This window comes from Mobula birostris, chromosome 32, assembly GCF_030028105.1.
Source record: "Mobula birostris isolate sMobBir1 chromosome 32, sMobBir1.hap1, whole genome shotgun sequence".
Taxonomy (NCBI): domain Eukaryota; kingdom Metazoa; phylum Chordata; class Chondrichthyes; order Myliobatiformes; family Myliobatidae; genus Mobula; species Mobula birostris.
Genome location: NC_092401.1, coordinates 30,263,426 through 30,407,604, shown reverse-complemented (window position 1 = coordinate 30,407,604; position 144,179 = coordinate 30,263,426). Strand labels below are relative to the sequence as shown.

The 144,179-nt window shown below is 46.2% G+C and overlaps 1 protein-coding gene across 3 annotated transcripts; it reads left to right on the top strand.

The window, feature by feature from the left end:
* The first annotated feature begins 31,697 nt into the window (after positions 1 to 31,697).
* On the top strand, positions 31,698 to 106,119 carry LOC140191047 (adhesion G protein-coupled receptor E5-like). Of its 3 annotated transcripts, XM_072248118.1 has the most exons (17): positions 41,948 to 42,070; positions 60,836 to 60,916; positions 66,175 to 66,424; positions 77,188 to 77,331; positions 78,362 to 78,472; positions 80,417 to 80,484; positions 85,726 to 85,900; positions 87,959 to 88,063; positions 89,797 to 89,972; positions 90,668 to 90,832; positions 92,662 to 92,865; positions 93,814 to 94,034; positions 94,653 to 94,719; positions 95,538 to 95,617; positions 96,673 to 96,841; positions 100,546 to 100,638; positions 104,052 to 106,119. In XM_072248118.1, exons 3-17 carry the CDS (start codon positions 66,382 to 66,384, stop codon positions 104,100 to 104,102), a joined length of 1,872 nt encoding a protein of 623 aa, XP_072104219.1. In that variant the 5' UTR covers positions 41,948 to 42,070; positions 60,836 to 60,916; positions 66,175 to 66,381; the 3' UTR covers positions 104,103 to 106,119. The 3 variants fall into 3 exon arrangements, with proteins under 3 accessions (XP_072104218.1, XP_072104219.1, XP_072104217.1); XM_072248117.1 differs by lacking the exons at positions 41,948 to 42,070; positions 66,175 to 66,424 and adding an exon at positions 31,698 to 31,859; XM_072248116.1 differs by lacking the exons at positions 41,948 to 42,070; positions 66,175 to 66,424 and adding an exon at positions 55,260 to 55,702.
* Positions 106,120 to 144,179: the final 38,060 nt, after the last annotated feature.

The following is a 144,179-nucleotide window of genomic DNA, read 5'->3' as shown; positions in this document are numbered from 1 at the left end:
GACAAGCCAGCGAACACCGTGAGGGTCATGTTTTTTGACTTCTCCAGTGCATTCAACACCATCTGCCCTGCTGTGCTGGGGTAAAAGCTGACAGCGATGCAGGTGGATGCTACCCTGGTGTCATGGGTTCTTCATTACCTGACTGGCAGACCACAGTACGTGTGCTTGCAACACTGTGTGTCCGACACAGTGATCAGCAGCACTGGGACTCCATAGGGGACTGTCTTGTCTCCCTTTCTCTTCACCATTTACACCTCGGACTTCAACTACTGCACAGAGTCTTGTCATCTTCAGAAGTTTTCGGATGACTCTGCCATAGTTGGATGCATCAGAAAGGGAGATGAGGTTGAATACAGGGCTACGGTAGGAAACTTTGTCACATGGTGTGAGCAGAATTATCTGCAGCTTAATGTGAAAAAGACTAAGGAGCTGGTGGTAGACCTGAGGAGAGCTAAGGTACCGGTGACCCTTGTTTCCATCCAGGGGGTCAGTGTGGACATGGTGGAGATTACAAATACCTGGGGATACAAATTGACGATAAACTGGACTGGTCTAAGAACACTGACGCTGTCTACAAGAAGGATCAGAGCCGTCTCTATTTCCTGAGGAGACTGAGGTCCTTTAGCATCTGCCGGACGATGCTGAGGATGTTCTATGAGTCTGCGGTGGCCAGTGCTATCATGTTTGCTGTTGTGTGCTGGGGCAGCAGGCTGAGGGTAGCAGACACCAACAGAATCAACAAACTCATTGGTAAGGCCAGTGATGTTGTGGGGATGGAACTGGACTCTCTGACGGTGGTGTCTGAAAAGAGGATGCTGTCCAAGTTGCATGCCATCTTGGTCAATGTCTCCCATCCACTACATAATGTACTGGGTGGGCACAGGAGTACATTCAGCCAGAGACTCATTCCTCTGAGATGCAGCACAGAGCGTCATAAGAAGTCATTCCTGCCTGTGGCCATCAAACTTTACAACTCCTCCCTTGGAGGGTCAGACACCCTGAGCCGATAGGCTGGTCGTGGACTTACTTCATAGTTTCCTGGCATAATTTACATATTACTATTTAACTATTTATGGTTCTATTACTATTTATTATTTATGGTGCAACTGTAACGAAAACCAATTTCCCCCGGGATCAATAAAGTATGACTATGACTATGACTATGAATGAACTGCCAGGGGAAGAGGTCAAGGCAGGTGCAATTGGAACATTTAAGCAGCATTTAGAGAGGTACATGGAGGGGAAGGGCTTGGAGAATTTGGGCTGAACACGAACAGCTGTAACTGACAGGAAGGATGCTGTGGTTGGCAAGGACCAGTTGGGCCAAGGGGCCTGTTTCCATTCTCTGTGATTCTGTGACTTGTTCTCCACTATGGCCCTGGAAGCTGGCTGGGGTCATGGATTTCCATGAGTTAGTTGTGGGGGGGTGGTTGGGAGAGTGGGTCAGGGGTGTTTCATGTTTTCAGGGAGTTATCATATTTTTCAATGATCAGTGTCTGTTTCACAGGGTGTAATTCTCAAAATCCAGCGGGCAGATGTTTAAAGTGAAGTGGGAAAGTTTAAAGGAGATCTACAGAGTTAGTTTTACAAAGTGGGCTGCCAGAGAAGGTGGTGGAAGCTGAAACAATGGCAGCATTTGGAAAGACACAAGCAGAAGCAGAGAACGGAGTGATATAATCATGTGGGATTAGGGTTGGCACTGACATGGTGGGCTGAAGGGCCCACTCCTGTGTTAAGTTATGTGATTTCTTAGCCCATGTGGTAATTTCTTGCTGTGATGGTGTTTAGGGTAGAACCCCTTCAAACTGGAACTAACTGAGTTGAACTTGACCTCAGTGCTTGGACAATGACCCAAACAATCATTCATGATTTGTAGGCTCAAGTCAGAGGCTTCTGTGTTGACTTTGTTGGTGATTTCTGGATCATTGTAGTTCCTGCAGGTAACAAGTCCAACAATATCCAGGGAAGGGTGGTAAACCAAACCTCATTAACTGTGTGGGAGAGGAGAGGTGGTGATTCATCAGAAACTGTACAAATACAGTGTGTACCTCCTGACAACTACCTGATCATACAAGCAATCAGACTCTTGAGAGAGAGAGATAATTTTTACAACTTCTAACTCAAGAAGTGCTAATAATTAAAAACTTCTGAGTCAGATAAGAGCCCTGAGAAGTTGGCTGAGTGAATTGTTCATTGCGCATATCCAGCTGTTCATGTCAACATATGGTTGGCCTGGTCCAACAGGAGAGAACAGGTGCTCGAGTACTTTTTAATCCCAGACACCATCAGAGCATTGGAATCAAACTCAGAAATTTTGACTCAGTAATGTTTTAAAGTCTGTACCGACGCTCAGGAAAAGGAGAGATACAGGGTGCTGGAATCTTCTTTTTCAGGAGGGTCATTGTGAAACTTTGCCTTAAACCAAAAGGAAATTGCAATTAAAATCAATCATGTAAGCGAGGTTTTGCCTTAAAATTAACAGCATTGCCCTCATGGGAGGTAACCTGGTGTCGTGGGTGTTGTCCTGTTGGAATAATCCAAGGTTTTCACAGAAGAGTGGTGAGAACACACAGGGTTCAGCTAATGCGGAGCAAGAGAAGGATTTTCTGGCTTCTGCTGTTGCACAGAGACTATTATAATCAGTCAGCCTCTGTTAAAGGCCTTTCACAATCAAAGAGAGAATTTTATTTGGTCATTTACTGACAATCCTATGGGATCTCTGCACAGTCAGTTGGAATTGGTCAGGGCATGAAGGGATACAGGCAGAAGACAGGAGACTGGGGCTGAAGGGAAAAATGGATCTGCCGTGATGAAATGACAGAGCAGAAGGCCTATTTCTGCTCCTATATCTTATGGTCTTTTGGAATTCATTTGGCAGCAACAGTAAATATAAGCAATAGGCCCCTCGGAATTCTACAAGAGGGCAGAGCTTATGGGTCATGCCAGCTTGAACTTCACTCTGTTTCTCACTGCCTCATCGAAGATGATGCGAATCTCACCATGAAACTACATTTTAGTCAGGTCAAGTCAAGTTCATTGTCATGTGCACAGGTATGGTGAGCCACAGGTAAACTTGCAAGCAGCATTAGAGGCACAAAAATCGTGACTTAGAATACATGAGACTGAAGAAAAAGACTTTGCAAAGCAAGACATGAGTGCAGAAAGCAAAGACAGAAACAAATACAATTACAGATGGAGAGCTTCCTGAGACTTGGCCAGTGTTCCACATATGTAGCTGTGAACCTGTGTTGTTGGAGATGGTGTTGGACAGCAGGGGCAATTCAGTTGAAGGCCTTTGTTTTTCAGATGTTTAGCGTAAGGCTATAGTTCTTGAAGATCTCAGTGGAAGAATTGGAGCTCAGCTTCCCATCACATCAGATCATAACCCCATCTGTATATTGTACACTGCACACTGCGCACATTGCTCCTCATCTGACCACAAAGTGTGGATACATGAAACAGAAAACCATAGTATTTACTTAAATGGTGAGAGATTAGATAATGCTGATGTTCACAAGAAATGAGGTGTGTCTGTGCAAAAGCCACGGCAAGATTGAAAGCAATTCAGAAGACCTAATACTCATAGTCATAGTCATAGTCATGGTCATACTTTATTGATCCCGGGGGAAATTGGTTAATATTATATAGCCTTTTGTTTTGGTGCAGGAGGAAAGATGCACTTACCTGGGCCAAGATGAGACCAAGCTTGTGCCCAGTTTTGGCCTCCTTAACCCAAGAAAGAAGATGCTTGCCAAAGAGAGAAAGCCAGATTTGCTGTCAGAGAGATTGAGACCTGCTTTGAGAGAATCAGAAGTGAACTCATTGAAACTTAAATTTTCTTAAGGTACTTCAGTTTTCCTCCACTGAGAAGTTGGGAACCAGTTGGAGAGTAAGGGTTGGACTCTTTAGGAGAAATTCCTTCAGTCAAAGGCTGGTAAACCTTTGAAATTCTCTACCTGAAGCTCAGTCGGAGTTCATTCAGAATAGAAATGATTTCTGGGTATTTGCAAGAGACAAGACAGGAAAATGGCCAAGACACATCAGATCAGTCATGAACCTGATGAATGCTGGAGCAAACCCAAAGGTTCTCTCTTGTTCTCAGGCCTCATGCACTTATGTAATGTTCTGTCCATAATCATTTCACTTACTTTCCCGCAGCTATAAATTCCACTAAGTCCTTGCTCAATCGTTGTCGGATGTTTGTTAATCTTAAGTCAACAATTGAGCTGACATTCTTGTCTAATATGGTTCTTATGTTTTTATATCAACCTCAAAACTTCCAAAAATAAATAACTGAAAGGCGTTTATTTAACACCTACAACGTGCAAAGACCAACCTTGAAAATATGAAAAGTGCTTTCCAAACTGGTTCTGCTGTGTTCAATGTTCAGTGTGATTGCTCGCCACTTATTATTGAATGTCTCTTGGTCATAGAGTCATAAAGTCCTCGAGAAGCACGGCACAGAAAAAGGCCCTTTGACCCATCTAGTCCATGTCAAAACCACTTAAACTACCTCCTCCTTCATATCCCTATTATCCATGTATTTATTCAAACTTCTCTAACACATTGAAATAGAGCTTGCGTGGACCACTCATTCCACACTATTACTGCATTCTGAGTGAAGAAGTTTCCCCTCATGTTCCTCTTAAACTTCTCACCTTTCATCCTTAACCCACGACCTCTGGTTGTAGTCTTACCCAACCTCAGTGGAAAAGGTCTGCTTGGATTTATCTGTAATTTTGTAAACCTCTATCAAATCCCCTCTAAATCTTCTACGTTCTAAAGAATACAGCTCTAAGCTATTTAATCTTTCCTTATAACTCAGGTCCTCCACACCCAGCAATATCCTTGTAGATTTTCTCTGCACTCTTTCAAATTTGCTTACATCTTTCCTGTACATAGGTGACCAAAACTGCACATAGTACTCCAAATTAGGTCTCACTAACACCTTATACAACTTCAACATAACATCCCATCTACTTAACTCAATACATTGATTTATGAAGGCCAAAGTGCTAAAAGCTTTCTTTACAACCCTATCTACCTGTGACGCCACTTTCAATGAATTATAGGCCTGTATTCCCAGATTCCCTTGTTCTGACACACATCTTAGTGCCCTATTGTTCACTGTGTAAGACCTACCCTGTGTGGTCCTACTGAAGTGCAAAACCTCACACTTGTCTGCATTAAATTCAATCTGCCATTTTTCAACCTACTTTTCCTTTGAACTCATTTCCTTTGCGACTGTGGTGTCACAACTCACTTTATCAGAGAGTGGAAGTGATGGTGATTGCACAATGCAGATTTGCTGAGCAGATTGACAGTGATGGGACATGACCCACCAACTTACTCATGTTACCGTCACCTGTAGAGTGAGATACAAAACAGAATCAGTGGTGTTGTTGATGGGAAGGAGGCCAATTGTGGATCACAGGGTGAAGCTGATTTGCGGGTAAGATGGGCAGGACAATGTGAGTAGAATTTAATCCTGATGGATGTGAGAAAATGTGCTTTGGGAGGACGAATAAGAGTAGGACCAACACAACGAATGGTAAAGAGACTTGGGAGTCCTTGAGCAGGATTCCCTAAAAGTTAAAGCAACACTCACAACAAGCTGGAGGAACTCAGCAGGTCGGACAGCATCTGTGGAAGCGATCAGTCGACGTTTCGGGCCGGAACCCTTCATCAGGACTGAAGAGCGAAGGGGCAGAGGCCCCGATGCTGCCTGACCTGCTGAGCTTGTTGTGAGTGTTGCTTTGACCCCTGCATCTGCAGATTATTTTGTGTTCTCTAAAGGTTAATTTGCAGGTTGTGTTGGTGGTGAGGAAGGAAAAGGTGCTGTTCGCATTGTGACGAAAGAGAGTTACAAAAGTACACATAGACTAAGATGTTAACTGTCCTGTGCTAGCACCAGTGGGATCAACAGTTGATCTGCCATCTGTCTTCAGGAGAGAGAGATAAGTAAGACAACGGAGCAGCATTTGGAAATGTTAATGAAGAGACGAGAGAGTTTAACGGAAGGAGACACTGGTCTGAATATTGTCAAGACCGGCTCCTTTTGAACCCTGAACTGTTTGAAGTGTGATGGACAGGCGATACCCCAGCAGGGGGATAAAAAGGGGCAGGTTCGCTAAGACACCACACATGACACTACGAGTTAACGAGACCCTGGAAGCGGTGCGCTCCCACAAGTCGGTGAGAGTTTTGGAGGTCTGATCGCGGGACCAGCCATAGATGCACAGGGTGGAAAGATATGGTTGGCGGAAACCTGGTGTGTGTCCGCCCTTGCCTGGGTGTCGGGTTCACCGCTGAAGAACGATGGTATCTGAAACGGAGAGGTCACAGTCGGTGACCTCAGAAGACATTACAAAGGGCTCACCCGAAAGCTAACTGCGAGGAACATCAAAGGTCTGTTTGAATCCAATTTGAATATCAGCAAATCCCCAACAGCACGACGATGATTACTGCGAACTGAACTAAACTGAACTCTGTCACTTGTGATTGATCATCTTACCCCTAGACTGTGATAGAGCTGATTGACCCTATTATCCTAGTTCTGTGTACATGTGTGTTTATTCATTGCTAACCTGTTGCATTTATATCCTTACTATTAGAGTACTGTGTTGCTTATTTCTTTAATAAAACTTTCTTAGTTCCAGTAATCCAGACTCCAACTGAGTGATCCATTTCTGCTGGTTTGGCAACCCAGTTACGGGGTACGTAACAGCCTTCATTTTGAGAGAACTAGAATATAAAAGCCACTTTATAAAGAAATTATTGAGACTTTATAAAGAAATAGTGAGGCCTCACTTGGAGTATTGTGAGTAGTTTTGGGCCCCTTATCTAAGAAAGGATGAGAGGGTTCCAAGGAGATTTACAAAAATGATTCCAGGATTGAAAGGCTTGTTATATGAAGAGTGTTTGATGGCCCTGGGCCTCTATTCACTAGAATTCAGATGAATGAAAGGTGACCTCATTGAAACCTATCAAAAATGTTATAAGTGGATGTAGAGAGGTTGAAGGGGAGGTGCAACAAGACCTGGGTGTCATTATACACCAGTCATTGAAAGTGGGCATCCAGGTACAGCAGGCGGTGAAAAAGGCGAATGGTATGCTGGCATTCATAGCAAGAGGATTCGAGTACAGGAGCAGGGAGGTACTACTGCAGTTGTACAAGGCCTTGGTGAGACCACACCTGGAGTATTGTGTGCAGTTTTGGTCCCCTAATCTGAGGAAAGACATTCTTGCCATACAGGGGGTACAAAGAAGGTTCACCAGATTGATTACTGGGATAGCAGGACTTTCATATGATGAAAGACTGGATCGACTAGGCTTATACTCATTGGAATTTAGAAGATTGAGGGGGGATCTTATTGAAACGTATAAAATCCTAAAGGGATTGGTCAGGCTAGATACAGGAAGATTGTTTCCAATGTTGGGGAAGTCCAGAACAAGGGGTCACAGTTTGAGGATAAAGGGGAAGCCTTTTAGGACCGAGGTGAGGAAAAACTTCTTCACACAGAGAGTGGTGAATCTGTGGAATTCTCTGCCACAGGAAACAGTTGAGGCCAGTTCATTTGCTATATTTAAGAGGGAGTTAGATATGGCCCTTGTGGTTAAAGGGATCAGGGGGTATGGAGGGAAGGCTGGTACAGGTTTCTGAGTTGGATGATCAGCCATGATCATACTGAATGGTGGTGCAGGCTCGAAGGGCCGAATGGCCTACTCCTGCACCTATTTTCTATGTTTCTATGTTTCTATGGTGGGAGAGTCTAAGACCAGAGGACACAGCCTCAGAATAGAGGGGCATTCTTTTAGAATGGAGATAAGGAGAAATTTCTTTAGCCAGAGAATGGTGAATCTGTGGAATCTGTTGGCCACAGGCAGATGTGGAGGCCAAGTCATTGGGTATATTGAAGGTGGAGGTTGATAGATTTGTTATTGTGGTTGAGGTAGGTTCAATGTTGTCGTTTAAAGTTAAATTGGATAGATATATGGACAGGAAAGGAATGGAGGGTTATGGGCCGAGTGCAGGTCACGGGGACTAGGCGAGAGTAAGAGTTCAGCACGGACTAGAAGGTCTAAGATGGCCTGTTTCCGTGCTGTAATTGTTATATGCTTATATTAATCAGAGGATGAAGGGATATGGGGAAAAGGCAGAAAATTGGGGCTGAGAGAGAAAATGGATCAGCCATGAAGGAATAGTGGAACAGACTCAATGGGCCAACTGGCCAATTTTGCTCCTATATCATATGGTCTTATGGACTAAGGTCCTGGGAATTATTCAGCTTTTCCCTTCGGAGTGAATGGGAAGGAGAGGTGACTTGATAAAGGTGTACAAGATGATAAGAGGCATAGATCAAGAGATTAGCAAGAGACTTTTTTCCCAGTGTAGAAATGGCTATTACAAGGGGGCATAACTTTAAGATGATTGAAGAAAAATGTAGGAGGAAAGTCAGAGGTAAGTTCTTTATACAGAGAGTACAGAAATATGGTTGCAGGGTGGAGAGGATTGGGAATTAAGTATCTAGGGATATCAGGTAATATGGAAGCAAAGGCAGGAAGGCAAGGGAGGTAATTAAGGATGAGATCAGGGTGATCGTGAGAGACAATATAAGATCTGAGCAGAAGATTGTTGAATCCAGCTGCGTAGAGATTAGGAATAGTAAAGGGAAAAAACTCACTGGTGGGAGTTGTCTATAGGCCACTGACTAATAACTTTACAGTAACACAGGCAATGAATCAAAAATGTAAGAATGGAGTAGCAGTTATCACGGAGGACTTTGTTGATGATTGCACATAGATTGGATGATTCAAGTTGATTGAGGCAGTCTTCAGGAGGACTTCATAGAATACATACATGAGAATTTCCTTGAACATGTTACTGAACCTACAAGGGAGCGTGCTATCTTGGATCTCGTCCTGTGCAATGAGACAGGGAAAATTAGTGATCTTGTAGTTATAGATCATCTTGGAAAGAGTGATCACAGTGTGATTGAGTTTCTCATACAAATGGAGGGTGCAATAGTTTGACCTAAAACCTGTGTATTATGCTGAAACAAGGGAGACTACAATGAGATGAGGGACGAGTTGGATACGATAGACTGGGAACACAGGTGGGATGATTATGGAAGACTTGCAAAGAGATTTTTCGCGGTGCTTTTCACAGTGGAATATACTTTTCAACAAAAGTATATTTCAGTTAAAAGCAAGGACAGCAAGGGGTGGGGAGAGCCAGCCATGGATAACTAAGGAAATAAAGGAAGGCATGCGCACAAAGTTGCCAAGAGTAATGGGAAACTGGAAGGTTGGGAAAACTTTAAAAAACAACAAAGAACCACTAAGCAAGCAATAAAGAAACGGAAGATAGAGTATGAAAATAAACTAGCACAAAATATAAAAATGGATAATAAAAGTTTTTATAATTATATAAATCAGAAAAGAGTGGCTAAAGTGAATGTAGGTCCCTTGGAGGATGAGAAGGGGGAATTGATATTGGGTAATGGGGTAATGGCTGAGGCTTTGAATGACTATTTTCCGTCGGTTGTCATGGTGGAGGACACATCTAACATGCCAAAGAGAGATGTTATGGATGCGATGGTTGGTGAGGACCTCAATACAATAGCTATCACTAAAGAGGTAGTGCTGAGCAAACTTGTGGGCTGAAAGATAGACAAGTCCCCTGGTCCTGATGGAATGCATCTCAGGGTATTGAAAGAAATGGCAGAGATTATAGTAGAGGCTTTGGTGATAATTTACCAAAATTCTTTGGACTCTGGGCAGGTCCTGGTGGATTGGAAGAAAGCATATATCTTATCACTGTTCAAAACAGGATGTAGGCAAAAACTATAGATGTTAGTTTAACATCTGCAGTTGGGAAAATGCTTGAAACTATCATTAAAAAAATAGTGAGGCATCTGGAAAGAAATGGATCCATCAGGTAGATGCAGCATGGATTCAGCAAGGCAGGTCTTGTTTGACAAACTTGAGTTCTTTGAGGATATAACAAGCGCAGAGGATAGAGGGGAACAGATGGACGTTATTTACTTGCATTTCCAGAAGGTATTCAATAAGGTGCCATATAAAAGACTTATCCGTAAGATAAGGATGCATAGAGTTAGGGGTGATGTATTAGCACAGAGAGAGAATTGGTTAACCAGTAGAAAGCAGAGAGTTGGGAAACATGGGTGTTTCTCTGGTTGGCAATCAGTGGTGAGTGGTGTGTCACAGGGGTCAGTGCTGGGCCCACAACTGTTCACAGTATTCATTAATGATCCAGAAGAGGGAACTGAGTGTAGTGTATCTAAGTTTGCTGCTGACACTAAATTGAGTGGAAAAGTAAGTTGTGCAGAGGAGACTGAGAGATGTATATAGGTTAAGTGAGGGGGCAAGGGTCTGGCAGATGGAGTACAATGTTGGTAAAAACAAGGTCATCCACATTGGAAGGAAAAAGTGAAGATCAGATTATGATTTAAATGGTCAAAGATTGCAGCTTGCTGCCATGCAGAGTAACTTGGGAATGCCTGTGCATGAATCGCAAAAGGTTGGTTTGCAGGTGCAGCAGCCTATCAAGAAGGCAAATGGAATGTTGGCCTTCATTGCTAGAAGGATTGAATTTAAGAGCAGAGAGGTTATTTTGCAACTGTACAGGGTACTGGTGAGGCTGTATCAGAGTACTGTACACATTTCTGGTCTCCTCACTTGAGGAAGTATATAGTGGCTTTGGCGGTGGTGCAGAAGAGGTTCACCAGGTTGATTCCAGAGATGAGGGGGATAGATTATGAGGAGAGATTGAGTCCCCTTGGAATGTACACGCTAGAATTTAGAAGAATGAGTGGAGATATTATAGAAACATATAAAATTATCAAAGGAATAGATCAGATAGAGGCAGGAAGGTTGTTTTCACTGGTAGGTGAGACTAGAACTAACGTCATAGCCTCAAGATTCAGGGGAGTAAATTTAGAGTGGAGATGAGGAGGAACTGCTTTACCCAAAGAGTGGTGAATCTGTGGAATTCTCTGTCCAATGAAGCAGTAGAGGCTACCTCAGTAAACATATTTAAGACAAGGTTGGATAGATTTTTGCGTAGTAGGGGAATTAAGGGTGATAGAGAAAAGGCAGGTAGATGGAGATGAGCCAATGGTCAGATCAGCCATGATCTTATTGAAACAGACTCGATGGGCCAGATGGCCTACTCCTGCTCCTATTTCTTATGTTCTTATAGAAACATAGAAACATAGAAAACCCACCCAATCCTCTTCCCCTCTGTACCTATGTCCAAGCACCTTAAAACTGTGCCCTCTCGTTCTAGCCATTCTAGCCCCGGGAAAAAGTCTCTGACTATCCACACGACCAATGCCTCTCATCATCTTATACACCTCTATCAGGTCATCTCTCATCCTCTGTCACTGCAACATTCCCTCTCAGCTCCTAAACTCAAACCCACGATTGATGAAGGCCAATACACCATATGCCTTCTTAACCACAAGAGTCGACCTGCACAGCAGCTTTGAGTGTCCTATGGACTTGGACCCTAAGACCCTCTGATCCTCCACACTGCCAAGAGTCTTAACATTAATACTATATTTTGCTATCATACTTGACCTACCAAAATGAGCCACCTCACACTGATCTTTGTTGAACTCCATCTGCCACTTGTCAGCCTAGTTTTGCATCCTATCAATGTCCCACTGTAACCTCTGACAGCCCCCCACCCAACCTTTGTGTCATCAGCAAATTTACTAACCCATCATTCCACTTCCTCATCCTGGTCATTTATAAAAATCACAAAGAGAAGGGGTCCCAGAACATATCCCTGAGGCACACCACTGGTCACCGACCTGCATGCAGAATATGACCCGTCTACAATCACTCTTTGCCTTCTGTGGCAAGCCAGTTCTGGATCCACAAAGCGATATCCTCTTGGATCCCATGCCTCCTTACTTTCTCAATAAGCCTTGCATGGGGTACCTTGTCAAATGTCCTGCTGAAATCTATATACATTACATCTACGACTCTACCTTCATCAATGTGCTTAGTCACAGCCTCAAAAAATTCAATCAGGCTTGTAAGGCACAATATGCCTTTGACAAAGCCATGCTGACTATTCCTAATCATATTATGCCTCTCCAAATGTTCATAAATCCTGCCTCTCAGGATCTTCTCCATCAACTTACCAACCACGGAAGTAACACTCTCTGGTCTATAATTTCCTGGGCTATCTCTACTCCCTTTCTTGAATAATGGAACAAAATCTTCAACTCTCCAATCCTCTGGAACCTCTCCCATCCCCATTGATGATGCAAAGATCATCACCAGAGGCTCAGCAATCTCCTTCCTCGCCTCCCATAGTAGCCTGGAGTACATCCCATCTCCTCCTGGTGACTTATCCAACTTGATGCTTTCCAAAAGCTCCAGCACATCTTCTTTCTTAATATCTACATGCTCAAGCTTTTCAGTCCTCTGTAAGTCATCCCTACAATCGCCAATATCCTTTTCCACAGTGAATACTGAAGAAGTTGTCAATATTTCAAGTCTAAATCCTGCATTAGGACTGACACAGGGTTCCAGTCCTGATGCAGATTTTAATGTGAAACAGCAATACTTTCTTCCCCTGGGATCAATAAAGTATGACTATAACTATGACTATTCCCTCCTACAGATGCTGCTCGACATTCTGAGTTCTGCCAGCAGATGATTCGTGTACTTAGGGAGGTCTGGTCGACTGCAGTGAGACAAAGCTGGCAATCACTTCAGAATATGAGAATATGATAGAGGAATAGATAATTGTCAGGACTCAAAGTAGATTGCGTCCCGTCTTGTCTTCAATAGTGCCATGTGAGTTCTTATGTCCTCAATGAGGGCAGATGGGATCTTACATTCACCAAAAACATATAAAAACAGTGAAAGCAACAATTCCTTCTGTAATACTAGATGGACCTCACTGCTTCCTTCTGGAGCCTATTTTTATACATGTTGCATATAGAAGGAACTTATTAAGAGATGCAAGAGCAGGCTGAGTAACATTGGAACTCTCTAAAGGACTTAGCAGAGGCTGTGATGTGCTCCACGTGGCCCAGAGTTAGGCATTTCTCTGAGACAGTCGTCCATGCACCATCACACAGCAATAGCACTGAATCCGTGCCCCTAACCCTGACAATATGGTACAGTATTACACAGTGACCAGGAATATCCTGGGCTGAGAATTGTCCTGAGCAGCAGTGGGGGGAGCCAGTGTAAAGTTGATTGGAAGCGTTTTGAAAAATCAGAATCAGGTTTATTATCACCGGCATGTGACGTGGAATTTGTTAACTTGGCAGCAGCAGTTCAATGTAATACATAATCTAGCAGAGAGAAAATGATAATAATTATAATAAATAAAATAAAAATAAAAATTAATAAATAAACAAATAAGTCAATTACATATATTGAATAGATTTTTAAAAAATGCAAAAACAGAAATACTATAATTTTAAAAAAAACTGAGGTAGTGTCCAAAGATTCAATGTCGATTTAGGAATCGGATGGCAGAGGGGAAGAAGCTGTTCCTGAATCACTGAGTGTGTGCTTTCAGGTTTCTGTACCTCCTACCTGACATTAACAGTGAGAAAAGAGCATGCCCTGGGTGCTGGAGGTCCTTAATAATGGATGCTGCCTTTCTGAGACACCGCTCCCTAAAGATGTCCTGGCTACTTTGTAGGCTAGTACCCAAGATGGAGCTGACTAGATTTACAACCCTCTGCATCTTCTTTCGGTCCTGTGCAGCAGCCCCCCCATACCAGACAGTGATGCAGCCGGTCAGAATGCTCTCCATGATACATCTATAGAAGTTTTTGAGTGTATTTGTTGACAGGCCAAGTCTCTGCAAACTCCTAATAAAGTATAGCCGCTGTCTTGGCTTCTTTATAACTACAGGTTAGATCCTCAGAGATCTTGACACCCAGGAACTTGAAGCTGCTCACCCCCTCCACTTCTGATCCCTCCATGGGGATTGGTATGTGTTCCTTCGTCTTACCCTGGAAAGGAATCCAGTGTGGCTGAGGCTGAGGGGCACGTCAACAAAACCTTTACACTGGCCATTGAGGTATGGTGGTGCCTGAGTTTAATGTCTCGACAAAAAGGTTTCTCCACCAAAAGGGAGAAACCATGTACATATTATCCCCAGGACTGGGAGAAAGGGCACAAATTCACAAACTTCTTACACACAAGCCAGTCTCTGTACACCACCCACAATGATACACAATAATCCTTTGTCCCATTACAAAAACAATAGCTTATATTTTGTATTTATGAAGTTCAGAGGAATTTGGAAGTCCAAACCGACAATTCCCTGTACGTGGATGTGCAGCCTTTTTTCCAGAGTTCGGAAACAAAAACTAGAGGAAGTACTTTTATTGAGAGGGAGGAGATTTAATAAGAAAGCAAAGAAGCAACTTTTTCACCCACAGGATGGTCAGTATGTATATGGAATGAGCTGTCAGAGGAAGTGGCTAAAGCAAACAGATTAACAACAATTAAGAGGTACTTGGACAGGTACATGAAAGGGAAAGCTTCAGAGAGATATGGGCCGAACACAGACAAACGAGATGAGCTTAGGTGGGAATCTTAGTCGGCATGGACCAGTTGAGCAGAAGGGCCAGTTTCGGTGCTGTGTGACTCTATGACTCTGTAAGTAGATAGGATAGTAGAGGCTTATATCCTGCTTGCCTTCACTGAGTAGGGCACTGAGTGTGGGTGCAGAAGTCATGTTGCAGCTGTATAAAGCTTCAGTATCATGTGCAGTTCTGGTCACCCCAACACAAGAAGGATGTTGGGGCTTTGGGGAGCGTACAGAAAAACATAGAAACATAGAAAACCTACAGCACAATACAGGCCCTTCGGCCCACAAAGTTGTGCCAAACATGTCCCTACTTTAGAAATTACTAGGCTTACCTATAGCCCACTATTTTTCTAAGCTCCATGTACCTACCCAAAAGTCTCTTAAAGGACACTATGGTATCTGCCTCGACCATCGTTGCCGGCAACCCATTCCACACACTCTCTGCTTCTTTCTTGACATTTCTGTCTCACATCACAAAAACTTTAAAGCTCTCTACTTCTTTTTAGACAACAGACATAACCAGTTCCACATCACAAGCAACACACATAAAAGTTTCTGGTGACTGCAGCAGGCCAGGCAGCATCTCTAGGAAGAGGTACAGTCGACATTTCAGGCCGAGTCCCTTCATCAGGACTGACTGAAAGAAGAGCTAGTAAGAGATTTGAAAGTGGGAGGGGGGGGGAGATCCGAAGTGATAGGAGAAGACAGGAGAAGGAGGGATGGAGCCAAGAGCTGGACAGTTGATTGGCAAAAGGGATATGAGAGGATCATGGGACAGGAGGCCTAGGGAGAAAGAAAGGGGAGAGGGGAAGCCCAAAGGATGGGCAAGGGGTATAGTGAGAGGGACAGAGGGAGAAAAGGGAGAGAGAAAAAGAATGTGTGTATATAAATAAATAAATAAATAAATAAATAACGATGGGGTGCAAGGGGAAGATGGGGCATTAGCGAAGGTTTGAGAAGTCAATGTTCATGCCATCATGTTGGAGGCTACCCAGATGGAATATAAGGCAAACACGAGGAATTCTGCAGGTGCTGGAAATTCAAGCAACACACATCAAAGTTGCTGGTGAACTCAGCAGGCCAGGCAGCATCTCTAGGAAGAGGTACAGTCGACGTTTCGGGCCGAGACCCTTCGTCACGACTAACTGAAAGAAGAGCTAGTAAGAGATTTGAAAGCGGGAGGGGGAGGGGGAGATCCAAAATGATAGGACAAGACAGGAAGGGGAGGGCCCTGAATGGTAGTGAGGGAGGAAGCATTTGTAGCACTTGTTCCGCTTACAAGGGTAAGTGCCAGGAGGGAGATCGGTGGGGAGGGATGGGTGGACGAATGGACAAGGGGGTCGCGTAGGGAGCAATCCCTGTGGAAAGCGGGTGGGGGGGGAGGGAAAGATGTGCTTAGTGGTGGGCTCCTGTTGGAGGTGGAGGAAGTTACAGAGAATTATATGTTGGACCCGGAGGCTGGTGGGGTGGTAGGTGAGGGCAAGAGGAACCCTATTCCTAGTGGGGTGGCGGGAGGATGCAGTGACAGTCCTTCCAGGTGAGGCGACACTTCACCTGTGAGTCGGCTGGGGTGATATACTGCGTCCAGTGCTCCCGATGTGGCCTTCTATATATTGGCGAGACCCGACGCAGACTGGGAGATCATTTCGCTGAACACCTACGCTCTGTCCACCAGAGAAAGCAGGATCTCCCAGTGGCCACAGATTTTATTTCCACGTCCCATTCCCATTCTGTTATGTCTATCCACGGCCTCCTCTACTGTAAAGATGAAACCACACTCAGGTTGGAGGAACAACACCTTATATTCCGTCTGGGTAGCCTCCAACCTGATGGCATGAACATTGACTTCTCAAACTTCCACTAATGCCCCACCTCCCCCTCGTACCCCATCCATTATTTATTTATTTATATATACACATTCTTTCTCTCTCTCTCTCCTTTTTCTCCCTCTGTCCCTCTCACTATACCCCTTGCTCATCTCCCTTTCTTTCTCCCTAGGCCTCCTGTCCCATCATCCTCTCATATCCCTTTTGCCAATCACCTGTCCAGCTCTTGGCTCCATCCCTCCCCCTCCTGTCTTCTCCTATCATTTTGGATCTCCCCCTCCCCCTCCCATTTTCAAATCTCTTACTAACTCTTCCTTCAGTTAGTCCTGACGAAGGGTCTCGGCCTGAAATGTCGAATGTACCTCCTCCTAGAGATGCTGCCTGGCCTGCTGCGTCACCAGAAACTTTTATGTATGTTGCTTGAAATTTCAGCATCTGCAGATTTCCTCGTGTTCGCAGTTCCACATCACCACCACTTACTCTGTCTGGCAGAAATGGTTCTCACCCTCAATAATTTCTCTTTCAGGTTCTCCCACTTTTTCCAAATCCAAGGTGTAGCAATGGGCACCTTCAAGGGCCCTAGCTACGCCTGCTCTTTTGTTGGCTTCATGGAAGAGTCCATGTTCCAAGCCTTCTGGGTAATGCTCCCAAACTCTTTCTACCCTACATTAACAACTGCATTGGTGCTGCTTCTTGCATGCACGCTCTCATCACTTTCAACAACTTCACCATGTCCTCCAATTTACTTGGCCCATCTCTGACACCTCTTTCTTCTTTCCTCTTTCCCCTTTCTCAGTCTCTCTGTCTCCATCTCTGTTGACAGACTGTCTATTGAAATCTTTTATAAACCTACTGTATCTTGACTGTACCTCTCCTACCATGTCACTTGTAAAAATGCTATTCCCATATCTCAGTTTTTCCATCTCTGTTGCATGTTCTCAGGATGAAGCTTTCCATCCTAGAACATCTGAGATGTCCTCCTTCAGTGAACAGGGTTTCCCTTCCACTACTATCAATACTGCCCCCACCCACATCTCCTACATAAACTATTCAATAGTCTTATAGCAGTGCGGTCAACATTGTTCATGAGGCTGGTGGTACATGTGTTCAGGCTTTTGTGTCTTCTCCCCATTGGGAGAGGGTGAAAGAGAGGGAGGTAGGGTCTTTGATCATGCTAGTTGCTTCACCAAGGCAGTGAAAATCCCAAAGACTTTGATAGATAGAGTGCATTAAGAGTGAGTGCAACAGGATAGCAAGGGACAAAATTGGTCCAGCTGAAAATCAGGGTGGTCACTAATGTATGAGTCAAAAGAGATGGGGAGATCTTAAATGGAATTTTTGCATCTGTGTTTACTTAGGAGATGGACACAGTTTACAAAACTGACACTAAACAGCAGACAGTTCATAGAACATGTCTGGATTGCACAAAAGGAGGTGTTTGCTGCATGATGTCACTAGTAAGTAAATTATTAGAAGGCATTGAAAGGGATAGGATGTATAATAACTTGGATAGACAGAGCTGGATTAGAAATAGTCAACGTGAGTGTGTTTCTAACCAATCTTACAGAGTAATTCAAGTAGCTTACTAGCAAAGTTGATGAAGGATAGGTAGGAGATATTGTTTGTATAGACCAAATCTACTACCTTTCATAAGGCCTTTCAGAAAGTCCCCCTTTAGGAGTGTTTGCAGTCTTGAGGCAAATTAGGGTGAGTAGGTCCCCAAAGACAGGCAAGATGTTATATCAGGCCACGCGGGAGGCTAGGGCAAACATTAGCCATGGCTGAGGTATTGGAGGACTGGAGGATAGCTAATGTTGTTTTGTTGTTCAAGAAAGACTCTAAGCATAGGATGGGAAATTATAGGCCATTAAACCTGATGTCACTAGTAAGTAAATTATTGGAAGGTATCGTAAGGGACAGGATGTGTAAGTACTTTGATGGACAGAGCCTGATTACGGATAGCCAAAATGTGTGTGTTTCGAACCAATCTTATGGAGTAATTCAAGAAGGTTGAAGAAAGTTGATGAAGGAAAGATAGTAGATATTGTCTGTATAGACCACATTTACTATCTTTCATGGGAGGCTGGTCAGGAGGGTTCAGTTGCTTGGCTTTCAGGATGTGGTAGTAAATAGGATTCAACATTGGCTTAGCAGGAGCAGTCAGAGAATGGCAGTAACACACGTAAAAGTTGCTGGCGAACGCAGCAGGCCAGGCAGCATCTCTAGGAAGAGGTACAGTCGACGTTTCTTCCTTCAGTTAGTCCTGACGAAGGGTCTCGACCCAAAACGTCAACTGTACCTCTTCCTAGAGATGCTGCCTGGCCTGCTGCGTTCACCTGCATCTTTTATGTGTGTTGCTTGAAATTTTAGCATCTGCAGATTTCCTCGTGTTTGAGAGAATGGTGGTAGAAGGTTGCATCTCTGATTGGAGGGCTGTGAATGTGGTGTGCCACAGGGATCAGTGCTGGGTCTGTTGTTTGGCATCTGTATTAATGATTTGTGAATGACACCAAGATTCGTGACAGCAAGGAAGGCTATCAAAGCTTGCAGGATCTGGACCAGCAGGAAAAATGGGCTGAAAAATGGCATTGAAATTCAGTGCACCATTTCCTTCTTGAAGTCAATCATTACCTCTTTTGCCAAACAATGAGGGAAAGGTTGTTGTCATGACACCATGTCACTAAGTGCTCCTTCCTGTTCTCCGACTCATCGTTATTTAGAGACAACCCACTAACATGGTATCATTTGCATAATTGTAAGTAGAATTAGTGCAGAGTCAGGCCACGCATAGTCGAGAGTGTACAGACAGTATAGGGGGCCACTCTAAATTGTACTATTTTAAGTTTCATGTTTTGTATTCAATGTTTTAAGTTCTATATTCTGTGGTCTGTGTACTCCGTTCTATGTTAATCCTCCCAAGCATAGTAAAATATCCTGTAGTGTTTCTCCCACAGTATTTGACACTAACTATTTGGGAAGATATTAAGAGAGGCGAGCAAAATTTGGTCATAGAGGAAACTTGCAAGGAATATATTCTGCAAAAAAAGTCTCATAAATTTTATTTCAAGCACAGAGTGGACACCTCTTGCTCTTCAAGCCTCTACCCCTGGAACACCTAGCCTAATCACGGGACAATTTACAATGACTAAATAACAGTAGCCAGTATGTCTCTGGACTGTGGGAGTAACTGGAGGACCTGGAGAAAACCCACCCATTCCACATGGAAGTCTCCTTACAAATGACATACAGACTCCTTAGAGGTGACGTTGGAAATGAACTCCAAACTGCAATGCCCCAAGTTGTAACAGAGTTGTGCTAATCACTATGCTACCATGACACCTACAGAGGAGGGACAGTGACAGAGAGAGGTCCAAGGGGCCCTGAGCAGAGGGCAACAATGGAACTTCTTTGCACACAGACTCCTGCTACAGTACCCTCTCCTCTTTTGCATTCAAGGCAAAGCTCATGCCCACAGAAGTTACTTCTCATATTAATTTTCACATGACTGACAGCCCACGCCTTGCTCAACCCAAGAATTACCCCACCCAGATCTGCTCAGTGCAAGTTCCCAGTGGAAACTCAAAACCAAACCAAGCTGCAAGATTCAGTTTCAGGTTTAAGTCAGTTTATTACCATATACACCAGCATGAAATGAAATTATTTGTTCAAATACAACAATAAATACAGCAGAAAGAGAAAAGCAGTCTGACGTAGTGCAATCACAAACACTAAAGTGGCAATATTAGAAACATAGAAACATAGAAAAACCAACAGCACAATCTCTGCCACAGGAAACAGTTGAGGCCAGTTCATTGGCTATATTTAAGAGGGAGTTAGATATGGCCCTTGTGGCTACGGGGGTCAGGGGTATGGAGGGAAGGCTGGGGCGGTGTTCTGAGTTGGATGATCAGCCATGATCATAATAAATGGCGGTGCAGGCTCGAAGGGCCGAATGGCCTACTCCTGCACCTATTTTCTATGTTTCTATGTTTCTATAGCCCTTTTGGCCCACAATGCTGAGCTGAACATGAACTTTAGAAATTACCTAGGGTTACCTATAGCCCTCTATTTTTCTAAGCTCCATGTACTATCCAGGAGCCTCTTAAAAGTTCCTTTTGTATCCGCATGGAATAACTGAGAGAGGGACAGTTAAAATTAAGAATTCAAGAACCATAAGACCATAAGACATAGCAGCAGAATTAGGCCATTCACCCCTTAACTCTGCTCCACCATTCATGGCTGATCCCAGATCCCACTCAACCCCATATACCTGCCTTCTCACCATATCCTTGATGCTCTGACTAATCCACCTTAAATATACCCGTGGCCTCCACCGCAGTCTGTGGCAGAGCATTCCACAGATTCAGTACTCTCTGGCTAAAAAAATTCCTTTTTACCTCTGCTCTAAAAGGTGCCCTCTAGTTCTGGATACCCCCACCATAGGAAATAACCTCTGCACATCCACCCTTTCAACATCTGTAGGTTTCAATGAGTTCCCCCTCACATTCTTTTAAAAGTAGCAGCCTCACCAGGAAGGAGATGTGAGAGAAATGACTGGTTCAGGAGTCTGACTCAGGTGGAGTAGAAGCTGCTCTTGAGTCTGACCATCTGGATTTCCAGACTCCTGTATCTTTTCCTAGAACGTATATGAGAGAACAAAAAAGAGAAAGATACACTACATCCCAGAAAGGAGTATGCCAGGGTCATGGGGTAACGACTCCACTAAATATAAAGTCTAGTAGTGAGATCATTCTAGTCAACTTTGATGTCCCCCTAAAGAGGTGTATATTGGTGCGTGTTTGTAGAGGCTGATTCAGGATCGACACAGTCTGCCCTTAATGGAGAATGCCATTAAGTGAATGCTTCTCTTGCTTTTCTCAATAACCTGAGGTATATCCCATCAGGAACTGGGGCTGTAACCTCTTTAATACTCTTTAAAAAGCTGAAAAACAACTCTTCCCAATCAACTTTTGGAAGTAGGTACAGAGGAGATGTCAGGAGTAAGTTTTTTTATGCAGAGAGTGCGTAGAATGGGCTGCCAGCAGTGGTGGTGGAGGCAGAAACGATAGGGTCTTTTAACAGACTCTGGCTACATGGAGCTGAGAAAATTAGAGGGCTATGGGTAAAGCCTAGGTAGTTCTAAGGTAGGGACATGTTTGGCATAGATTTGTGGGCTGAAGGGTCTGTATTGTGCTTTATGTTTTCTATGTTTCTATGTTTCTAACTCTCCTTAGTTTCTGCCTAATTCTCTCATAATTTACTCTTTTCCAATTTAATATTCTCCTGCAAAGTCCATTTTATGCTTATCTACAAGTATATTAAAACTTAAGAAATTGTTATTACTGTTCCCTAACTGCTCGCTCACTGAGAGGTCAGTCACCTGACTTGGCTCATTATCAGACCAGATCCAGTACAGTCTTTGCTCTTGTTGGACTATCCACATATTCATTTAAGAAACCTTCCTGTGTGCATCTAATAAATTCTGCCCCATCTAAACCTTTTTCACTAAGAAAGTCCCACTTTATGTTTGGGAAGCTGAAGTCCCCCATGACAACAACGCTCTTGATTTTACGCCTTTCTTTAACCTGCCTGCATATCTGTTCCTCAATGTACTGGGGCCCTTGAGGGGTCTGTAGTGCAATCCCATCAATGATTCACCCTGTCGACTCAGTGGACGATCCCTCTACTATGTCCCTCTGAGTGCAATTGATATTGTCCCTGATTGGTAGTGCAACTCCCCTAACTATTTTACCCCTTCTCTATCTTTTCTAAAGTATCAAAACCCTGGGACATTAAGCACCCATTCCTGTCCCTCTCTTAACCAAGTCTCCATAATCACCACGGCATTATAATAAGAATAAAGCATCACAGCCATTAATGATGTTAGGTTTCACCTTGTGATGTGCCTGCAAACCCTGTCAAAGCTGTTGTGCATCCAATTCTGTCTCTAACTTCAATTAGAATTGTTTTTTTTCCACTCATAAAATGGTCTTCCACAGGTCATACCTGGTCTTCTTGTACAGTTCTGCATCACCGACCTTGAACACCACAAAGCTATCCCTCACTAAACTGTGAATCTCCTGGTTTATCCACAGCTTTTGGGTTTGGTATTTCTTGTATGTTCTCAAAGGCACACACACATTCACACATCGTGATGAAGTCAGTGGCAACTGTGCATATTCATTCATATTCAAAGATAAATTCCTGCATGTTGTCCAGCCCACCAATTCAAAGCAGTCCAGTAAGCACTCTTCCTCCTTCTCCGTTGACCATACCTTCGTGGTCCTCACCGCTGGTGCTGCAGTACTCAGTCCCTACCTGTACACCAGAGGTAGAAGTACAGCCAAGGTGATGCAACATGCCAAAGTCTGGCTGTGGGATGGAATGGTGAGCATTCTTGATGGTGCTGTAACAGTGATCAAGTGTGTTGTCCACTGGTTCCACAGGTGATATGTTGGTGGTAGTTGGGAAAAGGCTTCTTCCAGCTGGCCCAGTTGAAATCCCCTCCAGTGATCAGGAAGACGTCGCAGTGCTCAACTCCTCCACTGCCTGCCTGATATTGGCCAGGGGTGACATCTACCAGAACCCAAGCCCAAGTGTGCTGCTACCCACATCCTATTCCTCACCCGGCTTCAACATTTGTAAACCCCTTCACTCTCTTTTCTTCCTTCTTTTAAAATAGTGTCTTTCACCAGTGTTAACATTACTGTTATGTCACAGCCAATTCCTCAAACAACTCTGTGTAAGCGTTTAAAGACAGACTCACTTCCCCCATCACCCCTAGTTTCCTAGGAGTTCTTCACTACCTCCAGACGGGGTGTGCTGGTGGTCTCCACTGTTTGGTGACACCATGATATTAGTTTAACGTGGATAACTTCACTAACCACAACCTAGACTCACTTCCAAAGATTGCTGTTCTCAGCATTATTTATTTTATTTGCACAATTCATCTTCTTTTGAACTGGTTGTTTATCAGTCTTTGTTTATGTATAGTTTTTCATAAATTCTAATGCATTTATTTTCTGTGAATGCCTGCAAGAAAATGAATCTCAAGCTAGTATATGGTGACATATACATCAGTATTCTGGTAATAAATTTACGTGGACTTTGAACATTAAGGTTGGTGTGAACATGCAGACATCTCAACATCTTTACAACCCTCCCACCCTTTTAGATTTTGTTTCATACTCGAGACAATACTCGAGATGAAGGTGTGTTGTTTAACCAAGTGTGGGCACCTTCTCAGCAGCATCATGCTACAAAGCTTCCCACGGCTGAATACCAGAAAAGGTATTCCTCTTTGCAAATGAACAAGTGTAGATGACAGTTTTAGTGGTTTGTAAATTTAGCTGGTATTTCTGGGACGTTTTTTTTTGTTTATCACAAGGCCCCTAAGCAATGATAAAACCCCGGCAATACAGTCTGAACAATTTTCTAGAGGTGCAGTGTCCCCTGAGGCAATGGTGTGAAACACTGGGGTATTTCCTCAGTAGGTTGGTCCTACCCTGAGGACCTGACCTCATCAGTGAGCTGCTGACCTTTGTTTCTGTGGGCAAAATTTGTTTTTGTTCAGAATCTGACCAAAACTACTATATATTTTAATATCAGGGAGATGGCTCCAGTTCCATTTCTACCTTCGGTCATGCTTAAATTTATAAGCATGATAACTCATATTAAACATGATACCATAATTACCAACTTTAAAAATTAGGAAGTCACGAGTAATTACAAACTGTACTGTATATTTGAGGAACTACTTACATGTTGACTTCGTCAGATTGATTATCTCCCTCAAGTGATTCTTTGACATATTTTTCTTTTTCTTCCTTTTTAGCTTTAAGGTACAAGTTTATGCCTGCCATTTGTAATTTCTCTAACCCAATTGAGCTCCAACTCCAAAGATTCAGTGAGTATTGGGGAGTGCTACACTGCTGATAGTCCACTGTTTGGAGTACAACATTCCACTGCCAAATAATTACAGTTGAGAAGACGCTCTGAAATGCCTCTTGAGAAAAACCATTATTTTACTGAATAACCTTCATGCTGACAGGATTACCAGCTTCATTTTTCTTGTTCATGGAAATGGAGCTGGAGCCAACTTCCTGCTATTAAATGACTCTCATGGTTTTCAGAATGTACTATAGGCCACACATTCATTGTTTCAAGAATACATCACTCTGTGCTGTAGTGGGGTGACTTAGTAGATACTGGATAAGGTTAATCAGTTTATATAGCTTTGAGCATATGACCAATTTAAATCCAGCTATGCAGACACCAATAAACAATAATCAAGGACAGAAAAAAGCCCAAAATGAGTCACAGCTGAAAAGTAATTAACGTTTTGGGTCAGACTTTGTATCTGGACTACTTTGCCCCAGATTCCAGCATCCACTGTCTCTTGGGTCTTGTTTTGTCTATGTCAATTTATCCATGTTCTCACTCTCTAACTGCCCCCATTCACACATTGATAAGATCACCAGATTTACATCTCATACCTGTGGTTACCTCAGCTTTAACCTGACAAAAACAATTTCCTTTTTCTCCCTTTCACAGTTCCGATGAAATGTTGTCTCTGTTTCTCTTCCCACAAATGTGGCCTGATCCGCTGAGTGTTTCCAGCACCTCCTAATTCTGTTCTAGATTTCCACATCTGCATTTTCTTATGATTGTCACTAACAATCCAGCAATGAAATTTGGCAATTAAATGTAGCTTATTTTCTCAAAGATCTTATATTGGTAAAGTGCTTTAAACTTCTTTAAAAAAGATGTGGTGTTGTTCCGGAGAGGTTGCCTTCTGACTGAAGGTCACAAAGTATGGAGAAAATCGAAAGCCACTTATCACGGCTTGGCATAAGTATTAAGATATTTCAACTGATTATCAGAAACAGATAGCATTGTCTCACTGCATGCAAAGAAACCAGCTGATGTCAATTCCTGGTGTGTGTGTATAGGTTCACAGTCCAACTTCTAAAACTGAATTAAGATTCTAACATAGAAAACCATGAAGTATGAGAAGTAGAAGCACGTACTCTCCTGAGGTTAGAGCCACACTTTCAAACTCACTCTCAGAGCATGGATGAAGCATTATATTGGTCTAACTCACCCTGTCCTCATCACTTTTCTTTTACAAAAATACATTTATTACAGATTACATTCTACAATATGACAACAAACACAGAGACAATAACAGTAACTAACACAATCACTAGCACAAAAATAAATTAAATTAAAATGTCCCCTTCCTGATCTAGGATGACATTTATCCCCAGTAGTCTAAGAGCATGTTCATGGTACCCCTAGACAATGTGTTTTCCCTCTCCATGGTTACTTGGTAGTTCACCTGAGTGGAATCTTCTGCTGTCCACTTCCAGGACCCATGGACTATCACCAGATAGTCCACCTGGGTGGAATTTGCCACTACCCACTTCCAGGACCTCCTTTGCCAGCCCCAGGAGGATGGGACGGGACAGTGTAGAGGGACTATTGGGCCTCATCCAACCCATGTTTTGGCCTTTATTCCCCATCCCAGATTTTGAGTGTATTGCTTTCTTTCAAGTAACATGACTGAATGGGGACACGAAAGGCAGCAGATTTGGGATCCAGTGAGAAATGAACAGCTAGAGGAAGTGAAATGATTGATTTCATAATGGCACACTGCGTCAGCACAATGTCGGCCATTGTTTTAACTCCACAGACACTGCTCCACCTGTGGAGTTCCCTCTCATCAGTTGAACCTGTTCTTCCTGTACGGGGTTACAGTCTGAGTTCTAGACTGCAGTGTCCTGGAGGCTGCAACCGGTCAGCAGAATCCTTGGTCCGTGTGCAGGGACACCCTTGACCCTGTCATCCCCTGACGCCTTCACCCATGATCCTGTTACTGGCTGACCCTTCACCCCTGACCATGTTACTACCCAACACTATCATCCCTGACTGCGTAACGTCTAATCTTGGGTGGATTCCGGATGTACTAGGTTGGTAGCAAAGTTCAAGTGGAGACAAAGTAAGTGGAGACAAGAAGGAGATCATGCTTAATGCCAGAACACAGAATGCAGCATATAGAACATGGACAGAGAATATACACTTAGTGGTTATTTTATTAGGTACCTCCTGTACGTAATAAAGTGGCCCCTTAGTGTAGGTTCATGGTCTTCTGCTGCTGTAGCCCATCTAGTTCAAGGTTCAATGTGTTGTGCATTCACAGGTGCTTTTCTGCACATTACTGTTGCAACCCGTGGTTATTTGAGTTATTGTCGTTTTTCCGTTAGTTTGAACCAGCCTGACCATACTCTGCTGACCTCCCTCTTTAACAAGCCACAGAACTGCAGCTCACTGGATGTTTTTTTTATTTTCACGCCATTCTCCATAAACTCCAGAGACTGTTGTGCAGAAGACCAGCAGTTTCTGAGATATTCAAACTACACCATCTGGCACCAACAATCTATCTGGGTGGGCAAGTTAACTGGACACTGAGATTGATCTCCCAGCATAGCTGAGTGGTCGGAGGAAGTCAGGGAGTTCATTGTTTATTCATCCACTGTTTTTTTCTCTCCATAGATGCTGCTTAATCTGTTGAGTTCCTCTAACATTTTCTGTGTGTTTCTCTGGATTTCTACCACTTGCAGAATCTCTTGTGTTAAAGGGAGGATGACCAATGGGATTGCTCTACCCTGAGCTAGCATGTGGTCTCAGTCTGAGGCCTCCATTGGTCAGAGTTGACTATGGATATGGTGTCCTAGATGTCCAGATATGCAAGCCTGGGCAGTACGATATGGAGAGCCCATGTGGCAAGCTCCACCTCTTCACGCATCTGATGAACCCTCAACAGACTGGTAAGTGGGTAACAGTCAGGAAAGGGAAGGGCAAGAGTCAAATACTAGAGAGTATCCCTGTGGTTGTCCCCCTTAACAACAAGTACTCCTGTTTGAGTACTGTTGGGGGGGGGGGGGGCGCGTGGAACGGCCTACTTGGGGGAAGCAACAGTGGCCGCGCCTCTGGCACAGAGTCTGGCCCTGTGGCTCAGAAGGGTAGGGAAAAAAGAAGGCAGTCGTAATCGGGGTCTCTATAGTTAGTGGGTCAGACAGGTGAATCTGTGGATGCAGGAAAGAAACACGGATGGTAGTTTGCCTCCCAGGTGCCAGGGTCGGGATGTTTCTGATCGTGTCCACGATATCCTGAAGTGGGAAGGTGAACAGCCAGAGGTCGTGGTACCAACAACATAGGTAAGAAAAGGGAGGAGGTCCTGAAAACAAACCACAGGGAGTTAGGAAGGAAATTGAGAAGCAGGACCTCAAAGGTAGTAATCTCAGGATAGTAGTGAGTATAGGAATAGAGTGAGGTGGAGGATAAATGCATGGCTGAGGAATTGGAGCAGGGAGCAGGGATTCTGATTTCTGGATCATTGGGACCTCTTTTGGATCAGACGTGACCTGCACAAAAAGGATGGGTTGCACTTGAACCCGAGGGGGACCAATATCCTGGCAAGGGAAGTTTGCTGAGGTTATTCGGGAGAGTTTAAACTAGAATTGCTTGGTGGGTGGGAACCAAACTGAAGAGATGGAGAAAGGCAAACAACAGGAATTCTGCAGATGCTGGAAATTCAAGCAACACACATCAAAGTTGCTGGTGAACGCAGCAGGCCAGGCAGAATCTCTAGGAAGAGGTGCAGTCGACGTTTCAGGCCGAGACCCTTCATCAGGACTATGGAGAAAGGGGCTGTTGGCTCACAAATAGAGAAAGATTAGAGACAGTGCGAGAGGGAAGATAGGCAGGTGATAGAGAAGGGATACGCTCAGACCAATAGTTTGAGATGTGTCTATTTTAATGCAAGAAGAATCATGAACAAAGCGGATGAGCTTAGAGTGTGGATCAGTACTTGGAGCTATGATGTTGTGGCCATGATGGCTCGGTGGCAGGAATGGTTACTTAGAGTGCCAGGCTTTAGATGTTTCAGAAAGGACAGGGAGGGAGGTAAAAGAGGTGGGGGAGTGACACTGCTGATCAGAAGCAGTGTCAGGGCTGCAGAAAAGGAGGAAGTCATGGAGAGATTGTCCACCAAGTCTCTGTGGGTGGAAATTAGAAACAGGAAGGGGTCAATAACTCTATTGGTTGTTTTTTATAGACCACCCAATAGTAACAGGGATATCGAGGGAGCAGATAGGGAGACAGATTCTGGAATAGTGTAATAATAGCAGAGTTGTCGTGGCGAGAGATTTTAATTTCCCAAATATTGATTGGCATCTCCCTAGAGGGGTTTAGATGGGGTGGAGTTTGTTATGTGTGTTCAGGTAGGTTTCCTGACACAATAAGCCTACAAGAGGAGAGGCTGTACTTGATCTGGCATTGGGAAATGAACCTGGTCAGGTGTCAGGTCCCTCAGTGGGAGAGCATTTTCTATCTCCTTTACCATGGCATTGGAGAGCCATAGGAACAGACAAGTTAGGAAATCGTTTAATTGCAGTAAGGGGAAATATAAAGCTATCAGGCAGGAACTTGGAAGTATAAATTGGGAATAGATGTTCTCAGGAAAATGTATGGCAGGAATGTGGCAAATGTTCAGGGGATATTTGTGTAACCTTCTGCATAGGTAAATTCCAATGAGACAGGGAAAGGATGGTAGAGTACAGGAACCACGGCGTACAAAGGCTGTTGAAAATCTAGTCAGGAAGAAAAGAAAAGCTTACAAAAAGTTCAAAAAACTAGGAAATGATAGAGATCTGGAAGATTATAAGGCTAGCAAGAAGGAGCTTAAGAAAGAAATTAGGAAAGCCAGAAGGGGCCATGAGAAGGCCTTGGCAAGCAGGATTAAGGAAAACCCAAGGCATTCTACAAGTATGTGAAGAGCAAGAGGATAAGACGTGAGAGAATAGGACCAATCAAGTGTGACAGTGGAAAAGTATGCATGAAACCGGAGGAGACAGCAGAGATACTTAATGCATACTTTGCTTCAGTATTCACTTCAGAAAAGGATCTTGGTGGTTACAGGGATGACTTACAGTGGATTGAAAAGATTGAACATACCGACATTAAGAAAGAGGATGTGTTGAAGCTTTTGGAAAGCATCAAGTTGGGTAAGTCTCCGGGACCGGATGAGATATACCCCAGGCTACTGTGGGAGGTGAGGGAAGAGATTGCTGAGCCTCTGGCAATGATCTTTGCATCATTAATGGGGATGGGAGAGGTTCCAGGGGATTGGAGGGATGCAGATGTTGTTCCTTTATTCAAGAAAGGGAGTAGAGATAGCCAAGGAAATGATAGACCAGTGAGTCTTACTTCAGTGGTTGATAAGTTGATGGAAATTATCCTGAAAGACAGGATTTATGAACATTTGGAGAGGCATAATGTGATTAGGAATAGTCACCATGGCTTTGTCAAAGGCAGGTCATGCCTTACAAGCCTGATTGAGTTTTTTGAGGATGTGACTAAACACATTGATGAAGGTAGAGCAGTAGATGTAGTGTATATGGATTTCAGCAAGGTATTTGATAAGGTACCCCATGCAAGGCTTATTGAGAAAGTAAGGAGGCATGGGATCCAAGAGGACATTGCTTTGTGGATCTAGAACTGACTTGCCCACAAAAGGTTAACAGTGGTCATAGATGGGTCATACGATACATGGAGGTCGGTGATTAGTGGTGTGCCTCAGGGATCTGTTCTGGGACCCCTTCTCGTCATGATTTTTATAAGTGACCTGGATGAGGAAGTGGATAGGTTAGTAAATTTGCTGATGACACAAAGTTTGGGGGTGTTGTGGATAGTGTGGAGGGCTGTCAGAGGTTACAAAGAGACATCGATAGGATGCAAAAATGGGCTGAGAAGTGGCAGATGGAGTTCAACCCAGATAAGTGTGAGGTGGTTCATTTTGGTAAGTCAAATATGATGGCAGAATATAGCATTAACAGTAAGACCCTTGGCAGTGTGGAGGATCAGAGGGATCTTGGGGTCCGAGTCCATAAGGCACTCAAAGCTGCTGCGCAGGCTGACTCTGTGGTTAAGAAGGCATACGGTGCATTGGCCTTCATCAACTATGGGATTGAGTTTAAGGTAATGTTAACAGCTATATAGGACCCTGGTCAGACCCCACTTGGAGTACTGTGCTCAGTTCAGGTCATCACACTACAGGAAGGATGTGGAAACCATAGAAAGGGTGCAGAGGAGATTTGCAAGGATGTTGCCTGGATTGGGGAGCATGCCTTCTGAGAATAGGTTGAGTGAACTCGGCCTTTTCTCCTTGGACCAGCGGAGGATGAGAGATGACCTGATCGAGGTGTATAAGATGATGAGGGGCATTGATCATGTGGATAGTCAGAGGCTTTTTGCCAGGGCTGAAATGGATAGCAGGAGAGGGCACAGTTTAAAGGTGCTTGGAAGTAGGTACAGAGGAGATATCAGGGGTAAGTCTTTTACGCAGAGAGTGGGGAGCGCGTGGAATGGGCTGTCGGCGACGATGGTGGAGGTAGATACGATAGGGTCTTTTAAGGTACTCCTGGATAGGTATATGGAGCTCAGAAAAATATAGAGGGCTATGGGGAACCTTAGGTAATTTCTAAAGTAAGTACATGTTTGGCACAACATCGTGCGCCGAAGGGCCTGTATTGTGCTGTAGGTTTTCTATGTTTCTATGTTTCTAACCCAAAGATAAAGCGGAGACTGATACAGTTTGCTACCAGCAGCGTCGCAGGAATTGCCAGTCCACACTGAACCCAACGTAGGGCTGCCTTAGGGACTCCAGCTCCGGATTTTTCCCTTGGGATATGCTCCTGAAGCATTCCCCATGAGTGGGCATAGCCACAAGGCAGCGGAGGTTTGAGATCAAAGTTTTCCTTCTCCTAGATGAGCTGCCAACCACGGCTAACAAGTCCCATCTGCCCGAAGCGACCAGTTTTAAAGCGCCAGTAACCCACTTTTGCCCCTTCTCCTGTCAGTAGAAACGTTTCGGCTGGGCTTAGAAGCTAAGCCAAAGGAGAAGGCCTGGAGCTGGACTTGGTTGACACAGGCTATTGAGGCGCACACCATTGCGAGTATTGAATAGAAAATGGAAGCTTGTCCTCATTACCATCCCCAGTTATAACAATTTTATGAAACCTAGTATGTGGTAAAAGAAGTATTTTCCACAAGTTACTATACTAGTGAAGCAATCCCCTGCAGAATTGGCCGAGGAAATCCCTCTGTCACATGAACACTATTGAAGCGGGGCTCTTTGTCATTCCGAAATGCTGGCCCCACCCCGCGAGCTCACCGATTGGTTGTCCCGCTCTTCAGCTGAAGATCTGAGCGATGCTTGGGAGCTCTCCGAGACGGTGAGGGACTGAGGAGAGAGTGCACGCGTCTACAGTGAAGAGCAATGCCGCACATCCCCGCCCGGCCTCCGCAGCTTGGCAGAAAGAGAAAACAGCACATCCCGCTGATGGAATCTCAGCGATTCATTTTCCTGCTGGGTGAGTTTGTGTCACTTGACACGCTAAACTTTTGCCTTCAGAACTTGCGATCTGTCGATCTGTTTCTGACACTTGTCGCTTGTGTATGTAACCTTCTCACCTTGTGGCCTGAGGAGAGGGCAAAGATCTCAGAAGAAACACGGGGCGCAAAGCGTGTGATTGGTCTGCAGACGCCTAAATTATTTTCTCTAGAAACAGAAACATCAGACAATGGGAATTAAGATTGGGATAAATGAAGGAGTGGATAAAGTGAGAAGCTGAATGGGAATCACAGAGTGAAGGTACCAGCAGAGGACCAAACGTGACATGGGGACGGTTCTCCACAGTGATGGCTTGGCGATAAGAGAGGGCAACCTTTCAACTCAGAGCGACAGCCGGGAGCTGGCAGAAATTCACTGGGTTATGGAAAGAGGGTTGGGAGATGCTACCAGCTGGATTATGTTTACAGTGGACTCAGGGACTGAATAGCCTTCTGTTCTGTAACAGCTCTGTGGTTCTATAAATCTTATTTCAGTAACATTTATATTTGCCAGTGCGCTTTGTGTTCACGTCGCTTAGGTAAAGCTCCCAGGCAATGGGGATTTCCCCTCTGAAGTGGCATACAGGGTATTGGAGAGTGTGCCTGGGGTTTCCAGCGTTAACAGAAATGAGTCATACGGCTACCTACAAGATGATTTCCCATGCTTACCTTTCCACGTCTTGCCGGTCATTTCATTGTAGCAAGGGCAGGGCAGCTGGAATACAACTCCCAGCGGGAAATAGACGACACACCGGAAGGTCCTGATGGACGGGGAAAGTGAAAGGGCAGCGAGAGAGGAGGAGAAGGGGAATGGTATGTAAAGTTGAGAATCGGCGAGACAAGGCCGGAGGAAGGAAAATCTAACGGGAAAGTGATGGAGTAGCTCAAGGGCATCGATAAGCTTGGTAACCGCCCAAAGTCAGCAAGTCTCGGAGACCGAGGAACATTGCAGCTTGCAGCTGATAAGCAAATAAGCTGTTCTGGGAAATGGGCAAGAGAGGGACTGTGTGGCGGGCAACCAGTTTCGATATCAGAACGCAGGGCACGGAACGCTTTTACATTCCTACAACGTTAACAAAGACAGTCTTGTTCCCGGCGGCTGGTTAAACCTGCCCAGTGAGAGTGCCCGGCTGACTGATTCACTCTGTAGTCACCCTCACTACTATTGGTGAAGCTGTGAGCAATTCACAGCCAGTGACCACATCGAATCCCCATTCTGCCGTCGTTCATTACAATTCCACTGGGAATGTAGCTCATAGCCCGTTGCCATGGGAATGCAGCGGGGTAGTTAGCTGTTCTTTGTTCATCAACTTCTCACCAGCTCTGTCACTCCATCAGTGTGTATATTTCTCTCGTTTGCTGTAAACCGTTCTTGGACCGTCGGCAGACCATCCACTGAAGGTGCTTGTTCACGGTGAGACACGTTCTGCAAGGGTTACTGTCCATGTGATGTTGTTTTGCCCAATACACGGTGCAAATCTCCCTGTAAACTGTGCAATCCCCCTGTACACGGTATAAATCTCCCTGTACACTGCGTGGTCTCCCAGTACACAGCGCAGTCTCCCTGTACACGGTGCAATCTACCCGTACAGAGTGCGGTCTCCCGGTACACGGCACAGTCTCCCTGTACGCGGTGCAAATCTCCCTGTACACTGCGTGGTCTCCCGGTACACGGTGCAATCTACCCGTACAGAGTGCGGTCTCCCTGTACACGGTATAATTCTCCCTGTACACTGCGTGGTCTCCCTGTACACAGCAGAGTCTCCCGGTACACGGTGCAGTCTCCCTGTACACGGTATAAATCTCCCTGTACACTGCGTGGTCTCCCGGTACACAGCGGGGTCTCCCGGTACACAGCAGAGTCTCCCGGTACACAGTCCGCTCTCCCTGTACTGGGTGCAATCTCCTATACACACTGCAGTCTCCCTGTACGCACTGAGGTCTCCCTGTACATGGTGCGACCTCTTTCTACACCGTGTGATCTCCTTGTACACAGAGCAGTCTCCCTGTACACAGTGCAATTTTCCCTGTACACGGTGCGATGTCCTTGTACACGGCGAGGTCTCCCTGTGCACGCTGCAGTCTCCTCGTACATGGTGCAATCTCCCCAGACACGGTGCAGTTGCCCCATGCATGGTGCAGTCTCCCTGCACACCTGGTAGTCTCCCCGTACACACTCCAGCCTCCATGTACTCAGTGCAAACTCTGTACAAGATCACAGTGATGCCCAGCATACAGACTTATTTAATTGTGATCTAGGAAGACATTTGGTCCACTGTGTCTCTGCTGGTTCAGGGCAGTATTGTCATTCCCTTTCCCCCACATTACTGGATGTCACTCCCCCACCTGCCAGCTTCCCCCATACCTTGCCTGCACCAGGGGTAGTTTACTGTGACTGACAATCCCACTGACCCCACCCAACTTTGGAATATGGTCAGGAACTAGAGTACCCAGTGGACCCCACATGGACACAGGCAGAACGTGCAAACTTCACACAGACAGCAGCGGAAGTTGGGATTGAACCTGGGCTGCTGAAGTTGTGAGGCAACAAAGATGTTCAGTGTCACTGTGGCGCAGCTGGATTGTACGGAGCCTCGTGGTTACTGTTGGAGGTTCACAGCTCAGCTAATTCCTTGCACTGTAATGGTGGAAAGGTTCTGCGCAGTTGGTGCGTCACTCAGAGTGGAATATGCAGCTTCTGACTTGCTCTCAAAATCAAGCTCATGTCTTGCCAATCCTCTTGAGGTTCTAGATGATGTTAGTCATGAGACAAGTGATTTCGGGTGGTAACAACACTAAATATCATGGTGAGGTTGTTCGACACCCTCTACTTGTAGGTGCATTATCTATGACTGTGACGTTTTCTGCATTTGAATTACCATGCCAGATTGTGGTGTAATCACTCTGGACACTTCCAACAGCACACCTGCCTGCAGAAGCTCATTACAGTTTTGGTGACAAGCCGACCCTCCTTAACCTTTTAAGGAAGACACAGGAGCACGTTCCTTGTGCTTGCATTTATGTTCTGCACCCAAGACATATACTATCCCCAGGAGTTGAAAGTTTCTGACCCTTCCCACTGCAGATAGACTTGTGTTGACTGGCACATGTTCAAACCAAATGTATTATTAAAGATCAAGTTCAGTTTATTGACATTCAACCGTACACATGTATACCACCAAATGGGACAACATTCTTCCTGACCAAGGTGGATTACGCAGTTTGTATAACTCACACACATAACATATAAAGTCATATTCAACAAATAAATTCACAAATGATGAGGTGCAAAGTTAAAAAGTAAGCAGAATAACACTATTGATGCTTCATACGTGACAACAACTGGGTGGTGGCAGGGAGTTCAATACATATATGTTACCATATACTATCGTGAGATTCATTTTGAGAGGCATTTTCACCCTGCTTCCCCTTTCTGAAGTCAACAATGAGAAGAATCCTCCACATATCGGAAAGGAAGCCCTTGCCCCTTTAAGTGGTGGAGATCAACAAAGTGGTGTATTTAAGGAGGAGCTAGATAAGTTCGTGGGTAGAGAGAAATTAGGTGACAAGATAGAGGGCTGGAATGAGCCTTGTATGAAATGGGAGTAGGGCTCAGGCAGAGATGAATGGAATCCAGCTGAGGCAGTCATTGGTGCCATACAGCAAAAGGGAACTCACGAAAAAGTGGAGTCAGAAAACTCACACTGATAGATTCTTCCAGCTATAGCTCACACTAGCATGCCTGTGTGATTTTTCAGTTGGACATGCATCTCTTTGAAACACCCTGTTTAGAAAAAGTGCACCAGATTGTCAAAAGCAAATAACTACAAATTCCTCTGTCAAGTTTAATGTTTATTGATTAAAGCTTCTCTAATCTACTTCACACGTAGATCGTCTGAGTGGGCTACTTACCTCTGAATGTTCTCTAACCTGTTTGTTGAATTTACAACATTCTTTAGTCTGGAATATTGTTCAATAATTAAACTGTAACCGCAGCAGGGATCTTGTTCAAGGTGGCTCAGCCTTCAGGGTGACCTTGGATAATGGGGCTGAGCGGAAGAGTGTATCCCATCATAATGTAAGACTGGGACTGACTAAAATAAATTCCTTACTGCACCAGTAACACCTTCTCCCCCCACCTCCCCTCCACAAACCCATCAAACAGACATGGTCTGCCCTGCCTGTCAGCTTCATTTCCCCCAACAAGCCAGACCACAGCCCCGTTCAGGACAGCTGTTCTTCCTCTGTCCACAGCCTGCATTATCAAAGGCTCTATGGAAGATCACAATGACAAGCCCATATGATGCATCCAACAGGCTTCTCCTGAAATTTTGGACAGACTAATTCTGTGCTCCATTTTAGCACCAATTGTGCCAAGAGATACACTTGAGCAGAAACACGACTGTTACTGTGGCCCTGACACGTGACTGCAACTTTCCCCATTATCTATGTGTGCACACCAGCTGTTCTATATTAGGATTGCATTCTGTCCATGAGCAAAGGCAGCTCATTTTGGACTATCTGCTTCCTCTGAATAAAATCCTTGTGGCTAAAATCCTTATGTCTGGATATAACAATGTATGTCGACAAGAGTTGGAGCAGAGGACTCAGTCAGTGGTAAGCAGGTTAGGTTTAACAGCTTCAAGCAAAATTCGTCTGGAACACACTCAATCAAAGAGCACGTTAAACTGGACAGCAGAGTTTTCTTGGTTAGTCCCTTTCAGGATCTATTCATCATGAACAAGGCCTAAGTTTATTGCCCATTCACAAATGATCTTGAGGAAATATTGGTGAACTTCCTTCTTGAACCATTGCAGTCCCTCTGGTGACAACGTTCCCACAGTGCAGTTGAGGGTGAAGCTCCAGGATTTAAACCAAATGGTGAAAGAGCAGAGGAACAGTTCGATACAAGGAGGGGTTGTGAAACATGGGGAACCTACAGGAGGTGGTGCTCCCATGAACCTTTTCCGCTGTACTGGGCTGGAAGGTACTGTCAGAGTAGCTCAGTGAGTAACTGTGCACTGGGATTGGAGGCAGTCAACATTTGGGGTTGGGACTAAGCTTCTGGGTTGTGTCAGATTCCTCAGTGTTGTTGGAGCTTGTCGGGTCTTTACACTTGGAAGCAGTGAGCAGTTGAGTAGAATATTCAGCCATGGTGTTTGTAGGCTGCTCCAGTTCTGCTTCTGGGTGTTGGTGTCCCTCAATATACTGATGGTGGGAAACTCGGTGACTGCAATGCCATTCCATGCCAGGAGTAAATGATTAGATGCTGTCATTATGGATGGTTGTCTTATAACCCTTTCTAGGATCAAGCATTACTTGCCACTTCTCAGCCAATGCTGAATGTTATCAGATCTTGCTGCGTGCGGGCATTTGGTAGTATGGTAGCAAAGCAGTTAGCATTACGCTATCACTGCACCATCTGTAAGATCAGGGTTCAATTCCCACCACTATTTGTAAAGAGCTTGTGCATCCTCCTCCTTGATCGTATTCCAAAGACATATGGGTTAGAGTTAGTAAGCTGTAGGCACCGGAAGCGTGGCGACTCTCATGGACTGCCACCAGCACCATCCTCGCTGATTTGATTTGACACGTGATACATTTTGCAGTATGCTTCAGTGAGAATGTGATAAATAAATTTCATCTTAAAAGATTCCTGACCCTCTGGCTAAAGAAATTCCTTCTCATATCTGTTCTGAAGAGATGTCCTTCTCTCCGAGACTGCACCCTCTGGTCCTAGGCTCTCCTACTACTGAGAAACTTCCTCTCCAACTCTACTCTGTCTAAGCCTTTCAATGTTTGGTAAATTTCAATTAGATCCGCCTTCATTTTGCTAACCCTAGGGAGTATAGTCCCAAAGCCATCAAACACTTCTCATACATTAACCCTATCATTCTCATGAACCTCCTCTGGACCCTGCCCAACACCAGCCCATTCTTTCATAAATATGAGTCCCAAAACTGCTCACAGTACTCCAAATGTGGTCTGACCAATGCTTCATAAAGCCTGTGTTGATGTGAAAGGTTTAGCCTTGCCCATTGCCTGCAGCTTGGCTCACACAGTCCTTTGTTGCATGGTCTACACACCAAGTGTTAATCCACTAGATCGATAGTTCTGGTAAGGTGAGGGATGTGCTAGAATTGTGACCATTTCCTCACGGTGTGTCATGGATCCGGTGCCAAATTGCCACTTCTATTCTGAATCTCTACCATTCGGGACATTTGTGGCTGCACAAAATGCGGTGGTAGGTAAGTTCCTCTGTCTTACAGTGTGACTTTTGTTTCCACGAGGGTTGTGCAGTGGTCACTTCTATCAATACTATTCCACTCACTTGAGATATGTTGGTGAGGATGAGGTCCAGAGCTGTGAGCCTCCTCCTGCTCACCCACTACCTTCCACGCCCCCAAACTAGCAGCTCTGTCCTTCAGGACTCGGTCCATTATAGTGTATTGATCCATGCCTTCTGGGGGATATTCAAGATCCTCAACCAGAGCACCTTCTGTTCCCTTGCTGTTCTCAGTGCTCCTTGTGATTGTGGTTAAACAGGAGGTGGACAGGTCTGTCAGTTAAGGGAGGAAGGGAGAAGATGATCAGGGAGAGGATCCTCCACCCATGATTCACCCTAGGGCCTGGGGTGGTAATGAAGACTCCCTCGCTCCTGCCTGTATATCACATCACTACCTCTCCTCTTCTGCCTGGTACTGTCCAAAACTGGGACAGGGGGATATCAGAGATATCTTTCTCACAATGTGTTTGGAGGATTTTGTCCAAGTTCAGTTAATTAGTCTGCTTTTATTTAAATCCTTTTTTTCTTCTTTGTAATGAAACAGCAGTATGATTCTTGAGGACAATTAGAGGCAGCCTCTTTGCTGTGTGTTGTGTTAGGACAACAGATCTCTTCTCCTGAAGGCCACAGAAGAACCAGGTCATTCTTCACAACCATCTCTGGTCATTATGATTAGCTTTTCCTTTTAAGTTCAAGATTGTTAACTGCATTTAAATTCAGCAGTTCCACTGGGATTTGATCTCAGGCATCCAGTTGTTCCAGTCTCTAATTTGTTGTTGTTCCATCATCGCACTGAGAAGAGGAAAAATAGCTCAAAGGTGGAACTAGACAGAGTGGAATAGTTCGAATAGAAGTTAGGTTAGTCAGAGTGAACTAGACTAATAGAGAACTCAGTGAAACTGAAAACACTAAGTTTAGCATTTCCTGGAAGTACAGTGCATTTTGTTACTGGAGGCAGTACTGTGCCGTGTCTCCTCCATTGTTCTGCTATTGATTGACGTGCCTGCAATTACCAATGGGAAGACGGAAATGGAACCCTGGCCAAAAAGCTGGAACAATTAATGGGAGTGGTGAACAGGCAGCAGACTACAATCTCCCCTCTGTCACTGCGGCGTCACCAAAGGTTGGAATGAATTCCTGCCTATGGCTCACAGCCAGCAGTCAGTGTGGTGTTCACCTCCGTAGAATATTAAGCAAGTTCTAACTCAGGCTGGAAATACGTTTGTGCATGCCTCGAATAGTCAGGAGTTATAAGGCATTAGCTTTTGTGTTCAGACTTTAAAACTACCAGCACCTTGTGTGCCCCCTTCCGAACCAATTAAGAATTAACAATTGACTAACCACAGAGGCTGTGAATTAAATATGACAAGTGTTTGCATATTGCAGTCTACACACAAACAGCTCAGATCAGTTTATGGTTCACGTGTAAATGAAAGGAGTGGAAAAATAAAATCTCAAGAAAACTAAACTAGAAACAGAAAACACTGGAAGACATCTGAGACGGAGTACATGCACTCACCCAAGGCAGTCTCATTTCTAAGGGCTCTGAGTTCAAATGCCTCTCCGAAGTGCGGAGGACTATATTGAGTGGTGTCTATACTGCAGAGGAGTTGTTGTTTGTGAGATACTGGCTTGTAAAGACCAAATGTAAGAGGTGTCATATAGATTCAGATTAGAATGTAGAATTTTGCAGCACAGTACAGGCCCTTTGGCCCATGATATTGTGACATTATTTTAACCTATTCTAAGATTAATCTAGCCCTTCAATCCTAGATAATCCTTGATTTTTTCTTAAGATACATATGCCTATCTATGAGTTTCTAAGTGCCCCGAATGTATCTGCTTTTGGTAGTGTGTTCTATGCTCCCACCACTCTCTGTGTAGAAGAACTTACCTTTGACATCCCCCAATAACTTCTTCCAATAAACTTAATATCACCACTCGCCTCATATGAGCTTCTTTTGCTAACGATGCAATCCTGCCTTTGATAATATTTCCAACACTGTAACACCCAGTGAGTCCAGGAATTTGTCTTCTGTTAAATATTTCTTACCATCTTGAAGTAGATCAGCAGAACGCTGTGTGGAAGAAACTCCGTTGACCTTGTTTATGACCTTGATGCGCAGCTGACGGTCACTGTTACACAGGTAATGTCACACCACTGACAGCCTGTTTCCTCTGATGTGATTAAACAGTCCTTGCAATGAGTCATTGACCTACAACAGAGACCAGTGGACATGTCCAGCAGGTCAGGTAGCATCTGAGAAGAGAGAAAAAGAATTAATGTTTCATCAGAACCATTAACTCTGTTTCTACCTCCACTGATGCTGCCTGATCTGTTGAACATCGGCAGCACTTTCTGTTTTATTTCAGATTTTCAGCATCTGCAGAATTCTGTGTGTGAAGCTATCATCGATGGTTCAAACTCATAGTCACAGAGCACTACAGCAGAAAAACAAGCCCTTTGGCCCATTTAGTCCATGCCAGCCTTGTTTCCGATGAAGGGTCTCAACCCAAAAGATCAACTATCCATTTCCCTCCACAGATGCTACCTGATCTGCTGAGTTCCTCCAGCACTTTGTGTGTTGTGATTTTCCACACCAGATCTGAAAAGCAAAGTTAGTACAATGAAAGTTTCATTTTTACTGTAAACCAGGTGTCTGAACCCTGCAGCTTCACTCTCTGCTTCATGCTAGTCCTTGATAAATGTTGATATGACACAGATCTCCGACTGTGATGTAAGTGTGGGTAGATAAATCTGGTGTCATAGACAAAGACCGGCAGCAACTGGTCATGGGTCTCCTCATTCTGTTCTTTGTAATGGGCCCCTCTTTCTGTGTGTTTATAATGGGCCCCTTGTTCTGTACGTTTGTGCAGCAATTCGTAAGGCCAGTGATGTTGTGGGGATGGAACTGGACTCTCTCACGGTGGTGTCTGAAAAGAGGATGCTGCCTAAGTTGCATGCCATCTTGGTCAATGTCTCCCATCCACTACATAACGTACTAGGTGGGCACAGGAGTACACTCAGCCAGAGACTCTTTCCTCCAAGATGCAGCACAGAGCGTCATAGGAAGTCATTCCTGCCTGTGGCCATCAAACTTTACAACTCCTCCCCTGGAGGGTCAGACACCCTGTGCCGATAGGCTAGTCCTGGACTTACTTCATAATTTACTGGCATAATTTACATATTACTATTTAACTATTTATGATTCTATTACTATTTCTATCACTGTTTATTATTTATGGTGCAACTGTAACGAAAACTAATTTCCCCCTGGAATCAATAAAGTATGACTATGACTATGACTATGACTAACAAATGAGACCAATCAATCCAGCACATCCTTCCCCACATACTGAAGCACTTCCTTTTATCCAATTCCATTCTGAACATTCCTGATAGATCTACTTCCATCACCCGTCCTAGCAACTGATCTCTGACCTCAGAAATCAACTGTTGTATATAACTTCATCGGAGAGACAACCCTTGAGGACATATATACATGAGGAAAAATTTCTTTAGCCAGAAATGAATTCCAAAGACAGCTATGGAAGCCAAGGCATTGGGTATATTTAAGGCAGAGATTGATCAGCTCTCATTTGGTAAGGCAGGGTGGGGTTAAGGATGACGGTGGAAGGCAAGATATTTGGGTTGAAAAAATATGAGAATGATCAAATGGAGGAGCAGACTCAATGGGCCAAGTGCCCTAATTCTCCTTCTTTGAGGTCGTAATTTTACCTCAGCCCTCTTCACTTTGGAATGGACACAAGTACAAGTTCAAACTGAATTGTCATTCATCCATATAGTCAAATAAAACAGCAAATAAAAGCAGCCAAACAAAACGCATTACTCTGGGGCCAAGGTGCCAGAGCTAGTGAATTACTGCTCTTCAGTTCAAGACCGAGGTAGGACAAAAATCTTATAATTCCTTTTCAGTTTTACTTATTTATTTATTCATTTACTTATTTCTTTGTTGTTTACTTATTATTATGTTTGCATTTGTACAGATTGCCTTCTTTTGCACATTGGTTGTTTGTTCTTTCTAGCTTTTTACTGATTCTATTGTATTTCTTTGTTCTGCTTTTTTGTGAATGACTGCAAGAAAATGAACATTAGTAAATGGTGGCTTATATGTACTTTGATATTAAATTTACTTCAAACTTTGAACTTTAAAACAACGTAAAGTTCTAAAATCTTCTGACCTATTCCCATGTGTCCTGTGGAAGCTACTGCTACTTAGTAAGGTATCACCGTCTGCAATCCGAAGCCCTGGATCAATGGACCATAACAACCAGCTCTGTTCCAAGCCAAGGCCAAAGTTACCTCATTCCTCCTCGTGGCTCTGTAAGATCTAATTAGTGGGACAGGGTGGAAAACTGCACTCCACTGATAGAGCCTCTTATTCACAACCCTGACTGTTTTTTGGGCTTGATAACAAATTCAGCCTCACTTTTCTTATCAGAGACAGGCAGCCTCAGCTCATTCTCATGTCTCTCCCTCTGAGCCAGGACGTCTGTCACCATCAACCTCAATTCTTATTTGTTCCAAATAAGCATGACATTTGTAAGAAAAAGGAAGCAGTCTTTTGAATGTGTAGGCTAAAGTTCATAGCATAGAATCTGAAGGGTGTGGGATGGCTTGCATTCTGATGGGGCAACATGGTAGTGTAGTTGTTAGCATTATGCAATTATAGCAATTATTGATCAGGGTTCAATCCCCACTGTTGTCCGCATTCCCCCATGACTGTGGGAGCTTCCTCCAAGTACTCTAGTCTCCTCCCACTTTCCAAAGATGAATGGGTTTGGGTTAGTGAGTTGTGTGCTTCCCAAAGCATGGTGACACTTTCCGGCCACCTCCAGCACATTCTCAAACTGTATTGATCATTGGCACAAAACAACATACAGTATTTCACCATTTCAATGTACATGTGACAAATGAAGCTGATCTTTAATATTCTGTATAAAAAGTGCAAGGCCAGGTTTGAAGTTTCTGTCTTTCACCAACCGCTGTCACAGAGTATCACAACGATACTAAATGTAGTACTTGTTGTGTGCTACTCTCGAGTTCCTGCAAGCTTTCATTTTCAATTATTTATTCTAATACCCTTCTGAAAAGCATTGACTCTGTGACTGAGTCTATATTGCTCTGTGACTTCATCCCTGCTGCCTTCCCATAAGACCATACAACGTAGAACTAGAGTGAGACCATACACTTCCCTGTTATCAGTAAACATGGCTACAAAGCCATTAATTCTATAATTCAGATTATTAACATACTACATTAAAAATGCGGCAGACCCAACACCAGTCTCTGTGAAACACCACTAGCCACCAGCAGCTAACCAGAAAAAGCCCCCCTAGTCCCACTCTTTGTCTTCTGCCAGTCAGCCAATCTTCTGTCCATGATAGTGCCTTTCCTATAATACCAGAGTCAGAATCAGAATCAGGTTTATTTTCACAGAAATTTGTTTTCTTGGCAGCAGCAGTTCAACGCAATACATAATATACAAGGGGTGATTGATAAGTCCGTGGCCTAAGGTAGAAAGAGTCAATTTTGGAAAACCCAGCACATTTATTTTTCCTACATTTACACACTTAGTCCAGCCGTCGTGGAGCATATGGATCCCTTCTTTGTAGAAGTCGGTGTCTTGGACCTCCAGAAAGTGGTCCACAGCAGGGGTGATTGATATGTTCATGGCCTAAATTAGAAGGAGATGAGGAGAAACTTCAAACTTTCTGCATTTTCACTCAAAAAGTTGAACTGCACGTGCATGTAACGAGAGCTGTATAACTCATCTGCTTCTACCTTAGGCCACGAACTTATCAATCACCCCTGCTGTGGACCACTTCCACAAAGAAGGGATCCATATGCTCAACGACTGCTGGACTAAGTGTGCACATGTAGGAGGGGACTATGTTGAGATACCCTGACAGCAACAATGATAAAGGGGCATGCCCTGGGTGCTGGGGGTCCTCAATAATGGACGCTGCCTTTCTGAGACACTGCTCCTTGAAGATGTCCTGGGTACTTTGTAGGCTAGTACCCAAGATGGAGTTGACCCTCTCCAGCTTCTTTTGGTCCCGTGTAGTAGCCCCCCACCCCACTCCATACCAGACGGTGATGCAGCCTGTCAGAATGCTCACCATGCTACATCTATAGAAGTTGTTTTTGGTGACATACCTAATCGCTTCAAACTCCTAATGAAGTATAGTCACTGTCTTGCCTTCTTTATAGCTGCATCAATATGTTGGGACCAGGTTAAGTCCTCAGAGATCTTGACACCCAAGAACTTGAACATTTATCTTCTTTAGTAGCCTCATGTGGGGCACCTTGTCAAAGGCCTTCTGAAAATCCAAGTGAACAACATCCACTGACTCTCCTTTCTCTATCCTGCCTGTTATTTCCTCAAAAACTCCCAACAGCTTGTCAGGCAAGATTTTCCTTTAGGAAACCATGCTGACTTTGGCCTATTTTATCAAGTCCCGAATCCTTATCCTTAATAATGGACTCCAGTATCTTTCCAACCACTGAAGACAACTAAATTCGCACAAAAGACTTATTTTTGTGTGACTGCCTTTTGGTCTTCTGCAACTCATTTTGAATTTTCTGTGCCACAGCACACAATTTGCTCTGTGACGCCCTGTCCGATTTTAAACCCATTCTTTTCCCTCTGTCATCCTGAGGAGTACAATCCAACTTTCTCTGACTTTTCCATAAGTGGAACCTTTCCTCCCTTCCCCCTCCTTGTGAGCCCTTGTGCACTCCTCCAAAGACCTCAATGCCAAGTTTTGCCATATGGAGCAGGGTGTAAAACTGGGGTTTACCCAACCTCAGGAGTAGCAGGATTCACTTCAGTTAATCTCTGTAGATGTGGGAAAATCTTGAAGAGGTAGCTCAGGGATAGAAAAGGAAGTAGCTTGAAGAAGTAGAAGAAACTTGAACATATTCTTGAATTTCTTGGAGCTGCAATAGAGACAAATGGCCTTCAAATATAACTGTCAGAATCTGAATGTAAAGATAAAAAGCTCAGTTTTATTTGTCACATGTACATTGAAACATGCAGTATGATGTATCTAAGCAAATCAGCAAGGAATGAGCTAGGCAGTCGGCAAATGTCACTAGTTTTCAGTATTTACTAACCCTACCCGTTCATCTTTAGAATGCAGAGGAAATGGGAGCAGCTGAAGGAAACCCACGTAGCTACATGGAGAATGTACAAACTTGTTGGTGCAAGTCCATATTATCCCTTGTGAATAATACATCACCATAAGCCGGACATAAGACCATGGTGCAGGCTGTCAGTGGAGATGAAGTGAAGGCCAAGAAATGTAAAGGAATTACGTGGTGAAAGTGAGGAGGATGAAGTGCAGAGGAGAGGTACTCACAGCCTCAGAGAACTGATTCCCTCACCAGGAAACCTGCGACCAGAGCTGTACCTGACAATCAGAAGCAGGAAGGGATATGGGAAACACTCACCACACAGATTAAGAAATGTTTGAAATTCTCTCCCCAAAAATCAAGTTCTGAAGGACAACACTTAATTTTAAGCCTAACACTAGTATATTGTTGACTGACGGAGGCTGCTCGAGTTAGGGCACATATCAAACAGAATGACCTCAGTTTGATTGTACTCACACCATTGTAACCAGATATAAGAACAAACAGGATCAGGTGTCAGCTCACTGACAGTCAGGGAATAGGGCTTCCAGACATCCCTACTCACCTGAGCACAGAAGCAGAACAGTTCATAGATTGTGAAATTTTTTATTAACCTTCCCTCCTGCAAGTGGTTTAATTATAAAATGACATCATCAACAGCAAAACAGCACTTCCTCACATTTACAGCACAGAAGGAGATTGATCAATCCACTGAGTTTATGTCTTCCAGAAAATTGAAAAATCGGTTTATTGTAGGAACCCGTACAGTGAAAAACCTGTCTTGCATACCGTGCATGCAGATCAAATCATTACAACGTTACAGGTAGTAAAAGGTTAAACATTAACAAGGTGCAGAATAAAGTGTTATACTTACAGAGAAAATGCAGTGCCAGGAGACAGAAAGGTGCAAGGTCCGGACTCCATCGTGTCCTACTTGGGGACCATTGTGTAGTCTTATAACAGTAGGCCAGAAGCTGTCCCTGGACCTGGTGGTGTGTTCTATCAGGCTTTGAGGTTAAGCACAGCTCCAATGCCATACTCAAGTTTGCTGACAACACCACTGGCATGGGCCGAATCAAAGATGGTGATGAATCAGCGTGTAGGAGGGAGACTGAAAATCTGGTTCCTATACATTGCTATTACCACAACAAAAGCCTCTCACTCAAGACCGAAGCGCTGATTATTGACTTCAGGAGGAGGAAGCCAGGAGTCAGTCTCGTCAGAGGTTCAATAGAGGAGAGGGTCAACAACTTTAAATTCCACAGTGTAATCATCTGAGAGGATCTGTCCTGGGCTAGGGCACAAGTGCGACTACAAAGAAAGTATAGATTTAAATTTAGATTATGAGGACACGCAGTCCTCTTTTATTGTCATTTAGTAATGCGTGCATGAAGAAATGATACAATGCTTCTCCAGAATGAGATCACAGAAATACATGACAAGCTGACTGAAAAACTGACAAAAACCACATAATTATAACATATAGTTACAACAGTGCAAAGCAATACCGTAATTTGATAAGAACGGACTATGGGCACGGTAAAAAGTCTCAAAGTCTCTCGAAAGTCCCGTCATCTCACGCAGACGGTGAGCTTCCAGCGCCGCAAACTTGCCGATGCAGCATCCTGGAAGCATCCGACCACAGTCCGACTCCGAGTCTGTCCGAAAACTCCGAGCCTCCGACCAACTCTCCGACACCGAGCACCATGCACCATCTCTGCCGAACGCTTCGACCCCGGCCTCAGCAACAGACAGTAGGCAAAGCCGAGGATTTGGGGCCTTCCCCTCTGGAGATTCTCGATTGCACAGTAGCAGCAGCAGCGAAGCGGGCATTTCAGAAGTTTCTCCAGGTGTTCCTCCGTGCTTCTCCCGGCTGTTTCCATCAAATCAGGATTGTGCACGGCCCCCTAGTTAACACATACGGTATCAATTCGGAACGGCTGCGCGCACTGCATCACGCCGCCATCTTCTTCTCCCGCCTCTATTTCCTTATACATTTGCAGAGATTCAGCATGACATCTAAAACTTTGACAGACTATATAGTTGTGTGATGGAGTTTATTGGTTGCATCATGGCCTGGTATGGAAATACCAATACTCTTGAACAGAATATTGTACCCATGACCAATCCATTTGGTCCCACTGACCTACACTGTTCATTGCACACTGTTCACTGTTCAATGCTTTGTATATGGTGTTCTTGCCATGCTGTACAAGTTGTGAAAGTTGTGTATATACATAGTGACAAACTCTCAAATTTCAACACCATTCCAGTTAAAAAGGTCAACTAGACAAGGTTGTCTACTATCACCTGCTTTATTTGTATTGGCGATAGAGCCATTAGCAGAACTAATTAGAATTGATCCAGATATTATGTGTTTTAGAGTTAATCAAGAGGAATATAAAATTAATCTTTTTGCTGATGATGTTTTGATCTATTTAACAAACCCACAACATTCGTTACATAAATTATCTTCTAGATTGGATGAATATGGGAAGGTGTCAGGTTACAAAATAAATTGGGATAAAAGTGAAATTTTACCTCTTACTAAAGGAGACTATAGTCAATGTTGATTAGTAACCCAATTTAGATGGCCGGTAAATGGTATAAAGTATTTAGGTATAAGACTTGATAATGATGTAAAGAATTTATATAAATTTAATTATTTACCACTATTGAAAAAAATTCAAGAAGATCTTGACAAATGGATGATATTACCAATAACATTAGTAGGTAGAGTCAATGTTGTAAAAATGAATATATTTTCTAGATTACAGTATTTGTTTCAAACATTACCAATACAATTACCACAGAAATTTTTTCAAGAGTTAAATAAATGTGTGAGAAAATTTCTTTGGAAAGGTAAAATGTCAAGAATATCATTGGAAAAATTGACATGTAAATTTGGGTTAGGAGGGTTACAACTTCCAAACTTTAAAAAATATTATAAAGCAAATCAACTTAGATTTATTGCATCTTTCTTCGATGATTGAAAACCAGCATGGATTAAAATAGAACTAGACAAGATAGGAGAAAATAGACCTGAAGATTTTATATATAAATGGGAATCTAAATTGATATGGGAAAAGAAAGAATCTCCTATATTAACACATTTGATTGATCTACGGAATAAGATAAATGTTAATAATGAAACACAGAAATCTCTATTAGCAAGGAGGCCTTTGTTCCAAAACAGACTTATTCCTTTTACAATGGACAATCAACTTTTATATAATTGGTACCAAAAAGAGATTAAATTTATAGGAGATTGTTTTGAATGAGGTATATTGATGTCATTTGAACAATTAAAGGATAAATATAAAATATCTAATAATACTTTCTTTTGTTACTTTCAATTAAGGGCTTACTTAAAAGGTAAGCTGGGTCAAACAATGTTTTTGCCAAAACCTAATGAAATTGAAATTTTAATACAAAAAGGGAAAATTAAAAAATTTATTTCTTGTATGTATAATTTGATTCAAGAACAGACAATTAAACAAGGAACCCATGTCAAAGCAAAAATGGGAAACAGATCTGAATATTAATATTGATGAAACAAATTGGTCAAGACTTTGTCTTGACAGTATGACAAATACAATAAATGTTCGACTTAGATTAGTACAAAATAATTTTTTACACCAATTATATATTACACCGCAAAAAATAAATAGATTAAATTCAAATCTATCTGATAAATGTTTTCGGTGTAATCAAGAAATTGGTACTTTTTTACATTCTACTTGGTCTTGTTTTAAAATTCAACCCTTTTGGATAAATTTAAGAATCTTATTGGAACAAATTACTGGAACTCAACTTCCACATAACCCTGTATTATTTCTATTAAGTGATATTGAAGGGATAAAACCGAAACTTAAATTGAATAAATATCAGAAAGAATTTATAAAAATTGCATTGGCAGTAGCTAAGAAGACTATAGCAGTTACTTGGAAATCTGATTCGTATTTAAGTATGGATCGTTGGAATAATGAAATGGCTAGTTCTATTCCACTCGAAAAAATTACTTATAATTTAAGAGACAAATATGTAACATTTTTGAATATTTGGCGCCCTTATTTACAAAAGATAGGATGGCACATTTAAGTGCTCCAATAAAGACTTTGGTCACTTGGGGAAAGTAACGAATAATTATACCAAATTTATTTTGAATCCCATGGAGCATGTGGAAACCTTCCAATACCCAGGCGGTTCTTTTCTTTTTTTTTCTCTTTCTTTCTTTTTAGGTAGGACTATATATGGGGGTGGAGGGTTAAGGGGAGGGGGGAGGGTAGATTCTATTTTTTCATGTATTCCTTTTGAAAATTCAATAAAAATTATATTACAAAAAAACAAAAAAGTTTGCACACTAATCTCCTGTGTGGGACTTTGTCAAAAGCCTTTTGAAAATCCAAATATACCACATCCACTGGTTCTCCCCTATCCACTCTACTAGTTACATCCTCAAAAAATTCTATGAGATTCGTCAGACATGATTTTCCTTTCACAAATCCATGCTGACTTTGTCCGATGATTCCACCGCTTTCCAAATGTGCTGTTATCACATCTTTGATAACTGACTCTAGTCATAGTCATAGTTATAGTCATACTTTATTGATCCCGGGGGAAGTTAGGTACGCAAGTTAATAACACCACTGTTTTATTTCCTAGTTTTTTACATTTGGGGAATGTTGGATTTTAAAGGGGGAGAAATGTTGCATTATTAAAAGTAAGTTAGTACTAATTAGGATAATGGGGGTGGGGGGGGTTACTTCCGTTGCTTTTACTTCCAGTGCTTTGTATATAGTGTTCCTGCCATGCCATACGGGTTGTGAAAGCCTCTGTATATACACAACGGTTTTGACGTTTGAGCTTCTTTGGGCATGAAGTTGTTGATTGTGCCTTTTGCAAAGTAGGAGTCACCACAGTTTCAAAATCCAATCCACTTCCATTTTATTTCTGTTTCAGTATCAGAATCAAGTTTATCTTTGAACTCATTCTGGTCCCTATGAATTCCTTAATCTGTTTGGCAAAGTCTTACACAATTGTTTCCTCTACTCACTCAAGTACCAGATATGGTGTTGAGGGACTGCGCTGTTTCATTATCTTGACAGTGCAGTCACACAGTTCCTTGCGTAGGAAAGTTTAGATGTAAGTTTCGCACCTTTCACATTCAAACATTTGGTGCAGATGAATTTGATTTAGACCGTGGGCTGTGCAATAACCCAGAATGAAACAGAAATAGCAAATGGTCTTATCTGATTACCAGAGTTCGCAAACTTTCCAGCAGGGTTTCTAACATCATATCAAGTACATTTCAAGATAGCTTTATTGACTATAGGCTCTTTGACAGTTTCTGAAGGGAGGAGATAGAGTCATAGAACAGTACAGCAGAGAAACTGGCCCTTTGATTTATCTAGTCTGTGCTGAACTATTAAGCTGCCTAGTTCCATCGATCTGCACTCAGACCATAGCTTTCCATACCCCACCAATCCGTGTACTTATTTACATTTCTCTTAAATGTTGAAATCGAGCCCACATCCACCACTTCCTCTAACAGTTCATTCCACACTCATACCACCCTTCATTCCCCACATGTTCTCTTAAAACATTTCATCTTTCACCCTCAACCCATGAGTTTTTCCACTGAGGTTAGGTGAAACTCTAATTCTAGTCTCTCCCAAATTCAGTGGAAAATGCCTGTTTTCATTTACCCTATCAATACGTCTCATAATTTTGTATACCTCTATCAAATCTCCCCTCATTCTTTGACACTCCGGGGAATAAAGTCCTAACCTCTTCAAACTTTCCATAGAACCATAGAACCATAGAACCATAGAAACTACAGCACGGAAACAGGCCTTTTGGCCCTTCTTGGCTGTGAGGAACCATTTTCTGCCTAGTCCCACTGACCTGCACATGGACCATATCCCTCCGTACACCCCCCAGCCATGTAACTCAGGTCCTCAAGGCCTGGCAACATCCTTGTAAATTTTCTCTGCTCTTGTTCAATCTTGCTGATATCTTTCCTGTTGACCAGAACTGCACACAATTCTCCAAACTAAGCTTCACCAACACCTTATACAACTTCAACATAACATCCCAACTCCTGTACTCAGTACATTGATTCATGAAGATCTGTGCACCAAAACCTCACCCTATCTACCTGTGCTGCCACTTTCAAGGAATTATGGATCTATATTCCAAGATCCCAAAATTTGATGAAATAGATGCAAGTCTGGCTATCAGCACATTTCAATGATTTTGTTCTGTGTTTTGCTGGATGCTCAAATATTGCTTCCTGCTTTCTGATATGAACCTGGATGCAACTTCCTATCACCTGGACTGGCTCCTGATCAAATTTAAGATTCTTCTCCTTTGTTCAAATTCCGCAGGGACCTCCTTTCTCCAGTCCTGTTGGGTTCTCATTTCCACTGCAACATCTTGATGGGTGTTGCACAAATTGCCCTCGCAGGGTCAGGGCCAGACACCTGCACTGGTGCGATCAGTTGCAGAACAGTCTCTTTGAAGGATTCCTCTTACTTTGAGGAATAAATACAATGCAATTCTGACTTTCCTGGTTCTGCTGAAGACTCTTTAACCTGAAACATTATACCTGTTCCTCCTCCACAGATGCTGCCTGACCTGCCGAGTCTTTCCAGCAATCCGAGATTTAATTTCAGATTCCCAGCATGTAGAGTGAGTCATATTGTCCATTGGAACTCTCCTCCTAAGGTCACAAATAGCAGATGCATTGGAGTAGGTACAGAAGGGTGATGAGGTCAATGGCAGTCTGTTCTCCTCTCCTCTCCGGCTCCCTTCAGTCTGTTGTGTCACTCAGCTGTGAGCTAGCATTCATCAGGCTGCTCTCTCCATTCTCTTGGGGGTGTGTAGCCAACAGCACACAGCCTGTGCCAACAGCTGCCTCTTCTGCTGGGCAAACTGGCTCCGCAATACAGAACTGTTGTCAGGCAGACAGGTGTTGTACCTGACACGGATACTGTTGTCAGGCAGATACATTGTACCTGACGCTGATACTGTTGTCAGGCAGACAGGTGTTGTACCTGACACTGATACTGTTGTCAGGCAGGCATGTGCTGTATCTGACAATGATACTGCTGTCAGGCAGACATGTGTTTGTACCTGAGACATATCCTGTTGTCAGGCAGACAAGTGTAGTGCCTGTTGTCAAGCAGACAGATGTTGTATCTAACACTGAAACTGTTGTCTGGCAAAAATAAGACCATAATATATAGGAGCAGAAGTAGGCCATTCGGCCCATAGATTCTGCTCTGCCATTCAATCATGGGCTGATCCAATTCTTCCAGTCATCCCCACACCCCTGCCTTCTAACATAGAACATAGAATAGTACAGCACAGTACAGGCCTTTCGGCCCACAATGTTATGCTGACCCTTAAACCCTGCCTCCCATATAACCCCCCACCTTAAATTCCTCCATATACATGATACCCTTTGATGTCCTGGCTAATCAAGAACCTATCTATCTCTGCCTTAAATGCACCCAATGACATGGCCTTCACAGCCACTTGTGGCAACAAATTCCACAGATTTACCACCCTCTGACTAAAGTAATTTCTCCGCATCTCTGTTCTAAATGGACATCCTTCAATCCTGAAGTCGTGCCCTCTTGTCCTAGACTCTCCTTCCATGGGAAATAACTTTGCCATATCTAATCTGTTCAGGTCTTTTAACATTAGAAATGTTTCTATGAGATCCCCCCTCATTCTCCTGAACTCCAAGGAATATAGCCCAAGAGCTGCCATACATTCCTCATACGGTAACCCTTTCATCCCTGAAATAATTCTCATGAATCTTCTCTGAACCCTCTCCAATGTCAATATATCCTTTCTAAAATAAGGAGCCCAAAACTGCACACAATACTCCAAGTGTGGTCTCACGAGTGCTTTATAGAAACTCAACATTACATCCCTGCTCTTATATTTTATATCTCTAGAAATGAATGCCAACATTGCATTCACCTTCTTCACCACCGACTCAGCCTGGAGTTTAACTTTAGCGTATCCTGCACAAAGACTCCCAAGTCCCTTTGCATCTCTGCATTTTGACTTCTCTCTGCACCTAAATAATAGTCTTCCCATTTATTTCTTCCACCAAAGTGCATGACCATACACTTACCAACATTGTATTTCATTTGCCACTTCTTTGCCCATTCCCCTAAACTATCTAAGTCTCTCTGCAGGCTCTCTATTTCATCAACACTAACCGCTCCTCCACCTTCTTTGTCTCATCAGCAAATTTAGCCACAAATCCATTAATCCCAAAGTCCAAATCAATGACATACATCCTAAAAAGCAGCAGTCCCAACACCGACCCCTATAGAACTCCACTGGTAACCGGCAGCCAGCCAGAATAGGATCCCTTTATTCCCACTCTTTGTTTTCCGCCGATCAGCCAATGCTCCACCCATACTAATAACTCCCCTGTAATTCCATGGGCTCTTATCTTGCTAAGCAGCCTCATGTGTGGCACATTGTCAAAGGTCTTCTGAAAATCCAAGTACAGCATATCTACTGCATCTCCTTTTGTACCCTGCTTGTAATTTCCTCAAAAAATTGCAGTAGGTTAGTCAGGCAAGATTTTCCTTTCAGGAAACCATGCTGGCTTTGGCCTATCTTGTCATGTGCCTCCAGATATTCCATAATCTCATCCCTAACAATCAATTCCAACTTCCCAACCACTGAAATCAGGCTAACAGGTCTATAGTTTCCTTCCTGCTGCCTCCCACCCTTCTTAAATAGTGGAGAAACATTTGCAATTTTGCAGTCATCTGGTACAATGCCAGAATCTATCGATTCTTGAAAGATCATTGTTAATGCCTCCACAGTTTCTCCAACTACTTCCTTCAGAACCCGAAAGTGCATTCCATCAGGTCCAGGAGATTTATCCACCCTCAGACCATTAAGTTTCTTGAGCACCTTCTCAGTTGTAATTATCACTGCACAAACTTCACTTCCCTGACACTCTTGAATGTCCGGTATACTGCAGATGTCTTCCACTGTGAAGACTGATGCAAAATACATATTCAGTTCCTCTGCCATCTCTGCGTCTCTCATTACAATATCTCCAGTGTCATTTTCTATTGGTCCTATATCTACCCTCAACTCTCTTTTATATTTTATATACTTTTAGCATCTTCTTTGATATTCGTCACCAGCTTCCTTTCATATTTCATCTTTTCCTTTCTGATGACCTTCTTAGTTTTCTTCTGCAAGTTTTTAAAAGCTTCTGAATCCTCTATCTTCCCACTATTATCAACAGTCCCAGTGTCAGGTATAACACCTGTCTGCATAATAACAGCATCATTATCAGATACAATACCTGTCTGCCTAGTGGGCTTAACAACAAGCTACTCTAAAAAGCCATCCTTTAGACATTTTACAAATTCCCTCTCTTGAGGTCCAGTACTGGCCTGGTTTTCCCAATCCACTTTCATATTAAAATCCCCAACGATTATCATGACATTGCCTTTCTGACATGCCTTTTCTGTCTTCTGCTGTAATTTGTAATCCACATCCCAGCTGCTGTTTGGAGGGCTGAATACAACTGCCATTAGGGTCCTTTTACCCTTGCCATTTTTTTAACTCAACCCACAGAGACCCTACACTTTCCGGTCCTATGTCATTCCTTTCTAATGGTTCAGTATCATTTCTTATACACAGGACCACACCAACCCCTCTGCCTACTAATCTATCTTTCTGATACACCATATGTCCTTGGACATTCAACTCCCACTGGCAGCCATCCTTTAACCAAGTTTCAGAGATGGCCACAATGTCATACTTGCCAATCTGTAGCTGAATTTCAAAATGGTCCATTTAGATTAGATTAGATTAGATTATGAGGACACACAGTCCTCTTTTATTGCATGCATTAAGAAATGTTACAATTTGTTCCTCCAGAATGATATCACATACAAGACAAACCAAGACTAAAAAAAACTGACAAAAAGCACATAATTATAACATATAGTTACAACAGTGCAAGCAATACCATAATTTGATAGAAGAGCAGACCATGAGCACGGTAAAAAAAAGTCACAAAGTCTCTCGGAAGTCCCATCATCTCACGCAGATGGTTGAAGGAAGAAAACTCTTCCTGCCATGAGCTTCCAGCGCCGCAAACTTGCCGATGCAGCATCCTGGAAGCACCCAACCACAGTCCGAATCCGAGTCTGTCCGAAAACTTCAAGCCTCCAACCAGCTCTCCGACACCAAGCACCGAGCACCACCTCTGCCAAGCGCTTCGACCCCGGCCCCGGCAACAGGCAATAGGCAAAGCCGAGGATTTGGGACCTTCCCCTCCGGAGATTCTCGATTGCACAGTAGCAGCGGCAGCGAAGCAGGTATTTCAGAAGTTTCTCCAGATGTTCCTCGGTGCTTCTCACGTCCGTCTCCATCAAATCAGGATTGTGCACGACCCCTATTTAACAAATACGGTATCAATTCGGAGTAGCCGCGCACGCTGCGTCACGCCGCCATCTTCTCCTCCCCTCCCATTTTATTCTTATGCTGCGTGCATTCAGATACAACACTTACAATCCAGTATTTGTTGCTTTCTGTTTTAATTGCACCATGCCTCTATTTCCCTGTAACTCATCCCATTGGCTGTGATTATGCCTCATCTGCTGCCTGTCCTTTCTATCATCTCTGTTGCACTCTATCTTTGATTTATTTCTGTGTTCCCCTTCCTCAGCCCTATCACTCCGGTTCCCACCCCCCTGCCGAATTAGTTTAAACCCTCCCTAACAGCTCTATTAAACCTGCCTGCTAGGATATTGGACTCTTTTGGGTTCAGGTGTAACCTGTCCTTTTTGTACAGGCCATACCTCCCCCAGAAGAGGCCTCAATGATCAAGGAACCTGAAGCCCTGCCCTCTACACCAGTCTCTCAGCCACGGATTAATATGCCTGATCATGCTATTCTCGTGCTCGTTAGCACATGGCACAGGCTAATATGTGTTGTACCTGACACACATACTGTTATCAGGCAGAGATGTGTTGTATCTGACACAGTTACTGTTGTCAGGTAGACAGTTGCTGTGTCTGCCAATGATTCTGTTGTCATAGTCATAGTCATACTTTATTGATCCCGGGGGAAATTGGTTTTCGTTACAGTTGCTCCATAAATAATAAATAGTAATAAAACCATAAATAGTTAAATAGTAATATGTAAATTATGCCAGGAAATAAGTCCAGGACCAGCCTATTGGCTCAGGGTGTCTGACCCTCCGAGGGAGGAGTTGTAAAGTTTGATGGCCACAGGCAGGAATGACTTCCTATGACGCTCTGTGTTGCATCTCGGAATGAGTCTCTGGCTGAATGTACTCCTGTGCCCAACCAGTACATTATGTAGTGGATGGGAGACATTGTCCAAGATGGCATGCAACTTGGACAGCATCCTCTTTTCAGACACCACCGTCAGAGAGTCCAGTTCCATCCCCACAACGGGCAGACAGGTGTTATACCTGACACTGATACTGTTGTCAGGCAGACATGTTGTACCAGACAATGACCTCAGGCCAAAACATCAACTGTACTCTTTTCCATAGAAGCTGAGTTCCTCCAGCGTTTTGAACATGTATTCTCGACACATCACTGTGGCAGGCTGTCTTGCATACTTATACACCGAAGAATGCTTTTCATTACTTGCTGTAGTGACCAGGTCACACAGTTTGGAAATGCTTTGAGTGTCTTTTACTTACATCCCTGAAATATTGATTTGTCCGTCTTCCCCTCAGCAAAATGCCCTCCCCCTCCACACTGCCCTGTTATAGCCAAAACAAAAATGTTCAGAACGGACTGATGCCTAGTGTATTCTGGAGAGTTGGGAAGCCACTTCACACAGTGACCTGATGTCGGTACTTGACGGGTGATCTGTGAAAACCCAGTGATCTGCTTGGTATCGGTACCGAACAGGCAATCCGTGTAGGCCTTTTTGGCCCTCCCCAGCAACCCCACAACCACAATTAACCCTAACCTAATCACAGGACAATTTACAATGACCAATTAACCTACCTGGTAAGTCTTCGGACTGTGGGAGGAAACCAGAAGACCTGGTGAAAACCCACATATTCCACAGGGTGGCTCCCACAGGAACATAGCAGTTACCATGACACTATTACAGCTTGGGGTGTTCCAGAGTTCAGAGTTCAAATCTGATGCTGTGTGAAAGACATTTGTACATCCTTCCCATGAGCACATGAGTTTCCTCCCACAAACATACTGCTTAGTAGATTAATTGACCATTTTGATAGTCCCGTAATTAGGCTAAGATTAAATAGGTGTGTTGCTGGGCAGTTCAACCCATTGAGCTGTAAGGGCCTGTATCTCTAAATAAATTTATTTATTGTACCTGATAAAGTGGCTATTGAACGTATATTTGAGTTCTTCTGCTTCTGTAGCCCATACATTTCCAGGTTCAGCACGTTGTGTATTCAGCAACACTCTTCTGTACACCACTGGTACTGTTATAACATGTGGTTGTTTGAGTTACTGTCACCTTCCTGTCACCCTGAACCAGTCTGACCATTCTCCTCTGACTTCCGTCATTAACAAGCCATTTTCACCACAGAACTGTTGCTCACTGGATGTTGTTTTGCTTATCGCACCATTCTTTGTAAACCCTGCTCTGCACGAAAAACCCAGGAGATCAGCAGTTTCTGAGATACTAAAACTGTCCCATCTGGCACCAACAATCATTCCACAATCAAAGTAATTTAGATCTCATTTCTTCCCCATTCTGAACAACTGAACTTCTTGACCATGTCTGCAATGGATTGAGTTGCTGCCACATGATTGACTGATTAAATATTTTCATTAACAAGTAGGGGCACAGATGTAACGAATAAAGTGGTAACTGAGTGTATACGTACAGAAATTTGATAATAAATTTGACTTTGACTTTGAACATTAAGGTTGCAGTGAGCGCTTAGACATCTCACCATCTTTAAAACCCTTCTGGATTTTGTTTCATTATGGACAATACTTAAGATCAACGAGGAACGTGACACAAAAGAAGAATGCTTAACCTTCTCAGCAGCTTTATGCTACAAGTCTACATGTTTTTATGCATTGAGTTGCTGCTGGATGATTGGAGCCACATCTCATTGAGGAACAGAGGTGGAAAGGGTCAGCAACTTCAAATACCTTGGTTTATCATTTCAGAGGATCGACGTGAAAGTGTAATTATGAAGAAAGCACAGCAGTGCCTCTACTTCTTTAGAATTTTGTGAAGATATGGCATGGCATCTAAAACTTTGACAACTTTTATAGGTGTTGGGCTCTTTATCTAGTTTTAGGACTTATGTGAAGATCTGATCACATTTTAGGTCATATTTATGCAGAAATAGAGAAAATTTCTACAGGGTTCACTAACTTTATAGCACCACTGTATTTTGATAATAAATTTACTTTTCACTTTGATTAGATAATTGCATTAACAAGCCTGTGTACCTAATAAAATGGCCACTGAGTGTATGTCACTATACACTACCCTGAGATTCATTTTCTGGCAGGCACTTAGAGGAAAATAAAGAAATACAATAGAGTTTATGAAAAACTATACATAAACAAAGATAAACCAACAACCAATATCCAAAAGAAGACAAATCATGTAAATAAAAATAAATAAATAATACTGTGTCTTTGAAAGTAAGTGCAATGGTTGTGGAATCAGTTCAGTGTTGAGGTGAGTGAAGTTATCCATGCTGCTTCAGGGGCCTGATGGTTGCAGGGTCTCGCTCAGACTGCCCCTGCAGCTTCACTTGCTGAGGAGCCGCAGATGGAAGTGAATGGAACTGTTGATGAATAATCAGCCGGAGGGTATTGAATGCAGGGCAGACTAAAGAATCTGTGACCTCCATCTGCTCCTGATCTCTAGTTTTTGTGCAACAGCCAAACTCATTTCTGACTGTACAATATCTGTGAGGTCAGGTTCCGTGACTGCTGGGTTTCTACTCTCACTGACACACACAGCCCGGGGAAGGAGTCAGGCTCAGACTGGGATCCCACCTCCACTGAAGTGCTGCCCTCTGGTGGTTATCATAGTTCACTGCCACCAGTGAAACACTTCCCTCTCTCACAGAGCTGTGTACTCTTAATGGGCCCACTACAGAACACAACAAAGAGCAGAAACCCTGGAAAAACTGGGCAGCATCTGCAGGAAGAGACTGTCATTTGGGTCAGGTTTGCAATAAGGATCCAGACCTGAAACATTAACTGTGCCATTCTTTACATATGGCTGTGAATGACTCCAACGTTAGCCCAGTGAAATCATCGTCCAGCTACTGTCGGACCACCTCGTGTTAGGAACACAGAAATGGTGAGAATGAAGTGACACAGTGAATCAACATTAGTGAATCAACTGTCTTGTCTCCCTTTCTCTTCACCATTTACACCTCGGACTTCAACTACTGCACAGAGTCTTGTCATCTTCAGAAGTTTTCTGATGACTCTGCCATAGTTGGATGCATCAGCAAGGGAGATGAGGCTGAGTACAGGGCTATGGTAGGAAACTTTGTCACATGGTGCGAGCAGAATTATCTGCAGCTTAATGTGAAAAAGACTAAGGAGCTGGTGGTAGACCTGAGGAGAGCTAAGGTACCGGTGACCCCTGTTTCCATCCAGGGGGTCAGTGTGGACATGGTGGAGGATTACAAATACCTGGGGATACGAATTGACAATAAACTGGACTGGTCAAAGAACACTGAGACTGTCTACAAGAAGGGTCAGAGCCGTCTCTATTTCCTGAGGAGGCTGAGGTCCTTTAACATCTGCCGGGTGATGCTGAGGATGTTCTACGAGTCTGTGGTGGCCAGTGTTATCATGTTTGCTGTTGTGTGCTGGGGCAGCAGCAGGCACCAACAGAATCAACAAACTCATTCGTAAGGCCAGTGATGTTGTGGGAATGGAACTGGACTCTCTGACAGTGGTGTCTGAAAAGAGGATGCTGTCCAAGTTGCATGCCATCTTGGTCAGTGTCTCCCATCCACTACATAATGTACTGGGTGGGCACAGGAGTACATTCAGCCAGAGACTCATTCCACCGAGATGCAGCACAGAGTGTCATAGGAAGTCATTCCTGCTTGTGGCCATCAAACTTTACAACTCCTCCCTTGGAGGATCAGACACCCTGAGCCAATAGGCTGGTCCTGGACTTATTTTCTGGCATAATTTACATATTACTATTTAACTATTTATTTTTTTATTACTATTTAATTATTTATGGTGCAACTGTAACGAAAACCAATTTCCCCCGGGATCAATAAAGTATGACTATAACTATGACTATGACTATGACTATATGTAGAGCTGAAGGAACAGACATTCAGACCTGGACATAAGCAGGGCGAAATACTCTGTAGCATTGAGGTAGTAATCAGATGCAAAGTGAACTAAGCTGGACAAACTGCCTGCTACGTGCTTTTAAAGAATGGTTCCTGGCTGCCGCATCTAACATGCTTCTCTCTTCACTTGCAGTATTATTTCTCCATGACCTGCAGGCACTGAACTCTGTTTCTTCTGATTCCTGCTCACCCCAAAACAGAGCCAACTGTAAGGGTAAGTGACAAACCTTCATCACAAGCTTTGGAACTCCCCTCTCTTGCTTCTGTAGTGCTAACTGGGACAAGTGTGAGGGCTAACATAATTCAGTAAGGGAGTATACTTGTTGTGTCTGAAGGTAAATGCAAACCTGCCTACCGACCCAGATGCACAGTTCCAAATTCCTCATCCTGTTTAGAATGGCCCTCTCCAGCACTCCATCCTCAGAATCTTTACAAAGGTATTCATAGGGCATGGAATCAGGCCCTTCGGCCTTCTGAGTCCATGCTGGTCATTGGGCTGAATTTGTTGGCCAGGAGCAGAATATCCCAAACATAATGTAGGAGCTGTGGAACTGAGAGACTCCTGGAGTGGTGTGAACTGTGTGGACAGAGTGAACAGTATGGGTGGTGTAGATGGTGTGGACAGTGTGGGTGGATAGCGTAGACAGTGCGGACAGAAATATCCAAATCTGGGGCTAGTCAACTGTCAGAGTCATCAAGTCATAGAAAAACACAGCACAGGAACAAGATGGGCCTTTGGCCCATCTAGTCCATGCCAAACCATCTAAGCTGCCTACTCCCATCGACCTGCAACCAAACCATAGCCAGCCATACCCCTACTATCCATGTACCTACTGAAACTTCTCTTAAACTTTGATATCGAGCTCACATGCACCACTTGTGTTGACAACTCATTCCACACTCTTGCAACCCTCTGAGTGAAGATGTTTCCCCTCATGTTCCCCTTAAACTTTTCACCTTTCACCCTTAACCCAAGATCTCTAGTTGTAGTCCCACCCAACCTCAGTGGAAAAAGTCTGCTTGCATTTACCCTATCAATGCCCCTCTTAATTTTGTAGACTTCTAACAAATTTCTCCTCAATCTTCCACATTCCAAGGAATAAGGTCCTAACCTATTCAATCTTTACTTGTAAATCAGGTCCTCCAGACCCAGTAACATCCTTGTAAATTTTCACTGTACTCTTTCAATCTTATTTACATTTTTCCTGTAAGTAGGTGACTAAAACTGCACTCAATACTCCAAATTAGGCCGCACCAATGTCCTTATGCAACTTCAACATAATATCCCATCTTAGGTACGATTTATGAAGGCCAATGTGCCAAAAGCTGACTTTATGACCCTATCTACCTGTTCTGCCATTTTCAATGAATTATGGACCTATATTTATTCCCTAATTTTTTTTTTTCCAAAAATACTTTATTCAGAAATATTACAAAATAAAAATAATTACATACAGGAAAAGAAAACCATTCATTGACTGTGAGTCCTTATTCAATACAGTTATTAACAATAAAATTTTGCGTTGACTCTGTTCATTTACAAATGAAAGATGTTTACAGTAAATCATGCGTTTACTCTCAACCCTTGGTCAAGTGTTAAGACTTATTAACAATCAAAATTTTCAACAATAAAGGCAGGCAATGGCTCTAATACTTTCCCAAATTAACAATTCCGCCCACTCCTTGGGCACCATGTTGATTATCTGTCCACACCGCTGATGAGGGTAGGTCTCCTCCCCACCCAACCTCTCCCCCTCCTACGGGTGATGAACGTTAAACTGTGGTCCTTCCCCACCGGGCCTTCGCGGTGGCTGCAGCAAGTTTGAGTGCATCCCTCAGAACGTACTCCTGCAGACGAGAGTGTGCCAGTCGGCAGCATTCAGTCACGGACATCTCCGTCAGCTGGCAGACCATCAAGTTTCGGGCCGACCAAAGAGCGTCTTTCACCGAATTGATGATCTGCCAGCAGCACCGGATGTTGGTCTCCGTGTGCGTCCCCGGGAACAGCCCGTAGATCACGGAGTCCTCGGTAACGCAGCTGCTGGGCATGAATCTTAGTACTGTCCCTTCCATTCTCTTCCACACCTTCTTTGTGAACCCACAGTGTGCAAAGAGGTGAGCCACCGACTCCACCCCATTACAGTCCTCCCGTGGGCAGTGGGGTGTGGAGGAACTGTTCCGGGCGTACAGGAGGGATCTGACTGGGAGGGCCCCTCTCACCGCCAGCCAGGCGAGGTCTTTGTGCCTGTTGGTGAGATCTGGCGATGAGGCATTTTGCCAGATGAACTGGACGGTCTGCTCAGGGAACCACGCCACTGTGTCCATCACGTCCTTCTCCTGCAGTGCCTTCAGGACACTACGTGCCGACCACTGCCTGATGGCCCTGTGGTCAAATGCGTTGGTCTTGAAGAATTTTTCTACAAAGGACAGGTAAGGGGGCAACGACCAGCTGACGGGGGCGTTGCGCGGGAGTGGGGCCAGATCCATCCTTCGTAGCCAGGGCGACAGGTAGAACCTGGGCACATAGTGGTACTTTGTGCCCACGTGTCTGGGATCCACGCACAACCTGATGCAGCCACACACGAAGCTGGCCATCAGGGTGAGGACATTGGGGACGTTCTTGCCCCCATTGTCCAGGGACTTGTGCATGGCGGTCCGTCTCACCCGCTCCATCTTGGATCCCCAGACGAATCTGAAGACAGCCCGGGTGATTTCCGAGCTGTAGGAGCGGGGGACGGGCCAGACCTGCGCCAAGTACAGCAGCCCTGAGAGCACCTCACACCTGATGACCAGGTTCTTGCCCGTTATCGACAGGGAGCGCGCTCCCCACAGTCCCAGTTTCTGTTTCACCTTGGCAGTCCGCTCCCGCCAGTTCTTGTTGCACGCCTCAGCCCCTCCGAACCAGATCCCCAACACCTTCATGTGGTCAGACCTGATGGTGAAGGGGATGCTGGATCGGTCTGGCCAGTTGCCGAAGAACATGGCTTCGCTCTTCGTGCGGTTGAGCCTGGCCCCCGTCGCTAGCTCGAACTGTTCGCAGATGCTGATCAGCCTGCGAACTGACCTCGGATCAGAGCAGAAGACGGTGACGTCGTCCATGTACAGGGAGGTTTTCACTTGGGTCCCTCCACTGCCTGGCAGCGTCACCCCTCTTATGCCCCCATCCCTCCTGATGGCCTCGGCAAAGGGCTCTATACAGCAGACAAACAAGACAGGGGAGAGGGGACAGCCCTGCCTGACTCCAGACCTGATGGGGAAGCTGTCTGTTTCCCACCCGTTGACCTGGACTGCACTACGGATGTCTGCGTAGAGCAGTCTGATCCAATTCCGGATTCCCTCCCCAAATCCCATTTTGGAGAGCACGTCCGCCATGTACGTGTGCGATATCCTGTCGAAGGCTTTCTCCTGGTCCAAGCTGACCAGGCAGGCGTCCACCCCCCTGTCCTGCACGTAGACGATGGTGTCCCTCAGCAGCGCGAGGCTGTCTGAGATCTTCCTGCCCGGTACAGCACAGGTTTGGTCCGGGTGGATCACCTGTCCCAGAGCAGACCTGACCCTGTTGGCGATAGCCTTGGACAGGATCTTGTAGTCCACATTCAGGAGAGAGATGGGTCTCCAATTCCTAATGTCCTCCCTTTCCCCCTTCTGCTTGTAGATGAGGGTGATGATGCCCTTCCTCATGGACTCAGACATGCTGCCGGCCAGAAGCATAGCGTTGTACACTTCCAGCAGGTCTGGGCCCATCCAGTTCCACAGAGCCAAGTACAACTCAGCCGGTAAGCCGTCGCTTCTGGGAGTCTTACCCGACCCAAAGGAACGGATGGAGCCTGTCAGCTCATCCAGGGTCAGTGGCTGATCCAGACTCTCCCGCTTACTGTCGTCTAAGACCTGCGTGATAGACGACAGGAAGTTGCGGGAGGCTGTGGATTCTGTGGCCTTTTCGTCGTACAGACCGGCATAGAAGGACTTGCAGATCCTCAGTATGTCGGTCTGCGAGGTCGCGACTGAGCCGTCCTCTTCCTTAAGGTTGTGGATCACAGAGCTCCCCCTGTGCACCTTTTGGAAGAAGAAGCGTGAGCACGTCTCGTCCTGCTCCACGGTTCGGACCCTTGATCGGAAGATGATCTTGGAGGATTCGACGGTGAGGTGCTGGGCTTGCCGGCCCTTCACCTCTCGCAGTTCCTCCCTGACATCCACCCCCTTCGACTGCAGAAGGAGAAGTTGCTGCAACTCTGTCTGGAGTTTACGCAGTTCCCTCTGCTCCTGCCTTGCTTTCTGGATACCCTTGCGAATGAAGAACCTCCTAATGTTCTCCTTGGTAGCTTCCCACCAGTGAACCGGGGAATCAAAGAAGGCTTTCAAGGTTCTCCAACCTGTGTACTCCTTCTCTAGTTCCTCGATGTTCTCTGGGGTCAGCAGCTTAACATTCAGCTTCCACGTCCCCCTGCCTGCCTTCTGGTCCTCCCGTAAGCGACAGGTGGCTCTCAGAAGGCAGTGGTCAGAGAAGAACACCGGCGTGACGTCGGTGGACCTGACCGTGAGGGACTCAGACAGGAAGAGGAAGTCGATCCGGGAGCGGGCTGAGCCGTCCGATCGTGTCCAGGTGGCTTGCGGCTGTGCTCCGCCTGTGGGGGTGCCACAGGCGTCGCGCAGCTTGGCTGTCTTCACCGTTTCCCTCAGGAGTCTAGAGGTACTGTCCAGCCTGCCAGGTCCTCCAGCCGCATCAATGGTGCAGTTGAAGTCTCCGGCCAGAACAACCGGCTGGGGCGTCACCAGCAGCTTTGGGAGCTGCTCTAAGACGGCCAGCCGCTCGCTCCGCACGGGGGAGGCGTACACATTGACCAGCCGGAGCAGAGTGCCCCGGTATTTGACGTCTGCTACCAGGAGGCGCCCCACAACCACCTCTTTAACTTGGGTGATTGAGAAGTTGCCTCCCCGCAGCAGAACCCCCAGGCCAGAAGCGCGACTATCGTTGCCCCCCGACCACACCGACAAACCCCGGGACCACCACCATGACCACCGTCGATAACTCCTGAGGTGCGGCAGACATTCCCTAATACCTTTGTTCTACTGCACCTCAGTGCCCTACCACTTACTGTGTAAGGCCCACCCTGGCTGGTTCTACCAAAGTGTAGCACCTCATATTTGTCTGCATTAAATTCTATCTACCATTTTTCAGCCCATTTTTCCAGCTGGTCTAGATCCTGCTGCAAGTTCTGAGAGCCTTTCTCGTTGTCCACTTCACCCCCAATCTTGGTGTCATCTACAAAATTGTGCTCCAATTAACTACATTATCATTCAAATCATTGATATACATGACAAACAACAACGGACCCAGCACCAATCCCTGCAGCGCTCCACTAGTTGTAATGTATTGTGTGAGTATTCGTAGCATCAGAGTGCGTATGACGTCAGGACGTGGAGAAGTAAAAATGGAAGTCTGGTGAATAAACATGGTTGTTCAATCTACAGCGGTGTCCGAGTCACATCAACATTACATGGTGTCAGAAGAAATCGTGAAAAAAGAGGAAGAGAAGACACGTAAAAGATGTCACAGTTACAGCCACTGTCAATTTTAAGCCGACGAGGTAATCTTGCTGAGAGCTGGAAAATATGGATCCAGAAGTCTGAGCTGTTTTGCATCGCTAGCGGCGTAGCTGAAAAGACGGAGAAAGTGCGATGTGCTACATTTCTGCACGTGGCGGGAGAAGAGGCAATAAAGGTTTGTAACACTTTTGTCTTCCAAGATGATGAGCAAGGTAAAATTGAAGTGTTGAAGAAAAAGTTTCAAGATTACTGCGAACTGAGAAAAAACCTACCGTACATCTGACACAAGTTTTTCACGAGGGCTCAAGGACCAATAGAGACCATAGATGCCTACGTAACAGATTTGAAGAACAAGGCAAAAAACTGTGAGTTCGGACAACTGCATGACTCTTTAATACATGGCAGGATTGTATGCAGCATACGGCATGATCAACTGAGAGGCTATTGAGAGAGGTGGATCTTACATTAGAAAAGGCCAGCGAGATCACGTCAAGTCAGGTTAAAGTGCTCAGTGAAGAGATTGAAGTGCACAAAATAAAAACTGTGAAAACTGACAAGAGTAGGACAAAGCCAGCTCCACGGGATGATCAAAAGGAAGTTAACTGCAACAGATGTGGTTGTAAACATGGATACAGAAAATGTCCAACCTTTGATCAGACATGCAAGTTATGCCAGAAAAGAAGTCACTTTGCAAAGACGTGCAAATCGAAGGAGCACGCAAGGAAAATACACGCTGTGGAACAGAGTAAGAGCAACAGTGACACGTTCATTGGCACAGTTGAAGTGGAACAGGAGGTATGCATCAAGAATATTGACAATGCAGAGATGGAGGATGAAGATGATTAGACTCAAGATCTGATAGTAAATAGGAGGAATGTGACATTTAAGCTTGACACTGGGGCAAAGTGCAATGTAATGTCAGCAGAAACATTCAACTCACTGGACATCAGAGGAAGACTGAGAAAATCCACCTGCAAGCACGTTGCATATTTCAGCCACAAGACGGTGCAACTGGGCAAAAAAGCACTCACCTGTGTGTACAAAGGTCAACAATACAAGATCGAGTTTGAAATAGTACAGCAACATGTTCCAGCAATACTGGGCAAAGCAACATGCACAAAGCTAGGCCTGGTGAAGCGAATTTGTGGTGTTGAAAAAGAAAATGACATACTCAAAGACTTTGATGACTTATTTTCTGGTTTAGGATGTTTATCAGGGAAACACCATATCCAGATTGATCTAACTATTGCACCAGTCGTGTATGCCCCGAGAAAGATTCCAGTAGCTCTCAGGGATCAAGTGGTGGAGGAGTTACACAGAATGGAACAGATGGGTGTCATAACAAGACAAATAGAACCGACCGACTGGGTGAATAGTATGGTGACAGTGGTCATAGAAAAAAAGACGAGGATTTGCATGGATCCACAATATCTCAACCAAGCCATCAAAAGAGAGCACTATCCGCTGCTCACGGTTGAAGAGGTTGTCTCCCGCATGCCTAATGTGAAATACTTTTCAGTATTAGATGCAGATCAAGGTTTCTGGCTGATCAAGCTGGATGAAGAAAGTTCCAAATTATGCACTTTCAACACGCCCATAGGGAGATATCATTTCCTGCGTCTACCCTTTGGGATTTCTTCTGCATCAGAGGTATTCCAGAGATCTGTGGCACAAGTGACTGAAGGCCTGGACGGGGTGGTCAACATCAATGATGATTTGCTGGTATGGGGTGACATAATTGAGGAACATGATCAGAGACTGAGGAAGCTCCTGGAGAGAGCACGTGAGTACAACCTAAAACTGAACAAAAGTAAACGTAAGGTCAGAACTACAGAGGTCAAATACATAGGTCATGTACCCAGCACCAATGGGATAAAACCAGACGATGAAAAGGTCAGAGCTGTGGTACAGCTACCACCACCTGAAGACAAGCAAGAACTATTGAGGTTCATGGGCATGATACAGTATCTTGCCAAATTCATTCCTAACTTATCAGAGGTCAGCGCTCCACTCCGAAAGCTACTAGAGAGCAAGACTGAATGGCATTGGGAAGACGAACAAAAGAAAAGTTTTGACGTATTGAAGCAGTTGGTTACCAATGCACCAGCACTCAAGTTCTATGATGTCAATAAACCGGTGACGATGTCTGTGGATGCCAGTTCAGAGGAAAGAGGAGCTGTTATACAGCAGGATGGGAGGCCTGTGGTGTATGGATCACGAGCACTTACGGACTGTCAATGCCAATGTGCTCAAATCGAGAACGAATTACTCACCATAGTTTATGGGTGTGAGAAGTTCCAGCAATATGTATATGGCAAAGAAATCCAGGTTGAGAGTGATCACAAACCACTTCAGAGCATCTTCAAAAAGCCACTCCACCAAGCTCCTAAGAGGCTGCAAAGGATGCTTCTCAGGCTACAGAGGTACACTCTCACAGTCACCTATAAGCCAGGAAAAGAATTGTACATCGCTGATGCTTTGAGCCATGCTTTCCTCAAAGAGCAAAAGGAAGAGTTGCTAGGAAGAGAGCTGGAGATCAACTGGGTTACACCTCTGCTACCCATCTCTGAGGAGAAGTTGAACATGTTCAGGAAAGCGACTGCAGATGATCCTGAAATGCAAATGCTAAGAGACATTACAATGAATGGATGGCCAACAGAAAGAAAAGATGTTCCAAAGGAAATGCAGAAATACTGGACATTTAAAAAGAAAATCAGCTATGCATCAGGACTAATATTCAAAACGGCAAAACCCATCGTACCAGACCAAATGAGACAGGAAATGCTCAACAGAATTCATGAGTCACACCTGGGGATAGTGAAATGTAAAGAAAGAGCAACGGACATTCTCTATTGGCCAGGCATGTCAACTCAAATAGAGGACATTATGTCTCAGTGTGCTGTCTGTAATGAAAACAAAAACAGCCATCCAAGAGAGCCTCTGCTTCCCCACCCACTACCAGGAAGACCATCGGAGAAGATTGGCACAGATCTCTTTCACTACAGTGGTGCAGAATATCTGCTTTGTGTGGTCTACTATTCAAAATATCCAGAGATCACCAAGTTCAGTGACACATCCAGTCGAGGTGTCATTACCGCAATGAAGTCGACATTCTCGAGACATGGTATTCCAGATATTGTCGTTAGTGACAATAGTCCACAATATGCCAGTGGTGAGTTCAGAGGATTCTCAGAAAGCTGGCAATTTCAACATGTTACTTCCAGTCCAGGGCACGCTCAGTCTAATGGACAAGCAGAGAGAACTGTACAAACTGTCAAGAACATGCTCAAGAAGGCACATAGCAGCAACGGTGACCCTTACATCGCTCTGCTTGAATACTGCAACACACCGATTGAGGGTGAGGGGTTCTCTCCTGCGCAGCTGTTGATGGGACGTTGTCTGAAGTCCAGACTGCCAACATCCACAACTCTACTGACTCCTGAAGGTAATGTTCAAGTACATGACAAGCAAAAGTACAAGCAAATAAAGCAAAAGAGCTACCATGACAGACATACAGTACAGTTGCCAGATCCACATACAGGTGAAAATGTCAGTATACAGAGAGGAGACACTTGGCAACCAGCTGTGGTTGTGAACAGACATCAGCAGCCAAGATCCTTCATAGTTCGCACGCCAGATGGAAGATTCTACAGGAGGAATAGGAAGCATCTGCTGAAGACAGGCGAGAGGGAGTTTCCACGTACAGATGCACAGGACTCTTCCACGTATACAGACATGGAAACAAATGACACCAAGAGTGATGCAGACCTCAAAGACACAGAGGCCACTCGAGAGACTGACACGGATGAAGGACAAGCACAGTCACAGTTGTATCACATATGGTCTGGGAGACAAGTCAAACTTCCAGCTAGATACAGAGACTAGACATACATACAGTCTCACACAGTTTGAGGCAAAATCACACATGTTATAAGTTCCAAGGTGTGAAATAAAAGGTTTATTAGTCTATGTTAGTCAAAGAAGATACACTGCTGTTAGTATTGTAAGATACAATGCAGAATACAGTACAAGAAGGTAAGTTTTTTTAGTTTATGTCATGGTTTTTGCACTGTAAGAAGGGCATACCTAGAGGCATTGTTTTGGTAATTTACAGTGTTGTAAAAAGAAAAAAAAATCTTGAGAAGCGGAATGTAATGTATTGTGTGAGTATTCGTAGCATCAGAGTGCGTATGACGTCAGGACGTAGGGAAGTAAAAATGGAAGTCTGGCGAATAAACGTGGTTGTTCAATCTACAGCGGTGTCCGAGTCACATCAATATTACACTAGTCACAGGCCTCCAGTCACAGAGGCAACCGTCTACTACCATCTCTCCTTCTCCCACAATGCCAATGTAAATGCCAAGCAACTGAACCAACCTCCCAAGTAGGACCTTGTCAAATGCCTTGCCGAAGGCCATGTAGATAACATCCACTAAATCTTCCTTAATTTTTTTATATATAGGCTGATAATTGCACTCTGATAATTTTGCCAAATCTTTTGGCATAATGATGCCCAAATATTTGACGGACTCTGTTTGCCATGCCCAATGATATCTACTTTCAATTTCCCTTGGTGGGCTATAGTTATAATCATATAACCATATAACAATTACAGCACAGAAACAGGCCATTTTGGCCCTTCTAGTCCATGCCGAACTCTTACACTCACCTAGTCCCACCGACCTGCACTCAGCCCATAACCCTCCATTCCTTTCCTGTCCATGTATCTATCCAATTTAATGGATATTAAAATACTAATGGATTTCTATTAACCAATTAAACCAAGTTATATGAAAGTAGTTGGGTTTTATCTATGTTGATCCTGATAATTGGCCAATTTGTTCAAAGGATTGCATCAATTTAGGTAAAGAGTATGTTGATTTCCCTAGATAGATTAAAATGTCATCCGCATAACAGGCCAATTTATGCTCTGTCCCTTTAATAGTAATTCCCCTGATATCTTCATTTTGTCTGATGTATTGAGCTAATGGTTCCAGATATAATGCGAAGAGTAGCGGTGACCATACACAACCCTGTCTCGTGCCCCTTTCTAGGGTAAAACTATTAGATAAATATCTATTGATTTTAATCCTGGCAGTAGGATTGTCGTATAGTGCCTGTATAGTTTTAATAATTGTATCAGGTAGACCAAATCTATGTAAAATTCTGTAAAGAAAATTACAATTAACCAAATCAAATGCCCTTTCAGCATCCACGCTTATCACTATTGCTTCAATTTCATTTTTTTTAAATATGATCCACAATGTGAAGTGTCCTTCATATATTGTCTTGTGTTTGGCATTGTTGTATAAAACCTGTCTGATCATTGTGTATCAGTGTGGGTAGAAATTCTTCTAATTGTTTGGCCATGATGGAGGTAAATATTCTATAATCCACATTAAGAACAGATATTTGTCTAAATGACCCACTTTCCATTTTATCCTTGCCTTCTTTCGGCATAGCTGAAATTATTGCCTCCTTCCAGCTGGGTGGCATTTGTGCCTTTCTCAGGGTCCAGTTCAGTGTGGGGAGTAAAACAGGAATTAACTCACTTCTAAACTCTTTATACCACTCTGCCGTATATCCATCTGATCCTGGTGACTTGCTTAATTTAAGCCTACTAATAGCAGTTTTTAGTTCAGCTTCAGTTATGTCAGCAATCATTGTTCTATTTTGTTCTTCGCTTAAAATGGGTAACTCTACAGAATTCAGGAAGGTGTCAATTTGGGTTATGCTTCCCCCTGGAACTTTGGAATATAGAGTTTCGTAAAACATTTCAAAAGCTTCTTGAATTTCACTTAGCTTATATTTTATCATTTTCGTTCTTGGATCCCTTATTCTATGAATTGTATTTTCTGCTACATTTTTTTTGTTTCCACGCCAGGATTTTCACAGATTTAGATCCACTTTCATAGTGTCTCTGTTTCAGAAACACTAATTTTTTCCAATTTCTTGTGTAGCCAAACTATTAATTTCATTCCTAATTTTTTAAATTTCCTCTAGTGTATCCTGTGCCAAACTCAAATTGTGTTTTTTTCTAGTTCCTTCAGCTTATTTTGTAATTCCTCTAATGTTGTTCCTTATTTTTTTCTGATATGAAGATGTCATTATAATTTTCCCTCTCAAGACAGCCTTCAGAGTATCCCATAGAATGGGAGGTAATTCATTATCATTGAATTCTAAGTAAAGACAAAATTTCTTTTTTAATTTGTTCCTTAAAATAAGGATCATTGAGTAGACTTGAACTTAGTTTCCAAATAGTATTCTTTGATTGTAGGTCAAAATCAACAGATAAATATATAGGTGCATGGTCACTTACATCTATTGTCCCAATTCCACAGGTGATTATTTTGTCCTTATCTTTTCCAAATGTTATGAAATAGTGTATTCTTGTATATATGGAATGGGGGGCAGAATAATGAGTGTAATCCCTTCTGTCGGGGAAAAGGTCCCTCCATATATCAATTAGACCAACATCCTCAAAAAGAATGTTAACTTTCTTATGTAAGGACTTTGTTTCGTAAGTTTTTTCTATTGGAAGAGTCTAACTTTGGTTGTAATTGTAAATTTAAGTCTCCCCCACATATCAAGAGACCTTCTGTTTCCGTTACCGTAATATTAGTAATTTTCTGGAAGAAACTATTATCACTTCCTGGGGGTGCGTATATATTCAATAGAATAACTGAATTTCCATCTAAATGCCCCCTTACCAGAATATATCTGCCCTCCTTATCTCCCATTTCAAATACATTTTCAAAATTTAGCTTACTTGAGATGAGAATAGCAACTCCTCTTCTATGTCCTGATTTATATGAGGAGAAAAACGAATTAGTGAAGCCTATTCTCTTTAATTTTCTATGCTCATTATCACCTAAGTGAGTTTCCTGTAAATATACTACATGGGCTTGTTCTTTTTTTCATTTTTGATAGAATTTTACTGCGCTTGACTGGATTCAACAGCCCATTGACATTAAAAGAAATGAATTTTACTTAGTCCTTAGCCATGTGTATTTATCTGTTAGTATATCATTGAAAATTGCAGAATATAACTTAATCGATTTACTCCCTGAACAAGTAAGAGCCAAGAAATGCGGATAATAAAAAAAAGGTAACGAAGGTGTGATTCCAAGGCTGGCGTCTCTAGATGACCCTGGGTTGGGCTAGAAGAAAAGTCTAGCCGTGGGGGGATAGCTCCTCCTACCTGTGAGTTGAGGGCCCCCACTGCAGTACCTGTAAAAGTAGGTAAAAAAAAAACTATGTCCATTACACAGAAATGATTTCCCTGTGTATTCCTCCCATGTATGTATTCTCATTTAGGTGGGGAAAAAGGAATGAATAAATGAATTTTTAAAAATTGAGTAATATAAAATCCACATTATAATACGTATTTCTCGAGGTAGGTATATCACCGTCTATTTTTGCTTCCGTTTAGTTTATCAGCACTTTTAAAGTTACCCAAACTTTATGGCTCTTCTGGAGGAGGTGAGGGCTGCCCTCGGAGAACTGACAGTCTCTTCCTAATATCCTTCTCTCGTCCTGCTCCCATCCCCTGCTTTCTACAAACCCCATTTACAGACAAGTTGGGATATTTTCCAAAATGCAATAAAAACAAAAATCTGTGATATGTTAATTCATGTGAACCTTTATTTAACTGGCAAAAGTACAAAGAAAAGATTTTCAATAGTCTTACTGACCAACTTAATTGTATTTTGTAAATATACACAAATTTAGAATTTGATGGCTGCAACACACTCAACAAAAGTTGGGACAGAGTTAAAATAAGATTGAAAAGTGCACAGAATATTCAAGTAACACCGGTTTGGAAGACTCCACATTAAGCAGGCTAATTGGTAGCAGGTGAGGTATCTTGACTGGGTGTAAAAGTAGCGTCCATCAAAGGCTCAGTCTTTGCAAGCAAGGATGGGTCGTGGCTCACCCCTTTGTGCCAAAATTCATGAAAGAATTGTTAGTCAGTTCAAAAGGAACATTTCTCAATGCAAGATTGCAGAGAATTTAGGTCTTTTAACATCTACAGTACATAATATTGTGAAAAGATTCAGAGAATTCAAAGACATCCCAGTGCGTAAAGGGCAAGGTCGGAAACCACTGTTAAATACGCGTGATCTTCGAGCCCTCAGGCGGCACTGCCTAAGAAACCGTCATGCTACTGTGACAATTATAGCCACCTGGGCTCGGGAGTACTTCGGAAAACCATTGTCACTCAACACAATCCGTCGCTGCATCCAGAAATGCAACCTGAAATTGTATTACGCAAGGAGGAAGCCATACATCAACTCTATGCAGAAATGCCGGTGAGTTCCCTGGGCCCGAGCTCATCTCAGATGGACCGAAAGACTGTGGAACCGTGTGCTGTGGTCAGATGAGTCCACATTTCAGCTAGTTTTCGGAAAAAATGGGAGTCGAGTTCTCCGTGCCAAAGATGAAAACGACCATCCAAATTGTTATCAGCGAAAGGTGCAAAAGCCAGCATCTGTGATAGTATGGGGGTGCATCAGTGCCCACGGCATGGGTGAGTTGCATGTATGTGAAGGTACCATTGACCCTGAGGCGTATATTAGGATTTTAGAGAGACATATGTTGCCATCAAGGCGACGTCTCTTCCCGGGACATCCATGCTTATTTCAGCAGGACAATGCCAGAGCACATTCTGCACGGGCTACAACAGCATGGCTTTGTAGAGACAGAGTGCGTATGCTTGACTGGCCTGCTGCCAGTCCAGATCTATCTCCTATTGAAAATGTATGGCACATCATGAAGAGGAGAATCAGACAACGGAGACCACGGACTGTTGAGCAGCTGAAGTCTAATATCAAGCAAGAATGGACAAAATTTCCAATTGCAAATCTACTACAATTAGTATCCTCAGTTCCAGAATGATTAAAAAGTGTTATTAAAAGGAAAGGTGATGTAACACAATGGTAAATATGCCTCTGTCCCAATTTTTGTTGAGTGTGTTGCAGCCATCAAATTCTAAATTTGTGTATGTTTACAAAATACAATTAAGTTGGTCAGTAAAACTATTGAAAATCTTTTCTTTGTATTTCTGTCAGTTAAATAAAGGTTCACGTGAATTAACATATCACAGATTTTTGTTTTTATTGCATTTTGGAAAATATCCCAACTTTTCTGGAAATGGGGTTTGTAGGTTCTCTTACTATTTCCCAAGCAAATCGGGATAACTGCTCAGCCAGACTTTCCCTTGGTTTGACCACGCTAATGGGCAGTCCTTGTTGTACATGTCTGTAGTCGCCTCTTCCACCATCTGGTATAGTCGTATCCCTTCTTGGTAAAATGCCCTCAGTTTAGCAGGGTACGGGGTTTGGAATTTAATCTTTTCTTGCTTTAATATTTGTTTCGCTTCGGAATACTCCTTCCTTTTCTGTAGAACCGCCGGGGGGGTAATCATGATCAAAGTATATTAACTTCCCATTCCAAAAAACCCTCTTCTTACCCCAGGCCCTTGGTAGAATCTCCGCCTTGCTCTTGAATGGAAGGAATCTAAGTACTATTGAGCGTGGTTTACTTTCTCTGTCTCCGTGAGGCTGCGGGATGAGCGAACGATGCGCCCTCTCAATTTCAATCTCCATAGTCTGGGGAATCTCCAGCGCTTCCCGCACCAGCTTTTCTGCAAAGTCCATCATCGATTATCCCTCCGCTCCTTCGGGAACATTATAAATCCTGACATTTTTCCGTCGTGATCTTCCCTCCTGGTCAAGCAATTTACTTTCCTGTTGATTTAATACTTTTATCGTCTTACTTAGTATCTGTTCCACATTTTGCACGCGATCTTCCACCTTCTCAATTCGAGTCTCTGCCACCGCTATTTTCTGATTGACATTGGCGAGCTCTGACTTTATATCATTGAGTTGTTGTTTTATATCCTGTTGGACTTCCCTTATCTCTTCCAGAATCCTTATCATAATTGCCACTTCACCTGCACGAGGACCCGCATCAGCCTCGCCGCCACGCGCACGTGTAGGAGAGCCGCACACTGCACCTCTCTCTTCCATAGGCTCTGCAGTGGTGCTTTTTTCATCTCCATTCTTTCTCCCCATTCTTGCCCCCCTTATCAATTCAGATATTTTCGAAAGATCTTGTAGTTGATGGATTAACGGGGCAAAATATGTGTTTTTCCAGAGGAGCTGTTGATTTAAGCTGCCATTCTGAACGATGACATCACCAGATTTGACTTACCTTTTCTATTTCTTGTTGTAACCTGTGGTCCACCTCCCAGCCACTGTTGGGAGGCCGGTATATAACTGCCATCAGCGTCCTTTTACCCTTGCAGTTTCTGAACTCAACCCACAAGGATTCAACATCTTCCGATCCTATGTCACATCTTTCTACTGATTTGGTGCCATTCTTTACCAGTAGAGCCACACCACCCCCTATGCCTACTTTCCTATCCCTCCGATACAATGTGTAAATATCTCTGCTAGGGCTCCCCCAATTTCTGCACTTGCCTCCCACAGGGCCCAAGAGAACACCTTGTCGGGCTCTGGGGATTTATCCACCCTAATTTGCCTCAACACAGCAAATATCTCCTCATCTGTACTCTGCATAGTGTTAATGACCTTGCTGCCACTTCGCCTCACTTCTAAAGACTCTGTGTTCAATACAGATGCAAAAAATTCATTTAAGATCTCTCCCCATCTCTTTTGGCTCCATGCGTAGATTACCATTCTGAGGGATTGGATTAATGTCAGTTACATTGAACAGGTTGTGAGAATTAGCTTTCTAATCTCTTCCCAAACCTAAAGTCCTCTAAAGCTACAGGCAGGCAATAAAGTGCAAGATCATAAGTAGATTTTGAGTTTGAGAGTCCATCTTATCATACTAGGGAACCATTAAGTAGTCCAATAATAGCTGGGTAGAAGTTGTCAGCAACCAATGATTGTTCACCATTGTATGTTTCAGAATCTGATGCTTGTCGTTCACACACATGTCCTTATGGCTCAGACTGTGTGGCCAATCGCAGCGGGTATGCCTGTCACTGCAAGAAAGGGTTTAAACTGTGCCTGGAGATACAGAACTGTACAACTGGGCGTCCCTACTGCAAAGGTAAATTTTCTCTATTTCAGTAACTTCACTGCTTATCCCGGTATCCACCAGCATCCATGTTATGTTTCATTGGCAAGCAGTGTGTCTTGGTTACCTGGAGAAGATTACGGTAATTAGACTGGATCACAGGCCTCATTGTTCCCATGTTCCTCTATGTGTGGTGAAAACAAAACAAAGTTCTAACAATGCTAGAAATTTTCAGCAAGTTGAGCAGCATCTGCAGAGGGAGAAATAGTCAGTTTTTCACGTCAGTGACACAGGTGCTAGGTTATTGACCTGGGAGATTGACTTTGTTCATCCTCCACAGATGCTGCCTAACTTGCTGAGAGTTTGATTGTTTTCAGTGTTAATTATTGATTTCCATCATACTGATTGTAGTCCATTGTATATACTTCATCATTCCATGAAGCCTCAGGCTGTATGGCTGCAAGGGGTCAGAAGCTCAGTCTCAGGCAGATGAGATGGTTGAGTTATAGCTGGTGTTATCAGTAACAATATTGATGTGTGAACTCCTATATCAACATGATTGTTGGGAAGCTTAACTTTGGTTAATTGTTTGAATCTGGAGCAAATTTCAGATTAGCAAGACTTTGAGATTGTTGTGAAAACCTGACTAATTCACTTTTTTCCACTGGGGAAAGAAAGCAGCTACCTCTCTTAACAGTATCTCTAGAGTATACGAACGTGATTCTATTCCCTCAGAGTCTGGGAGGGGTTGGCTCAGTGTCCGGGTCAGGCAGCTGGGTGTGTGGCTGAAGGCTCCTCTTCATCTTTCCCTACATACTCCCTGATTCCGTCCCTGGCTGTCTGCATTCTAGGCCCCTGTCAACCAGTGAAGCCGGTTTAGAGACTGCAGCTTCATTAGAGAGCTGATGCAATCTGCTGCCCTACCGATGAATCAGTGAGGTCAGGTCTCAGACCTCGGGCCCACTGTCTCTGGGTCAAACATCCTCCTTGTCATCTAACACACAACCTGAGCCAGTGAAGAACTAAACTGAAAGTTTACGTTAATATTTCAATTTATTCCCAGACGTTGATGAGTGCAAATTAAAGAAAATGAAATGTAACAAGAGAGAAAGCTGCTTAAATACGATCGGAAACTACTGCTGTCTGACCGGAGGAGGTCACTCCAATTGTACAGGTGAGGAGTGACGGGCATTGTACTTTACACAAAGCAGACATACATTAGTTTAAAATATTCTGAATGTTTGAAAGTAAAATTACTCTCTGAACAAATACTTTAAATCTAAGATTCCATTAGTTTCAACAGGGTCCTGCTGAAGGGTCTCAGCCTGAAATGTCGACTGTACTCTTTTCCATAGATGCTGCCTAGCCTGCTGAGTTCCTCCAGCATTTTGTGTCTGGCCAGTCTGTTTATTGTTTTCTGAACTCTGGCATGAAACACAAGGGAGAGGAATTCGGAACAAACAGACCTCAAGATCAAATGGCCAAAGGCTGGGATAATGAGTAAGGGAGATATTCCCAATCTGCCTGGTTCCTCATCCCTATTGACTGGGTCAAAGTCTGGGTTTATTCCAGCCCTTCACAGTGGCAGCTTAGGACACAATTCATTTCACATTCTGAGTCAGGACTCGATCTCCCGACAACGAGTTCCTCCAGGACCTTAGACTGGAACAGAATATTCCTCAGCACAAAATACTCTGCAGATGCTGGGGTCAAAGCAACACTCACAACACGCTAGAGGAACTCGGCAGGTCGGGCAGCATCCGTGGAAACAATCAGTCGACGTTTCGGGCCGGAACCCTTCGTCAGGACTGTAGGGGGAAGGGGCAGAGGCCCTATAAAGAAGGTGGGGGAGGGTGGGGAGGAGAAGGCTGGTCAGTTCCAGGTGAAAAACCAGTAAGGGGAAAGATAAAGGGGTGGGGGAGGGGAAGCAGGGAGGTGATAGGCAGGAAAGGTGAAGAAAGAATACGGGAAAGAATACGGGAAAACACAATGGGTAGTAGGTGCTGGACAAAATGGTCCCCCAATCTGCATCGGGTCTCACCGATGTAGAGGAGGCCGCACCAGGAGCACCGGGAGCTCCGGATGACCCCAACAGACTCACAAGTGAAGTGTTGCCTCACTTGGAAGTACTGTTTGGGGCCCTGAATGGTGGCAAGAGAGGAGGTGTAGGGACAGATGTAGCACTTGCGCTTACAGGGATAAGTGCCAGGTGGGAGATCCATGGGGAGGGACATTTGGACCAGGGAGTCGCGGAGGGACCGATCCCTGCAGAAGGCGGAGAGAGGTGGAGAGGGAAAGATGTGCTTAGTGGTGGGGTCCTGTTGAAGGTGGCGGAAGTTGCGGAGGATAATGTGTTGGATATTCCTGTTCCTCGGACGCCCACTACCTGTCTCCAACTTTCCACCAACGGGAACTCTGGAGTGCTTCCTAGTGAGGACCTATCCAGAGTCCTCACTTCAATGCCAAGCTCCACCCACACTTATCTCCACCCACACCAATCTCCACCAACACTAATTACCTCCCACACCAATCCTCATCCACACCAATCCCCTCCCACCCAAATCCCCTCCCACACCAACCCCACCCACACTCATCCCCAGCCACACCAATCCTCACCCACAGTAATCCCCTCCCACACCAATCTCCACCTACACCAAACTCCACCTACGCCAATCACCACCCACACTAATCCCCAGCCACACCAATCCCCTCCCAGACCAATTTCCACCCACACTAATCCTCACTGACACTTGCCCAGCTGTGGGCATTGATTGCAGTTCAGGTACCTCCCCACATAGAGGGGAACTGCATCGGCTTCCAGGACACAGCTTCCCTGCGGTCTACCTTTTTTTCTCTCATTCTAAATGTCGTACACTGTGACCAGAGTTTACTGACATGCCTCTCAGCTGCCCCATGATTAACATGTACCAACTGTGCCCAATGCTGTTAATGGAAGAACAGAGATGGATCAGTCCCAGGAAATTCATTACAAAAGGTCCAGTCTTCACTAAGGAAACCTGTGACAATGTGTGGTTGAGAACATCACTACTGGTGGAATGTATTGTGGAAATTGCTGGAGCACAACCTGTAACACTAACCGATGGCTTGCTCATCACAGATTGTGAACAATCCTGCTTTATGAACCGGACAAGAAGTGATAAAAATTCCACAGAATCTGACCAAGTGGTAAGTGTCTCAGGCAAATAAACAAAGAATTTGCATTTTATAGTCCCTAAAATAATTTCCAGATGCTTGAATGCTTTGAAGGTTTTGGAACTATAGTCACAGCAGTCACAGTTAAAGTTTGTACTTAGCAAGATCCCACAAATACCAGTAGGGTGTACCAGCTAATACACATCTGGACAATGCAGTGTCTGTTTGGAGACACTGTAGACTGTCAATACTAAAATCTAGAGCAAATCACAACTTACTGGAGAAACACAACGGTTTGAGCAGCATCTGAGGGTGAGAAGAATTGTCAATGTCAAGACCCTGCATCAGGGCTGAGAGTGGAGAGGGGAGATGTCTGGTCTTAAGAGGGGAGGGTGAAGGATGTGACTGGAGCCAGTAGGAGATGGGTGGACTGAGGAGAGGCATATGGAAGCAGGTGGGAGGAGGAGAGGATGAAGGAGAATACAGAGGCTGGGATGTCATTGTTTGTCTCTACAGCATCCAACCTCATTGCCACACCTCGACCTAAAACATTGATTGTTTATTTCCCTCCAAAGATGCTGCCTAACCTGTTGAGTTCTTCCAGCATTTTGTGAGTGTTGCTCTAGATTACCAGCATCTGCATAATCTCTTGTGTTTAGAAAAACGTTCCCTTTGCCCCAGCAACACCTCCCTCTCTACACTAATCCCACTTACTTGGACAGTTTCTATCTAAGCTCCTGTCTAAGTGCCTTCTAAACATAAATATAGTCTATTTGCCTCCAGTACCTCTACTGACATTTCATTCCACATATTCACTACCTACCAAGTGAAACATTTACCCCTCAGGTCCACATTAAATGTCTCCCCTGTCATTCTAAATCTGTGCCTCTGGTTCTAAGACCTCCCTGGGAAAACGGTCCTGTATATCTATGCCTATCATAACTTTATAAATCTCAACAAAGTCACCCCTCAGCCCTCTACATTCCAGTGAGATCAAACCCAGCCTCTCCAACCTCTCACAACCACAGCCCTCCATCTCAGGCCACATATCTTCTAAACTTTGTCTATTGTTACCACATCCCTCCTGTACTCTGGTGACCAGACTGAACACAATGTTTCAAGTGAAGTCTAACCAATGCTCTGTACATCTATAGCGTGATGTCCCAGACTGTTACCACTATTTTATTATTTCCTGTCAGTCATGTTAGGTACAGACACTCCTGTGCCGAGCGTCACTTTATGGATATACAATCAATCTATGTATATAAGTTGATTTTTATTAATGTTCTGTTCTTTGTCTTATTGCATTTTTTTAGAACCATAGAAACTACAGCACAGAAACAGGCCTTTTGGCCATTCTTGGCTGTGCCGAACCATTTTCTGCCTAATCCCACTGACCTGCACATGGACCATATCCCTCGGTACACCTCCCATCCATGTATCTGTCCAATTTGTTCTTAAATGTTAAAAAAGAACCCGCATTTACCACCTCGTCTGGCAGCTCATTCCATACTCCCACCACTCTCTGTGTGAAAAAGCCCCCCGCTAATGTTCCCTTTAAACTTTTCCCCCCTCACCCTTAACCTATGTCCTCTGGTTTTTTTCTCCCCTTGCCTCAGTGGAAAAAGCCTGCTTGCATTCACTCCATCAATACCCATCATAATTTTATATACCTCTGTCAAATCTCCCCTCATTCTTCTATGCTCCAGGGAATAAAGTCCTAAACTATTCAACCTTTCTCTGTAACTGAGTTTCTTAAGTCCCGGCAACATCCTTGTAAACCTTCTCTGCACTCTTTCAACCTTATTTATATCCTTCCTGTAATTTGGTGACCAAAACCGAACACAATACTCCAGATTCGGCCTCACCAATGCCTTATACAACCTCTTCATAACATTCCAGCTCTTATACTCAATACTTTGATTAATAAAGGCCAATGTACTAAAAGCTCTCTTTACGACCCTATCTACCTGTGACGCCACTTTTCGGGAATTTTGTATCTGTATTCCCAGATCCCTCTATTCTACTGCACTCCTCAGTGCCTTACCATTAACCCTGTATGTTCTACCTTAGTTTGTCCTTCCAACATGCAATACCTCACACTTGTCTGTATTAAACTCCATCTGCCATTTTTCAGCCCATTTTTCCAGCTGGTCCAAGTCCCTCTGCAGGCTTTGAAAACCTTCCTCACTGTCTACTACACCTCCAATCTTTGTATCATCAGCAAATTTGCTGATCCAATTTACCACATTATCATCCAGATCATTGATATAGATGACAAATAACAATGGACCCAGCACTGATCCCTGTGGCACACCACTAGTCACAGGCCTCCACTCGGAGAAGCAATTCTCTACTACCACTCTTTGGCTTCTTCCATTGAGCCAATGTCTAATCCAATTTACCACCTCTCCATGTATACCTAGCGACTGAATTTTCCTAACTAACCTCCCATGCTGGACCTTGTCAAAGGCCTTACCGAAGTCCATGTAGACAATATCCACTGCCTTCCCTTCATCCACTTTCCTGGTAACCTCCTCGAAAAACTCCAATAGATTGGTCAAACATGACCTACCACGCACAAAACCATGTTGACTCTCCCTAATAAGTCCCTGTCTATCCAAATGCTTGTAGATTCTGTCTCTTAGTACTCCCTCCAATAACTTACCTACTACCGACGTTAAACTTACTGGTCTATAATTTCCCGGATTACTTTTTGATCCTTTTTTAAACAACGGAACAACATGAGCCATTCTCCAATCCTCCGGCACCTCACCTGTAGACAGCGACATTTTAAATATTTTTGCCAGGGCCCCTGCAATTTCAACACTAGTCTCCTTCAAGGTCTGAGGGAACACCCTGTCAGGTCCCGGGGATTTATCCACTTTAATTTTCCTCAAGACAGCAAGGACCTCCTCCTTTTCAATCTGTACAGTTTCCATGATCTCACTACTTGTTTCCCTTAATTCCATAGACTTCATGCCAGTTTCCTTAGTAAATACAGATGCAAAAAACCTATTTAAGATCTCCCCCATTTCCTTTAGTTCTGCACATAGCTGACCACTCTGATCTTCAAGAGGACCAATTTTATCCCTTACAATCCTTTTGCTCTTAATATACCTGTAAAAGCTCTTTGGATTATCCTTCACTTTGACTGCCAAGGCAACCTCATGTCTTCTTTTAGCCCTCCTGATTTCTTTCTTAAGTATTTTCTTGCACTTCTTATACTCCTCAAGCACCTTATTTACTCCCTGCTTCCTATACATGCCATACAACTCCCTCTTCTTCTTTATCAGAGTTGCAATATCCCTTGAGAACCAAGGTTCCTTATTCCTATTCACTTTGCCTTTAATCCTCACAGGAACATACAAATTCTGCGCTCTCAAAATTTCTCCTTTGAAGGCTTCCCACCTACCAATCACATCCTTGCCAGGGAACAACCTGTCCCAATCCACGCTTTCTAGATCCTTTCTCATTTCTTCAAATTTGGTCTTCTTCCAGTTAAGAACCTCAACCCTAGGACCAGATCTATCCTTGTCCATGATCAAGTTGAAACTAATGGTGTTATGATCACTGGAACCAAAGTGCTCCCCTACACAGACTTCTGTCATTTGTCCTAACTCGTTTCCTAACAGGAGATCCAATATTGCATCCCTTCTAGTTGGTCCCTCTATATATTGATTTAGAAAACCTTCCTGAACACATTTTACAAACTCTAAACCATCTAGTATGGGAGACCCAATCAAGATATGGAAAATTAAAATCCACTACCACCACAACTTTATGTTTCCTACAGTTGCCTGCTATCTCTCTGCAGATTTGCTCTTTCAATTCTCGTTGACTATTGGGTGGTCTGTAATACAATCCCACTAATGTGGCCATACCTTTCCTGTTTCTCAGCTCCACCCACAAGGACTCAGTAGACAAGTCCTCTAATCTGTCCTGTCTGAGCACCGCTGTAATATTTTCCCTAACAAGCAGTGCCACTCCCCCACCTTTCATTCCTCTGCCTCAAAATCATCTGAAACATCGGAACCCTGGAATATTAAGTTGCCAGTCCTGCCCCTCCTGTAGCCAAGTTTCACTAATTGCTACAACGTCATAATTCCACGTGTCAATCCATACCCTCAACTCATCCGCCTTCCCCGCAATACTCCTAGCATTGAAATATATACACCTCAGGAGATTTTTACCACCACTCACAACCTTTCTATTAGTGGATTTGCTTGAACTTTTAACATCATTTATTTTCACCCCAGCCACACTGTCAGCTCTGGCACTCTGGTTCCCATCCCCCTGCAAATCTAGTTTAAAGCCCCCGCAATAGCACTAACAAACCTCCCTGAAAGGATATTGGTCCCCCTGTAGTTCAAGTGTAACCCGTCTCTCTTGTACAGGTCCCACCTGCCCCAGAAGAGGTCCCAATGATCCTGAAATCTGAAACCCTGCTCCCTACACCAGTTCCTCAGCCACTTGTTCATTCTCTAGAACATCCTATTCCTACCCTCACTGGCATGTAGCACAGGTACCAATCCTGAGATTACCACCCTCGAGGTCCTGCTTTTCAACTTCCTACCAAGTTCTCTATACTCAGTCACTTTGTGCTGCATCAGATTCAGAGTCACAATTATTTTGTTCTCCTTTACACTTGTATACTAGAAATGACATTAAACAACCTTGAATTTTGAATCTTAACTCACCATTACCCACTAGTGTTGTAGGAGATCTATTCCAAATCCACTCTGGGTTTTATGAGATTTTGATTGGAACAATACCTCCGGTTTAATGACAAGTGCATCTTAAAAAATTCCTTTTTAAAGATTTTTTAAGAATTCAATGTTTTGAATTAGGAAGATTGAATAAGGAACAATTATGAAACATTCACAAAGGACCATTTGAAAAGTTGTAAGGCAGAGTTCATGGGCACACAGTTTATGCACGGTGTGACCCCACAGTCTAAGATGTGAAAATGATTAGACAATCTGCTTTGCTGATTTTGGGCTTGGGCAGGAATCCAGGAAGAGTCACACTTCAAAACTACTTCAGTCATTTTGGGCATTGTGTGGTTGTGTGAGAAACTGCTTCCCGGGGAACTATTGATGTGTTGGTTTGGGAAATCCAAACCTGGGAGTATTGATAAAAAAGCTCAGTCACCACATTTGTAATAGTCCATAAAGACAACCAACTCAGTGCATCTGACATTTTATTGAGTGACAGATGCCAGCGTAGTCAGGAAGTTTAAAACAACCACCTGTTTCCTCAATCTGGTTACAGTGTATTAGTGCGTGTGAAATACAGACTCTCTACCTGAGGGTGTCCACAGTCGGAAGTCGACCGGCCCAGCTCAGGAACGTATTCCAGCTGCTGGACAAGACGGAAAGCATGATGATGTCTTTGGTTGAAGCTCCATCAAATCAACATGAAGAGCATCAGTCAATGGAAGCATTTGGTAAAGTGTTAATGAATCACAAATCCCACTGTCTGTACAAGTGACATGAGCCTGAACTCCTTCACCATGCTCAGACAACCTCACTGGCTAGTGATCCCACTTGGCTCCACTGGGCTCTGAGACCAGATGGACAGGAATCTCACTCACTGTGTGTTTTCTTCTCCAGCAGGTATCAGTAACCCAAAACACTCGCAATAACAGCCACACGCACAAAACGCTGGAGGAACTCAGCAGGTCAGGCAGCATCTATGGAGAGGAATAAACAGCATTTAGGGCTGAGACACTTCATAAGGACTGGAAATGAAGGGGGCAGAAGCCAGAATAAGAAAGTGGGGGGAGGGGAAGGCAGATGATAGGTGAGACCAGGTGAGGAAGAAGATGGGTGACTGGAGTGGGGGATGAAGTGAGAAGCTGGGAGATAATTGCTGGAAGAGGTGAAGCTCTGAAGAAGAAAGAATCTGATAGAAGAGGATAGACGAAGGGAAGGAGGGGGAGAACCAGAGACAAAAGAAAGACAGGTGAGGAGAAGAGAAGAGTAAACAAACAGGGAGACAGAATGTGAAATGGAAAAAGAAAGAAGGAAAAAGAGGGAGAAATAACCAGAAGTTAGAGAAATTGATGTTTGTACCTTCAGGTTGGAGGCTACCCAGACAGAATATGAGGTGACTTCATCAACCTGAGAGTGGCTTCAGCATGACAGATAGTGGTATCTCCCATAAACTAGTGAGTCCAGTCTCCAACCACAGTCAAATTATATCTGTCTCTGTAAGATGGACAGAAGACTGAACAGAGATGTAAAGGGATGTCTTATTTCACACTTCACACCAATTTGAAGTAAACACATTAGTTTCAATATTCATGACCTGTATCAGTGATTGAGCAGAAGGGACCAACAGTAAGTCCCAAGCTGGCTGAAGGTGTGGAACTAAGTGAGGATATGAATGTGAAGGTGGGTCTTCCTGTAACCCTCTCTCTCCTAATCTCCAGTGAATACAAGGCTGGTGTGTCTGATCCTTCCTCAGAAATCAACCACCCCATCCAGCTACTGTATAATCAGTACATATACAGTGACATTGTACTAATGCCCTTCCTTAAGGAAGGGGACCCTGTCAAGTTTAAGTTTAATTGTCATTCAATTACACACATGTATACAGCTAAACGAAACAGTGGTTTTAGGAGCGCAGATGCAAAGCACAGCACAGAGAGTCACATGTAGCACATATAATTACAATAGCACATACAGACACAAAAATAATATTAGCACAGTTCCTGAATATTGATGGTGCAAGGGGTGTTATCCTGGAGCCATGTTTCTGCAAGTACAAACACATGGCAATTCCTCATCTCATGGTGGGTCGGCCACAGATGAAGGCAATCCTGCTTGTCTCCCACAGAGCAAACACTGGAGACCAACACCAATGGGAGAGCCAACCCGCAGGGGCCAGCCCCCAATTTGGCACAGATTCCAACTCATTTGCTGCTGTCCTCTCCCTCACCGTCTCCAGCGCCTCCTCCCCTGGGTAACTGTAACGGCATGAGGGACAACCTCAGGCCATGCAGCTCCCCCGCCAATGAATCAGACTTGCAGTATTTTGTATTTCCAATGTCCAACATGGTCTTGCAATCAGAAGAAGAATGCTTAAGACACACATTTGCACTGTTGACCCGACCAAGGCATAACCCCTCAGCTCGACGATCTGAGGGTTGGTCATCACCCAGAAACATCACTCTGTTCCTGTCACCTGATCTGGTGAAATCCCTGTTTTATCTCAGACTTGCAGCATTTACAGACTTTCTGTCCCATTTCCTTCTTTCCATTACTGTGAGCTGGGAAGTTGTGTCCCCGAGACTGTGCGACCCTGTGTGACTCTAGGCTCACAGGGACACACTCTGAGCTAAAACTGTTGGTGGTCACAGTGTGACATCTGATGTCATGGCAGGAACTCTGATGTAAGTGGCAACTTGAAGAAAGAGAGAAGAACTTTATTAACTAAGCAGTTAATAAACGTTAACTTTATTATTCTACAGTAGTAACTGTACCAAATCTTCATTTTGTAGAAATTGGAATAAAGCGACAAGCCAATGCCTCTGATCCATTGATGATATCGGTACTGGGACACACCGTTGATATTGACCCAGCCATTCTGAAGGAAGTGACCCCTGGTAAAGTGTGACACTAACAGTTTCAGTGGGTGACTTGTAGATTATCAGGGGGGCTCTTCTGGTAGTGAAAATAAACTCATTTAGATAGAAATTTATGCTGGACTCTGTATAATTTATGAAGGGTTTTGTGGAAATACCCTGGCCCCAGACTAGTGGGCAGAAGGCTTTGGAATCTCTCAGCAAAAGTGTTCCTCCCCTGGTTCTGCCCTACAAGCTTTCCCATTACATGTAGGAGGCCAGGCAGCATACAGCCCCTCTAGTTCACCCAGTGTACGGACCTCTGATTGACCAGTGTGGGGACCTCTGATTGACCAGTGTGGGGACCTCTGATTGACCAGTGTACAGATCTCTGATTGACCAGCGTACGGACCTCTGATTGACCAGTGTGGGGACTTCTGAATAAACAGTGTGGGGACCTCTGATTGACCAGTGTACGGACCTCTGATTGACCAGTGTGGGGACCTCTGAATGACCAGTGTGGGGACCTCTGACTGACTACTGTGGGGACCTCTGAGTGACCAGTGTGGGGACCTCTGATTGACCAGTGTACGGACCTCTGATTGACCAGTGTGGGGACCTCTGATTGACCAGTGTACGGACCTCTGATTGACCAGTGTGGGGACCTCTGATTGACCAGTGTGGGGACCTCTGAATAACCAGTGTACGTACCTCTGATTGACCAGTGTGGGGACCTCTGACTGACCAGTGTATGGAACTCTGATTGACCAGTGTGGGGACCTCTGATTGACCAGTGTGGGGACCTCTGAATAACCAGTGTACGTACCTCTGATTGACCACTGTGGGGACCTCTGATTGACCAGTGTATGGAACTCTGATTGACCAGTGTGGGGACCTCTGACTGACCAGTGTATGGAACTCTGATTGACCAGTGTACGGACCTCTGATTGACCAGTGTGGGGACCTCTGAATAACCGGTGTACGGACCTCTGATTGACCAGTGTGGGGAACACTGATTCATCACTGCCGGCTGCCCAAGTAAATGGAGACAAAAGCTGGTGATATTCCCTGCCACTCCCCATCTCCAAATTCCAAACTAAATCTTGCTCCCTTTCATTTCCATTGACCATGATGAACCTCTCCCAGTTTCAGCCAGAAGCCAGCTGCACCCACTATGGTTGGCTGATGGACCCCCCTCAAAGGTCATGGGTGGTCAGAAGACCCTGGGATCTCAGCCCAAAGCAGTTAAACTCCTGCACTAAAACCCAGAGACCTGGATGAGACCTGGAGACTGGGGTTCAAATCCCACCCTGGCACTTTGGGAATTAAACAGTTCAGGAATATAAAAGAGAAATACAAGGACAAGTAGCAAGTATGTGGTGGTCAGCATGGGCTCAATGGGCTGAAGAGACTGTCTGTGGTATGTGACTCTGTGAATGAAGATGACCACAAAACTACTAAATTGTGTCTCGGGGGGTGGGAAGGGATTGATATCTGCTCTATCCCATTCCATCCTTTCTGTGTGTGACTCCAGCCGCACAGGACTGGTGTTCAGGTGCATCTGGGACAGTGCAGGAAGTGTGAGATCTGCTGTCCCACTTTGTGGGAGTGAAGGGACTAAACAGAACTTGGTGAGGTGAGGTCTGGGCTAACATCTCTCTCTCTGTCTCTCTCTGTCTCTGTCTCTCTCCCCCTCTCTCTCTCCCCCCCTCTCTCCACCTCCCTCTCTCCCCTCCTCTCTCCCCCCTCTCTCATTTCTCCCCACCCCCCTCTAGGAAGGGTGCCTACTGCTGGTCTGATTGTCCACAAGGACCTGAATGCATTTCTGGACAACAACAATGGGACCGGTCCTGGATCGAAGCTGAGCTCCATGGTGGTAACCATGGTGATTGGCAACAGGAAGAACAGTTCCCTCATCCAGCCCCTGATCTTCACCTTCCCCCACAATGAGGTGAGTGCATCTCACTCCAGTCCTTCTCCTGCTTCATCCCCTGCAGCAGGCAGCAGCAAGCAGGGACAGAGAGCTTACCCCAGCAGGGAGTAGTCTAGTGAGATCTTGTCCAAATGATGTGGACTGGTTCAGGCAGCTCAGAGTGGCTTCTCTTCAAAGGATCCAGTGTGATGAGGCTGGGTTCCTGTCAGGGAGTGGGTGAGATCGGCATTCCCTGCACACACACTCTGGACACCCAATCCCATTGGCAACGCTACCTGCCAAAGAGAGCCACACTAAGGATAATAGGATGAACTCCTGACCTCCCAACACAAGCAAAATGCTGGAGGAACTCAGCAGGTCAGGCAGCATCTGTGGAGCAAAATGAACAATTAACTCAGTGCCCAAATGAAGGGTCTCAGCCCAAAATATTGACTGCTCATTTCCCTCCACAGATGCTGCCTCTCAATCTGAGTACCAAATTGCAGGCTTCTTTCTCTGGACCACCTCCCTATCCGTTTGAGGAAGCTCCTAGGAATTCACCTGACAGAACCCTTGGAATCCAAGGGAAATGGGAAATGAGAGCGTGCTCATTTGGGACACAATATCAGCAGAACTTAGTGGGATTTTTTACTTAGGATAAAAACACCACCAAGTCCTCACGGGATACCAAATAATGGAAATCATTGTTAATGGGTTTTCTTCACTCCCTACAGGAAAACAAGGATGATTTTATAATAACCTGTGTCTATTGGGATCCCACTTCATCATCAGAAAACTTCTGGTCTCCTGAGGGCTGTGAGCTGGTGGAATACAACAGCACACATACCGTCTGCAAAGCCCATCACCTATCCAGCTTTGCCGTGCTAATGGCTCTAAAGGTAGGAATGTGGGACCTCAGCCAGCAAAGCTGGTCAGTGGAGGCACAAGCAGGAAGCATTGGTGATGATCAGGCAGGGAACGTCAGTGTCGGTCAGTGGAGGTACAGGTAGTGAGTGTCGGTGATGGTCACGGAGTTACAGGCAGCAACTTTGGTGATGGTCAGTGGAGGTACAAGCAGCGAGCATTGATGGATGCTCAGTGACTGTGGAGTGAGAGCAGAGAGGGGAAAGAGTGTGAGTGAGAAAACAAAACAGAAATGGTCAAATAATGGTTCATTGTTTTCTTGACAATTGCAGGCATGTCTCCCATCCCAACCTTAGGTCAGTCAGGTCACTCAATAGTGTATCATCTGTAGGATTGGAATACAACCAGTTTATTATACAAAAATATCCCACGAAGACCAGTGTGAGGATGATCAAATCCCCGATAGCCAGTTGTCCTGTGCCTGAGGGAGAACTCACCTGGTCCAAATAGATAAAGATCCAGTCAGATATTCATGAGCTGTCGGGAAGTGAAGTTTAATGTCCATGAATTCCTTTTGGATGGGTTCATTCCACAGACAATTTGAACCAGATTCCGAAATCTGTTTCACCTGATACCATCAAAGGCTACAGCAATGTGGCTGTCAGGGGTCAGTTACCAGACTGAGAAGCAAGTTCTTCCTTCAAGGAGAATGAATCGGGGATTGTTTATATCAGATGTTCCAGTCCTGCTCCTTTGAGTGAATTCCAGGACTTTTGGACTTAGAACATAGAACATACAACAGTATGTGGGCCCGTCGGCCCACAATATTGTACCTACCTTTTTTTTACCAAATCTAAGATCAATATAACTCCTCCCTCCCACATAGACTCCAATTTTCTTTCATCCACGTGCCTGTCTTAGAATTTTCTTTATATATTCTTAATGTATCTACCTCTACCACCATCCCCGAAGTGCGTTCCACACACTCACACCTCTCTGTGTAAAAAACCTACTCTGACGTTCATAGTCATAGTCATAGTCATACTTTATTGATCCCGAGGGAAATTTGGTTTCGTTACAGTTGCACCAACCAAGAACAGAATATAAATATAGCAATATAAAACAATAAATAATTAAATAATAATATGTAAATTATGCCAGGAAATAAGTCCAGGACCAGCCTATTGGCTCAGGGTGTCTGACCCTCCAGGAGAGGAGTTGTAAAGTTTGATGGCCACAGGCAGGAATGACTTCCTATGACGCTCTGTGTTGCATCTCGGTGGCACGCAATTTGGACAGCATCCTCTTTTCAGACACCACCGTCAGAGAGTCCCACTGTACTTCCCTCCAGTCATCTTAAGCCCTCTCTTATTTGTCATTTCCACCCTAGGACTAAGCCTCTGGCTATCCAGTTGATCTATGCCACTTAGTATTTTGTACACCTCTATCACCCTCCTTAACCTCTGGCTCACTCATCCTATCCTCATAGGCCATGCTCTTTAATCCAGGCAGCATCATGGAAAATTCTTCCTTACACCCTTTCTAAAGCTTCCATGTCCTTCTTATAATAAGGCAACCAGAACTGAACATAATATTCCATAATAACTGGGGTTTTATAAAGGTGCAACACTACCTCGTGGCTCTTGAAATCAATCTCCCAACTAATGAAGGCCAACACACCATATGCCTTCTTAAAGGCAACTTCAAGGTCGTAAAAAGATATGAAGAAGGTAGAAACAGCCAAGACCCTCTTAGTTGATATGCATTAAGCATTTTCCTATCAGTACTTGTGTTGTCAGGCAAAACATCTGAATGTGATTGTTAAATGACCCAGTGTCACTGTTGGCCCTGTTTGTCCCTACAGGATCTTCCTGAGGTTTTCGAGGTGGAACTGATCACGTACATTGGGTTAAGCAGCTCACTACTGTGTCTGTTTCTGGCAATCATTACATTTTATACCTGCCAACCCCTGAAGGACACACGGTGCACCATCCACCGGCACCTCTGCCTCTCCTTGTTCATGGCTGACTTCATCTTCCTTGTGGGAATTTCACAAACAAGCAACAAGGTAAGGAGGTTTATCCAATATTTCAGCACACTAAAGGCACCCAGTATAATGAGTGAAATTCCAGGAAATTATCCCCAGCTGTAACACACAAAGTGTTATAGTGATGGCTTTGGGATCACCTCTACTTCTAAAGTATGTTCCATGATGTCACTACTACCATACTCTCCAATGCCTCATTGTCACTCTGAGATCTCCAGAAGCAGCATGTGTGTCCATCACTCAAAGGACAAGTTTTCATACAGAGAGTGCTGGGTGCACACGCACATACACACACACACACACACACACACACACACACACACACACACACACACACACACACACACACACACACAGCCACACTCATAAAAGGTGCTATTTTTTACCGAGCCACCCTTTTATTCTTAATATCCCTATGGATCAGATGGGCTGAAGGGTCTATTTTTGTGCTTTAGAAATCTATGACTCTACAACTCTGACTCGAACACATTGTCTGCATCTGGTCAGAATGTCCTAAGGCCTGGTCATTCTGTGTGGTCCCGAATCATCCTTGGAGTGACAAAAGCAGCTACATCTCCACAACATCCAGAGCCATCAGCTGCCAGGTGTCAGGCTCAGCCACAATCATGGCCGGTTCCCAACTAAAGTCCAGTGCCAGACCAAGAGAGAGATGTTGTGTCATACTGACTGCTTTCCACTGGGAGAGTTCATGAAAGTTCCATCTATCCCCAGACAGAACAAGTTCAACACCAATGGAGTTGTCCCCATCCACGAGCACCAATACGCCAGACTTATGAAACTACAGTTTGTGGTCCCTCTTGTGTGTACTTTGACTGATACGTTCTTACAGTAGGGTAATAACTATGTTTTGCTGGCTGTGTGGGGCTTTGGGACGCCCTGAATTGTGAAGGGCATGGTACTGGTATGAAGCTGCAGATCTCCGGTGCACTGACGGTAACTCTTCTCCAGACCGTGTGTGGACTTGTTGCTGTGGTGCTCCACTACCTCTTCTTGGCCGTATTTGTCTGGATGCTCTTGGAAGGTGTTCAGCTCTACCTGCTGGTGGAAGTAGTCTTTCAGACCAAGATTCCCCTGGCGAGATACATCCACTGGGCCGGCTATGGACTTCCATTTATGATCGTGGCCATTTCTGCAGCGGTCAACCACAGAGGATACGGCACCCCAACAGCGTGAGTTTGTTCTACTAACTCTTGCGAACAGCCTCTGGTTCTGTCATTACTGCTGTCGCTGCCTCGCCATGACATAACCTATCAGGAGGTTACGTGACTGTGGGCCTGTACCCAGTGGAGTTTAGAAAAATGTCGGGGGGGGGGGGCGCGATCTCATTGAAATCTTGAAAGGCCGAGATAGAGTGGACGAGAAGTGTTTCGTATAGAGAGCACAGCTTCAGAACGGAAGGACATCCAGACAGTTGTGGAGGCCAAGTCATTGGGTATATTTAAGGCGGGTTCTTAATTAGTAAGGGTGTGAAAGATTATGGGGAGAATGGGTCGAGAGGGAAAAAATTTCAGCCGTGATTGAACAGTGGAGCAGACTTGATGGACCGATTAGCCTAATTCTGCTCCTACGTCATGTGGTCTTATAGTTAAATGGTTCATCACCTGCCTCATGGGGTGTTGGCTCCTCATTGCCTGGATGTTGTCCATGTGGAAGTCTGGACCTGTCCAGTGTCCCACTGACCAACCCCGTCTCAGCCAGGACACACTCAAGGAGGGGACGACAGGGGTTGTGATGGAAGTGGGGGACAAGGTGCCAGATGTAATAACCTTCTGAATCTTCAATTCCAGGTGCTGGCTCTCACCAAAGCATTACTTCACCTGTAGCTTCTTTGTGCCCGCCATCTTTATCTGCATCGTAAGTTTGATCAGAGCTTGCGACTCCTGGTCCCCTCAGCCGGAGGGTACCTGGTGATCCTTGACAGAGGGTGGGGGTGTAGGAGTGGTGGGTTAGCTGGATGGAGGTGGGGGGGCAAATGGGAGGAGGGAGTAAGAGGGACAGGAATTAGTGAAGATGAAATGTTCACTTAACAGGACGGGCGGGAGGGAAGATGTTGAGAGCGAGCAAGTGAAAGGGGGTGGAGGGTAGTGAGTGAGAGAGGGAGGGTGATGTGTGGAGGGAGATGGAGAGTGGGATGGGAGGGAGGGAGATCGGTAGGAGGTGAAGGAGATGGGGGGGCTGGTAGGTGGGGAGAGAGTGTGGTTGGCAGACAGGTTTTGACTGGGGAGGGAGAGTGGTTAGTAGGAGGTGGGTGGTGGGTGGTGAGGGAGATGGAGGTTGGTGGGAGACAGGGGAGTCCAAGGGTGGTGAGTGGGGAGGGAGGTGGGGCTGCATTGACCAGTAGCTGGAGCAGGACATGGGGGGCGGCAGGGTATTACACCCCCCTCACTGACCACCCACACAGTACTGATAGGCCACACTGACACAGAAGGACAGGACAGGATGTGGAATGAGCAGGATCTCAGCAACTGAAAAACCAACTCCACCATCATTCAGTGGGAGAGGAGGTGACAATACCAAGGCAGTGGGGTGGGTCACCCCTCCCAGTGAAGACCAGTAGTGGTCTGTGGTCTGGTGGGTGGGTCACCCCACAGAGTCAGATGGCAACCGAGGGTGATTTAAGCCACTGCTTTGGGGTGTCTCAGATTACAATTTAGTTTTCACTTTAATTGCAGGTTAACTTTTACATCCTTTTCAAAACGTTGATGAAGTTATCACATGTGTTCGCTGACCAGAAGGATCTGAACAAGAACAGGTGAGTTATTTGGAATCTATCCAGCTGATTTCGCCCCCTTCCACTCGGTTTTCCACAGACTGAAACTTCCAGGGTCTTCCCAAGCCTACAGCCATACATCTATGCATCAATGGGAACAGAGAACAGGATGATTGGGATCTAGCTGTGAAGTGCTCCCAGTGACAATCCCCATTGTAACAGAAGCTTGGTCTGCAGGGTTGGCCGTTACCAATCCTTCAGGTCTGTGCTGTATCCATCACTATCTGTGTGTGCAGTTCAGATTCACCTGTGCGAGGAACATCTGTACTGTCAGATAAGCCAGCCTGGTCCTCCTGACCTCTCAGCTGAAGATAATACTGAGCTGGAGAGGAGCAGGGACACTCTCCCTGGCCTTTATTTACCCCCTGCTCCTGTATCGCCACAGAAACAAGCATTATATCTGTTATCCATGCTCTGTATAAACACATCTCCTCACTGCGTGTGTGTGTGTGTGTGTGTGTGTGTGTGTGTGTGTGTGCGCGCGCGCAAACACACTCACATGCAAGACTTAGTGTGGGGGAGTGATTGAGCGCGCGCGTGTGTGTGCATGCATGCATGAGTGTGAGGGTGTAACTATGAACATAAGTGTGAGTGAATGTATGTGTGCAAGCATGGGTGAGTGTGCAAAAATGACTATGTGACTGTCTGTGTGTGTGACTGGGTGAGCATCCAGATGTGTCTACATATGTAAGGTGATCTGTTGCCAACATTGAGATGACCATCTTCTTTGATGCCTCTAAATCATGGCCTTCCCTTGTGTACCTCCAAGTGTGAGGGTTCAGAGGAGAGCACGCCACTCGCACTGAAGTCTCATGCGGGTCAGTGATGCGATTGTGGGCAAGTGTGAATCATGCCAGCTTACAAATAGCTGAAGTAAGCCCCACCCCACAGCTCCAGAGGTCAGCCAGAATCCTGGAACAACTGCCTGGTTGACAATCGCGGTGTAACTTGAGCACTCACCAGCCCATCAATGCTTCACTTTGAATTAACTTCATTACAGTTGGGAAATAATTCGATAAATCCCTATTCATTCACAGAGTGTTTACGCTGACTGCAGTTGGTCAGCTGGTGATCCTGGGCTGTACCTGGATATCTGGAGGGTTCTTCATCCAGAATGCAACTGTTCCAATGATGTACATCTTCACCATCTTAAACAGTTTCCAGGGGATGTTCATCTACATCATGCACTGCCTGATGCGCAAGAAGGTTTGGTCTTAATTTCTTCATTTAACTCTCACATTGTTGTATTCAAACCGTGAGGAATCTTCAGTGACTGGCTCCTCTCCTGAGGTGCAGAATTGTCTCAAAAGGAGGTTGTCATTGGAAGATTGCTCCTGATTCTTCCACCAGGTCCCTCAGTTCCACCTACTGAACTGATCTTTCTGGGCTAGGTCCACTCTTCCCCAACAACCCTGCATCCCCCAAGATTTCACATATCCCTCTTCTCTTGAGGCCTGAGGTAACCATGGTAACCATGGAACTGTAGGCACATGGCTATCATCAGTAAATTTTCTGAGGAATCCAGGTCGAAGGGCTTGACCATAAGGCCATAAGACATAGGTGCAGAATTAGGTCAGTGGGCCTATCAAGTCTATTCTGCTACTCAATCATGGCTAATTTATTAACCTTCTCAACCCCATTCTCGTCCCATCTCCCCACAACTTTGGTCACCCTGACTGATCAAGTACCTATCAACTTCCACTTTAAATACACCCAATGACCTGGCCTCCACAGCCATCTGGTGGCAATGAATTTCACATAGACATTACAGTCTGGCCAAAGAAATTTCTCCTCGTCTCTGTTCTAAATAGACATTCCTCTATTCTGAGGCTAGAAGAAACATCCTCTCCATGTCCACTCTATCTTTCAATATTCAATAGGTTTCAATGAGATCCTCCCTCATTCTTCCAAACTCCAGTGACTGCAGGCCCAGAGCCATCAAACACTCCTCATACATTAACCCTTTCATTCGCTGAATCATTCTAGGGAATCTCCTCTGGACCCTCCCAAATGGCAACACATCTTTTCATAGATAAGGCGCCCAAAATTGCTCAAAGTATTCCATGTGTGGTCTGACAAATGCCTTATAAAACCTCAACATTACATCCTTGCTTTTATATTCCAGCCCTCTCAAAATAACTGCCTTCCTCACCACTGACTCAATCTGTAAGTTAACCTTAGAGAATCCTGCATGAGGACTCACGTCCCTTTGCAACTCAGAATTTTGTATTTTCTCCCCATTTAGAAAATAGCCCATCCCTTTATTCCTTATGCAAAAGTGCATTCCTTCTTTGTATCATTCACAAACAGCCACAACGCCATCAACTCCATCATCCAAATCATTGATATACAGTATGACATGAAAAGAAGCAGTCGCGATTCCAACCCCTACAAACACCACTAGTCACTAGCAGCCAACCAGAATAGGCCCTCTTTATTCCCACGCTATGCCTCCTGCCCGTCAGCCAATCCTCTATCCATGCTAGCTTCTTTTCCTAAATACCATGAGTTCTTGTCTTGTGAAGCAGTACCTTGTCGAAGCCTTTATGAAAGTCCAAGAAAACATCATCCGCTGACTCTCCTTTGTCTATTCTGTTTGTTACGGCCTCAAAGGACTCCAACAGATATGTCAGGCAAGATTTTCCCTTAATCAAATCATGCTGATTTTGGCCCATTTTATCACGTGCCTCCAAGTACCCTGAAACCTCATCGTTAATGGACTATAACATCCTCCCAACCACTGAAGTCAGAATAACTGGCCTATAATTTCCTTTCTTCTACCACTCTCTCTTCTTAAAGAGTAGAGTGACATTCACAATTTTCCAGTCCTCTAGAACCATTCCAGAATCTAGTGATCCTCGAAAGATCATTACTAATGCCTGCACTATCATTAAGCTACTTCTTTCAGATCCCTGTGGTGTAGTCCATCTGGTCCAGATGACTTAACCACCTTCTGACCTTTCAGCTTCCTAAGGATCTTGTCATTAATAATAGCAACTACACTCACTTCTGGCCCCTGACACTCTCGAATTTCTGGCATACTGTTAGTGTCTTCCAGTGAAGACTGAGGCAAAATTGATATTATCTTTAATTATCTGTCATTTCTTGCCCCCTGCTACTACCTCTCTGGCATCATTTTTAGCAATCCAATATCCACTCTCAACTCCCTTTTACTCTTTATGTATCTAAAAAATGATTTTGGTATCCTCGTTTATATTATTGGCTACCTTACCTTCATATTTAATCTTTTCTCTCCTTTATGGCTTTTTAGTTGCCCTCTGTTGGTTTGTAAAGCTCCCCAACCCTCTGACCTTCCATGAAGTTTTGCTATATTATCCGCTCTTTCTTTTCCTTTCATGCAGTCTTTGATTTCCCTTGTGATTTGCAGTTACAACATCCTCCCTTTAGAATACTTTTATTTGGAATTTATCTATCCTGTTCCTCTATGTTCCTCCCAGAAACTCCAGCCACTGCTGCTCTTCCACCATCCCTGTGAACTACCCTTTCCAGTCATCTTTGGCCAGCTCCTTTCTCATTCCATTTACTCCACTGTAATCCATCACATTTTTATCACTGTCTCTTTAGGGTTCCTTTACCTTAAGCTACCTAATCAAATCTGTTTCATTACACAACCCCCATTCCAGAGTTGCATTTTCCCTAGTGCGCTCTACCACAAGCTGCTCTAAAAAGCCATCTAGGAGGCATTCTAGAAATTCCTTCTCTTGGGATTCAGCACCAACCTAATCTACCTACATATTGAAAACCTCCAGGTGATTGTAGTATTACTTTTCTTACATTCCCTTTGTAACTCCCACTGTACATTTTACCTTTGCGGCTTCTTAACTCTACCCACAAGGATTCTACATCTTCTTATCCTATGTCACTACTTTCTAAAGATTTGATTTCATTATCTACTAATAGAGCCATCCCACCCCCTCTGCCTACCTGCTTGTACTTTCAATACAATGTGTATCCTTGGATGTTAAGCTCCCAACTATGATCTTCTTTCAACACACACGAAATGCTGAAGGAACTCAGCAGGCCAGGCGGCATCAATGAAAAAAGTACAGTTGACATTTTGGGCTGAGACCCTTCAGCAGGACTGGAGAAAAAAAGATGAGAAGTGGAATTAAAAGGTGGGGTGGGGAGAGAGAAGCAGAAGGTGATAGGTGAAACCGGGAGGGGGAGGGATGAAGTAAAGAGCTGGGAAGTTGATTAATGAAAGAGATACAGGGCTGGCGAAGGGGGGAGTCCAATAGGAGAGAACAGAAGGCCATGGAAGAAAGAAAAGTGGGAGGAACACCAGAGGGAGGTAATGGGTGGTAAGGAGATAAGAGATAAGATGAGGGAGGGAAAAGGGGATGGGGAATGATAAAGGGGGGGTTACAACATCCCCAATCCCCTATCACAACTGCACACCACTTCCCCCCACCCCTAACTTCCCTTCTGAGCCATAGAACCAGACTCAGTGCCAGAGACCCAGCAGCACTGGCTCGTCTCCCCTCAACCTCTGACACTCCAGGGAGAACAACCCAACTTTGTATGAGCTTACCCTCCTCAAGCTCCTTTGTCACCTCCTCAGAAATCTTGATCAAGTCTGTGAGGCCTGTCAAACGATTGAAATATCCCTATAATTACCAAGCTGATAATTTACTAAATCTACTGTCTTTTTGACAGTTGGATTCAAAGTCTATGCCACTCAGACTATAGACTGTGTGTTTGCAGTACCCACATAGGGTTCTTCCCAGGGCTTGATAGGCCTGACGAAAGGTCTCGGCCTGAAACGTCGACTGCACCTCTTCCTAGAGATGCTGCCTGGCCTGCTGCATTCACCAGCAACTTTTATGTGTGTTGCTTGATAGCCAAATTTTGTTTAAACTGTAAACATTGTTTGTCTTTGACTTTCACAGGTGAGGGACTTCTATCAGAGTAAATTCAAAAAGTGCTTCAGTAGGCCGTTTGTATGGTCTCCAGTCTCCACCACCTCCTCCAGTTCAAATCAGGTAAAAAGTTCTAAGCTCCTCGCAATATCCCTGCAATGCTAGTCCATGTACAACACCGGTATACGTTCCTTACAATCCAACAGATTTGTCCAACCCTTTCATGTAGGTCAGCCAGTAACAGGATGGAATTAAACACCTCGCTTGGCAGTGAGATAGCAGCCTCTCTGAAAATAAGTCCTTCATTACAATCACACACTGCCCACAAGGTTAGTCAGGATCGCAGCATTGCTTGTTGCCTTATTCCTCAGTCAGACTTCACGTGAAACCAGTCACCATGGCTCACGGGCTGTGTACAAATATAAATTCAACAGTGAGGAACCAGTGCAATGAAGAACTTAGAACATTATAGCTCAGTACAGACACTTCAGCCCATGACGTTGGGCTAAGGGTGGTTGAACAAGCTATGTTCTTTGTAAGCTGAAGTGCCTTCTTTTGGATCAGGAACAAAATCATGACCAAGGCCAACATCCATCCCACAGTAACCCTCCTACATTAAAGTTCAAAGTGAACTTATCGATAGTACGTACACCACATATTCTAGATTGGGTGTTGACTTAAACAGACTTGATGAGGAGTTTAAGGTAAAGGAACACTTTAGGGGATCAGTGATCATAATATGATAGAATTCACCTTGCAGTGTGAGAGAGAGAAGATAATGTCAGATGTATCAGCAATAGAGTGGAGTAAAGGAAATTACACAGACATGAGAGCAGAGCTATTCTAAAGAGGTATTCTAAAGGGAGGATGATACAAATGTGGCTGACAAGGGAAGTAAAAAAAGCATAAAAGCAAAAGAGAGGGCATATAAATAGCAAATATTAATGGGAAGTTTGAGGATTGGGAAGCTTTTACAAACCAACAGAAAGCATCAAAAAAGCCATATAAGGAGAGAAAAGATAAAATATGAGGGTAGGATAGCCAATCATATAAAACAGGATACAAAAAGTTTTTTTCAGATATATAAAAAGTTTTGAAAAAGGAGATGGAAGTGTATATCAGACTGCTGGAAAATGACACTGGACAAGAGGTAATGAGAGACAAAAAACTGGTGGGTGAATTTAATAAGCATTTTGTGTCACTCTTCACTGTGGAAGACATTAGCAGTAGGCCAGAAATTCGAGAGTATCAGGGATGAAGAAATGAGTGAAGTTGTTATTACTAGGCAGAAGATGTTTGGGAAGCTTGAAGTTCAAATGGTAAATAAGTCACCTAGACTAGATGAATTACACTCTAGGTTTCTGAAAGTGCTAGCTATAGAGATTGTGAAGACATTAGTGAGGATCTTTCAAAAATCACTAGATTCTGAAATGGTTCCGGCCCAGGGACTGGAAAATGTCACTCCACTCTTTAAGAAGGGAGAGAGGCAGGAAGGAAATTATAGGCCAGTTAGCCTAACTTCAGTGGATGGGAAAATGTTGTAGTCCATCATTCTGGATGAGGTGTCAGGGTACCTGGAAGCAGATGATATAAAGAAGGCCTAAGTCAGCATGGTTTCCTTAAAGAGAAATCGTGCCTGAGAAGTCTGTTGGAACTCTTTGAAGAAATAACAGACAGGATTGACAAAGGATAGTGGACGTTGTTTACTTGGATTATCAAGATAAGTGCCCATGGTATTACAGAAAAGATACCAGTATGCGTAGAAGGTTGGCTGAGTGGCAGGAAGCAAAGAGGTGAATAAAGGAGGCCTTTTCTGGTTAGCTGCCAGGGTCTAGTGGTGTTCTGCAGGGGTTGATATTGGGACCACATTTTTTCACATTATACATAATTTCAATGATTTGAATGACAACTACAGAGGCAAAGAATTGGGTATATTTAAACTGGAAGTGGTGATTGAAGTTATCTGCACTGGTTCAGGAGCCTGATGGTTGTAGACTAATAACTATATCTGAAACTGGTGGTGGTACCTCAGCCTTCTGTACCCCTGCCCTATGCAGGTAGTGAGAGGAGGCTATCGCCTGGGTTATGCTTTCATTTGGCGGTGCTCCATGTAAATGTGCTCTGTGGTGGGGAGGGCTTTGACTGTGATGGACTGGGCTGTGTCCACCACTATGTGTAGGATTTTCCATTGCTGGACATTGATGTTTCCATACCAGGCCATGATACAACCAGTTGGGATTCTCTCCACTGTGCATTGATAGAAGTTCCTCAGGAGCTAACAATTCTCTTTTAATCTGCACTGTCACAACTGTATGCTTAGTGACTGCCTCTACTCTGGGTGGGTTACACTAACACAGCAATTCCATGGGATATGTGACTTCCCCTGCCATCTAGCCATGCACTATCTTCTGAGTGAAGAAGCTCCCCCTCCAATTCCCTTAAATATTTCACTTCTCACCCTTAACCTATGACCTCTGGTTCTAGTCTCACCAAAACCTCAGTGGAAAAAGTCTGCTTGCATTAACCCTTTCTATACCCCTCATAATTTTCTATACCTCGATCTAATCTCCCGTCTTCCCCTGTGTTCTAGGTAATAAAGCCCTAACACATTCAGCCTTGCCCTATGTCTCAGGTCCTCAAGTCCCAGCAGTATCCTTGTAAATTTTCTCTGCACTTTTTTCAATCTTATTCGTATCTTTCCTGTAGATAGAGGACCAGAGTTGCACATGGTGCTCCAAATTTGGTCTCACCAACATCTTATAAAACTTCAACATAACATCCCAACTATTGTACTCAATGCACTGATTTATGAAGACCAATGTGCCAAAAACTTTCTTTATGACCTTGTCGACATGTGAGGAAACTTTCGAAGAATTATGGATCTGTATTCCCAGATCCTTTAGTTCTATCACACACCTCAGTGCTCAACCACTCACCGTGTAAGGGTTAATCTCCTGAGTATCACTTCAATGACTGTCTATCACTCCCCTCCCACTTCTCTTTATTTCCATTCCCCAATCTGGCTCCCCTCTTACCTTTTTTCATTTTCTTACCTGCCTATCACCTCCCTCTGGTCCACTCTCCTCTCCTATCTGATTCCTCCTTTTCCAGCCTTTTACCTTTTCCCCTATACCCACCCAGCTTCTCACTTCATCTCCTCTCCCTACCCATCCATCTACCCCCTTCACCTGGTCTCATCCATCACCTTCTAACTTATAATCCTTCCCTCCCCACCTCCTTCTTATTCTAGTTTCTTACCCCGTCATTTCCAGTTCTGATGAAGGGTCTCAGCCCGGAATATCAACCCTTTATTCATTTCCATGAATCCTTCCTGACCTGCTGAGTTCCTCCAGCATTTTGTGTGTTTTATCCCAACACCTTGGTAGAGTCAACAATAATAAACCAACAATTTGAAGTAGCTGCTGAAGACAGCTTTTACTGTATCAACAATTAGTGTAATCCAACTGTGACTATTAGTTTGGAAAAAGTTGAGTGACTCTCTGTCTCTAATGAAGTGCTTGCTTCCTTTTCCTCAGGTGCGAAGAAGTGTTCAGGAGACAGAATTAACTTCAGGAGCCATACAATGAGCAGTGAAGGATACCTCAGCAGGTGTGAGGAAAACCAGCCGCCAACTGCTCTCTCATCCTCACTGTGCTCTGATTTCCTGCCTCTGGGTTTCCTGACTCGTGACTGCTCAAGTCGAACAGGGTTGTTTCATGCTGTTGCTACATAGCACCTCTAAGTTTCAGACATGGGCAAGTCCCAGGAAGAACTAAGATCTGTCCCCTCAAAGTGAATTCACCCCAAGTGACCCAGCTAGCAGTTACCACTCACACCATGCCAAGTTATTCACCTGCTGTTTGTGAGAGTTTGCTGTGTATAGGTTCTTGCCACATATTCAGCACTGCAGTATTGACCAGACTTCAGACGTATGTCACCAGACACATTTCCCAATGCTCAGGCCCATGAAGGAAATTACAGTGTGCATCATTTTGCTCTGAACATGGTTGGGTAGAACTGGAGGTTCGTTCTGAGCTCAGAGAGGAAACACGATGCTCTCCAAGTGCAGGAGTTTGGTGTTGCTGCTGCCCTACAGTTTCACATCTGCTGCAGCTGGGAGAAGTTCATATGTCTGGGATTGTGCAACTAACCAGGAGATCCAATTCCTCAAGATTCTACTAATGTACTCCCTGCTTTAGAGGGTTTTGAAACGTTCCACTGAGTTCAGGAGTCTGGTTGGTGCTGTCATTTCTCATAAATACCCAGCTAGTTCAACAGCGTCCAGTGGAGAAGAAATCCTGACATCCATCACCCATCTGGTGGATATGTGGGCCATGGTATCTGGAGAAGGCAGCACATTACTGCTTCCTCAGGGTAACCACAGGCCAACTATAGTGTACACCCCCAGAATTAATAAACTCATTCATCACACTCATTGCTTAAGCTGTCGATTTGTGACCACGCAGCCTTGAATACAGGCCCTGGTCATGAGGACATCAGAATAGGAATGGAAGTGGACCATTCAGCCCTTCCCTGCTATCCTTTGAGATCACTGCTAATCTGAGCACCATTTCCCTACCCTACTCCCTGTCCTTGATTCCAATAATATCCAGAAATCTATTGATCTGAACTTGCACTCCACAGCTCGTAGGGTAGAGTCCCAAAGGTCCACCACCATCTTCTCCATCTCTCAGTCTTTACTAGCCTACCTGCTCTCCCATGGAGGTACCCTCCCTGCCACCACCTTGTCCGACGCTTTATGGATTTGGTAAGTTTCAATGAGATCTCCCCCCGTTCTTCCAAACTAAGGAACAAAGTCCAGTCTTCTCGATCATACAGCAAGCCCAGCTTCCCTGGAACCATTCTGCCTTACATTCAATGTACTGCCTCTACTCCAGCTACATCCTTTACTAAGGCAGGGCACCAGGTCTGTAGCCAGCGGCCATGGTACAGTCTTCATCAAGCCCTGAAGCACAGGGAACCTTCAATCTCTGAAACCCCCTTGACCATGGATATCTTCATTTTGTAGCTTAATCCCTTCTGTTCCACTCTAACAAAGATGCCTGTCTAGAGGCCATTTAACTGCAGAGGACACCAGAGATGGAGGCCAATCCTCCCTTCATCTGGTGCTGGTCCATAAATGACATCAACAGGAGATCCAATCATATTTTCCAGTGGGTTGGCCTGAAATAACTCAGCACTGGTCAAACTTGTACGATTGAAATCCGTTCCTTCGGAGTAAATCCATATTTAATAACAAGTGCGCAGATGAGATGTAGTTATGAATTCAATTCTAATTATTTGTAAGCAGATTAAAGGTGTATGCTTAATGAGTGATGCAAAGAGAACAGACACAATAAAAGAAGTAGGGTCTACCACTTAGCATGGAGAAACAGATATGTGTCAGACTTCAAAACAGAATAAGTCAGTAATACAGAGAAATAAAAATTATATTTTGTCAGTAAAGGATAATGGAACTAGGACTAAAAAAACTGAAATGATCTGGTACAAGTAGAATAAGAGTAAATGTTACTATTGAGGTATATTTATGTGGTTGAAGATTCTGTTATAATTTGAAATATTGATAATTTTAAAGATGCTTGCAGAGTTAAATAAATATTTCTATATAAATGTCTGTTAATTATTGCATTACACAGTGCACTGCAAGATGGGGTCAAAGGCAACCATACAACTATTATTGCTTTACTTCTTTATTATTTTCTGCACTGGGATATCACCGCTGTATAAAAAGTAACATCTACCTAATGGGGTTATACTAGTTCATTCACATGGACTGGGCTGTTTGCTCTTGCATTGCTCCCCCCATTTCTGAACAGAACTGCCACTCTGCTGATGTGTTTCAACTACCCAGAGCACAAGCATTTATAGAGTCATCGAGCACTACAGCACAGAAACAAGTCCTTCAGCCCATCTCATCCATGCCAAACTATTATTTTGCCTAGTCCCATTGTTCTGCACCCAGACCATGGCCATCCATACCCTACCCTCCATGCAAATTTCTTTTAAATGTTGAAATCGAACCGACTTTTGCTGACAGATTGTTCCATACTCTAACACCCCTCGGACTGAAGAGGTTCCCCCCTCATGCACCCCTTAAACATTTCACCTTTACTCTTAACCCATGACCTCTCGTTCTAGTCTCACTTAACCTCTGTGGAAAAAGCTTGATTGTGTTTACCCTCTCTATACCCCTCATAATTTTGTACACCTCTATCAAATCTCCTTTCATTCTTGCATGCTCTGGGCAATAAAGTCCTAACATTCTCAACCTTTCCCTTTAACTCAGGCCCTCAAATCCTGGCAGCATCCTTGTAAATTTTTCTCTGAACTCTTTCAAACTCTTTCCTGTAGATAGATGACCAGAACTGCACACAATAATCCAAATTTGGCCTCACCCAAATCTTATAGAACTTCAACATAGCATCCCAACTTCTGTACTCAATACTTTGACTTATGAGGGCCAAAGTGCCAAAAGCTTGCTTTACAACCCTATCTACCTGTGTCATCCCCTTCAAGGAACTATGGATCTGTATTACCACATCCCTCTGTTATACCGCACTCCACAATGCAAGCCCTACCTTAGATTGTCCTCGTAAGTTGACGCCCTTGTTTCCATCTCTCTTTCTTTAATAGATCCACTTTAACAAATCCTCACATCTCCTATATGCCTCTGCTAGATTTTGTTCGCTGTGTTGTTACTGCAGGGAATTGAGGTTTTACTGGGTGCTACAGCAATACAAGCGCTCCCTGTTTAGACAGTGGTTCTGAGCTGGAGGAAATGAACAGCGCCTCCTTCCCTGAAATATACAATGCCAGCTTCATGGACCAATGTCTGAGTGATCCAGTCTACTGAGGGCACAGAAGATGAGGAACAGAAAGCCTCAGCACAGAAGGGAAGAGCGTGAATTGTCTTCTAGGCAAGGAATGTGAAGATTAGAACAGAAAGTGCTTTGCCATTTCTGGTTGCCTCATTATTGGAAAGATGTAGAAGCTTTAGAGAGAGTGCAGAGGGGACTTACCGGAAGCTGCCTGGATTAGAGAACATGTATTACGAGGATAGGTTGAGCGAGCGAACTAAAACTTTTCTTTTTGCAACAAAGGAGAATGATAGGAGATTTGATAGAGGTGTACAAGATAATAAGAGACATAGATAAAGAGGACAGCAAGACACAGGGCAGAAATGGATAATAAAAGTGGACATATTTTAAGGTGATTGGAGGAAAGTATAGGGGGTAATGTTAGAAGGAAGGTTTTTTTTACACAAGGAGTGGTGGTGGGAGGGAAGGGTTAGATCAATGTTACAGTAGGGTAAAAGATCAGCACAACATCACGGGCCAAAGGGCCTGTACCATGTAGCATTGTTCTATGTTCTGTGGTGTTCTTTGAGAGTGAATGAGGATGGTGGCAAAGAGACAGAGGGCGGTGGAGGGTGTGACTAGGAGTGAGTCAGAGGAGTCTGTGGCAGAGAGTCCAACCATCAGTACAGGTCCTACCAGAGATGTCAGATCAGATCTGTCAATCACAGTTCAGTGGGGGGGAAGAGGTGGTTTTCTGGAGATGGCTCATGGGAGAGGAGGGAGGATGGGAGGTGAGGTTGAGGGGAGAACAAGGCACAGCGAAGAGAAGGGAGTGGAGGGGACAGGGTGATTTTGCATAAGATTCACAAGAAGAAGAAAAAAAAGGCCAATGTATCACATTGGGTCATAGACAACTTCTACCCCACTGTTGTAAGACTTCTGAATGGTTCCCTGGAACGATAAGGTGGGCTGGACCTCACAATTTACCTTGATATATTCTTGCACATCATTGTCTACCTGCATTTTCTTTGTAGCTATTGCACACTATTCTGCACACCGTTATTGTTTTACCTTGTACTACCTCAATACATTGATTTGAACTGTATGAACAGCATGTAGAACAATCTTTTCACTGTACCTCAGTCTTCTTAAGCATCCGTTAGTCTCATGAGACCATGGATTTGCGCCTTGGAAAGTTTCCAGGGCGTAGGCCTGGGCAAGGTTGTATGGAAGACCAGCAGTCGCCCATGCTGCAAGTCTCCCCTCTCCACACCACTGATGTTGTCCAAGGGAAGGGCATTACGACCCATACAGCTTGGCACCGGTGTCATCGCAGAGCAATGTGTGGTTAAGTGCCTTGCTCAAGGACACACACGCTGCCTCAGCCAAGGCTTGAACTAGCGACCTTCAAATCACTAGACGAACGCATTAATCACTTGGCCACACACCAATACCTCAGTACATATCGCAATAATAAACCAATTCTCACTCCATTCTGGCCCATTGAGCTTGCTCCAGTCCTCAATAAGACCATGGCTGATCTGGCTGTAGACTCAATTCTACCTACCTGCCTTTTCCCAATAACCCTTCATTCCTTTGTGAAAAAACCTATCCAACCATGTCTTAAACTGCTACTATACTGCTTCCTTGGGCAGAGAATTCCACACATTTATTACTCTCTGGTGTTACGTACCCCGTAACTGGATTGCCAAACCAGCAGAAATGGACCACTTAGTTGGAGTCTGGTTTAACGGAACTAATAAAGTTTTATTAAAGAAATAAGTAACACAGTACTCTAATCGTAAGGATATAAATGCAACAGGTTAGCAATGATAGAACACACATGTACACAGAACTAGGGTAATAGGAATCAGACAAGCTCTATCACAGTCTAGGGGTAAAATGATCAGTCTCAAGTGACGCAGAATTCAGTTCAGATTAGTACAGTTCACAGTAATCGCTGTTGTGCCGTTGGAGAGAGAGAGAGAGAGAGGGAATATACAAATCTGATTCAGACAGACCTTTAATATTCTTCGCAGTTAGCTCTCGGGCGGACCCTTTGTTATGTCTTCTGTGGTCACCGACTGTGACCCCTCCGCTCCGGATACGACCGTTCTTCCACGGTGAACCCGGCACCCAGGCAAGGGCGGACACACACACCAGGTTCCGACCGATCGTACCCTTTTCACCCTGTGCGTCTATGGTCGGTTCCCGCGACCAGACCTCCCACTCTCACCAACTTGTGGGGGCACACCACTTTTCCAGGGTCTCATTATCTCGTGATCTCGTGGTGTGTCGTACCTTAGCGAACCTTTTCTTTTTATCCCCCTGCTGAGGTATCGCCTGTCCATCAAACTTCAAACAGTTCAGGTTCAAAGCAACCGATCTGTCAATATTCTGAAATGTGTTTCTTCTCGTTAATCTCTCTCCTCTCTTATTAGCATTTTGAATGTTTCTCCATTGTCTCTCTTATCTCTCTCATCAGCATCAATCTTCTGATAACTTGGTTTGTCGTGACACTGGGAAAAGCATTTTCTCCTCATCCCCATCCTATATCTACTCCTCCAAATTTTGAGGCTATGATCGCTAATCCTAGTCTCGGATTTTAACCATATAACCATATAAAAATTACAGCACGGAAACAGGCCATCTCGGCCCTTCTAGTCCGTGCTGAACTCTTACTCTCACCTAGTCCCACCGACCTGCACTCAGCCAATAACCCTCCATTCCTTTCCTGTCCACATAGCTATCCAATTTAACTTTAAATGACAACATTGAACCTGCCTCAACCACTTCTGCTAGAAGCTCGTTCCACACAGCTACCACTCTCTGAGTAAAGAAGTTCCCCCTCATCTCACCCTTAAACTTTTGCCCTTTAACTTTTAGAAGTTTACAAACAACTTTCCTGCCTCCGTCTTACTTATCCCTTTCAATTTCAAGAGGTTGTGAATACAAGAGCAGGGATGTGATGTTGAGGGTTTATAAGGCACTGGTGAGGACTAACCTTGAGTATTAAGAACAGTTTTGAGCTCCTCATCTAAGAAAAGATGTGCTGGCATTGGAGACAGTCCAGATAAGGTTAGAAACATAGAAAATCTACAGCACAATACAGGCCCTTCGGCCCACAAAGCTGTGCTGAACATGTCCTTACCTTAGAAATTACCAGGCTTACCTATAGCCCTCTATTTTTCTGAGCTCTATGTACCCAGGAATCTCTTAAAAGACCCTATCATATCCACATGCACCACCATTGCCGGCAGCCCATTCCACGCACACACCACTCTCTGCGTAAAAAACTTAACCCTGACATCTCCTCTGTACCTACTTCCAAGCACCTTACAACTGTGCCCTCTCGTGTTAGCCATTTCAGCCCTAGGAAAAAGCCTCTGACTATCCACACAAACAATGCCTCTCATCATCTTACATACCTCTATCAGGTCACCTCTCATCCTCCGTCGCTCCAAGGAGAAAAGGGCGAGTTCACTCAATCTATTTTCATAAGGCATGCTCCCCAATCCAGGCAACATCCTTGTAAATCTCCTCTGCACCCTTTCTATAGTTTCCATATAGTGAGGTGACCAGAACTGAGCATAGTACTCCAAGTGGGGTCTGACCAGGGTCCTATATAGCTGTAACATTACCTCTCAGCTCTTAAAATCAATCTCACGGTTGATGAAGGCCAATGCACCGTATGCCTTCTCAACCACAGAGTCAACTTGCACAGCAGCTTTGAGTGTCCTATGGACTCGGACCACAAGATCCCTCTGATCCTCCACACCGCCAAGAGTCTTACCATTAATGCCATCATATTTGACCTACCAAAATGAACCATCTCACACTTATCTGGGGGAACTCCATCTGCCACTTCTCAGCCCAGTTTTGCATCCTATCAATTTCCCGGTGTAACCTCTGACAGCCCTCCACACTATCCACAACACCCCCAACCTTTGTGTCACCAGCAAATTTACTAATCCATCCCTCCACTTCCTCATCCAGGTCATTTATAAAAAATCACAAAGAGTAGGGATCCCAGAACAGATCCCTGAGGCACACCACTGGTCACCGACCTCCATGTAGAATATGACACACCTACAAACACTGTGGGCAAGCCATTTCTGGATCCACAGAGCAATGTCCGCTTGGATCCCAAGCCTCTTTACTTTCTCAATAAGCCTTGCATGGGGTATCTTATCAAAAACCTTGCTGAAATCTATATACACTCATCTACTGCTCTACCTCCATCAATGTGCTCAGTCACATCCTCAAAAAATTCATTCAGGCTCGTAAGGCACAACCTGCCTTTGACAAAACCATGCTGACTATCCCTAATCATATTATATGATTATGAAGACACATAGTCCTCTTTTATTGTCATTTAGTAATGCATGCATTAAGAACTGATACATTATTTCCTCAGGTGTGATATCCCAAAACACAGGACAAACCAAGACTGAAAAAACTGACAAAACCACATAATTATAACATATAGTTACAACAGTGCACAATACCATAACTTGATGAAGAAGTCCGTGAGCACCGTAAAGTTCAAAGTTTCTCAAATGTCCCACATCTCACGCAGACGGGAGAAGGAAGAAAAAGTCTCCCTGCCATGCCGTCCACAATCCGACTCTGAGTCATCCGAAAATTTCAAGCTCCAATCAGCTCTCTGACACCAAGTACTAAGCGCCATCTCTGTCCGAATGATTCAACCTCCTTCTCGGTCGCCAAAAGCAGGCAAGGCCGGGGATTTTGAGGACTACCTTCCAAAAGATTCACAACCACACAGTAACGACAGCAGCGAATGGGCGTTTCAGAAATTTCTCCAGATGTTCCTCTGTGCTTTCACGTCCATTCTCCATCAAATCAGAATTGTCCACAGCCCCTATTTAACGGGCACGATATCATTTTCACCGGAGAGTTGCGGACTCGCAGCGCGCCGCCATCTTCTCCTCCTGACATATCTCTCCAAATGTTCATCAATTCTGCCTCTCAGGATATTTTCCATCAACTTACCAACCACTGAAGTAAGAAGTAAGATTCACAAAGATGAAGTAAGTTCATAGTATGTTTCCAGGAATAAAAGGGTTATCATACGATGAACGGTTGATGGCTCTGGGTCTATACTCGCTGGAATTTAGAAGGATGAGGAGTGATCTCATTGAAACCTTTCGAATGTTGAAAGGCCTAGACAGAGTAGATGTGAAAAGGATGTTTCCCATGGTGAGGGAGTCTAGGACAAGAGGACACAGTCTCAGGATAGAGGGGCACTCATTTAAAATAGAGATACGGAGAAGTTTCTTAGCCAGAAGGTGGTGAATTTGTGGAATTTACAACTACAGGCAGCAGTGGAGGCTATGATATTGGGTGTATTTAAGACAGAGCTTGATAGGCTCCTGATTGGTCAGAGCTTCAAAGGTTACGGGGAAGAGGCTGAGAGTGGAACTGAGGAGGGGAGAAAGGTATCAGCCATGATTGAATGGTGGGCAGACTTGATGGGCCAAATGGCCTAATTCTGCTCCTATGTCTTATAGTCTTATTATGGTATTTCATCATTTTATATGTTCCTATAAGAGCTCCTCTCATTTTTCTGAATTCCAATGAGTATATTCCCAAGTGACTCAATCTCTCTTTACAGGCCAACACTCGTCTCCAGAATCAACCTGGTGAATCTCCTCTGCTCTGCCTCCAAAGCCGGTATATCTTTCCTTAAGCAACGAGACCAGAACTGCAAACAATACTCCGGGTGCAGCCTCATCAGTACCCTATACTGTTGCAGTATGCAAACCAACCTTTTGGGATTCATGAAGGGAACAGGAAGGATGATAAGAAAATGGCAAATTCAAAAGTAAAATAAGACAGTGAGGAAAAGAACTACATCCAATGGGGGGATCAAGTTAGTCAGCCAATTGAATAGAATATTGAGAATGGTGGAGAAATATGTTAATCAGATAGAAGTGTGGTTGATGATAAAGCAGCTCTTTATCTCCGAAGCTCACTCCCTCAGGGGCTGACGTTGGGGGAAGGGCAGAGACAAAATGCAGAGTGGCTACATAGATGTCACCTTTAACAATCAGACCAACACTCAGCAGGTCAGGCAGTATCTGTGGAGAGAGAAATGGTTAAAATTTCAGATGCAAGACCTGTGCTCAGAGCTAAACCATAAAAAATAGAAGCACAATTAGGCCATTCACCCATCAAGTCTGCTCTGCCATTCAATCATGGCTGATTTAATATTCCTCTCAACCTCGTTCTCCTGGCTCTCTTTATAACCTAATTAAGAACCGATCAATCTCTGCTTTAAATATGCCCAATGACTTGGCCTCCACACCAGTCTGTGGCAATGAATTCCAAAGATTCACCACACTGTTGCTAAAGAAATTCCTCCTCATCTGATTAACAGTCTTCAACCTGAAGCATTAACTGTTTCTGTTTCCACAGATGCTGCCTCACCTGTTGAGTGTTTCCGGCATTTTTTTGGTCTTAATTCAGGTCTCCAACGTCTGCTTTCTTTTCAATTTTCTTTGAAGTCCACCAATCTGTTTGCATAAAAGACATGGATTTGCTCAATTCTCAAGGTATTCATTCATCCACTGAGCATCTGGCTGGTTTGTGCGACTATTCACGGTCCTCAGAACCTGAGAAGAGATAAAAGTTTAGAATTATTTCTGCAATGTCACAAATACATGTGCAAGCATCAGGATAACCGGAGTCAGGCTATGAGAAAAGGGCTTTGTAACTGCCTCAGATACAAAAAGGAAGAGACCCTTCAGCCCACTGAATCCATGCTAACCCATTTAACTAATCCTATGTTATTCCTCCTACATTCCTATTGACTGTCCAAGGTTCTCACCTTCACCTACACACCAAGGGTAATTTATAGTGGCCAATTAACCTACCAACTTGCACATCTTATGGATGTGACAGGAAACTGGAGCACTGAGAGGAAATGCATGTGGTTACAGGGAAAACCCCACACAGACAGCATTGAGTGGTGAGGCAGCAGCACGGCCCATTGTACCTTTAGACCCGACATCAAAACAAGTTTCAGTTTGAGCTTGTGACAGATCCAACAAATGAAACAGAATGGGAGAGGTGAGAAACACAGAGGCTGACAAGATGAAGAGTAGGCACTGAACGGGGAGACAGCAAAACACTGATTGATCTGTCAGCTGAGGACAGCACCTCCACAAGCAACAAAAACTTTAACTTCAACTCATTACCAGAGACAGTGACACAGACTGATAAGCAACTGGGAAAGAGTAACTGTAACAGATGGTGGTGAGCCCAAGTGGAGAGTAAGGCCTTGAATAGACTCAGACTCAGACTCCAAGTAAACAAGACAAAACAAGCAAAGTCCAAAGGCGAAATCACAAACAATAGGACTAGATTCTGTGGATGAGAATGAGATTCCCAGAAGGTATGTTGTCTCCTGGGTGCCAGGGTTCAGGATATCTCCGACCAAGCCCTTAGTATTCTTAAGTAGGAAGGTGGATAGAGTAGTTAAGAAAACTTATGGGGTGTTAGCTTTCATAAGTCGAGGGATAGAGTTTAAGAGTCGCGATGTAATGATGCAGCTCTATAAAACTCTGGTTAGGCCACACTTGGAGTATTGTGTCCAGTTCAGGTCACCTCACTATAGGGAGGATGTGGAGGCATTGGAAAGGGTACAGAGGAGATTTACCAGGATGCTGCCTGGTTTAGAAAGTATGCATTATGATCAGCGATTAAGGGAGCTAGGGCTTTACTCTTTGGAGAGAAGGAGGATGAGAGGAGACATGATAGAGGTGTACAAGATAATAAGAGGAATAGATAGAGTGGATAGCCAGCGCCTCTTCCCCAGGGCACCACTGCTCAATACAAGAGGACATGGCTTTAAGGTAAGGGGTGGGAAGTTCAAGGGGGATATTAGAGGAAGGTTTTTTACTCAGAGAGTGGTTGGTGCGTGGAATGCACTGCCTGAGTCAGTGGTGGAGGCAGATACACTAGTGAAGTTTAAGAGACTGCTAGACAGGTATATGGAGGAATCTAAGGTGGGGGCTTATATGGGAGGCATGGTTTGAGGTTCGGCACAACATTGTGGGCCGAAGGGCCTGTACTGTGCTGTATTATTCTATGTTCTATGTTCTATGTATGTTCTATGTTCTATGAACAGCCAGAGGTCGTGGTCCATGCAGGTCCCAATGACATAGGTAGGAAGAGTGACAAGGTTCTGCAAAGTGAGTTCAGGGCATTAGGTGTTAAATTAAAGGGCAGAACCTCCAGGGTTGTGATCTCAGGATTGCTACCTGTGCCGCATGCTAGTGAAGCCAGAAGTAGGAAGATTATACAGTTTAGCATGTGGCTAAGGAGTTTGTGTAGAAGGGAAGGCATAAGATTTTTAGATCAATGGACTCTCTTCAACGGAAGATGGGACCTGTACAGAAGAAACGGTTGCACCTGAACTGGAAGGGAACTAATATTCCAATGGGAAGGTTTACTAGTACTGCTTGTGGGGGGGAAAGCGTGAGGGAATGGGAGTTGAACTGGAGTTGCAGAGGGAAGGGAACCAGAATGCCAGAACAAACAGTGGAAAGGTTGTGGAGACAGATGTTGTTTAGAACTCAGACAAAGTCAGGAATGAGAAGATTGAGCATAATGTGTCTAATGTACTGAACTACATTTCAATGCAAGAAGTATCATCGAAAAGGCAGATAAGCTCAGGGCATAGATCAACACCTGGAGTCATGATATTGTAGTCATTAGTGAGACTTGATTGCAGGAGGGGCAGGAGGGGCAGCTCAATATTCCAGGGTTCCATTGTTTTAGATGTGACAGTGGGGAGGTTTAAAGGAGAAGGGGTGGCGTTAATAGTCAAGGAAAATGTCACAGCAGTGTTCAGTCAGGACAGACTGGAGAACTCTTCTAGTGAGACGTTATGGATGGAACTGAATAATAAGAAAGGTATGACTACATTAATGGGGCTATATTACAGACCACCCAACTGACCAAGGGATTTAGAGGAGCAAATTTGTAGAGAAATCTCAGACTGTTGCAAGACATATAAGTTTATTATAGTAGGAGATTTTAATATTCCTCATATTCACTGGAACTTCCATACTATAAAAGTGCTAGATGGGATAGTGTTTGTCAAATGTGTTCGGGAAAGTTTCCTTAATCAGTACATAGAAGTCCCAATGACAGAGTGTGTGATACTTGACCTGCTATTAAGGAATGATACAGTGCAGGTGACAGAAGTTTGTGCAGGTTTACACTTAGCGCCTGGTAATCACAATGCCATTAGTTTCAAAGTAAATATGCAAAAAGATAGGCCTGGTCCACCAGTTGAGATTCTAAACAGGAGAAAGGCCAAATTTGGTTGGTATCAGAAATGATCTGGCAAGTGTGTATTGATTCAGGCTGTTTTCTGGGAAGGCTTATTGAGAAAGTAAGGAGGCATGGGATCCAAGGGGGCATTGCTTTGTGGATCCAGAAATGGCTTGCCCACAGAAAGCAAAGAGTGGTTGTAGATGGGTCATATTCTGCATGGAGGTTGGTCACCAATGGTGTGCCTCAGGGATCTGTTCTGGGACCCCCTACTCTTCATGATTTTTATAAATAACCTGGATGAAGAAGTGGAGGGATGGGTTAGTAAATTTGCTGATGACACAAAGGTTGGGGGTGTTGTGGATAGTGTGGAGGGCTGTCAGAGGTTACAGCGGGATATTGATAAGATGCAAAACTGGGCTGAGAAGTGGCAGATGGAGTTCAACCCAGATAAGTGTGAGGTGGTTCATTTAGGTAGGTCAAATACAATGGCAGAATATAGTATCAATGGTAAGGCACTTGGCAGTGTGGAGGATCAGAGGGATCTCATGGTCCAAGTCCATAGGACACTCGAAGCTGCTGTGCAGGTTGACTCTGTGGTTAGAAAGGCATACAGTGTATTGGCCTTCATCAATCATGGGATTGAGTTTAGGAGCCTAGAGGTAATGTTGCAGCTATATAGGACCCTGGTCAGTTCCCACTTGGAGTACTGTGCTCAGTTCCAGTTGCTTCACTACAGGAAGGGTGTGGAAACCGTAGAGGTGCAGAGGAGATTTATAAGGATGTTGCCTAGATTGAGGTGATAAGATAATGAAAGGCATTGGTCGTGTGGATAGTCAGAGGCTTTTTCCTAGGGCTGAAATCGCTAGCATGAGAGGGCACAGTTTTAAGTTGCTTGGATGTAGGTACAGAGGAGATGTCAGGGGTAAGTTTTTTATGCAGAGAGTGGTAAGTGCGTGGAATGGGCTGCTGGCAACAGTGGTGGAGGCAGATACGATAAGATCTTTAAGATATAGATCTTTTAAGAGACTCCTGGACAGGTGCATGGAGCTCAGAAAAATAGAGGGCTATGGGTAACCCTAGGTAATTTCTAAGGTTTGGCACAGCTTTGTGGGCCGAAGGGCCTGTACTGTGCTGTAGGTTTTCTATGTGTCTATATAAGTGGGAGATCTTCAAAATTAAAATTTTGAGAGTACAAAGCCTGAATGTGCCTGTCAGAATAAAAGTTAAAGACAAAAAATTTAGTGAGTCTTAGTTTTCCAGAGATATTGAGGCCCTGGTTAAGAAAAAAAGGGAAGTGCAGGTAGGAACAAATGAGGTGCTGGTGGAGTATAAGAAATGCAAGAGCAAAACTTAAGAAAGAAATCAGGAGGGCTAAAAGAAGCCATGAGGTTGCCTTAGCAGACAAAGTAAAGGAGAATCCTAAGGGATTCTCCCAATATGTTAGGAGCAAAAGGATTGCATGGGACAAAATTGGAACTCTGGAAGATCAGAATGGCAATCCATGCAATCAGAATGGCAAGCCAAGAGAGATGAGAGAGATCTTAAAAGCATTTTTTTTGCATCTGTACTCACTCAGGAGATGGACACTGAATATATAGAAATAAGGTAAAACAGCATCAACTTCATGTACTGTATACAGATTACAGAGGAGGAAGTAATTTCCGTCTTGAGGCAAAGTAAGGTGCATAAATTCCTGAGGTCTTACAAGGTGTTCCCTCAGACATTGCAGGAGACAAGTGCAGAAATTGTCAGGGCTTTAGCAGAGATATTTAAATCATGATTAGTGACAGGTGAGGTACCGGAGGATTGGAGGATAGCCAATGGTGTTCTGATGCTTAAGAAAGGTTCTAAAAATAAACCAGGAAATTATAAGCCAGTGAGTCTGATATCAGGCGTGGGAAAGGTATTGGAAGGTATTCTAGGGACAGTCAGCATGGCTTTGTGCATAGTTGGTCACGTCTAACCAATCTTAGAGAGTTTGTCGAGGAAGCAACCAGGAAAGTGAATGAAGGCAAGGCAACAGGTGTTGTCTACATGGACTTTAGCAAAGCACTTGACAAGTTCCCACATGGGGGGAGGGGTCGAGAAGGTTCAATCGATCGGCATTCAGGATGAGGTAGTAAATTGGATTAGACATTGACATTGTGGGAGAAGACAGAGATGGCTGCCTCTCTGACTGGAAGCCTGTGACTAATGTGTCCATTGTTGTTTGTCATCTATATCAATGATCTGGATGATAATATAGTTAACTGGGTCGGCAAATTTTCAGATGACCGAAGTTTGAGGGTGTAGCGGACAGCAAAGAAGACTATCATGGCTTGTAGTGGGATCTGGACTGGATACAAAAAGGGGCAGATGGAATTTAATGTAGACAAGTGTGAGGTGTTGCTCTTCAGTAGGGCCAGCTGGGGTAGGTCTTACATGGTGAATGGCAGGGCACTGAGGAGAGTGGTAGAGAAAAGGAATCTAGGAATATGGATCCATAATTCATTGAAAATAACATCACAGATCGAATCGTGAAGAAAACCTTTGGCACATTGGCCTTCATAAATCATATTGAGTACAGAGGATGGGATGTTAGGTGAACTTGCATAAAGAGATTAATGAGCCCTAATTTGGAGTATTGAAAGTATTAATAAGATTGAAAGAGTACAGAGAAAATTTACAAGGATGTTGCTGGGTCTGAAGGACCTCAGTTATAAGAAAAGATTTAATTGGATAGGACTTTATTCCGAGGAACGTAGAAGATTTGATAGACAAAATTATGAGGGGTATAGATAGGGTAAATACAACAGGCTGTTTCCACTGAGGTTGGACTGTCGATCTGCCTTTCTACCAGAGGACTTTTGGTTTAGACCAAGGGAATAATTGTCAAACATAATTTACTTAAGATTACATACTGCTTATTAGCAAACTTGCGTCTCAGTTGATACTAGAGGGGAGGGAACGTCGACTCAGACCATGAGAGGTCTGCATTGGGCATTTTCATGCCTTACAAGGTGCAGATTGGAAGTCTGTGTGGGGCGCCACTCCTCGCAGAGACACTAGAGCAATGTGTGGTTAAGTGCCTTGCTCAAGGACAAACACGCTGCCTCAGCCAAGGCTCGAACTAGCGACCTTCAGATCACTAGACGAACACCTTAACCACTTTGCCACGTGCCCAACACGATACTACAGAGCCCCTGCTCATAGAACCTGGAAAATCTGTAATCAGGTGAGCCCTGAGCACTGTCTGGAGCTGCTTGTTAAACATTCGTTATCACATAATACTCTGTTCATTGCCAGGCATCCTTGATTAGTGGTGACACAAAGCAGCTTTCTCATGCAACAAGCACTCCTTTTTTCCTTGCATCTAGTAATGGTTAGCAGATTAGTTATCTTGCAACATTATTCGCATAGCGTGACTAGTGAGGCTCCAAATGTCAGTCAAGTTTTAGTCCTTTTAATTCTGTATATAATTCTTTATTCCCTCCTTTTGGCATTCCATGTCAACTAGGATTATCAATGTTGGGGCTGTTGTACATCTTAATTTTCACATTCATGTAAGAAGGGTGGTTAGTATCCCTTGGGATAAGCTGATGGGCTTTCCATGTTATTCTAGTCTCCATCCTCATCATTTGCACCTCGGTCTCTCTGAGGTCCCCTTCCTTCTAAGGAACTCTTTGTATAAATACCCCTGCCGGTGTAGGGCAAAAGCACCGGCCTTCAAGGGGCCAGAAACATCGCAGAAGTGCAACAAGTATGAGTACTCCTGCGATGATGATAGCGTAGTGTAGCAGTATACCGCTCCATCTTGCAAAGATGCTACTGAAGGGTCACCATCCCCCTTTTGAACCAAAGCCACGTAGGTCGGCCCCGATTTTCCAGATTTTATTTACCTCCTTTTGAATGTGAACGGATAGAGAGGTAATGTTCTTTGATTCATCTGGGATGTAGGTGCAGCACTCTTGTCCTATAGCAGTACATGCACCTCCTTTTTCGGCCAGAACAAAATCGAGGGCCATTCAGTTCTGTAAAACCATCTGACGTAGCACCATCACTTCAGCGTTGATACCCTCACCTGATCCCGGATGCCATCCATGGCCTTAGTGGTACTATCGGCCATCTCCTCCAAAGCTGCGGCCAGTTTGATGATTCCCCTTGAATTGCGGCCGCCCCGTAGAAGGGGAAAGCTATCATCCAGAAGCACTCCGGTTGTGAGATTCCTCACTTTTGCTGTAGGAGGGAAGAGTGCTGGTCTAGGGTTTTCAGCATTCACATGGGGGGTACAAGGTAAGCCAGGAAGCAGCATCCCATCCAGATTCTGCTCTCTCCTGGGAGCCACAAGTCGGCCCTTTCCCTGCAAACCCATTGAGTTCCGTTGAGGGAGCACAGTGGTTCAGCCATTGAATAAATGGCACAGGTGCTATTGCCCAGAAAGTAAGTCCCCTTACATTTGAAATTATAGTAACAGGTAGTAGTCGCTGGTTGTCAGATCTGACAATGATGGAGGGCCATGATGTCTGACCTCTCCGTTGGATGACTTTTTCCGGGGGGGGCGGGGGGGGGAACGAATGTACCAACCATCAAAGCAGTGGCACCCACAGTCTCCAATCGCATCACTGGTGCAATTTTGGGCCTCACTAGTCTGAGTGTCATTAGAAAAGGCCCAGACTGACTGTTGTTCACTACTGTTCAGCGGCATGTCTATTAGGGGAATCCCTATTTTTGTCACAACCACAGATTCCGCAGCGCAGTAAATAAGGCAATTACGCTTGTGAATATGCACGTGTCAGCTAATTATTACTTCATTGTGATAGTATTTAGCTCCATTCTTTTCCCTGTAGTGCTTGTCTAGACTTCGACACAGCATAGCAATGCTTCACTGCCTCTTTGCATTCAGCTTTGCCTGAGAAATTGGACTATCGAGTCAACTGACTCTGAAGACTAGCGGTATTCGTTTTATATTTAGTTGTTCTTTTCAGCCACAGTGTAGGCTACGTTTTCCATTTGAGAATTTTAGTTAATAGCCCTGTTTGGCCTAGAGCTTATCGTTTTCCTTTCCCTTTAACACTGTTCGAATTAAAGTCTGTGAACTATCGACCCACTTCGGTGTCCCTCACTCCGCACTTGGGCCATATCCGAACCGGATGACAATTTTCCCATGGGGAGGAATTGCTGCGTACACCCACAGGCAGACGAGTTAGTTTTTCCAGCATAGTTAGATTTCCCATGGGGAGGAATCGCTGCGTACACCCACAGGCAGACGAGTTAGTTTTTCCAGCATAGTTAGATTTCCCATGGGGAGGAATTGCTGTGTACACCCACAGGCAGACGAGTTAGTTTTTCCAGCATAACTATGGGAACAAGGTCTCCTGGGTGAACTCGATCTTTATTTTCCAGTTCCCCTCCTTCACCCCCTTCACCTGTGAATGCAACATCTGGAGAGATTTGGTTAGTGCCAGGATATACCCTATAATTTCTTTCGACATTTGATTCAAGTCTATCTCAGGTAAATTTGGGGTCAGCAAGGCAGCCTTCCATGGGGTCCTTAAAGGTCTGTCATATACTATTTCGGCTGTTGACGGACCATGTTTGGTCTGATCATCAGTTCTCATCTGGAACAAGACTATCGGTAGTAGACCTGATCGGTAGCTGGTGGTAGACCTGAGGAGAGCTAAGGTACCGGTGACCCCTGTTTCCATCCAGGGGGTCAGTGTGGACATGGTGGAGGATTACAAATACCTGGGGATACGAATTGACAATAAATTGGACTGGTCAAAGAACACTGAGGCTGTCTACAAGAAGAGAGAGAGCCGTCTCTATTTCCTGAGGAGACTGAGGTCCTTTAACATCTGCCGGACGATGCTGAGGATGTTCTACGAGTCTGTGGTGGCCAGTGCTATCATGTTTGCTGTTGTGTGCTGGGGCAGCAGGCTGAGGGTAGCAGACACCAACAGAATCAACAAACTCATTCGTAAGGCCAGTGATGTTGTGGGGATGGAGCTGGACTCTCTCACGGTGGTGTCTGAAAAGAGGATGCTGTCTAAGTTGCATGCCATCTTGGTCAATGTCTCCCATCCACTACATAATGTACTGGGTGGGCACAGGAGTACGTTCAGCCAGAGACTCATTCCAGCGAGATGCAGCACAGAGCGCCATAGGAAGTCATTCCTGCCTGTGTCCATCAAACTTTACAACTCCTCCCTTGGAGGGTCAGACACCCTGAGCCAATAGGCTGGTCTTGAACTTATTTCATAATTTACTGGCATAATTTACATATTACTATTTAACTATTTATGGTTCTATTACTATTTATTATTTATGGTGCAACTGTAACGAAAACCAATTTCCCCCGGGATCAATAAAATATGACCATGACTATGACTATGACAATCGGTAGCATTTAGAGCCAATTTTGACTAGTTTCGTGTCCTAGTTTAGCCAATTTGTTTCTCAACATCCCACTAGCCTTTTCAATCAGGCTGGCAGCCTGCTGTCTGTGGGGGCAATGGAATCCCTGTTTAATGCCCAAAGCCTGGCATAGTTGGGTATTAATCTTGCCCACAAAATGAGAGTCATTGTCAGATACAACTTGCTCTGGTACCCTGAATCTAGGTATGATTTCTTTCAACAAAATATGCACCACGGTATCGGCTTTGTTATCTGGTGAGATAAGCTTCAATCCATCTAGGATTACAAGACAATACTTACAACAGTGCACGAGTTGTAATTGGCAGAAAGGGTATCTTGGCACTGGGGTACATCCCTTTGGACGTGGGGTGCCTTTTCCTGGATTATGTTCTTGGCATATCGGACATTGCCTGGCAACATTCTCCGCTACTTTCTCCAGGTCCGGGTCCCACCGTGATTCCAAACATTTCCTTACCATTCCCTGCTTGCCAAGGTGAGTATTGATATGCACAACATCTACAATATAGCCCAGTATAGTTTCAGGCACGCAGACCTGATGGACAGGAGTAAGCCTGAGGTCCTCAGTCAGTGAGTAAAAACATCTAGCCGATTCCCAGGTGGCTTTCTCTTTCTCAGAGGCGTCTCTCTGTAAAACACGCACTTCCTCAATTCCAGGCATACACCTTGATTCGGAAGCGGGGGATTCGATTTTTCCCCAGCGATTCGTCATGTGGGGAACAATAAGGGCAGCTTGTTTCACAGCTGAGTCAGTCCTGTTGTTTCCACAGTCAGTCTCAGTCGTACCTTTAGTGTGTGCAGAGCATTTAATAACGGCCAATTGAGAAGGAAGACAGATGGTTGTCAATGTAAATTTTATTAGTGATGGGCATCCCAAAAGAGGTGACAAGCCCTAGCTTTCCAAAGTTGGCCGAAGTCATGAGCAACTCCAAAGGCATATCTAGAGTTTGTAAAAGTATTGGCCGATTTCCCAGTGGCTAGGATGCATGCAAAGAGTTCAGCTTACTGCGCCAAGTGAGGAGGAAGAAAGGGAGCGGACTCCACGGTTTCACGTCGGAAACAACCGCATAGCCTACACGGCGCTGGCCTTGGTTGTCTATAAAGGAGCTCCCATCTACATAAAGACTATGTCCAGGTTAGCGAGGGGGATGTCAGTCATGTCAGGTTGGACTTCTGTCAATTGGTGATTTATTGTTACACAGTCATGGGGTGGTGAATTTTGTCGCTCAGGTGGGCATTCTAAAAAGGTGTTTGGGTTCACAGTAGAACAGGGGGAAAATGGAGAAGGGGTTTCTGTAGGGGAAGGACCTCATATTTAGTGTGGCAGGCCTGTATAAGGCCCTGAGTTTGGCAGATGTTCATCAGGGCAACTATGGCATGAGAGGTGAGTCTGTCCACTGGTAAGGTAATGTTACTCGCGGCCAGAACCATCATATACTGCAGGGAAAACATGAGCACAGGGAGGCAAGCCGGAAGCTACCGGATCGAGTTTCTTGGAGAAGTAGGCGACAGGTCGTCGATCCCGATGGCTCTGGGAAAGGACAGCGGTGGCTCACCTGTCCTTGATTGTCACGTAGAGTGCAAAATGGCGATCATACAGGGGCCAGCCCAAGGAGGGATGCGATATCAGGAGTGGCTTGAAGGAAGCAAAATCCTCTTGGGTCTGCTCTGAGAATTGAAAGGGAGTCTCACATTTGGGCACGGAATAAGGGATGAGGGATTTAGTGAGCAGGGCAATAGCGGGAATCCAAGTGTGGCAGAAATTGACAAGGCCCAGGAATTTACACAACTGGGTCAGTGTGGTGGGGGATGAGCTATTAACAATGGGGGTTATGAGTTCTGAGGTGAGGGATCTGTCGGAAGCAGAGATGACCATACTCAGAAGCTTCACCGAAGTCTCAGCAACATGGACTTGTGAGGGAGGAACAATGTAGCCACAGCGATGTAGGAAATTCAGAAGGGCTGTGGTATCCTTCCGACATGCTTCCTCGCTGGAGCTGGCTACCAGAAGGTCTTCAACATATTGGACTATTGTCGAGCCCACAGGGGGCATGAAAGTGGTCAGTTGAGACACCAGACACTAAGAGAAAATTGTGGGAGAGTGAATGAAGCCCTGAGGTAGGCAGGTCCATGTAAAGGCAAAGAGATATTGATACGTGTCAGCTACTGGGATGGAGATAAAAGCGTTTTGCAAATCCACAAGGAAAAAGACAGGCGTCAGATGGGACACAACTCAGTATGGTTGAGTACAACAGCATACATAGCTGCAACCACATCAGTAATGGCCATAAGGACTTGGACTAAGCGATATTAGTGGGAAGGGGCTTGCTAAGCGCGTACCTAATTACAGAACCTTTAAATCCTTGGAGGGAGACAGTCTTATCAGAAAGGGGTAGATGGAGTTGCGTGACAACTGCAAGTGACAGTGACAGTGAGGGTGAAGAGGGCTTCATCAGCTGGACTGGTGGTGAGGATGGGCATCTGCGGGGCAGTCTCTCATGCAAAAGGGACTATGAGCAGAAGAAGGGGCTTGGCGAGGCCCAGACCGCGCTGTGTTTCTCTGGCCCCGCTGGCGATCAGGGCAATCCGGCTGCAGTGTCCCCTTCGGCCACAATTGTTGCACTCATCCGGAGAGACGGGGAGGAGGTGCGAATGGGGCATTAGGAGGTTGTGAGTGAGAATCCCATGGTGGGTAGTGGGGGGAGTTCTCTGTCTTCCTCCTGGCGGAATACGCGAAGTAGGTCCCCTTTGTTGCATGTACTCCGTCTTAACTCTGGTCGGAGAGGGACATTTTCAGATCTATCCCACAAGATCGTCACAGCCCGATTAAACTGCGCTTGAGTGGATTCTGACAAGTCCATATTGCTGACTTCCACCTTGTTGGCCACCTTGCTGGGCAGGGCTTGGGGGAGGAGAGCACAGTACTGTGGGGTCTGGTTCCCTGCTGCGAACAGCGGATCTCCCGATCATGCAAAGTAAACGGCATTAAAGTGTTCTAGGAAATCATGACTTTCCGGGGTTTACACTCTAAGACCTTGGTTACATCTAAGGGAGGGGCCAGCACGTGGGACAAGGTGTCCAATATATTTTCAGTCTTCTGCGGTTCTGTTTGCCCGGTCACGATTGGTTGCCATGTCCGAGCCGAATGGTGAATCGTGTCTGATCAGTAGGAGTAAATGCGGCCATAGCGAGAGGGGACAAATCTCGGGAGTTAGCGGAATAAATAGTCAAGACAGTTCTTATATAATTACAAACCCCTTGGGGGTCGGCCTTTTTGGTCAGGGGCGGCATTCAGTAACGACAGAGTTCGGGAAGGGGTCCAGGGTTTATGGATTTGCATAGTAGGTGCTTGTCCCGTCACTCCGGTTTATGGGACAGGAACGGTCCTCACGGGCAATTGATACTGAACCTGTATCGGTGCCGGTGAAACCAATGGCCCTTGTTCGGGGGTCCAGTCCACGACAGATCCAGTCTGACTACGCGTGCGGGAAGAAACGGGTATCGGGCTTCCCAAACGTTCTGGAGGAACTACATCGGTCTGGCGATTGATACTGAGTCTGTATCGGTGCCGGTAAAACGAATGGCCCTTGTTCAGGGTCCAGTCCGGTAAGGGTCCAGTCTGACCGCACGTACGGGCATTGGGCTTGCCGACCGGTCTGGAGGAACTACATCGGTCAGTGGTGATGCAATGACTGTCGAGTTGGCGACTGAGGCACCAGGGCGAGAACCATATGAGGGTGAGGAACAGGACCGTGGTAAAACAGGCACCGACGCAGTTGTGGGTAGTACGGCGGGATTATGGTCGCCTTACCCATTCCTAATCATCATTAGTATCGTTTGGGGAAATCAGCTGGTATGTCTGGATAGAGGCGGGGTACCCCAGAATTATTTTTATTTTTTGTTGCCCTTTTCCCTTTATTTGTTCTTCCATGGCCAGTATGTTTTGTCTCTGATACAATTTCTTTCCGTCTGCTTTGTCTGTTTCTGTCCCTTATCCCATTTTTAAAAATCGCTCTCAACTCTTGCCAACTTCTAGGATTGCCTCTTTTGTCACGTGGGTCTATCCCTCTTCGCTTAGCGTTATCGGCCCAACAATTTAATTTATGTCTGTCTGCTTTACTTTCTGCCTCTTGCCGCCATGGGCCAAACAGGCGACCATATTCTTTCCCTGCCTTCCCTTTCCATATTCCCTGTTCCGCCTGCCCGTATTAAATTTAAATCAAATGTACCTCCTGCAGGCCACACTCAGGCGCCATGGCTCAAGCAGCATCAATGGCAGGAAAGGAACTATTTATGTTTTGGGCCAAGACTGTTTGGGACTGTTTGTAGCATCCACAGGTTCTTTTGTCTGCCTTCCACTTTGTCCGCTTTCCTGCTGCTCACCCACCGGACAGACCACTCCTGTAGTGAAATCTGTGAGTAGTGGGTATACTGTACCCAAATGACCAGGTGTCACCCAAAGATCCACAACCCTTCTCCAAGAAGAAGGATCTTAGTCCTCTGTCATCTCAATCAGAATGCACTCTTCCCATTCTAGACCGAGACACCAACATCATAATGATCCAATTTTTTACAATTCAGAGGGATTCAGACTAAGATTTAGATTAATTTATTTATCATGTTCTTGTAAGCATACAGTGAAATGTGCCATTAACAGCCAACACAACCCAAGGATGTGCTTAGGGCATCCACCAACACAGCATGCCCACAGAGCTTGGCAGAACAACGCAAGCAACAGCAAAACAAGCCTCTTTCCTCCCTGTCACACACCTGTTCACTCACATATCTACAAATAAGCATCCAGCCCCAGGTCACACCACCTCCAGTGGAGTCGCGGATTCATGGGCGTTGGGCCTCCAAGTTTCCCAGCGGATGCAGACTCACGGATGGCAGGCTTCAGCCATCAGGCCTCAACTTCCAGACTGGCCAACTTCAGTCTTCAATCTATGGTATCGAGCCCAGGACCCCAAACTCCGGGTCTTGGGCTCCAGACTTGCCAACTTGCTGGCCTACCAGGTCACCAGCCCTCATGCCCATATAGGTGCCTGATCTCGGGACCCTCTAGTCTGGGGTGCCTGATCCCAGGGCCCACTAGTCTGGACTGTCTGATCCCAGGACCCTCCAATCTGGGGTGTCTGATCCCAGAACCCTCCAGTCCGGGGTGTCTGATCCCAGAACCCTCCAGTCCGGGGTATCTGATCCCGGAACCCTCCAGTCCGGGGTATCTGATCCCGGAACCCTCCAGTCCAGGGTATCTGATCCTGGAACCTTCCAGTCCGGGGTGTCTGATCCCAGGACCCTCCAATCTGGATAGTCTGATCCCAGGACCCTCTAATCTGGGTTGTCTGATTCTGGGTCCCACCCCCCGTCTGGAGTGTCTGATCTCGGGGCCCTCCAATCTGAATTGTCTGATCCTGGGGTCCTTCAATCTAGACTGTCTGATCTTGGGACCCACCAATCTGGGTGTCTGATCCTGGGACCTGCCGGTCTGAGATGTCACAAGCATAAATATTTGGAATTCTTGCTGGAGTTACACTGGGCTTCGCAGACACCACTCTGGGAGTTTTGGGCTCTTCTGCAAAGTTATGGACTGGATTCCCGGATAAGATTATTATTATATTATGAGGACACTCAGTCCTCGTTTATTGTCATTTAGAAATGCATGCATTAAAAAATGATACAATGTTCCTCCAGAATGATATCACAAGAAACACAAGACAAACCAAGACTAAAACTGACAAAACCACATAATTATAACATGTAGTTACAACAGTGCAAAGCAATCTAGAAGATTGTAAGGCTAGCAGGAAGGAGCTTAAGAATGAAATTAGGAGAGCCAGAAGGGGCCATAAGGAGGCCTTGGCAGACAGGATTAAGGAAAACCCCAAGGTATTCTACAAGTATGTGAAGAGCAAGAGAATAAGATGTGACAGAATAGGACCAATCAAGAGTGACAGTGGAAAAGTGTGTATGGAACTGGAGGAGATAGCAGAGGTACTTAATGAGTACTTTGCTTCAGAATTCACTACGGAAAAGGATCTTGCTGATTGTAGTGATGACTTGCAGCGGACTGAAAAGCTTGAGCATGTAGATATTAAGGAAGAGGATGTGCTGGAGCTTTTGGAAAGCATCACGTTGGATAAGTCACCAGGATGGGACGGGATGTACCTCAGGCTACTGTGGGAAGTGAGGGAGGAAATTGCTGAGCCTCTGGCAATGATTTTTACATCATCAATGAGGACAGGAGAGGTTCCAGAGGATTGAAGGGTTGTGGATGTTGTTCCCTTATTCAAGGAAGGGAGTAGAGATAGCCCAGGAAATTATAGACCAGTGAGTCTTACTTCAGTGGTTGGTAAGTTGATGGAGAAGATCCTGAGAGGCAGAATTTATGAACATTTGGAGAGGCATAATATGATTAGGAATAGCATGGCTTTCTCAAAGGCAGGTCGCGCCTTATGAGCCTGATTGAATTCTTTGAGGATGTGACTAAACAGATTGAAGGTAGAACAGTAGTGTATATGGATTTCAGCAAGGCATTTGACAAGGTACCCCATGCAAGGCTTATTGAGAAAGTAAGGAGGCATGGAATCCAAGGGGACATTTCTTTGTAGATCCAGAACTGGCTTGCCCACAGAAGGCAAAGAGTGGTCATAGATAGGTAAGCCTATGAAAAAGTCAGGTTCAATCAATGACAATTGATATGTGAACACATACCAATCCTCATAAAGGGATCAGAAGTGGAAAGTGTGAGCAGTTTCAAAGTCCTGGATGCCAAGATCTCTGAGGATCTAACCTGGTCCCAACATATCAATGTAGTTATACAGAAAGCAAGACAGCAGCTATACTTCATTAGGAGTTTGAAGAGATTTGGCATGTCACAAATACACTCAAAAACTTCTATAGTTGTACTGTGGAGAGCATTCTGACAGACTGCATCACTGTCCGGTATGGAGGATGAAGGCTGCTGCACAGGACCAAAAGAAGTTGCAGAGGGTTGTAAATCTAGTCAGCTCCATCTTGGGTACAGACGAGAGGTGAGGCTGGAGGCAGGAGACTACAGGGGAGGCTGCAGGCTGGAGGCAGGATACTAGAGGCGAGACTGGAGGCAGGAGACTAGAGGCGAGGCTGGAGGCTGGAGGCAGGACCCCAGAGGCGAGGCTGGAGGCTGGAGACATAGGACTAGAGACGAGGCTGGAGGCTGCAGGCAGGAGACTAGAGGTGAGGCTGAAGGCTGGAGATTAGAGGGGAGGCTGGAGGCTGGAGAGAGGAGACTAGAGGCGAGTCTGGAGGCTGGAGGCAGGAGACAAGAGGCGAGGCTGGAGGCAGGAGACCAGAGGCGAGGCTGGAAGCAGGAGATAGGAAAATAGAAGCGAGGCTGGAGGGTGGAGGCAAGAAACTAGAGGCGAGGCTGGAGGCTGGAGGCTGGAGGCAGGAGACTAGAGGCGAGGCTGGAGACCGGAGGCAGGAGACGAGAGACGAGGCTGGAGGCAGGAGACTAGAGGCGAGGCTGGAGACAGGAGGTAGGAAACTAGAGGCGAGGCAGGAGGCTGGATGTAGGAAACTAGAAAGCAAGGCTGAAGGCATGAGACTGGAGGCAAGGCTAGAGGCTGGAGGCAGAGGACTAGTGGCGAGACTGGAGGCAGTAGACGAGGCGAGGCTGGAGGCTGAAGACAGGAGACTAGAGGCGAGGCTGGAGGCATGAGACTAGAGGCGAGGCTGGGAGCTGGAGGCATGAGACTAGAAGCGAGGCTGAAGGCAGGAGACTGGAGGCAAGGCTAGAGGCTGGAGGCAGAGGACTAGTGGCGAGACTGGAGGCAGTAGACGAGGCGAGGCTGGAGGCTGAAGACAGGAGACTAGAGGCGAGGCTGGAGGCATGAGACTAGAGGCGAGGCTGGGAGCTGGAGGCATGAGACTAGAAGCGAGGCTGAAGGCAGGAGACTGGAGGCGAAGCTGGAGACTGGAGGCAGGGGACTAGAGGCGAGGCTGGAGGCTCGAGGCCTGCAGCAGGAGACGAGAGGCAAGGCTGGAGGCTGGAGACTAGAGGTGAGGCTGGAGGCTGGAGGCCAGTCTGGAGGCTGGAGGCAGGAGACTAGAGGCGAGGCTGGAGGCAGGAGACTAGAGGCAAGGCTGGAGGCTGCAGACTAGAGGCGAGGCTGGAGGCTGGAGATTAGAGGCCAGTCTGGAGGCTGGAGGCTGGAGACTAGAGGCGAGGCTGGAGGCTGGAGACAGGAGAATAGAGGCGATGCTGTAGGCTGGAGACTAGAGGCGAGGCTGGAGGCTGTAGGCAGAAGACTAGAGGTGAGGCTGGAGGCAGGAGAAGATAGGCGAGGCTAGAGGCAGGAGACTAGAGGTGAGGCTGCTGGCAGGAGACTAGAGGCGAGGCTGGAGACTAGAGGCGAGGCTGGAAACTAGAAGTAGGGGACTAGAGGCTAGGCTGGGGACTGGAGGCAGTAGACTAGAGGTGAGGCCGGAGGCTGGAGGCTGGAGGCAGGAGACTAGAGGCGAGGCTGAAGGCTGGAGGCAGGAAACTAGGGGTGAGGCTGGACGCTGGAGACTAGAGACGAGGCTGGAGGCTGGAAGCTGGACAGAGGAGACTAGAGGCGAGTCTGGAGGCTGGAAGCAGGAGTCCAGAGGCGAGGCTGGAAGCAGGAGTTAGGAAAATAGAGGCGAGGCTGGAGGCAGGAGACGAGAGGCGAGTCTGGAGGCTGGACGCTGGAGACTAGAGACGAGGCTGGAAGCTGGAGGCTGGAAGCTGGAGAGAGGAGACTAGAGGCGAATCTGGAGGCTGGAGGCAGGAGACTAGAGGGGAAGCTGGAGGCAGGAGACTAGAGGCAAGGCTGGGGGCAGGAGACAAGAGGCGATTCTGGAGGCTGGAGGCAGGAGATTAGAGGCAAGGCTGGAGGCTGGAGGCTGGAGACTAGAGGGGAGGCTGGAGGCTGGAGGCAGGAGACTAGAGGCAAGGCTGGGGGCAGGAGACAAGAGGCGAGGCTGGAGGCTGGAGAACGGAGACGAGAGTTGAGGCTGGAGGCAGGAGACTAGAGGCGAGGCTGGAGGAGGGAGGTTGGAGGCAGGAGACTAGAGGCGAGTCTGGAGGCTGGACGCTGGAGACTGGAGACGAGGCTGGAAGCTGGAGGCTGGAAGCTGGAGAGAGGAGACTAGAGGCGAGTCTGGAGGTTGGAGGCAGGAGACTAGAGGGGAGGCTGGAGGCTGGAGGCAGGAGACTAGAGGCAAGTCTGGGGGCAGGAGACAAGAGGCGATTCTGGAGGCTGGAGGCAGGAGATTAGAGGCAAGGCTGGAGGCTGGAGGCAGGAGACTAGAGGGGAGGCTGGAGGCTGGAGGCAGGAGACTAGAGGCAAGGCTGGGGGCAGGAGACAAGAGGCGAGGCTGGAGGCTGGAGAACGGAGACGAGAGTTGAGGCTGGAGGCAGGAGACTAGAGGCGAGGCTGGAAGCAGGAGGTAGGAAAATAGAGGCGAGGCTAGAGGCTGGAGGCAAGAGACTAGAGGCGAGGCTGGAGGCTAGAGGCAGGAGAATAGAGGCGAAGCTGTAGGCTGGAGACTAGAGGCGAAGCTGGAGGCTGTAGGCAGAAGACTAGAGGTGAGGCTGGAGGCAGCAGACGAGAGGCGAGGCTGTAGACAGGAGACGAGAGGAGAGGCTGGAGGCAGGAGACGAGAGGGGAGGCTGGAGGCTGGAGGCTGGAGACTAGAAGCGAGGCTGGAGTCTGGAGGCAGGAGACTAGAGGCGAGGCTGGAGGCAGGAGACTAGAGGCGAGGCTGGAGGTAGGAGACTAGAGGCGAGGTTGGAGGCAGGAGACTAGAGGCGAGGCTGGGGGCAGGAGACAAGAGGCGAGGCTGGAGGCTGGAGAACGGAGACGAGAGTTGAGGCTGGAGGCAGGAGACTAGAGGCGAGGCTGGAGGCGGGAGGCTGGAGGCAGGAGACTAGAGGCGAGGCTGGAAGCAGGAGGTAGGAAAATAGTGGCGAGGCTTGAGGCTGGAGGCAAGAGACTAGAGGCGAGGCTGGAGGCAGGAGACTAGAGGCGAGGCTGGAGGCTAGAGGCAGGAGAATAGAGGTGAAGCTGTAGGCTGGAGACTAGAGGCGAAGCTGGAGGCTGTAGGCAGAAGACCAGAGGTGAGGCTGGAGGCAGCAGACTAGAGGCGAGGCTGTAGACAGGAGACGAGAGGAGAGGCTGGAGGCAGGAGACGAGAGGCGAGGCTGGAGGCTGGAGGCTGGAAACTAGAAGCGAGTCTGGAGGCTGGAGGCAGGAGACGAGAGGCAAGGCTGGAGGCTGCAGACTAGAGGCGAGGCTGGAGGCTGGAGATTAGAGGCCAGTCTGGAGGCTGGAGGCTGGAGACTAGAGGCGAGGCTGGAGGCTGGAGACAGGAGAATAGAGGCGATGCTGTAGGCTGGAGACTAGAGGCGAGGCTGGAGTCTGTAGGCAGAAGACTAGACGTGACGCTGGAGGCAGGAGAAGATAGGCGAGGCTAGAGGCAGGAGACTAGAGGTGAGGCTGCTGGCAGGAGACCAGAGGCGAGGCTGGAGGCTGGAGGCCGGAGACTAGAGGCGAGGCTGAAGGCTGGAGGCAGGAAACTAGGGGTGAGGCTGGACGCTGGAGACTAGAGACGAGGCTGGAGGCTGGAAGCTGGACAGAGGAGACTAGAGGCGAGTCTGGAGGCTGGAAGCAGGAGACTAGAGGCGAGGCTGGAAGCAGGAGTTAGGAAAATAGAGGCGAGGCTGGAGGCAGGAGACTGGAGGCGAGTCTGGAGGCTGGAGGCGGGAGACTAGAGGCGAGACTGGAGCAGGAGACGAGAGATGAGGCTGGAGGCAGGAGACAAGAGACAAGGCTGGAGGCTGGACGCTGGAGACTAGAGACGAGGCTGGAAGCTGGAGAGAGGAGACTAGAGGTGAGTCTGGAGGCTGGAGGCAGGAGACTAGAGGCAAGGCTGGGGGCAGGAGACTAGAGGCGAGGCTGGAGGCTAGAGGCAGGAGAATAGAGGCGAGGCTGGAGGCAGGAGACTAGAGGCGAGGCTGGAGGTAGGAGACTAGAGGCGAGGTTGGAGGCAGGAGACTAGAGGCGAGGCTGGGGGCAGGAGACAAGAGGCGAGGCTGGAGGCTGGAGAACGGAGGCGAGAGTTGAGGCTGGAGGCAGGAGACTAGAGGCGAGGCTGGAGGCGGGAGGCTGGAGGCAGGAGACTAGAGACGAGGCTGGAAGCAGGAGGTAGGAAAATAGAGGCGAGGCTTGAGGCTGGAGGCAAGAGACTAGAGGCGAGGCTGGAGGCAGGAGACTAGAGGCGAGGCTGGAGGCTAGAGGCAGGAGAATAGAGGTGAAGCTGTAGGCTGGAGACCAGAGGCGAAGCTGGAGGCTGTAGGCAGAAGACTAGAGGTGAGGCTGGAGGCAGCAGACGAGAGGCGAGGCTGTAGACAGGAGACGAGAGGAGAGGCTGGAGGCAGGAGACGAGAGGCGAGGCTGGAGGCTGGAGGCTGGAAACTAGAAGCGAGGCTGGAGGCTGGAGGCAGGAGACGAGAGGCAAGGCTGGAGGCTGCAGACTAGAGGCGAGGCTGGAGGCTGGAGATTAGAGGCCAGTCTGGAGGCTGGAGGCTGGAGACTAGAGGCGAGGCTGGAGGCTGGAGACAGGAGAATAGAGGCGATGCTGTAGGCTGGAGACTAGAGGCGAGGCTGGAGTCTGTAGGCAGAAGACTAGACGTGACGCTGGAGGCAGGAGAAGATAGGCGAGGCTAGAGGCAGGAGACTAGAGGTGAGGCTGCTGGCAGGAGATCAGAGGCGAGGCTGGAGGCTGGAGGCCGGAGACTAGAGGCGAGGCTGAAGGCTGGAGGCAGGAAACTAGGGGTGACGCTGGACGCTGGAGACTAGAGACGAGGCTGGAGGCTGGAAGCTGGACAGAGGAGACTAGAGGCGAGTCTGGAGGCTGGAAGCAGGAGACTAGAGGCGAGGCTGGAAGCAGGAGTTAGGAAAATAGAGGCGAGGCTGGAGGCAGGAGACGAGAGGCGAGTCTGGAGGCTGGAGGCAGGAGACTGGAGGCGAGTCTGGAGGCTGGAGGCGGGAGACTAGAGGCGAGACTGGAGCAGGAGACGAGAGATGAGGCTGGAGGCAGGAGACAAGAGGCAAGGCTGGAGGCTGGACGCTGGAGACTAGAGACGAGGCTGGAAGCTGGAGAGAGGAGACTAGAGGTGAGTCTGGAGGCTGGAGGCAGGAGACTAGAGGCAAGGCTGGGGGCAGGAGACAAGAGGCGAGGCTGGAGGCTGGAGTCAGGAGACTAGAGGCAAGGCTGGGGGCAGGAGACAAGACGCGAGGCTGGAGGCTGGAGGCTGGAGAGAGGAGACTACAGGCGAGTCTGGAGGCTGGAGGCAGGAGACTAGAGGCGATTCTGGAGGCTGGAGGCAGGAGACTAGAGGCAAGGCTGGAGGCTAGAGGCAGGAGACTAGAGGCGAGGCTGGAGGCTGGAGGCAGGAGAATAGAGGCGAAGCTGTAGGCTGGAGACTAGAGGCGAAGCTGGAGTCTGTAGGCAGAAGACTAGAGGTGAGGCTGGAGGCAGCAGACGAGAGGCGAGGCTGCAGACAGGAGACGAGAGGAGAGGCTGGAGGCAGGGGACTAGAAGCGAGGCTGCAGTCTGGAGGCAGGAGACTAGAGGCGAGGCTGGAGGCAGGAGACTAGAGGTGAGGCTGGAGGTAGGAGACTAGAGGCGAGGTTCGAGGCAGGAGACTAGAGGCGAGGCTCAAGGCAGGAGACTGGAGGCGAGGCTGGAGACTGGAGGCAGGGGAGTAGAGGCGAGGCAGGAAACCAGAGGCGAGGCTGGAGGCAGGAGACGAAAGGCGAGGCTGGAGTCTGGAGGCTGGCGGCAGGAGACGAGAGGCAAGGCTGGAGGCTGCAGACTAGAGGCGAGGCTGGAGGCTGCAGACTAGAGGCCAGTCTGGAGGCTGGAGGCTGCAGACTAGAGGCCAGTCTGGAGGCTGGAGGCTGGAGACTAGAGGCGATGCTGGAGGCTGGAGACAGGAGAATAGAGGCGATGCTGTAGGCTGGAGACTAAAGGTGAGGCTGGAGGCTGTAGGCAGAAGACTAGAGGTGAGGCTGGAGGCAGGAGAAGATAGGCGAGGCTAGAGGCAGGAGACTAGAGGTGAGGCTGCTGGCAGGAGACTAGAGGCGAGGCTGGAGACTAGAGGTAGGGGACTAGAGGCAAGGCTGGGGACTGGAGGCAGTAGACTAGAGGTGAGGCTGGAGGCAGGAGACTAGAGGCGAGGCTGGAGGCTGGAGGCAGGAGACTAGAGGCGAGGCTGAAGGCTGGAGGCAGGAAACTAGGGGTGAGGCTGGACGCTGGAGACTAGAGACGAGGCTGGAGGCTGGAAGCTGGACAGAGGAGACTAGAGACGAGTCTGGAGGCTGGAGGCAGGAGACTAGAGGCGAGTCTGGAGGCTGGACGCTGGAGTCTGGAGACGAGGCTGGAAGCTGGAGGCTGGAAGCTGGAGAGAGGAGACTAGAGGCGAGTCTGGAGGGAGGCAGGAGACTAGAGGGGAGGCTGGAGGCTGGAGGCAGGAGAATAGAGGCAAGGCTGGGGGCAGGAGACAAGAGGCGATTCTGGAGGCTGGAGGCAGGAGATTAGAGGCAAGGCTGGAGGCTGGAGGCAGGAGACTCGAGGGGAGGCTGGAGGCTGGAGGCAGGAGACTAGAGGCAAGGCTGGGGCAGGAGACAAGAGGCGAGGCTGGAGGCTGGAGAACGGAGACGAGAGTTGAGGCTGGAAGCAGGAGACTAGAGGCGAGGCTGGAGGCGGGAGGCTGGAGGCAGGAGACTAGAGGCGAGGCTGGAAGCAGGAGGTAGGAAAATAGAGGCGAGGCTAGAGGCTGAAGGCAAGAGACTAGAGGCGAGGCTGGAGTCAGGAGACTAGAGGCGAGGCTTGAGGCTAGAGGCAGGAGAATAGAGGCGAAGCTGTAGGCTGGAGACTAGAGGCGAAGCTGGAGGCTGTAGGCAGAAGACTAGAGGTGAGGCTGGAGGCAGCAGACGAGAGGCGAGGCTGTAGACAGGAGACGAGAGGAGAGGCTGGAGGCAGGAGACGAGAGGCGAGGCTGGAGGCTGGAGGCTGGAGACTAGAAGCGAGGCTGGAGTTTGGAGGCAGGAGACTAGAGGCGAGGCTGGAGGCAGGAGACTAGAGGCGAGGCTGGAGGTAGGAGACTAGAGGCGAGGTTGGAGGCAGGAGACTAGAGGCGAGGCTCAAGGCAGGAGACTGGAGGCGAGGCTGGAGACTGGAGGCAGGGGACTATAGGCGAGGCAGGAAACCAGAGGCGAGGCTGGAGGCAGGAGACGAGAGGCGAGGCTGGAGTCTGGAGGCTGGCGGCAGGAGACGAGAGGCGAGGCTGAAGGCTGGAGGCAGGAAACTAGGGGTGAGGCTGGACGCTGGAGACTAGAGACGAGGCTGGAGGCTGGAAGCTGGACAGAGGAGACTAGAGGCGAGTCTGGAGGCTGGAGGCAGGAGACAAGAGGCAAGGCTGGAGGCTGGACGCTGGAGACTAGAGACGAGGCTGGAAGCTGGAGAGAGGAGACTAGAGGCGAGTCTGGAGGCTGGAGGCAGGAGACTAGAGGCAAGGCTGGGGGCAGGAGACAAGAGGCGAGGCTGGATGCTGGAGGCAGGAGACTAGAGGCAAGGCTGGGGGCAGGAGACAAGACGCAAGGCTGGAGGCTGGAGGCTGGAGAGAGGAGACTAGAGGCGAGTCTGGAGGCTGGAGGCAGGAGACTAGAGGCGATTCTGGAGGCTGGAGGCAAGAGACTAGAGGCGAGGCTGGAGACAGGAGACTAGAGGCGAGGCTGGAGGCTGGAGGCAGGAGAATAGAGGCGAAGCTGTAGGCTGGAGACTAGAGGCGAAGCTGGAGGCTGTAGGCAGAAGACTAGAGGTGAGGCTGGAGGCAGCAGACGAGAGGTGAGGCTGTAGACAGGAGATGAGAAGAGAGGCTGGAGGCAGGAGACGAGAGGCGAGGCTGGAGGCTGGAGACTAGAAGCGAGGCTGGAGGCTGGAGGCAGGAGACTAGAGGCGAGGCTGGAGGCAGGAGACTAGAGGTGAGGCTGGAGGTAGGAAACTAGAGGCGAGGTTGGAGGCAGGAGACTAGAGGCGAGGCTCAAGGCAGGAGACTGGAGGCGAGGCTGGAGACTGGAGGCAGGGGACTGGAGGCAAGGCAGGAAACCAGAGGCGAGGCTGGAGGCAGGAGACGAGAGGCAAGGCTGGGGGCAGGAGACAAGAGGCGAGGCTGGATGCTGGAGGCAGGAGACTAGAGGCAAGGCTGGGGGCAGGAGACAAGACGCAAGGCTGGAGGCTGGAGGCTGGAGAGAGGAGACTAGAGGCGAGTCTGGAGGCTGGAGGCAGGAGACTAGAGGCGATTCTGGAGGCTGGAGGCAAGAGACTAGAGGCGAGGCTGGAGACAGGAGACTAGAGGCGAGGCTGGAGGCTGGAGGCAGGAGAATAGAGGCGAAGCTGTAGGCTGGAGACTAGAGGCGAAGCTGGAGGCTGTAGGCAGAAGACTAGAGGTGAGGCTGGAGGCAGCAGACGAGAGGTGAGGCTGTAGACAGGAGACGAGAAGAGAGGCTGGAGGCAGGAGACGAGAGGCGAGGCTGGAGGCTGGAGACTAGAAGCGAGGCTGGAGGCTGGAGGCAGGAGACTAGAGGCGAGGCTGGAGGCAGGAGACTAGAGGTGAGGCTGGAGGTAGGAAACTAGAGGCGAGGTTGGAGGCAGGAGACTAGAGGCGAGGCTCAAGGCAGGAGACTGGAGGCGAGGCTGGAGACTGGAGGCAGGGGACTGGAGGCAAGGCAGGAAACCAGAGGCGAGGCTGGAGGCAGGAGACGAGAGGCGAGGCTGGAGTCTGGAGGCAGGCGGCAGGAGACGAGAGGCAAGGCTGGAGGCTGGAGGCTGCAGACTAGAGGCGAGGCTGGAGGCTGGAGACTAGAGGCCAGTCTGGAGGCTGGAGGCTGGAGACTAGAGGCGAGGCTGGAGGCTGGAGACAGGAGAATAGAGGCGATGCTGTAGGCTGGAGACTAGAGGTGAGGCTGGAGGCTGTAGGCAGAAGACTAGAGGTGAGGCTGGAGGCAGGAGAAGATAGGCGAGGCTAGAGGCAGGAGACTAGAGGTGAGGCTGCTGGCAGGAGACTAGAGGCGAGGCTGGAGACTAGAAGTAGGGGACAAGAGGCAAGGCTGGGGACTGGAGGCAGTAGACTAGAGGTGAGGCTGGAAGCTGGAGGCAGGAGACTAGAGGCGAGGCTGGAGGCTGGAGGCAGGAGACTAGAGGCGAGGCTGAAGGCTGGAGGCAGGAAACTAGGGGTGAGGCTGGACGCTGGAGACTAGAGACGATGCTGGAGGCTGGAAGCTGGACAGAGGAGACTAGAGGCGAGTCTGGAGGCTGGAAGCAGGAGACTAGAGGCGAGGCTGGAGGCTGGAGAGAGGAGAGTAGAGGCGAGTCTGGAGGCTGGAGACAAGAGACGAGAGGCGATTCTGCAGGCTGGAGGCAGGAGACTAGAGGCGAGTCTGGAGGCTGGAGGCAGGAGACTAGAGGCGAGACTGGAGCAGGAGACGAGAGATGAGGCTGGAGGCAGGAGACGAGAGGCAAGGCTGGAGGCTGGACGCTGGAGACTAGAGACGAGGCTGGAAGCTGGAGGCTGGAGGCTGGAGGCAGGAGACTAGAGGCGAGTCTGGAGGCTGGAGGCAGGAGACTAGAGGCAAGGCTGGGGGCAGGCGAAAAGAGGCGAGACTGGAGGCAGGAGACTAGAAGTGAGACTGGAAGCAGGAGGTAGGAAAATAGAGGCGAGGCTGGAGGCTGGAGGCAAGAGACTAGAGGCGAGGCTGGATGCAGGAGACTACAGGCGAGGCTGGAGGCTGTAGGCAGAAGACTAGAGGCGAGGCTGGAGGCAGCAGATGAGAGGCGAGGCTGCAGGCAGGAGACGAGAGGCGATGTTGGAGGCTGGAGCCATGAGACTGGAAGCGAGGCTGGAGGCAGGAGACTAGAGGCGAAGCTGGAGGCTGGAGGCATGAGACTAGAAGCGAAGCTGGAGGCAGGAGACGAGAGGCAAGGCTGGAGTCTGGAGGCTGGCGGCAGGAGACGAGAGGCAAGGCTGGAGGCTGCAGACTAGAGGCGAGGCTGGCGCTGGAGACTAGAGACGAGTCTGGAGGCTGGAAGCTGGACAGAGGAGACGAGAGGCGAGTCTGGAGACTGGAAGCAGGAGTCCAGAGGCGAGGCTGGAAGCAGGAGTTAGGAAAATAGAGGCGAGGCTGAGGCAGGAGACGAGAGGGGAGGCTGGAAGCAGGAGACTAGAGGCGAGTCTGGAGGCTAGACGCTGGAGACTAGAGACGAGGCTGGAAGCTGGAGAGAGGAGACTAGAGGCGAGTCTGGAGGCTGGAGGCAGGAGACTAGAGGGGAGGCTGGAGGCAGGAGACTAGAGGCAAGGCTGGGGGCAGGAGACAAGAGGCGATTCTGGAGGCTGGAGGCAGGAGATTAGAGGCAAGGCTGGAGGCTGGAGGCTGGAGACGAGAGGGGAGGCTGGAGGCTGGAGGCAGGAGACTAGAGGCAAGGCTGGGGGCAGGAGACAAGAGGCGAGGCTGGAGGCTGGAGAACGGAGACGAGAGTTGAGGCTGGAGGCAGGAGACTAGAGGCGAGGCTGGAGGCGGGAGGCTGGAGGCAGGAGACTAGAGGCGAGGCTGGAAGCAAGAGGTAGGAAAATAGAGGCGAGGCTAGAGGCTGGAGGCAAGAGACTAGAGGCGAGGCTGGAGGCAGGAGACTAGAGGCGAGGCTGGAGGCTAGAGGCAGGAGAATAGAGGCGAAGCTGTAGGCTGGAGACCAGAGGCGAAGCTGGAGGCTGTAGGCAGAAGACTAGAGGTGAGGCTGGAGGCAGCAGACGAGAGGCGAGGCTGTAGACAGGAGACGAGAGGAGAGGCTGGAGGCAGGAGACGAGAGGCGAGGCTGGAGGCTGGAGGCTGGAAACTAGAAGCGAGGCTGGAGGCTGGAGGCAGGAGACTAGAGGTGAGGCTGGAGGTAGGAGACTAGAGGCGAGGTTGGAGGCAGGAGACTAGAGGCGAGGCTCAAGGCAGGAGACTGGAGGCGAGGCTGGAGGCTGGAGACAGGAGAATAGAGGCGATGCTGTAGGCTGGAGACTAGAGGCGAGGCTGGAGGCTGTAGGCAGAAGACTAGAGGTGACGCTGGAGGCAGGAGAAGATAGGCGAGGCTAGAGGCAGGAGACTAGAGGTGAGGCTGCTGGCAGGAGACCAGAGGCGAGGCTGGAGGCTGGAGGCCGGAGACTAGAGGCGAGGCTGAAGGCTGGAGGCAGGAAACTAGGGGTGAGGCTGGACGCTGGAGACTAGAGACGAGGCTGGAGGCTGGAAGCTGGACAGAGGAGACTAGAGGCGAGTCTGGAGGCTGGAAGCAGGAGACTAGAGGCGAGGCTGGAAGCAGGAGTTAGGAAAATAGAGGCGAGGCTGGAGGCAGGAGACGAGAGGCGAGTCTGGAGGCTGGAGGCAGGAGACTGGAGGCGAGTCTGGAGGCTGGAGGCGGGAGACTAGAGGCGAGACTGGAGCAGGAGACGAGAGATGAGGCTGGAGGCAGGAGACAAGAGGCAAAGCTGGAGGCTGGACGCTGGACACTAGAGACGAGGCTGGAAGCTGGAGAGAGGAGACTAGAGGTGAGTCTGGAGGCTGGAGGCAGGAGACTAGAGGCAAGGCTGGGGGCAGGAGACAAGACGCGAGGCTGGAGGCTGGAGGCTGGAGAGAGGAGACTAGAGGCAAGGCTGGGGCAGGAGACAAGAGGCGAGGCTGGAGGCTGGAGGCAGGAGACTAGAGGCAAGGCTGGGGGCAGGAGGCAAGACGCGAGGCTGGAGGCTGGAGGCTGGAGAGAGGAGACTAGAGGCGAGTCTGGAGGCTGGAGGCAGGAGACTAGAGGCGATTCTGGAGGCTGGAGGCAGGAGACTAGAGGCAAGGCTGGAGGCTGGAGGCAGGAGACTAGAGGCGAGGCTGGAGGCTGGAGGCAAGAGACTAGAGGCGAGGCTGGAGACAGGAGACTAGAGGCGAGGCTGGAGGCTGGAGGCAGGAGAATAGAGGCGAAGCTGTAGGCTGGAGACTAGAGGCGAAGCTGGAGTCTGTAGGCAGAAGACTAGAGGTGAGGCTGGAGGCAGCAGACGAGAGGCGAGGCTGCAGACAGGAGACGAGAGGAGAGGCTGGAGGCAGGAGACGAGAGGCGAGGCTGGAGGCTGGAGGCTGGAGACTAGAAGCGAGGCTGCAGTCTGGAGGCAGGAGACTAGAGGCGAGGCTGGAGGCAGGAGACTAGAGGCAAGGCTGGAGGCTGCAGACTAGAGGCGAGGCTGGAGGCTGGAGACTAGAGGCCAGTCTGGAGGCTGGAGGCTGGAGACTAGAGGCGAGGCTGGAGGCTGGAGACAGGAGAATAGAGGCGATGCTGTAGGCTGGAGACTAGAGGTGAGGCTGGAGGCTGTAGGCAGAAGACTAGAGGTGAGGCTGGAGGCAGGAGAAGATAGGCAAGGCTAGAGGCAGGAGACTAGAGGTGAGGCTGCTGGCAGGAGACTAGAGGCGAGGCTGGAGACTAGAGGTAGGGGACTAGAGGCAAGGCTGGGGACTGGAGGCAGTAGACTAGAGGTGAGGCTGGAGGCTGGAGGCAGGGGACTAGAGGCGAGGCTGGAGGCTGGAGGCAGGAGACTAGAGGCGAGGCTGAAGGCTGGAGGCAGGAAACTAGGGGTGAGGCTGGACGCTGGAGACTAGAGACGAGGCTGGAGGCTGGAAGCTGGACAGAGGAGACTAGAGGCGAGTCTGGAGGCTGGAAGCAGGAGTCCAGAGGCGAGGCTGGAAGCAGGAGTTAGGAAAATAGAGGCGAGGCTGGAGGCAGGAGACGAGAGGGGAGTCTGGAGGCTGGAGGCAGGAGACTAGAGGCGAGTCTGGAGGCTGGACGCTGGAGACTAGAGACGAGGCTGGAAGTTGGAGGCTGGAAGCTGGAGAGAGGAGACTAGAGGCGAGTCTGGAGGCTGGAGGCAGGAGACTAGAGGGGAGGCTGGAGGCTGGAGGCAGGAGACTAGAGGCAAGGCTGGGGGCAGGAGACAAGAGGCGAGGCTGGAGGCTGGAGAACGGAGACGAGAGTTGAGGCTGGAGGCAGGAGACTAGAGGCGAGGCTGGAGGCGGGAGGCTGGAGGCAGGAGACTAGAGGCGAGGCTGGAAGCAGGAGGTAGGAAAATAGAGGCGAGGCTTGAGGCTGGAGGCAAGAGACTAGAGGCGAGGCTGGAGGCAGGAGACTAGAGGCGAGGCTGGAGGCTAGAGGCAGGAGAATAGTGGCGAAGCTGTAGGCTGGAGACTAGAGGCGAATCTGGAGGCTGTAGGCAGAAGACTAGAGGTGAGGCTGGAGGCTGGAGGCTGGAAACTAGAAGCGAGGCTGGAGGCTGGAGGCAGGAGACTAGAGGTGAGGCTGGAGGTAGGAGACTAGAGGCGAGGTTGGAGGTAGGAGACTAGAGGCGAGGCTCAAGGCAGGAGACTGGAGGCGAGGCTGGAGACTGGAGGCAGGGGGCTAGAGGCGAGGCAGGAAACCAGAGGCGAGGCTGGAGGCAGGAGACGAGAGGCGAAGCTGGAGTCTGGAGGCTGGCGGCAGCAGACGAGAGGCAAGGCTGGAGGCTGCAGACTAGAGGCGAGGCTGGAGGCTGGAGATTAGAGGCCAGTCTGGAGGCTGGAGGCTGGAGACTAGAGGCGAGGCTGGAGGCTGGAGACAGGAGAATAGAGGCGATGCTGTAGGCTGGAGACTAGAGGCGAGGCTGGAGGCTGTAGGCAGAAGACTAGAGGTGAGGCTGGAGGCAGGAGACTAGAGGCGAGGCTGGAGACTAGAGGTAGGGGACTAGAGGCAAGGCTGGGGACTGGAGGCAGTAGACTAGAGGTGAGGCTGGAGGCTGGAGGCAGGAGACTAGAGGCGAGGCTGAAGGCTGGAGGCAGGAAACTAGGGGTGAGGCTGGACGCTGGAGACTAGAGACGAGGCTGGAGGCTGGAAGCTGGACAGAGGAGACGAGAGGCGAGTCTGGAGGCTGGAAGCAGGAGTCCAGAGGCGAGGCTGGAAGCAGGAGTTTGGAAAATAGAGGCGAGGCTGGAGGCAGGAGACGAGAGGGGAGTCTGG

Excerpts from the sequence above, each read along its gene's own strand:
- LOC140191047 (XM_072248116.1), top strand. The coding sequence starts at position 55,489 with ATGCAGCATCCTGGAAGCACCCAACCACAGTCCGAATCCGAGTCTGTC. Across the intron at positions 92,866-93,813 it reads TTTCACAAACAAGCAACAAG|ACCGTGTGTGGACTTGTTGC; the intron begins GTAAGGAGGTTT and ends ACTCTTCTCCAG. Across the intron at positions 100,639-104,051 it reads CCTCCTCCAGTTCAAATCAG|GTGCGAAGAAGTGTTCAGGA; the intron begins GTAAAAAGTTCT and ends CCTTTTCCTCAG.